Source organism: Cimex lectularius, unplaced genomic scaffold (genome assembly GCF_000648675.2).
Source record: "Cimex lectularius strain Harlan isolate CLEC.00 unplaced genomic scaffold, Clec_2.1 scaffold322, whole genome shotgun sequence".
Classification (NCBI taxonomy): Eukaryota; Metazoa; Arthropoda; class Insecta; order Hemiptera; family Cimicidae; genus Cimex; species Cimex lectularius.
This window is the reverse complement of record NW_019394198.1, coordinates 57,964-202,142: the sequence shown is the minus strand read 5'-3', so window position 1 is coordinate 202,142 and position 144,179 is coordinate 57,964. Positions and strand designations below refer to the sequence as shown.

The window sequence follows — 144,179 nt, the reverse complement described above, 5'->3', positions numbered from 1 at the left end:
ATATAAAACATAGATTAATTACAATTAATTAAGGTTTTTAGTTGAGATGAAAAAAAGCTAATGGCACGAGCGCGATTCGAACCCACGATCTTCGGCTAGATACGCCGCTGCTCTACCACTTGAGCTATCGTGACCTCGATCCACTCGGACGATAGCTCAACTGGTAGAGCAGCGGCGTATTCTAGCCGAAGATCGTGGGTTCGAATCGCGCTCGTGCCATTAGCTTTTTTTCATCTCAACTAAAAACCATAATAAATTGTAATGACTTAATTGGTCAAGCGGGCCACGAAATTAGTGAATATAGATTAATGTAAAAGTAGGGGAGAGAAAGTGACAGAGGGAGAGGAGAGAGGAGAGAGGAGAGAGAGAGATCGATCTGTAGATAAAGAGACAGAGAGGAATAAATGAGTAAGAAAAAGAGAGAGAGCGAAAGATATCTTTAAACAAAAAGACATAGAGGAAGAAATGGGTAAGAAAGAGAAAAAGCGGGATAATGATATAAAAAGAGGGTAAAAAGGAGGGAAACAGATAGAGGTTGGTAGATATATATATATATATGTAGGATGTTCACCGCCACTACGTCAACGGAGGCCCTACATGGCGGGAACCCTGTCTCTCCCCTCTATCTGGACCCCAGCTGACAGTTTTAGTTGTTACCACCACGCGGTCCTACGAACACGTTTCTTTTTACGCTAATGTATTTTAATGTTAACTAGTTATNATAAAGATAGATAGATAGATAGAGAAAGAGAAAGAGGGGGAGAGAGGCTGATTAAACAGCATTCAAGATTTGTTCTCACCATTCGTAAATCAAACGTGAAGTAGATATTAAAAATCAAGGAGTGACAGCAAGAGACATAGAGAAATAAATGGATAAGAAAGTGGGAGTGAATGGTGAATGGGAGGGAGAGTGATACAGAGATGAATAAGCGGGTAAAAAGAGAAAATGTGTGGGTGAACGTGTGAGAATACATGGATAAGGGAGAAAGAGAGAGATAGTGATTGTGAAAGAGAGCCATAACCAATTGGCAATTGAATTTTAAGGGTGTAAAAGAGAGAGAGAGAGAGCTATTCTCTAGATATGAAAGCGAATGTGTGAAGGTGAATGGGTAAAAACGAGAGTGAGGGGATTAGAGAGAGAGAGAGAGAGAGAACAAATGAATAGAGAGGTAGGTATATCTATTGATTGCAGGAGGTCAGGATTTATCACAGAAAAGTCGTTAAAACACAGGAGATGCCGCCCAACCACCTGACTCAAGTTGGATTTGACCAAATCCTCCAAAATCTCAAGTTTCCTAAAGTTCACTCTCAAAAACATTAATGTTACGGTGGATGTCCCACATCGTCGATCGTTCGAAACCCCCTTGGGAAAATGGGGAGCGCAGGATTCGCATAGGGCGACCCCCAGCCAGCGCGCAGCGGTGGAAACGGGCCAGATTTCACCTGCACCTCTGATAGACATCTGCGATCCATCTGCTTCCGACACACGCGCCGTAATTAACGTCGGTCCGCCTCCCTAGGATCGATAATTTTACTATTGATAACCGCCTTTTAGCCGTTTGTTGAAGGCCTTTTCACGGCTTTTTGAACGGAATTTTTATCGCGTGGCTGAGAATCAAATTCTGAAAGAAAAAATTCGACTTGCACCAAGTAGTCAGAAACGACAGGAGAATGAAACGAGATGGCACAGTACACAAATTCAAAATTTCATTTAATTTACAATCCTCGCTGCAAAAACTTTATAAATCACTTTGGGAAAGAAAAATAATTAAATGCCTATCAGTTGGGATATTAAATACATAATACAAATGACATTGATTAGGTCATTAGTAAAAATATATTCCTAGCAAGTAACAGACCTCTCAATTTTTTTTCTTATTGGCAAATAAACAAAAATTGTTTTTAATTGCTCAATTTGCCAATCTTAATTGTACTAATAATCTTATCTTCTTTTAAAGGGGAATCTAAAAGCAAATATTGTCCGGGTACAAGCTGAAGATTAATTTTTTCGTCAGTCAAAATTAAATAATCTTGTTTAAAAATTGGCGACAATGTTTACGACGGACGCATGCAACATTTTCAAGTCAGGGAAGCGCTTCTAGATTGAAATGGTGAAAATGAGAAAGAGAAAGACATAGAAAGGGACTGAGAGTTAATAAAGCGAGAAATATTTTGTTACGTTTTTTTAATGCGCACGGAGGACCAATTTATTTGGAATTATTAATGAATACATACGTAGATTCATGGAGAAATAAATAAAATATAAAGTGATATGTATGTTGAGAGAAGAACAGCGAGAGAGAAAGAGGGAGGAGAGATAATAAATGTTAATAGAGTTAACTATGTTTTTTGTTAATCCGGCCCGGAGGATCAAACTATTTGGAATTAATACGTCGAAGTGTAGAATGATAGATGAAAAACAAGCAAATGATTTGGAAGTGAGATGTAGTTTGTTATATACCGGCCTTGAGGACCAAAATATTTGAAATTTACCAATGGATATCACCCAACAAAAAGAGATATGACATATNGAGAGTTAATAAATTGGAAATGGGAGTGAAATGTAATTTCTTTTATTCGGCCCGGAGGACCATAATATTTGTATTAGTGAAATAAATAGATGAATAAAAAGACATATTTGTTTTGAGTATGGCGAATAATTACAGAAAAGAGAGAGAGAGACAGAAAGTGATTATTTTTCCTTAAACGTACGTAAGAACAACTTTGAGAAATGTCCAAAATAGGCTAATCGACATAAGATTGTTATTGTTCAGACCGGTGAGACCTTGTATCGACCATCATCCCGGTCCGCCTAGCCTTGCTTCTTTCTATTCTAAGACGCGCTTCCCCATTTCCAAGTCATCTTCGTTAGTTGGCCAGTACCAGAAGTAATTGGTGTCCTGACAGGAGGGCTTAACGTCCAACTACCCGGGCGCAAGGACGGAGTTAATATTTTTCAACAAAGTGGGCAAATGTAGTTTATTACTTTGAAGAGCTATGAAAAAACTATCGAAACTTTTGGAACGAGCTGAAAACCGTGTGGGTAGCTGGTCGGAAATTCTGCCAAGATTCTGCCAAGTAGCTGGGTGTCGGGTATATAAGTAGCGATTGTGTCTGATCTGAGAAAGCTTTGTGGAATAGTCAAGAGCGCCGGGTGTTTATTCGATTTTTCGCCGTCCATCGACTCGTCACGGAATTATGCCATCAGCCCTTAACCCGGGTCAATTTTGACGGAAGAAAGTCATCTTTTCCCACGGCCTCCTCTCCCCGGCTTATCTTGCCGGAAGGCTTCCGGGTTGTTAAAAATAAAAACCTACCCTTGATATCGTTGGATCCGATGTACCAGGTGTAGACAACACCTTGTCCGACAGACGTTCTGGGCCACGTGCAGCGCGTGACATCTGTCCGTCGGCGTTGTCCCCGCAACAGCAGCGACATGCGGGCCCATATTTGAGGGGGGGGGCAACTAGCTTTACTTTCGGTTATTTGGCTACCATTAGAAAAACGTCACTCAAGTCGGAAAAAGTGCCGCATACGCAAAAGAAAAGGAATAAACACGAATCACATCTTTACAAACTTACTCTTAGATCTATGCTGATCTTTACATCTCTTCGCTCTGGTGATGCTGATCGCAGCCTGGCCCGAACATAAGCACCTACGGGCATATGTCTTCCTAGAAAGAAAACAAAAAACACAGATTTTTATAATAAATAATTTAACAAGGCGATAACAAACGGACAGTCACATGCCATGAATTACATTTGCACTCTTAACCATTTAATTCCTTTGAGAGGGAGATGAGACTCTGGTACGTTTGAAACTTTTCTTTTAGTTATTCCCAAGCAAAAAACACGAATAACGAGCGAGATAAAACGGACCCGGGCTATAGGCGGTACGCGATTAATCAAGTTGAAATAGGTTCAGGTTCATTTATAGGTAAAAAAAGTCATATGTCACCTCCGTCTTTGTCGTTTTATCCTTTCTCACTATAACTTCAACTCTTTTACTTTCTCTACTCTTTTTCTGTCCTGCCTCTCTGCCTGTGTGTCAGTTGTCATTCTTTATCTTATTCTCCGCCTTTTCGCTTCGCTTTCCCACTCCCCTCTTCGCACTCTCTCACTCCCTTTCTCTCTCTCTCTCTCTCTCTCTCTCTCTCTCTCTCTCTCTCTCTCTCTCTCTCTCTCTCTACCTCTCTCTCTCTCTCTACCCCTTCCTCTCCCCTAATTTATACACTAATCTATATATTATATTTCTTTTTCTTGTGTTCTATCCAACTGTCAATATATATATATTATATACATATATATACATATATATATAATTTCAGATTTATTGGTCCTCCGGGCCGGGCTTTTAAAATTTTCCCTCTCTTTCGTAATACATAAATTAATTTATATTTTATTTCCCTCTTTGTTGTTTTATATCCATCTATTTATTTACTGATTTATTTCAAATTTATTGGTCCTCCGGGCCGAACTTCAAAAATTCTCTCTCTCATAATACAAACATTATCTATATTTTATATCTATTTTTGTTGTGCTCTATCCATATATCTATCTATTTAATATCTAATTAATTTCAAATTTTTGGTCCTCTGGGCCGAACTTTAAAAATTCTCCCTTTCTCTCCTCTAATTTATACATTCTACATTTTATATCTAGTTTTGTTGTGTTCTATCAACATTTCAATCTATTTATTAACTAATTAATTTCAAATTTTTGGTCCTCTGGGCCGGACTTTAAGAATTCTCTCTCTCTCTCTCTCTCTCTCTCTCTCTCTCTCTCTCTCTCTCTCTCATAATACAAACCTTAGCCTATATTTTATATCTCTTTTTATTGTGTTCTATCCATCTGTCAATCTATTTGTTTATTAATGTCAAACATTTTGGACCTCTGGGCTAGACTTCAAAAATTCTCTCTCTCTCTCTCTCTCTCTCTCTCTCTCTCTCTCTCTCTCTCTCTCAATGTCATCCTTTCTCACCCCTTCACTTACTCTTTTAATTCCTGTATTGCATTCTTCCTCTTTCTCTATCGTTACAAACTGTATTCTTAATATTTCTTATGACAAAACCTCGTGAGTATTCTCTTGTTTATTCTGTTTTTTGTTTCTATCACTGGTACTTAATGTTAAATTGATGCATCTTCAAATGAAAGACTATGTAATTTCATATCATTCTGGGTGACCTTTTTTTCTGTATATTAGTGAAAGAAAAGATCGATTTGCGTGTGTATCGATCGAAATCAATGTCGAGGCCGGCCGGGGCCCCGTTAAAAACGGACCACCGGTGTAGACAGGCGGAGAGAAAAGTTGAATAATGAACTCTTTAAAATCTCTGAGGTCATCGCTATTTCGCGTTCTGTGTCACTTTTTGAAGGTATTTCGACAATTGCCACTTTTTATACGGTTAAATGTCAAGTTTAGCCCCGAGGAAAGTAGTCGGAAGTGACATGTGGCCGGCCGGAGTCATTGCGCCTTTGAGGGCATCACGGGTTGAGGAACCGTTCGCGTTCACGGGCCATATGTCGCGATGCCCTCTCACCCCCGGGACCTACGTCCAGGGCTAGAATGCCCGAAGAAGAGACAAACCACCTCCGGGACGTTTCCGGCCGGTATGACAGTCCCGCGGGGGCAGTTCCTTCGCCTCGCCACGTGTAGGAATTTTTTAATAATCAACTATACTCCTCGGGGCCCTCCCTATTAAAATATTTATGCATTGGCATGTTTGATAATAAAGATGGATGTTTGCGCGCCGGGCATATGTGGAGGACAAATGTCAACAAGCATATGCCAGATAGGGGTGGCAGGCTTTACGCACATCGCCCGGGGGTGCTTTTTACTCCTAATGAGACACAACGGATTATAATTGAGTTCAAACTTCATACAACAGCTTTTATACATAGTCAAAAACCTTATATATATAAAAAATACAATTATGCTTATAAATACATAAATGTAATGGAATAGAATCAAGATTGGTGGCCTCCGTTTTTCTTCGAGAAGGCAACAAATCCACAGATTTTGAATTACGTAAGAAAGTACATGTTTCAAGTATTAAAATATTTAAAAAGTTGCCTTGTTAGTATATTTTGATTTAAGTGAGCTCTAATCCACCTGGTCTCGCTGTTTCTTCGAGACGGTAAGAAATTCGCTGAATTTGAACACCGTTGAACAAAAAAAAAGTACATGCATGGAGTATTCAAAAATTCTAACGTTGTCTTGTTATTATAATTTGATCGAGGTGAGCTCTGGTCCGCCTGGTCTCGCTATTTCTTCGAGACAGCAAGAAATGGTAGATTTTGAACTAGGTCAGACAAAAAAACATATGTTTGGAGTATTAAAAAATTTAAAAAGTTGCCTTGTAAGTATAACTTGATCTAGGTGAGCTCTGGTCCGCCTGGTCTCGCTGTTCTTTTCGAAAAGGCAACAAATTCGGAGATTTTAAATAACGTCGAACAAAAAAGTACATGTTTGAAGTATTAAAATATTTAAAAAGTTGTCTTGTTCGTATTATTTGATCGAGGTAAACTCTGGTCCGCCCGGTCTTGCTGTTTCTTCCAGTCAGCAAGAAATTCGCAGATTTTGAACTACGCCGAACAAAAAAAAGTACATGCTTGGAGTATTAACAATTTAAAAAGTTGCTTTGTTAGTATAATTTGATCGAAATGAGCTTTGGACCACCTGGTCTCGCTATTTCTTCGAGACAGCAAGAAATGGTAGATTTTGAACTGTCAGACAAAAAAATATATGTTTGGAGTATTAAAAAATTTAAAAAGTTGCCTTGTAAGTATAATTTGATCTAGGTGAGCTCTGGTCCGCCTGGTCTCGCTGTTCTTTTCGAAAAGGCAACAAATTCGGAGATTTTGAACAACCTCGAACAAAAAAGTACATGTTTGGAGTATTAAAATATTTAAAATGTTGTCTTGTTCGTATTATTTGATCGAGGTGAGCTCTGGTCCGCCTGGTTTCGCTGTTTCTTCGAGACGGCGAGAAATTCGCAGAATATGAACAACATGGAACAAAAAAAAGTACATGCTTGTAGTATTAAAAAATTCTAAAGTTGTTGTCTTGTTCGTATTATTTGATCGAGGTGAGCTCTGGTCCGCCTGGTTTCGCTGTTTCTTCGAGACGGCGAGAAATTCGCAGAATATGAACAACATGGAACAAAAAAAAGTACATGCTTGTAGTATTAAAAAATTCTAAAGTTGTCTTAGTATATAATTCTGTCGAGGTAAACTGTGGTCCACCTGGTCTCGCTGTTTCTTCGTGTCGGCAAGAAATTCGCAGGTTTTGAACAACGTCGGACAAAAAAAGTACGTTTTTGGAGTATTAAAAGATTTAAAAAGTTGTCTTCGCAGATTATGATCTACGTCTGCCTAAAAAAAATATATATATATATTTGTAGAATTAAAATATCCCATAGCTTCCTTGTAAGTATAATTTAATCGTGTTAGATGACCTCTGGTCCGCCGAGCCTCGCACTTTATCCAATAAGCCTCAACTGAGTTTTACCAATTATTTTGGTTAAAACCAATTGAACGTAGTTCAGGTTGGAGTCATTATCATCAACCTGGCGTCCATGGTTTCCAATCGATCCACGATAAGGGTTCGTATGAAAAGCCGCGGCAACCGCCGAGTACAGCTGGAACGTGCAGATGTACGGTAGGAAATGCAGATGCGGAGGGTGGCCCGGGCCACGTGCGAGTCTGCGTTCTCCAGGAGTGGACAATCGCTTTTTCGGAATCACGTGGGCCCTCGTTCCGTGGGAAGAAATCGCGATTATTTTTCTCAAATATATTTTACGTTTTTGAGGGACTTTGGCCGGATCCTTCAGGTGTTCCTCTCTTTCAATGGAGCCTCCCTGGAAAAGAGGAGACGAAGTGCCATTGTACCCGACATGGAACCTCTTAGCAAGCGAAACCCTTTCCAGGAAGACTCTCCATCCCTGGGGAGCGATGGATCAATGACTCGCCTGGAAATATAATAAGGAAATATTACTACTGGCAAAAGGTTCCCATCTAAACATTATCCCCTGATCGTTTAGAAAATGAAAATTGTTCCATTGGTTTGTTTTTATTTTACGTATTGTTATTTCTGTTTTTCTCTATTTTTGTACAAATATCTCAGAAACTATTGACCTTTTTTGAAAATTTAACTAACTAAATATTGTAGAGACTTAAATTTCCTTTAAAACAAACACCTATCAAGAAATGAATAGGACGAAATATTGCCAGTGTTACATATTTGGATTCAGGAGTGGGCATCGAGGCTAGAATCGTTTGGACAGACGTTAGAACAGATTAGAAAAAAATTTTTTTAGTTTTTCTATAATAAAATTGATCAATTTGTTTACGGTTTTTAAATTTTTCATTTTTATTTTATTTTTTGGCAACAATTTTAAGAGTAAGGATTGGGGACGGAAAAAAGAAACAATATTTTTTCTGACAGATGGTTTATTTATGGCTGTTTATTTGAATATAAGTCTAACCAAAAAAAAATTCTTAAGGAGTTCATTTAAATGAAAATTTAATCTTATAGCATTTTTTCTCAGCCATGTTTTGAACAAAATAAATAGTCTCTTTCTTACTCNTCTCTCTCTCTCCCTCTTTTTCCCTTTTCCCAATTCCCCTATTTTCTCTATCGATTTCTCTTTCTCTCTCTCGCCCATTCTCCCTGTCAATATCTCTTCCTACCCATTTATTTCCTCTTTCTCTCTTTTCCCAATAAACCCACTATTTCTTACACATTTATTATATATTTCTTCTCTCTCTCTCTCTCTCTCTCTTTCAATCTCTCTCTCTCCCTCTTTTTCCGTTTTCCCAATTCCCCTATTTTCTCTATCGATTTCTCTTTCTCTCTCTCGCCCATTCTCCCTGTCAATATCTCTTCCTGCCCATTTATTTCTTCTTTCTCTCTTTTCCCAATAAACTCACTATTACTTACACATTTATTATATCTTTCTTCCCCCCCTCTCTCTCTCCCTTTTCCCATTCTCCAACTTTCTCTTTCTCACCCATTGTCCCTGTCATTATCTCTTCCTACCCATTAACTTCCTCTTTCTCCCTTTTCCCAATAAACTCACTATTTCTTACACATTTATTATATCTTCCTTCACTCTCTTCTCTCTCTCTCACTCTCTCTCTCTCTCTCACTCACTCTCTCTTTTTCTCTCTGTCTCTTTCTCCTTCTTCCTCTTTTTCCCTTTTCCCAATTCTTCTGTATTCTCTATCGATTTGCTTTTTCTCTCTCACCCATTCACCCTGTCATTTTCGTACCCATTTATTTCCTCTTTCTCCCTTTTCCCAATAAACTCACTATTTTTGCACATTTATTCTTTCTCTCAGTCTCTTTCTCTTTTTCTTTCTCTCTCTTCTTCTTCTTCCTTTCCCCTTTGTTCTTTACAGGTTCATCACTCCGAAACTCGCACAATAAATTAAATGTTTAGTAGTGTACCCAACAGTTCGATCTTCGCCGTTCCTCCAGGTCCATTTAGTGCCATCAGACTACTTATTATTTCGTCATCCTCTACCTTCTATCAGGCCCTCATTCTGAATCATTTATTTCAAGATTTAAAAGTTAACGAAATCCATGTTGATATCCTCGCTTATTCCGAATCATCCCCTTGTTCTTCGCGGCCTCCTGAAGACAGGTGAAGTCGTCAGAGTGTGTCTTCGACATCCGGCACACCTGCGTTAAAAGACGAAATCACTGGGGCTTCTTGATTTTTCCCTTTTTTCTCTCTGTGTTAATTGACATCGGCAACTACAATTTTTCACATTATAAATTATCCGAGGAAAAGGTCCCGTTTTGGATTTTTGGACTGTTTACCTGGTGCCCGGCTGAATAAATATTGGTCCGGTGGAGTGAAAAAGTGTTAATAAGGAAAATACAGGCCCCTCTTGTTGTCCTTTCATATTTTCAGATTTACTCTTTCGGGATGAGATTTTTTTTGTCACCGTGTCTTGGTTTCTGTCTGGGCGATACTCAACCGGGCCGAAAAAGGCTGTTTAGTTTCTCAAATTGAACAGAACAATCTACACAGCACATGGTCCACGATATACGGAATCAGGGCCGGTACAACACGTGGCCTTTCGAGTGAGAGAGAGAGAGAAAAAAAAGAGTTGGGGTGGCTGGAAGAGGCTGCGCTAAACAGACACTGGGCCAATTGATATTTACAGCTCGTCAATTAATTATAGGAGAGGAAAAAAACAAGAGGACAGGAAAAAACTTCCGGCATGGCTTTAACAGTCGTTGAATTAAATGACTCGAAATACACACAGTTTACAATTTCTGAACAAATTTATAAAGTACACACAAAACTTCGAATAACATTTTTTTATTATTATATCTGAGACAATTTTCCCCTGATAAAGTACGTAAGAAAACCATTGCGTCGTTTATGTTCAAGACAGCAGCTTTTATACAAAAGTTTGGGACTTGGGTCGCGCCCTTGGGACAAACACATGATAAGGCATGATGATTAGTAAAATTTAAACAGTTTAAAAAACCTTTTTTTTTAAATACGTTATTTTTTGGTCCATCTATATTTCTATCTCTTAACTCACCGTTACTCACACCACACCCTCTCTCACCCTCTCTCTCTCCCTCTCTCTCTCCCTCTCTCTGTTTTTATCTACACATCTATGTATATAACTATCTACTATCTCTCTTCTCTCCTTTCTCCCTCACCCTCTCACTCTCTCTCTCTCTCTCTGACTGCCTATTTACCTATATATCTATCTATATGACTATCTACTATCTCCCTTCTCTCCCTATTTTTATCTACTATCTCTCTTCATATATATATACACACACGCACACACACACACACACACACACACACACACACACACACAAACCCCTTTTTATATTTTATTTTTGTATATATATCTACTAAAATCAAATATAATGGCTATTACAAATATTTTAGTCCTCCGGGCAGGATTATAAAAGTGAATTTTGTCCTTCCTCCCTCATTAACTCTCAGTCTCTTTCTATTTCTCTCTTCTTGTCACCGTCTCATTTTCGAGGTGCTTTGAGGACTTATAAATAACGTGTGGATCCATGTCATAAACATTGTCGCCAACATTCTCCTCTCTCTCTCACTCTCTCTCTCTCTCTCCCCCTCTCTCTCACCTCATGGTGGATATTTCTCACAATCTATTTTTTCTTTTTCTTTTTCTCCTACTTTTTCTTTCAGTCTCTATCTCTTTCCTTACTACTCTCTATTTTCTCCTCATTCTTGCTGCCTATCTATTTATCCATCTTTCTTCTTTCCTTACTCATTTATTTGTTCTATTTTATATATTTTATGTTGTTATATATATTTTTTATCTCTATCTCTCTCGTTCTCTCATTCCCCTCTCTCTCCTTCCCTTTCTCCATTCCTCTCATTCTCTCTCTCTCTCTTTCCCTCCCTCTCTCTTTTTCTCCTGCTATTTCTATATACCTTTTTTTTGGCATCAGTACATAGGCCAGAGCCACCGTCTTCTAAGTCTTCTAGTAAATGCACCTTGATTTCGATTTTATTATTTCCTTGTAGTCCTTGCTGCTTGTAGTCCGATTAGTCCTTGCTACTGTATTGTTTGGAAGGTGGATCACACATACACAGATACTGACCACTTTTTATATTTCATTTTTGTATCTATCTACTATATCTACATATATGTTGGTTATTACAAACATTTTGGTCCTCCAGGCAGGATTATAAAAGTGATTTTTGTCCTACCTCCCTTATTAACTCTCAGTCTCTTTCTGTTTCTCTCTTATTGTCACCGTCTCATTTTAGAGGTGCTTTCAGGATCTTATAAATAATGTGTTGATCCATCATAAAAATTGTCGCCAACATTGTCTCTCTCATTCCATCTACATTTCTGTCTCTTAACTCACCGTTACTCTCACACTTTCTTTCTCAATCAATCCAACCAGAAGCGACGGAGCTCGTCACTCTCTCTCTCTCTCACTCTCTCTCTCACCTCATGGTGGATATTTCTCACTATCTATCTTTTTCTTTTACTTTCCTCCTTCTTTTTCTTTCACTCTCTATCTCTTTCCTTCCTACTCTCTACTTTCTCCTCATTCTTGCTGCCTATCTATCTATCCATCTTCCTTACTCATTTATTTCACTATTTTATATATTTTATGTTTATATATATATATATATATATATATATATATTCTCTCTCTCTTTCCCTTTTCCCAATTCTCCTACTTTCTCTATCGATTTGCTCTTTCTCTCTCTGCCCATTCATCCTGTCATTATCTCTTCCTACCCCATTTACTTCCTCTTTCTCCCTTTTCCCAATAAACTCACTATTTCTTCCACATTTATTATATCTTTCTTCACTCTCTTCTCTCTCTCTCTCTCTCTCTCTCCTCTCACTCTCTCTCTCTCTCTCTTTCTCTCTCTCTCTCTCTCTCACCTTATGGTATATATTTCTCCCTTTCTTTTCATCTTTCTTTTTCTTTCACTTTTCTATCTCTTTTCGTCTTAATCTCTATTTTTCCCTCTTTCTCGCTGCCTATCTATCTTGCCATCTCTCTTCCTTCCTTACTCATTTATTTATTATATTTTATATATTCTACGTTTCTATATATATTTTATCTCTATCTCTTTCTCCCCCTCTTTCTTTTTATTTTTACACCCATTTACCCTCTTCTTCCCAAAACTTTCTTGTTATCCGTATTCTAAATCTCTAAATATATAATCTATATTGAATCATTTCTGAATCTTTTTCCAGTTCCGTGTGTATTATGCTCGTTCTTCATCACTCTCTCTTTAACTCTATTTGGCATATTTCTGTAAATCTCGTTCTATTTGGATTTCTTATTCACAGACCTCCTTTCTTTTTCTTCTGTTTAGTTGTAAAATGGAAGTTTGCCACTGAAAAAAAGGACACGAATAGCTGGTGGTATGACTTGATTCCGTTTAAAACTTCAAATCGGTGGATATTTCATGAACTTCCATATAGACTCAGGTGTATTCTGTGATTTATCGTAACGGGAGTCATCCTTTCAACGGCCTCCGATAGCCAAGGAGCGGCATGTGACAAAATTTGATATTGCTCCTGTTTAACATGTCGGCGGGCGAACATCTGCGAATACATCTGTCGTCCTGCATCTGTCTAAATGGCTAAATATCGCCCGATTAATTGAGTCCGCCGCATCTCGGACAAGTGCTCGACGTTCCACCATCGATCGTCGAGAAGGAGAATACGCGCAAAGGCCTGACACACCTGCAAAATACCTGACGTTCCTCGACAAAATCAAACAGTTTTTCCCAGTCAGATTAGAAGACGAGGCTAGCTGTTGGCTCTTTTCTGTACACACAGATTAGAAAGGCTTGTTTGTACAACGCCTAAGAAGGCTGGATGGGCTCGGTCCTCTCTAAACCAACAACGGAGATAAAGCTGTCGGACTTTTTTAACCCATTGAAAAAAGAAGGAAATTTAAAAAAAAAATTCCATTGACGGAACTCTCATCTTCTCCTTCGCTCATTTCTACCAGTCATTTTTTTTTAGCCCAATGTAGCAAAACCAACACTTGTGAGATATTAAGCGTTCACGTTGAAGTTGAGTGAAATTCGATCCTCAGGTCGTCCCACAGTCTGACCATATGTCTGGCCATGTGAGTCAGAGGCCCAGTTGGTGAAAACACAAGCCGGAGCAAGTGGGCAGGACGCCTCCGACGTCCAAACGTGGAAAAAAGAGGCGAAAACACTTGGGGTCGCCAAACCCGAAACGAGAAAACGGTGTCGAGGACCTAGATGGGCGGGGATTTTAACCAATAACCAAACCTACAAACAAAAAGCTTTCATTATATAAGATTATTAATGAAGGGATTAAAATTTTCTATTATATAGGCCAAGAGAAGAAGGTGGATAATAATATTTCTTAGGCTTATCATTTATCAGTGGCTTCTCCATTTTAACTTGTTCGGTGAGCACAACGGATTCAACGAACATCCACTGTGTATAAATTAAACCACCGTCACACCCGAGAGTACGAAGATCGTTGGAAGGGCTAACAGGTGGCCAGTTGGCCATCAAACTGTGAATCCTGCAATCCGTACAGTCGGATGTACAGGGTGCCGCACCTGCCCGATACTCGGATTTCCCTTCCGCTCGGAGACCGAGGCGATTATCGGCCGGTGGACTATCTCGGAGTCGGTGATGCCTTGTGACTTGTCAACGCTGATAACCCTGCGGTTTCAGGGTATAAAATGTCTCATTGAGAGGGGCACGGTGAGGGGAAAAAATCACGGCCGCATGTGGGAAGGATTCTCAACTTTTTGCCGCCTAAGGGGGCGAGGGACTTGTTTAAAAAAACCAAAACGGAAACATGTCTAAACACCATTCATAGACCACTTTCTCCCTTGACAAATTGGATAAGCCCTTTGACTTGACTTTGGCCAATATGGCCAAAATTTCTGAATATACCTCAATCCAAAACCCAAAAACCCACTTAAACTCCAGAAACAGCATTGAATACAGTCAATTTTAATTCTTCAGTAAGAAATTATTAATAAACATAGTCAAGCCAAATTTTAATCAAAATCCGATACTACCTGCAGAAAGACACGTGGTTAAAATGATACCAGGTGATCCGTGTAAGAAAATCTGTCAGTACGGGCACCCCTTCTAAAAACCGCCATTTTGGATTTTGCAACGTTGACAGATTCCATTTTCTATCTTTTCAGTTTATATTTCAGTCTATTTCAGTTTTAAACCGAAGTCACGCAAACCTTCCAGCCACATGACCAACAACAGACATCAGCCTTCGCTCAGTACTGCCCAAATTCCTTTATAACTTTTAAAACTGCAAATACCCATTACATAAACTATTCCTTCTTTTTTAGCAATGCTTCAGGACTGCTGATATTTTCTCTACTTTCAGAAACAGGAATCGGGTTCTTAGACATGTCCTTTTGACGTGGTCTGGCATACGAAAGTTCTCTTCAAATTAAAGCAGTTACCCATTTCCTATGACCTAATCCTAAAATTGTTCTGCAGTTTTCAGAGATAAGACAGATCCAAGTCGGCGTCCCACAAAGGGATAAACTTGGTCCCATCCTATTGGACAATTCAAGGCCCTATGCACTACGAACTAACCCAAGAATCCTCCACATCACCTCAAACAACGATTAACTATAAGTAGAGCTCTTAGTTAAGCTTGAGACGTTTTATCGAATCCCAAAGCTTTGTTAAGTGCTCCAAATCCTCCGTCTTCCTGAAAATATCTGCACAGGCTCGTTTCTGCCTACTAATACTATCGTTTCTGCCTACCTACTAATACCTCCGGGGTCTGCACTGTTGTCTTCGATTTCAGGAATTTTTTTTTTCAATTGCTTCATATACATACGATTTTGGCAATTTGGTAAGCCCTCACACAACTTTTCTTGACTAAATTAAGTCTCCTCGTTGCTGATGTCCCCTGTATGCCCTAGTATTAAAGAAAGGTGATTTTATTGCTTTCTATGACAGGCCTTGACGTAAATCCAAACGTCTCTTCCTTTACCAATCCATGAACTCTCGCCGACCTCACTATTTTCAAGCTACTTCAGTTCAAATCTATCCGCTCTCTTAACACCCGTTCGTTTTCTATTGACCTACATCTTCCTTGTCATCAAACATCCACATTTCAGATGCCCTTCCTAGTTGGAGCTACAAATCTCTGAAATTCTCTTCCTTTGCCAATCCGCAAAGCTACCTCCCTCCTGTATCTCTCTCCAAACAGAGACAATATTAGTTCACAATATAACTAGGTGCTTTTGCTACATTAGAAAACTTGTTACCTTCCTTTTCTCTTACTTTTAAATTTATAGTTTGTGATTATGTTCGCAAAAGACAGAGAATTCGCAAAATTCTTATTATTGCTACTATAATTTTTATTTTTTATATTTTGTATTATGTGATTTAGTTCAACTTATTTTACTTTATGTTAACGCCAAACTCTCATTAATTCAAGCGCCAGATTTGTGCAAAATTTTTGTGACCTTTTAGGGGACTCTAGTCCTAGTCCCAGAATAACGTATTCTCTCTCTCTCTCTCACACACACACACACTCACACACTCACTCTCTCTCTCTCTCTCTCTCTCTCACTCTCTCTCTCTCTCTTTCTCTCTCTCTCTCTCTCTCCCTCCCCTCTATCTGGACTTTACTACCGCCTGTCCCAGCCATTCTTTCGTCGGTAATGCTTATGATCTCCTTGGTACAGTTTTCAAGGTCCACCGTTTCCGCCTGAAATTCAATGGATATGAATTTTAGTATTTGGCTAAACGGTTATCAGTTCCTGAACCACATTCAGTCATAGAGCCATCTCTGTACCAGAAAGGATCCTCAATAACTGAGATCCCTTTTTCTCAGTCTGCCCTTAATCCATTGACAAATTTATTCCCAGGTTTCTTATTATCTTCTACACGTCCATTTTCATGTTTCTTTTCTATGCTTAAATTGTTAACAATACATTATTACCATGCCTATTATGGACGTTCTCCATTATTTCCTATGGTCGATCGACTAAGATTTGTATATTTTCTTAGAGATATAGCGTATAGGTGAGAATCAGAAGACCAAATTTCATGAAGACAGAAATGTACTAAATCCGATATCTTCGAGAGACATTTTAACACCCGAATGAGCTGATTGCTGACGTCCTATGGCCACTATACTGCTGCTTTTCGGTTATATCAAGTCGAAAGGTTAAATAAAAAGACGTAAGGATGAAAGCAGGCGATAGGAAAATAAAATTAGCGAGGTTCCTCATGGCTTCATTCTAGGTTCCTTTCTTTTTTATCTCTATCACAAAAAATTATCTCTTGCAAATACTCTTTGCTAATGGCTTTGTGCAATTATTTGCTGCTGGATCTTGTCAGTAGTATATCGAAGATAAGTTTAGGGTAGTAGTGTGGACGATATCTACGATATACCCTCTCACGCTATCTATCTCTCGTTCCCTCGCTCCCTCTATCTCTTTAACTCTCTCTCTCTCTCTCACTCTCTCCCTCCCTTTCTCCCTTCCTCTCTTTCTCTCTCTCTCTCTCTTTCCCTCCCTCTCTCAATTTTCTCTTGCTCTTTCTATATATCTTTTTTTTTGGCATCAGCACATAAGCCAGAGCCACCGTCTTCTAAGTCTTCTAGTAAATGCACCTTGATTTCGATTTTATTATTTCCTTGTAGTCCTTGCTGCTTGTAGTCCGATTAGTCCTTGCNGCCCTGAAGATGATCTCAATAAAGATCGAAACGTTGGCACGATAAAGAAAATGTTTTTCTGAAACCTACATCACACCAGACCGCATCTCACGATTTCTAAATCAATATCGATTAACGGTCACTAATCACCACACACTTTTGTAAGTATTTTTTACATATGCCATGATTTGATCGAAGTCTGGAAATGATTTAACAGGTTTTTTTATTTGCATATTGAACTTAAAACCAGGGAACCAACGACACCTTAGGAAATAAGTTCTTGAAAAATATTCTTTGTTGCTGTTATTATAATCTTGCTGCCAAGAGTCCAAACATTGCTTCTTCGATAGCCAATATAAATCTTTAAAATGTATTGTTGTGTCAATGATCAATCTTTATCTCTCTTTCTGATTTATTTATTCTTTCTCCCTCCTCTTTCTCTATCTATCTCTCTCCCTCTCCTTCTCTCTATCTATCTATTTTCTATCTTTCCTTCTTTCCCTCTGTCTTTGTCTTGCTCTCTACCAAGGATCTACAGATCAACCATCTATTCTACTATCTATTCTACCTTACAATTGCAATTTCCTTCCGGTTATCCTACCACATTGCTGGATCTTGCAACTTCATAATATGAACATTTAGGTCGTTTTGGAAAGCGCGGTTGACAACATAGAAAAAGGGGGTTGACAATTGATTGTAGGGTCTGGATTGGAATGATTGGTCGAACACCATAATTCTATATTCTATATTGATTTCAGTATCGATTTTGCGCTTTTAATTATTCGGTATCGTAGGTAAACTTGGTTTTTAAGTTGGGTATGGGGAGGTCAGTCGCCACATACACCCAATGAAGGGGATGATATTACCATTACGAAAGTTGTTGAGGTTATAATATATTTACGGTAGAATGCCAAGGGGAAAGTTATGTTTTGGGGGTTTGTAAGGTTGAGTTTGACTCACCATTTTTTGAACTATAGTTGTACGCCTGGAAGGTTGGTGAGTTATAACAGGGTAGGAGTTAGTATAGTAGGGTCTGGAATATATACTGAGTACAGTAAGCGCCTGCGTATTCTTGGAGTATTCTGAGCGAGATCAGGAAGACCTTCGAGAAGGATTCGATATTCTTGATTGCTTACATAGTTTTCCAAGAATTAGGGAATGGATGAACCATGAAAACTTCCATGAGTGAGTGGTACAGTTAATTGTTGCATTATAAAGGGTGGTTAGGAAAACTATGGTTTTGTTGGTTGTTTACGAAAGATTGAAGAAGTTCTTAGGTCATATCCTTTAGTTTCTGGAAAGGTTGATTTTTAATTCAGAAGGAGTACCTCAAAGGCTTAGGAGGTTCAGACAGACGTGATGTTTGTAGGGATTCTTAAAGTTAGGGGTCTGTTGTGCATTTTTAATATTTTTTTTTTTTTTTAGTTTTTCGCTATAAAACTAGGGCGTGGCACATTAAATGGAAGCCAATGTCACACTCGGCTTGGGTCGGTTATGTAAAATCCGAAAGATCGCCCGTCGCGCGTTCCCACGGAGGCGCTGGTGGCACCTGCTTTCACGACAGACAGACCGTGAAGTCGAATATTCATAAATGAAGAGCTGTTGAACACACACATGGCCTTTTAAACAAAACGAACTTCACAGGTGTCAAAACGATTAGAAGAAAGAATCGGTCGTATTTGTCCCATTTTGAACCAACGATAAGAAAAGAGTAAAATGTAATGCTTTATGGCTGTTTTTTGAGGTTGAAGAAAAAATGAGTCTTTCGAGTTATTTATCGTATTATTTTTGGGGGTGTTTGAAAGGTTGAAGTCCAGGTCGTATCTGCCATCTCGAGAGTGTGAGATGAGCGAAGGAAAGATCGAGACCGTTTTCCTTGGCCATCAAGAACCTCGCACCTGAGTCAACATCGCCTCCTCGGAGATTCCTCGGAATAATCGGCTTTAAATGAACGCCCCCCCCCTCGACCGAGTCGATAGATAAGGATTGGAGATAATTGCTGTTTGTCCAGCTGTGCTCTCGGGTAATTCACTTGTACCGTTTTTATTTTTAGGCCGGGTACGCCCGCACCCGAAACGTACTCGGCCCGAGTACAGGTGAACTCGGAAATCAACCAATCATTCTCTTTTTTCCCCAGTGTTTTTTTATCCAACCGATAACGGCTCGTTGCCCCATATTAAACAAAGATTAAGAGCCGGTCTGTTTGTAACTCGAGTGTCCTTAAATTGTCGATAACGTTCCTAAGAAAATACGAATCCGAGTGTCGTTTCAACAAACAAACATGCGAAAATATCGTAATTTTTCATTTTTTTAAAAATCCACCTGCGTTTCTTTTAAACGCAAATATCATTATTTTCTTTGTATCTAAAGGAAGAAGTTAATCAGCTAGCACAAGTTTCGTTAGCAAGATTAAGTCCACACAAGTTTAAATCCCCTGGCATTCATTGCTTCATAAAAAAATACAAATTTTAATAATAATAATAATGCATTTCAATTAATTGATCTTTATGTAAGGTTGAGATAAAAAAGTCAGTGTCACGAGCGGGATTCGAACCCACGCCCTCAGCTCGTGCCATTGTCCGGCCATAAAGATTAATTAATTGAAAACGTTATTCAGTCAGTGGGACTAAGAAATCCAATGAATTTAATAATAATAAGGGGCGTCGGTAGCCGCAGCCGTTTAGGCGTTGACACGTCGCTCATCACTGTAAGGTAAAGGTCCTGGGTTCGAATCCAGCGGCCCTGCATTCGAGCCCGACATACTCACAAATGGGCTTTTTGTTCAAAAATCCCGGCACCCCGAGGGTTGATAAACCTCTGCTCTTGTGAACCCTCGTAAAAAAATAATATTAATAAATACGAGATATTGAGGATAGTGAGCAAGAAAGACGTCCTAGAACACCTCTCGAACCATGATATTAAGTCTCCTGTTGTTCATTGCCCACAATAAATTGCGAACTTCAACCTGGCATCATTTAAATAACGATTTTTAACCTTCATGCCAATTTTTTTGAATTGGGTCGTTTTTTAAGCTAGATATTAAGGATTTAAGGAAAGGAAGACGTCATGGGATCTACAAACACGTTCCTAATTCTCCTGTTGTTCATGTTTATAATAAATTGTAAGCTTAAACCTTGCTTTCGTTTAAATAACAGATTTTCAATAATTTTGCCAATTTTCGTTAGATTGGGTTAATTTTTGAGCGAGATGTTAAGGATATTTTGGAAGAAAGACCTCAAAGACCACTGAATGAAGAGACATGATTTTAAGTTTCCTCTCGTTCATTGGTTTCAATAAATTGCAAACCTAAACCTTGAATTCGTTTAAATAATCGTTTTTTAATAAATCTGTCAAATTTTACTGGATTGGGTTTTAATTTTGAAGGCGAAATTAATGATATTAAGAAAGAAATTCGTCCAGGAGATCACTCGCTGTAGATGCACAATTCCAACCCCCTGGTATGTTGTATAATCAACTGCAAAAATCAATCATATCATTATTTTAACTAATCGATTATATATTTTGTTAAATAGACGAATTTTATTAGAGTGGATGCATTATTGAACGTGATATTAAGGATATCAAGGAAGAAAGTCCTGGAAGACCAATCGATGTAGAAACAGTTTTAAGTCCTCTGTCGTCCATTACTTAAAATAAATTGCTGCACCTGTCATCGTTTCAGTAACGATTTTTAATAATCATGCAAATTTTGAATAAATTCGGTTTGGTTTTGAGCGAGTTATTAAGTACATTAAGGAAGGAAGACGTCCTAGAGGACCATTCGATGTACAAAGGCAATTTTAAGCGCACTGGTGCTCAATTTTTATAACCAATATCAATTTTAATCGACGATTACTTTTAAAGGATAAATGTTTATTCGGAGGATCTACGGAAGTGGTCAAACACAGAGAAAACTTCCTTTCGGTTTTCGCCGAGCTTTCGACAGTTTTATACTGTCATCTTCAGGGCTTAAACCTTAATGGGGAATTAAACGACATGGTGTTTTGGGCACAGAAGTACATTATGTTTTTTGGGGCTCAGCATCTCATATAAGTCTAAAAAACCAGTAAAATCTTCCTTTCTTTGTTTTTCAGGTACAAGCGATGAAAAACAAAGAAAGGAAGATTTTACTGGTTTTTTAGACTTAGATGAGATGCTGAGCCTGAAAGTATAAAACTGTCGAAAGCTCGGCGAAAACCGAAAGGAAGTTTTCTCTGTGTTTGACCTCTTCCGTAGATCCTCCGAACAGACTTCATGTTTCCAGCAGGTCGATAATCTAGTTCATCGATAAATGTTTAGTTATCCTGCCAAATTTTATTGAAACGGGTTGATTTCTCTACGAGATCTTGAGAATAATAAAGAAGAAAGGCGTCCCGGAAGACCAATCGATGTAAAAACACTGTTTTAAGTCCCCTGTCGTTCATTACTTAAAATGAATTAAATAAATTGCAAACCTCTACCTATCATCGTATCAGTAACCGATTTTTAATAATCATGCAAATTTTTAATAAATTGGGCTGGGTTTTGAGCGATTTATTACCTAAATGTTATATTCAGGAATGGAAGATAGCCTGGATGACCAGTTCTTGTAAAAACACATTTTTAAGATCCCTGGCGTTCATTGTTTATAATAAATCTCAACTTTCAACCTTGAATTTGTTTAATTAATCGGTTTTTAATAATCGTGCCAGTATTTATCGAATTTGGTTAATTTTGGAGCGAGATATTAAGGAAGACTTCCTGGAAGGCCACTACTTGTAAAAACTATATTTTAAACATCCTCGCGTTAATTTATTTATCATGAAATGGAGAATTAATCATTTCATTATTTTAGGCGATTAATTTTGGATGATCTTGCCAAATTCTATTTGGATTTTGGTGGTGTTAATACCAGATATTAGAGATTTATAGGAAGAAGTTCGTCCTGGAGGACCACTAGCTGCAGAAACACACTTCTATTCCTTCTGACGAATATGTTTTATAATTAATTGCAAAAATTAAATATTGCATTCTCTTCAATAGTCAATGTTTAACAATTGAACGGAGTTATATTGATTTTTTGAAAGAGGTATAGATATTAAGGAAAGATGGCGGCCTGAAAAACCACTTACTGAAGAAAACACGCGTCTAAGCTACTGTCATTTACCGTTTAAGGTAAATTGTAAAATTATTTTTTGAATTTCATTAATTAACAAATATCCAATAATCGTACCACATATGATCAAATTTGGTTTACCGGTTAGCCAGATATCAAGGTATTATGTTTAGAGGTTTTTTTGGGGGGAGGCAAATATTGTAACTCACGAGGCGGATAATTAAGAAATTTTGATGAAATTTAAAAGATAATTCAAGTTTTTTATTGGTTAGTGATGTATTAAAAAACTAGGTTTAGTATTTTTACGTCTGTTAGTATTGTTAGTTATTACAATAGAAGATTTCAGGATTTTTTTTTTAAATAACGGTTTTCAGCTAAAGAAGTTTATATAAAATAAATAGCATTTTATGCAGTGGTTGCACAATTGTAAGACGAGACTTGCAATGAACGTGAATGCGATTCAAAATGAGTTTCCCACGGCCTCAAATCGCACTGACGGCGATTCCAGGACCGTTGTTCGGACATCCTTAACTCACCGGCCCGACTCCTAGGCGACCGCCTAATCGTCATAGGTAAGCTGGGAACACATCCCGCCTGCGGACGACCCGCTTAAGGATAAAAGTCGGCCCGAGAGTCATCCGGTCGACATTGGACCGAGTCACGTCGGAATTCACCTACGACCCGCTTTTTCACACCTGCTCCCACTGTTCAATGGCACGACGGTGTGTGGTTGAATATTGAGTTTCCGTTTTGAAAATTCCTTTCTAATGTCAACGTCAAAGCCAAGGTTTTTTTGTGGAAAAATATTGAAATTCATTGTATCATTGTGAAAAAAATGATATTCAACGCTTGTATTTCTCAGCAGTTCCGGGTTGAAAATCACAAAAACAGTTCTCGTTAATTTAATTTAAAAATGTGTGGTGTTTAGTGACCGATAGTCAATGATTATACGGAGAGATCGTGAGATGCGGTCTGGTGAGATGTAGGTTTCAGAAAAACATTTTCTTTATCGTGTCAACGTTTCGATCTTTATTGAGATCATCTTCAGGGCCTGGGATTTATACACATGTGTAAATTTTAAAAATACATGTAGGAGGTGAGAAAAAATGAATTTACACAATGCTAGAAAATTTTAGATTTACAAAAATGTATACAATGCTACAATTTTTTTATTTTTTTTAATCTAAAATTTTCTAGCATTGTATAAATTCATTTTTTTTCTTTTAATCTAAAATTTTCTAGCATTGTATAAATTCATATTTTTTAATCTAAAATTTTCTAGAAATGTATAACTTAAATTTTCTTTAATCTAAAATTTTCTAGCAATGTATAAATTCATTTTTTCTTTTAATCTAAAATGTTCTAGCATTGTATAAATTCATTTTTTTAATTTAAAATTTTCCAGCAATGTATAAATTCATTTTTCTCACCTCCTACATGTATTTCTAAAATTTAAACATGTTTATAAATCCCTGACCTGAAGATGGTCTCAATAAAGATCGAAACGTTAGCACGATAAAGAAAATGTTTTTCTAAAACCTACGCCATACCAGGCCGCATCTCCGAACAATCATTAATTTAAAAAATTTAATGCAATTCGATAAAATAGTGGAACAGGTCATTCTTACAAAATCCTGAAAATTGTATCATAATCTGCCTTAAAGAATTTTCTCCCTGGAACCTTACAACTTTGTGAAAGGACATGCGTCAAAATGTTTTCTTTACTTTCTCACTAAACATTATAAAAAGCTTGATAAAACTAGGTCAAATTATTAAAAATTCTATGAAAACGCCTTTAAGATTTTATTGGCCCCCTGAGTCACACAATGCCTTGTTCAACCTCACTCAAGGAAATATATTTAGAAATTTTTCTTTCAAATACATTTAACATTGGAGACACTGAAGCAAAGCCCTTTCGACGAATTTGAATGAAATTTTCAGGGCAAATTAGAAATATACTTTCTGAAAAGAACGCCTTTTTTTTAAATTCTGTTGACTGTATTTCGAGATATCAAAGAAAATATTTCTTACCTATCCCTATCTTTAAGAGTTATCTCTTAAACAAGATTTATTCTTATACTTCGAAAGATTTTGATAAACCTATAAATTTGACTTAGGAAACTACCGATCTACTATTAAGTTAAGTTTGAACAAATTAGATTGATTAATTTTTTGAATATTTTATTAATCATGTTTGGATTGATATTTGGCTAACCAATATTTCATCATAATTTGTACGACCATTTAATATTTGTCCATTTAAAAAATCCAAAATTTATCTTGAACATTGGGCGCCATGAAGGCTTAAAATCAGGGAAATCAGGGTGTGGCTCCCCTGAACGCCTTCCTTTGACAAAAAAATCCATCCAATTTGACAATATTATAAAAATAGATAATTTAAATAAACTCAAGTTGAAATTTGGAATTCATTATAAATCAAGAACGCAGGGAAGCAGAAAATTTGTCCTAAAGAATTTCTCTCCTGGGCCCTAACTAAAATATGCTGTGAAATGACAACCATAAAAATATTTCATTAATATCTCTCGTATTCCAACGTGAAAAGCTTGGTACAATTATTCAACATCAAACCTAATTCATCAAAATTACTTTAAAATTGTATTCGCTCCTGAGATCCAACAAGGCATTGTTTGGGTGCCTCACAGAATCAAACCATAATTAATCAAATATTTTAAAAACTAATCGACCCGATTGTGTTTTCAAACAAGACTGAATTGACGAACATTTTTTCCCCTAAGTCAAACTTTTATGTTTTATTGAAATCAGTTCGAGGGATAAGATGAACTCTGTTAAAGAGATAACCCTTGGAGATAAAGATAAGTAAGAAATACCCAGGCAAAACATTTTACCCCGATATCTCGTTCCGTAGTCAAAAGTACATTTTAAAATTTAACAAGATTATTAAACTTTTTGTAGTAAATTACGTTCCAAATTTCGTTCGAATTCACCAAAATGGATTTGATTCAGTGGCTCCAATGTTAAATGTTAATCGATTAACCAAATTTGATCATATCTGGCACAATAATCGAGTATTTGTCAATTAATGAAATTCAGAATTAATTTTAAAATGAACGCCAAGAGCTTAAAGGTGTTTTTTTTTCAGGAAGTATTCTTCAGAACACCATTCTTCCTTAATATGTCGTAAAACCATCAGCCCGAGTCAATAAAATTTGGCAGGAATGTTAAACATTGGTTATTTAAAAGAATGAAATAATTAATTTTTGAAATTGATTATAAAACATAGACGCCGAGGGAAAGGATGTGCGTTTCTGCAGCAATTGGTCCTCCGGGTCGTCTTCGTTCCTGAATATCCTTTGGACCATAAAAACCAACATATTTCTATAAAATTCGGAAACACTATTCAAATTTTGTTAATTAAAAGAATTCAACAATTATTTTTGTAATTTATTAAAAAGCATAAAAGCCAGAGAAGGTTAAAAGCGTGTTCATGCAGAAAGTTTTCCTCCAGAACGTCTTTCTTCCAGTAAATCCCTAATATTTATTACAGATATCACCAAAATCCAATAGATAATGGCAAGATTATGTAAAATTACCCATTAAAAGAACGCAATGATAAGTTATGCAATTTGTGGACAAAAATTGACGCTTGCGTGCATAAAACAACGGTTTTACAAGGAGCGGCCATTCAGGACATCTTTCTTCGCCTCAAAACCTGGTATAAAAATAAACCTAATCCAAACGATTTGGCAGGATTGTTATAAATTACTTAACGAAGCTTGCTTGATGTTTGCAGTTTATTCTAAGCGAACGACAGGGGCTTAAAACTCGGTAAATTGTCACCCTGGACTTCTTTCTTCTATAATATCCTCAATATTTCGTATATAAATCAACCCATTCCAATAAAATTCGGCAGGATAACTAAACATTTATCATTTAAAAGTAATCATGGATTATATTTCATATTGGTTATAAAAATTAAGTACCAGGGCGATTAAAATTGCGTTTGTACACCGGGTGGTCCTCTAGGACGTCTTCCTTCCTTAATATCCTTAATAACTCGCTCAAAACCCAACCCAATTTATTAAAGATTTGTATGGTTATTAAAAATCGATTACTTAAACGGTGCCAGTTTGAAGTTTTCTATTTATTTTAAGCAATGAACGACAAGGAGGCTTAAACCCGGGTTTGTACATCGATTGGTCTTCCAGGACGTATTTTTTCCTTGATATCCTTAATATCACGTACAAGAATGAACCTACTACAGTAAAATTCTACTATTTAACAAAATATATACTCGGTTAGCTAGCTGTTGATTATAAAACATGAAGTCCAGAGGGTTGGCATTGTGCATCCACAGCGAGTGGATGTCCTGAACGAATTTCTTTCTTAATATCATTAATATCTCGCTCAAAAATTAACCCAAATGAATAAAATTCGACAGTTTTATTACAACACGGTTATTTAAACGAATTCAAGGTTTAGGTTTGAAATTTATTCTAAGCAATGAACGACTTAAACGACTTAAGCAAACTTAAAATCATGTTTCTCCATTGAGTGGTCTTCCAGGACGTCTTTCTTCTTTACTATCAATATTCGTACATAAATCAACCCAATCCAATAAAATTTGGGAAGATATCGTAACTTTTATCGTTTCAAACCAATGAATGGTTAAATTTGTTATTGGATTTAAACATTGAGTACCAGGGCTTTTAAAATCGCTTTACGGCAAGAGGATCTCCACGACGTCTTCCTATCCTTAATATCTCGCAAAAAACGCAAACCAATTTAATGAAAATTGGCAGGATTATTAAAAATTGGTTATTTAAAAGAATAAAATGATTAATACTTTCAGTTGATTATAAACATGGACGACTTGGAATTGAGTTTGTACATCGAGTGGTCCTCCAGGACGACTTTCTTTCTTATATCCTTAATATCTCGCTCAAATATCAGCCCAATTCAATGAAAATTGGTACAATTATTATAAATCGAATACTTAAGCTCAAGGTTTTAGTTTGAATTTATTATGGGCGTGAACGTCAATTGGCTGGAAATTGTGTTTTTACAGTGAGAGGTTCTCCTGGACGATTTTCTTCCTGAATACCCTTAATAACTCGTCCAAAAATTTACAAAAACCGAATTTAGCCTGATTATTGCTAATTGGTTACGCTTAAGGATTTTATTTGTAAGTTTTCATAAAATATGAACGCTAGTTAACAGTGAAATATGTTTTATTTAGGAGTGGCCCTTCGGGACGTTTTTCTTCCTTAAGATCATCAAAAACTCGTACACTAATCAATCTAGCTTAATAAAATTCGTGAATAATATGAAGCATCGTTTATTTAAAACATTGCAATAATTAATTTGATAATTTTATTATGAGAACGCCAGGGAAGCTTTTCCTACTGCAAGCGGTGCATCAAGAGGATATTCTTCCAAAATATCCTCAATATCTCCTACCAAAATCAATCCATTTCAATACGTTTCGGCAGGATTATTGAATATCTGTTCCTAGATTGAATTCAAGAATTAATTTTATTAATCGATAATAAAAGTGATTACCAGAGGAGCGAACAGTGTTTCTATAAAGAGTATTTCACCAGGACGGTATTCTTCTTGAAAAATCTTAATATCACGCACAAAAATCATCCCAATCAAATAAAATTCGGTAGGATTATTAGAAAATAGTTAAAAGTATTTTTTAAACCCAATCAAATAAATTTTTACAGGATAATAAAAAATACAGGACACCAAATAAAAATCAAGAATTAGTTCTAATAATTTATTTAAAAAACATGAACACCAGGAAGCTCAAAAATGGGTTTCTGCAAGGAGTAATCATCCAGGACGTCTTTCTTCCTAAATATATTTAATATTTCGTACAAAAATTAATTCAACTCAACAAGATTGAGAATGATTTAAAATTAGTTGCTTGAAAAAATGTGAGAAGGTGAAAAATGGGTTTTTACAAGGAGTACGAATCCAGGACTTCATTCTTCCTTAATTCCCTTAATATCACGAGCAAAAATCAACTTAATTGAATAAGATTCAGTAGGATTATTACTAATTGATCCCCTAAAAAAAGAAAAGGATTATTTGTGTGATTTATGATAATCCATGGGATCCAGGAAGACAAAATGCGAGTTTCTACTGTCTTCTCCAAGACGATATTCTTTCTGAAAAACCTTAACATTCCGGACAAAAATCGACCTGGTCAAATAAAATTCTACAGTATTATTATAAATTAGTCAGTTAAAAGAATGAAAGGGTTATTTTTGCGATCACTAAGAGGCTTAAAATTGCGTTTGTACAGTGGGTGGCCATCCTGGGAGTTTTTTTCTCTTAAATATACTTAATATCTCGTTTAAAATCGTTCTCATCAATAAGAATCGGTAAGATTGTTAAAAGACAGTTAATAAAATGAACTCAAGCATTATTTTTCGCAATATTCAAAAAAAAATATCAGGGGCCTGATAATTGCGTTTTTGTACTGAGTGGCCATCCAGGACCCATTTCTTTCCTTTCATCCTTAATAACTCGAAAAATCAACTAATTTCAATCAAATTTGACAGATTGATGAGAATTTATTCCTTCAAAGGATGTAAGACTTAATTTTATAGATTATAAATAATAAAAGCCAGTGAGGATTTTTACAAGGAGTAGGCATCCAGGACTTCTTTCTTAATATCCTTAATATCACGAGCAAAAATCAACATAATCTAACATGATTCAGCAGGATTATTACTAATTGGTCTCCTAAAAGAAAGAAAGGATTAATTGTGTGAATTAGTGATAAACTGTGGGTTTCAGGAAAACTTTTGTCTAGTTTCTACTGGACGATTCTCCTCCTGAAAAACCTTAATAACACGGACAAAAATTGACCCAATGATAAACTCCACTTGAGAAAATTCGGCAGGATTGTTTAAAATTAATTTCTTGGAAGAATGTGAATAAATTTTGCAGTTTATTCTAAACGATGAAAGCCAAGGAACTTAAAAGTGTTTCCATAAGGATGGATTTTTTTCTTAACATACTTAATATCTCGTAGAAAAATCACCCGATTTAAATAAAATTTGGCCGGATTATTGAATACATGTTGTTTGAAAGAATTCAGGAACTAATTGATTAATTTTATTATAAAAAAAGGAGTTTTTGCACGTTGAAAAGTTGAACGTTCCACCCATTGATATTTTCCTGTATGTATTTCTATCCAACCAACTTTTGTCTCATGTTATAGTCATTTCTTATATTTTATATTTCTAATTCAACGTTGTTTTTTTTTGTCCTGTGTAAAATAAATATAATCTTGAACAGGTTATCATGTACGTTATCGCAGGGTCAACTGTCGATCTTGATTCAATGAAACAGATTATCTAGTTCACTCTCGATCCGACGAGAAAACGTTTCAACGTGGGACTCGGCCAAGACCAGTGGTAGATAAGGCACAAAGCGGTGCCGTACGGGCTAATGGCCCACAGGTAGGACGCACCTGAGTCACACAACTGGGCATTACACCTGGGAGGAAAAAACAGTCCCAAAAATCCTACCTGCTACGAGAAAGCCTATTTTAACTTGACCGTGGAAAAAACGGCGCCATTTTTTGTATTGTTTAAATAAAATATCAATAATAAAAAAACACCACGCCATAACAACACCCAAAAGTAGATATGAGAACTATGATGACTTTTAACATTCAATGTTCCATGCAGAATGTATTTGATTGTTTTTTTGTCCCCATATTCATCTTACTGTCAAGATTTTTTCAAATGTGATACACCCAATACATAAAAGGGTTAATATTTTGTATAATATTTTGTTTTTTATTATTATTATACGCTAAGTACATCAAAAATTTAGCTGAACTTTCTCTTTGGTATTTCTCGAGTTTATTGTTTTTGCTTTGTGAGTAAAATATTTCTTTGTTTAAATGTTTAATGCGTAAAATGTTTTTGTCAAGAGAGAAAGAGAAAAAACGGTCCTTGTCGGATTAACGGGCGATATCCGCGGATGAGCTAACTCGGGAGGTGCACAGGTGCACGGCTTCCCACGGTGACAGAATCCGGGGCCTTAATCTGAGCTGTTTTTGTCGGCATTCCACGGGCTCCCCCACTACGTTGGATAGGTGTACCCGTACCTGTACCCGTACCGGGGCGTACGTACGCGCAGGGCCGCACACCTGAGAATGCTCCGTCGTGGGAGGAACCCAATTTTCTCCTTCTCTCTCACGGCCCTCTTCGTTTTTTTCTGAATCTTCTGCGTTCTCCTTTTTATCCTCTTCTATTCTCGAGATTCTTCGATCCTTTGGACATTTATTCGACGTCTTTATACATATAAAAAAACTTCTATGCTTATTCCTCGCCCACTGATAAGATTAAAATTAAAGATTTTCCATCCAAAATGTTAAAAACGACAGGAAATTATCTTCATAAACAACCCGATTAGACAAAATTATGACTGCGCCTTAATTTTTCATAAAAGGATTAAGGGTCTAATTAAGAAGGGGACGACTTTCGAGCCAGAGATAAGCAGGCAGATGTTTACAACCGAGGGTTTATCTCTTGAGGTCGCGACCTTTGCGATACAACGTCTATCGCGTCTTATCACCGTGTGAAGTCCCGCCTGAAGCCCAGGGACTTGAGCTTTTTCCTGTTTAACGCGTTTACGAAGGAGTTGACGCGAGCCGTGGGAAACGCCCTCATACGCCGACACGTGGCCGGACACGTGACTCCGTTAGCCCGGTCGCCAAATTACTGCTTTTATTGTTGTCGATTGCACAATTTTTTTTTCGTCTTTTTTTTATATGAGGGCCCATTGTGACGGGGTTCTTCTTATTAAATTCTATTAAGAGCAATCCTTCTAATGAACCGACGGGGGATTCATAGACGTGACCTCCCCTTCCCACACACACGCACACGCAAGTACGGACACAGACGATCAGTAAAAAAAAAATTATATCTATCCCTCTTCTATCACAGATTCTAAGAACTCCTAGAAATCAACTAGAAAATAAGGGTTTGATTGGCGCATTGTTCCTTCGGTCCGCCTGGTCTCGCTTATTCCTAATCAAGCTCCAAACTATGTTGTCCATTAAACATCTTCTAAGGTAAAGGAATCAGTTTAAAAACTTAATTACTGTGTAAATAAAACGTAAAAAAGTTAGTATCACNTACATCACACCAGACCGCATCTCACGATTTCTAAATCAATATCGATTAACGGTCACATGTTATTGGATATGGTCCGCCAGGTCTTGCTATTTTCCTTATCTGACTCCAGTGGATACATGTTCATCTTTAGAAATCGTCTAGACAAAGGAATCGTGTTAAAAATTAATTCCACTATAAAAACAGTCAGAATTATCTCCTGGTGTCAATATAGAATTCTCACTTTGGGCATGAACGGTCCGCCTGATCTCGCTTCGTTCTTCATCCAAATCTAAATTACACATTTTATCTGCTGAAAACTTCTGAGGCAAAGGAATCAGGTTGAAATCTTCTTTACTGTGTAAAAACAGTTAAAACTATCTACTGGCATTGAACGCTATTGGATATGAAAGGTCCGCCTGGTCTCGCTATTTTCCTCATCAAAATCCGACTGGTCCAGGTTTAAATTTGAAAATCCTCTGGGGCAAAGGAATCGTGTTAAAAAATTTAACGACTGTATGAAAACAGGTAAAACTATTTCCTGCAATAATATGATTCATAATGAACACTATTGGACAGATTGAAGTCTGCCTGGTCTCGCTATTTTTCTCATCAAACTCCAAACAGTTTACGTTGACCATTGAATTGTCTAAGCCAAAGAAATATATTTAAGAACTTACGGAATAATTCTTAAAATACCACTTGACAACAATACGATTGTTACTGGAGGTAACTGGACGTAAATGGTCCGGCTGGTCTGGCTATTTTCCTCATCGAAATCAAACTGATCCGAGTTAAGCATAAAATCATATGAGGCAATTCCACGAGATTAAAATATTAATTTAAAAACAAAAACGATTAAAACAATTTCCTTGGCAACGATATATTCGATACTGAATGCCATTGAACTTGAACGGTCCGCCTGGTCCCGCTATTTCATCTAACTCTAAATGAACTTCGTTTACTTATAAAAATCGTCTTAATCAAAGGAATAGCTTTAAAAAATAAATTACAGATTAAAAACAGTAAAAGTTATCGCCTGGCATCAGTATGGCCCATACTGAAACCTGTTGGACACGAAAGGTCCGCCTGGTCTCGCTATTTTCTTCATCTAACTCTAAATGATCCCCAGTTTATGAAAAATCACCTTAAGCAAACGAATTACGTTAAAAAATAGATTAAAAAACCGTTCCTCCTGCTCTCGCTATTTTTTTCTCCTCAAAATCATATAATCAAATTTATGTCCGTTTTGTCTTAGAATCGAATCGTAGTTCAAAATACAACTATTGTTTATCGACCGATCAAGTTCTTGGTCCGCCCGGATCTCGTCATTTTCATCTCCATGTTAGTATAGGAGGATGCCCAGACGAAAAGACAGTGACTCTTCTGTTTCAAGGAGGAACAGGCAAAAAAAGTCAGTTAATAAAGAAATCTATGCCCGTTCTTGAATAGGGGAGGAGGACGGCAAAAACAAGTCGGGGTATGACCAGTTCTCTCGACCCCGACTTAAATAGAGCAGATAAAGAAGTGACAAACATGTGGCATCTTGGCCAAGTTTGGACCTGATTCTCATTGGCCAGATGTCGGCCTCCGGGGGTCGCGGTGGAAGCCCTTCAGCTCGGCGATGCCGCCCCCGAACGGAGAAAAAGCGAGACCGTACGGACCCCGAGATGCCCAGGCGGGGGTGGCTTGGACACGTTGGTATCTTTGCCGTCTTGTCGCGACATCTGGCCGCGCCGTAAATGGCTCTTCCAGCTTCTGCCCACACCGAGTTTCATTCACCTACTCACCTCGGAAACGCACCTGTCACTAATTTAAAATCGATAAGACGTCAATCAGACTAGCAAATGTCTGCTTTTATTCAATTTATTCGGTTTATGCTGAAAACCGATTTATCACGGGTTGTTATTTAACGCTTGACGATTTATTTGTCTTAAGCCAAAGACACTTGGGCCTAACTGAAAAAAATTGGTGCTTCACGGTGCAAATATTTATATAATATATGATCATATGTTCCAAATAGTGTATACCTTAGTGATCAATGATTTAAAATAAATTTTTTACTTAACATTGTACCAAAAAAAATTCTTAAAAGTTTGTTAGATACATTAGAAAAAATACATTTAATACACAAAAATAATTGAAATCCCGGAGGCCAGAGTTTGAAGTAATTTACTACTATCTACTAATTTAAATTGTATCAATGTGTACTATTATTGTATATTAAAATTTAATAACTTATTGGGTTGGTGTAGTGGCGAGTAGAATATGACGTGAGATCTAGTCGGCATATCGATCAAGAAGGCACAAGTGAAAAACAAGTAAGGAGGTTATAATTTGTTCAACCAATGAATTAAAATATAATAATAATATTATTTAACGTTGTATATTTATTGTTATTGTGTTAATGTGTATTAATTAACATTGTAGAAACCTTGCATAACCTAAATTCACGTTCAAAATTTCACCGTTTTTTTATCTTGTGTTGTGAGATCTAGAAGGCATGGTCAATCTAGAAGGCACTGGTGAATAACGACTTAGGAGATTATAATTTGTTAGTGACCAATGATTTCAACTATAATCACTGTATTATACAGCATGATATTTGCTATGTGATTAATACTTAATTTTTGAATATGGTGATCAAAAGAAAAAATCAACATGTAAATAGATAATTAATTTTCTTTTAAAAAAGTGCATTTTATGTCGATGGGAATATTACAAAAAAATTTTACTACCGAGGTTCTCAGACAGGAGACTATAATCTTGGTCACTGTAAAAGAAGTATAAGCAAGACAGTTTGGTGCGCTGAGCTTCCCTCTTTTCCAAACAGTCCCTCATCCCCTGCCACCAAGAGTCCGAGAGCCCTTTTCCGCTTTTTATCCGCCCTTAAGAGTCTTCACTTAACCGGAAACTAGACCAGGTGAGATTCACCTCTTGTACTTCCGGGGGAAGAGAAGCATGACATTCACCTGTCGGAGTGAAAAGCACACCTGCGACGCCCAAATTGGCTATTTGACTTCCATCCTTAACCCTTTCGGAAAATCACTTTCGGCAATAGGACAACCTTTTTCAAAGGATTGATTTTCCCCCATTTTTTTCTCAAATCCCACTTTGATTAGTAATGGATGATGTTTTATGATGTAGTAAACCAGCTGTCATATGATATAATTATTCTATATACATTCTTGTAACATAAAAATATGCGGTTGGTGGGTTTATATTGCTAGGGTAAGAGGTGATAAAGTTGCATGATACTTCTGACGTCTGTACGAAAAAGTACATACTTTCAAATTGAAAATATATGTATTGTATACCCTGTCATCTAGTATTTCCGGCTCGTAAATCAATGTTTGTGAGAAAAAAAAAGCGGTTCATCGGTTAAACTGAGAAAAGGCGTGTGAAAATAGCTGTAAATCTTGATTGTAACTGTCCAGAACCGTGGCGCCTGTGGCTACCTGTGCGTCTGTGGCCCATATCGGCAAGTGTACGCGGTCAGGTGGGAATTTGCGAATAGTAAGGCTCATTTTTGACTTTTGCGACCACCGTTGTTCCAGGTGAAAGTCAGGAAGTCGGGAATCCGAGTCGTTGCTTATCCTCCGGTGCGAAACCGGCAACCTTTTGCGGCACAAGGACGCATGTAAATCTCACCCGTTTCACCTTGAGACTCGTTTTCATCTCCGAGAGTAACGAAGGATAAGGGATAAAGGTTGCGAACGGGAGGGGAACAATAGCTCGGCACGGACTAATGAGCCGGAATCTACATACGACTCATAGGGCTTTATAACTAGGACGCGAATATAGCCAAACCTGGTTTAGATGTCAAGCCCAGAGCTGCAATTCCTCCACAACTTCATTTTTTTCACATTTACATAGGCAAACAGCGAGTACATACGATCCAGAGATCAATTTTGATAACCGTCAAGCTTCTGTTGACGCGTCATGTCATATTTTTTCTTTCTAAGCTAGGCAGAAATAAGAAGATAAGCCGTGATAGCAGGAGGGTTAAAATTTCGGCAAATGCCAGCAATTTTTGGCTTCTACATAGCTTTTATATGACGGAAGCAGCGAGGAAAAGCGAATCGGGATATCAAATCTGTCAATATCACTAGTGGACACTATCGTTAAAAACCTGCGATTTTTTTTTATTGTTATATAGTTTATATCCAACAAAAACAGCAAGGAAACAAGCCCAAGAAGCAATGAGGACGAAATAGCGTAAAATTTCTGCCTTTTTTGGTTTTTCAATGTCTTTCATTTGGCGTATAAAGCTAAGAAACGGGACAGGTTATCAATCAATCTTTAACGCTCAAATGAGATTCCATCTTCCTGCTTTGGCTTAAGTATTATGCACAAATGAGAAAAAATCAAGCCCAAGAAGCAATGAGGACAAAATATCGTTAATTACCGGCCATTTTTGTTTTTTTCTATGTATTTTATTTGGCGGATACAGCGAGAAAAAAGACCAGGTTATCAATCAGTCTCTAAAACCAAAAGAAAATGCCATCGCCCTACGTTTTGCTTAAGTATTATGCAGAAATAAAAAGAAAACAAGTTCAGGGAGCAATGTGGACAAAATATCGCTAAAGCCTGCCATTTTTGGTTTTTCTATGTATTTTATTTGGCGGATACAGCGAGGAGAAACAGTCCAGTTTATCAATCAGACTCTAAAACCCAAATAAGATTTCATCTTACTATTTTTTTGCTTAAGTATTATGGAGAAATGAGAAGAAAACAAGCCTAAGGAACAATGGCGACAAAATATCGTTAATTACCAGCCATTTTTGTTTTTTCTATACCTTTTATTTGTCGGATACAGCGAGAAAAACGGCGAAGTTATCAATTAGTCTCTAAAGCCGAAAGAAGATTCCATCTTCCTACTTATTGCTTAAGTATTGTGCAGAAATAACAAGAAATCAAGCCCAAGGAGCAATGAGGACAAAATATCGTTAATTACCAGCCATTTTTTTATGTTCTTTATTTGTCGGATACAGCGATAAAAAACGGCCAAGTTATCAATCAATCTCTAAAGCCTAAATGAGATTCCATCTTCCTACTTTTTGCTTAAGTATTATGCAGAAATGAGAAGAAATCAAGCCCAATGAACAATGAGGACAAACTATCGTTAATTACGAGCCATTTTTGGTTTTTCTATATCTTTTATTTTAAGGATACAGCTAGAAAAAAGACCAGGTTATCAATCAGTCTCTAAAGCCGAAAGAAGATGTCATCTCCCTACTTTTTGCTTAAGTATTATGTAGAAATAAGAAGAAAACAAGTTCAGGGAACAATGGGGACAAAATATCGCTAAAGTCTGCCATTTTTGGTTTTTCTATGTATTTTATTTGGCGGAAACAGCGAACAAATACAGGCCAGTTTATCAATCAGTCTCTAAAACCCAAATAAGATTTCATCTTACTACTTTTTCGCTTAAGTATGATGCAGAAATGAGAAGAAAACAAGCCCAACGAACAATGTGGACAAAATAATGTTGAAGCCTGCCATTTTTGGTTTTTCTATGTATTTTATTTGGCGGATTTTATGTTCCGGCTCGGAACAACTACACAGATGCAAAATCGTATAGACCGATTAGTCTAACATCCTTTCTACTCAAGACACTTGAAAGGCTGGTTGAAAAACATGTAAGGGGCAGCTCTTTACANCTACACAATATGGGTATATACAGCGATGACCCCATTTGCAGATTATGTAATGAGGAGGAGGAAACAGCCACTCATATCATCTTCGAATGCGAAGCAACAGCTCAATGGAGGTTTAACCTAACGTACGAAAAAGACTCGGGGAACCAAATTGCAGCAATAACAGTCAATGACCTGATACTTCTGAGAAGAAGGATTGAGTCTATTGACTAAACTAGGGAACTGGGAAGGTACAATAAGCCAGAAGCTTCCCGGCATCCCTTCCACCATACCATACCATACCATTGGCGGATAAAGGAGGAAAAACAGGCCAGGTTATCAATCAGTCTCTAAAGCCCAAATAAGTTTTCATCTCCCTACTTTTTGCTTAAGTATTGTGCAGAAATAAGGAGAAAACAAGCCCAACGCGCAATGTGGAAAAAATATCGTTGAAGCCTGCCATTTTTGGTTTTCTATGTATTTTATTTGGCGGATAAAGGAGAAAAAACAGGCCAGATTATCAATCAGCCTCTAAAGCTCAAATGAGATTCCATCACCCTACTTTTTGTTTAAGTATTATGCAGAAATAAGGAGAAAACAAGTTCAGGGAGCAATGTGTACAAAATATCGTTAAATGGCTGCCATTTTTGGTTTTTCAAAGTACTTTATTTGACGGATACAGCGAGGAAAAACAGGCCAGTTTATCAATCAGTCTCTAAAGCTCAAATGAGATTCCATCATTCTACTTTTTGTTTAAGTATTATGGAGAAATAAGAAGAAAACAAGCCCAAGGAACAATGGCGACAAAATATCGTCAAATGGCTGCCATTTTTTGGTTTTTCAAAGTACTTTATTTGACGGATACAGCGAGGAAAAACAAGCCAGGTTATCAATCAGTCTCTAAAGCTGAAAGAACAATTCATCTACCTACTTTTTCTTTAAGTATTATGCAGAAATAAGAAGAAAACAAACCCAGGGAGCATTAAGGAAAAAATATCGTTAAATGCCTGCCATTTTTGGTTTTTCAATATACTTTATTTGACAGATATAGCGAGGAAAAACTGGCCAGGTTATCAATCAGTCTCTAAAGCTGAAAGAACATTTTATCTCCCTATTTTTTGCTTAAATATTATGCAGAAATTAGAAGCAAACAAATTCACGGAGCAATGTGGACAAAATATCATTAAATGCCTGCGATTTTTGGTTTTACAATTTGGTACTTTATTTGACGGATACAGCGAGGAAAAACTATCCAGGTTATCAATCAGTCTCTAAAGCCCAAATCGGATTTCATCTCCCGACATTTTGCTTAAGTATTATGCAAAAATAAGAGGCAAACAAGTTGAGCAATATGGACAAAATATCGTTAACTGCCTGCCATGTTTGGTTTTTCTATGTATTTTATTTGGCGGGTACAGCGAGGAAAAACGGCCAGGTTATCAATCAATCTCTAAAGCCCAATTAAGTTTGTATCTCCCCACTTTTGCCTAAGTATTAGGCAGAAATAAGAAGTATGTATAGAAAAATTGATTATCTAGTCCGTATAGACTCGCTGTTTCCGTAAGATGAGATCTGTATGACAATCTAAAATCGAATGAATTGAACAATTTATCGTCCCCGACTATTGCGCAGAAATGACTACAAAACGCCAAATTTGAAAATGTTTATGTGTACGAAATGATTATTTGCTATCTCAATGTTGTTGTTGTTTTTTTTAATACATAATTGTGACCTTTTTCCATAGATTTTTTATGTAAAATCTATCAATACCATGTTGATGTATCTTAAAAACAGAAAGAAAAAAGATTATTTTATTTTTTTAAATATTCCATCCTGTTTACAGATTCATTTTCTCGTCTGGACCGAGGTTCTTCGTTGCCGCGCCGGTCAGAATTCTAGGTCACACAGGTGTTCGCTCCCCACGTCGTTAAAGCCCCACCACGCCGAGATTATCGGCGACCTAGCGAAGCAAACAATCTCGGCCGTTTAGAAAGAGAAGAAGAAAACGTAAAAAAACAAAACAATCAAGACTCGACTGTCGAGGGCATGGGCAAGACCGCGCAGAAACGAACTTTTCACGATTTTCCCTACGTTTCTCCTATTCGTCAGGATGGTCCGGGACGAAAGCAGTCCCGGAGTTTCGTCATCCTTCCCGATGATTGCGGACCGTGGGCAAATCGTCCGTTGTGACCTTTAAAGGCACGATATCCACGAGGAGTATCGACCCGATCCCGTGGGAAGGCATTTTTGGAATCCGCCACGGCCAATTAGCAGCCGTTGCAACACTGAGAAAAGACGAAGAAACAAGAAAAATGAGTTAAATTATAAAAAACACGAAAAACCCAGGACAATAAAATCGCCCGATCCGATAATAAATGTTAAAACCGATCTCGGACGAGCACAACACAAAATCAAACCATGCAAAACTATAAACATCAACATGTTTTACAATAAAGCATAATTCACAAAATAAGCCGATTTCTACAGGTACAATAACGGAATATCCACGGAACATGTGCCTAATAGTCGTCCTGGACCTGTCTGACAAGATTGTCAACCATCGACGGAACAAAGAAAAGTAATGTGTCGTCGTGTTTCGGTTCTCTTCATATGTCCTTGTCTGTCTGTTTGCTTTGGCATGTCAGATACGTTTCGGCGTATCGTATCTTCAGTGGATCCCGTGGGAAGGCATTTTTGGAATCCACCACGGCCAATTAGCAGCAATCACAATAAAACATAATTCACAAAATAAGCCGATTTCTACAGGTACAATAACGGAATATTCACGGAACATATGCCCAATAGACTCTCTCCTAGATTGTTTGTTTTGGCTTGTTAGCTACGTTTCGGTGTCATCTTCAGTGGACGCTTTATGCGATGAAAGCAGGACCAAACAGAAATAATCAAATTGCAGATTCCGAAGACCTCAAGAAAAAGTCTAACGACGTCGAAAGTATAATCAATTATTTGGTCCGGTCAACCTGGTCCACCTGGCTGACAATTCCTACCGAAGATAAAAAGTATTTATTGTAAATCAGCTAGAAAGTCGGACCGAAGAAAAGTATCTACTAGTATTGACGATAAATCCAATGGTTTAGTTTTCTATTTTCGCTTGTTTTGCATGTCAGATATGTTCCGGCTTATCATCTTTTGTACTGGTTCAGAGCAAAACAACGAGGAGCGGACTAATGGTCGAAAATAATCGAACTCAACGTTCATCCGAAGACCTCAAGACAAAGTTGTGTTAAAAATTATAATAAAATTATAAAATTATACAACCTGATCGACACTTTTCTTTGTCCGTCTGTTCTCGCTGGTTTACAGTTCTTATAAGCGTTTTACATTCAGTCAGTATTCTGATAGTTACGCAGTATAAAATCTGTGCTTGTGACGATATCGTAAAATAAACGAGCTTTTGATTAAATTAACTTTCTTCGTTATTTTTTGTCGTTGTTTCTGAACATATTTTCCAAGTAGATCCAATACGAATGTTTCAAATATTTTGGTCATTTTTGAAGATTTCTTTATTAGTAGTTGAAAATTGTATGCCCGGTGCTTTACCTGAAACGGAGGTCACCTTGAAATCTGGTGCCTACTTTCAGCTCTTACGTCTTGGACACGAATCAAGGCATAGGAGGAAAAGGAATGTGGCGCCAGTCAAGTGAACACCTGAGACAGTCCGGTCCGAGGCAACTCGACCCGTTCCCCCGTCCTCATCACAATGAGTCGCCGGCCTCGTAGAACGTCGGTCGAACGCCTTTACCGGCCCGTCCGGCTTCGCTGTTCGCCCTGTCGAGTTTCCCTTTCCGCCGGACTCCCGGGTCCTTTGTTTTGGTCCCGTTTTCGTCCGACCGGGTCTGTACCGACGGCCACCTAAGTCATGGGAAAAATGCTGGACGCCCCATCGAGATTCCCATCGGCGTCAATCCAGATCCACGCCCTAATCCCGCCGGTGGACCGTTAAATGTAGTGACAAATGACAAAATCCCGTTTTCGAAAGATGACAGAGGAATGATGCATTTAAAAAATGTAATATTTATTTCGACCACGGCCAGTCCCAACCCGGAAACGTCATCTCGGTCATTTCCAATCAAACATTCATAATAAATGACATCTAATAAACGACTTGCCGCATTTTTTCCCGCATAGTCACAATTGCATTCAATGATTTATAAATAAAACAGGAAAGATTTTTCCCATTAGAATTCTTACTCAATAACAACATACAACAAAATCACAATAAGTTTAATGTGGGGTGATTAGTGATTTCTAAATAAACAAGTTTAATATTACTTAATTCATTTCTAAATTTTGTACGTGTTTGTGAGTAAATGAGCGTGGGAGGGGGAGAGGGGGGGAGAGAGAGAGAGTGAGAGAGTGAGTGAGAGAGAGAGAGAGAGTGAGAGAGTGAGAGAGAGAGAGAAAGGGAGAGAGATGGCTGAATATTTTTGTTTGTCCCACTGTGCATTTAGATGGCTTGCGAGAGTGAGTGAGTGAGTGAGTGTATGTGTATGTGTATGTGTATGTGTGTGTGTGTGTGTGTGCGCGCGCGTGTGTGAGAGAGAGAGAGAGAAAGAGAGATGGATGAATGTTTTTGTTTGTCCCACTGTGCATTTTGATGGCTTGAGTGAGTGTGTGTGTGAGAGAGAGAGAGAAAAAGGGAGAGAGAGAAAGGAGAAAGAGAGAGAGAGAGATGGATGAATGTTTTTGTTTGTCCCACTGTGCATTTTGATGGCTTGAGTGAGTGTGAGTGTGAGTGTGAGTGTGAGTGTGTGTGTGTGTGTGTGTGTGTGTGTGTGTGTGTGTGTGTGTGTGTGTGTGTGTGTGTGTGTGTGTGTGTGTGTGTGAGAGAGAGAGAGAGAGAGAGAGAGAGAATGAGAGATTCTTCTTTGTTTATTCTTGTGTTAAACGTGTTTGTGAGTGTGTTTGAATGTTGATGTTCGCGTGTAGGGCAATACTTTGTCTTGCAGTGCTTGTGTTTGTTTATGCAAGTGTTTGAATGTTGGTTTAATTACCATTTTTTGTCTCTGAACGGGAGCTTGAGCGTACATGTATGGACTTCTATTTGTGAACTTACCTGTTGTTTTTTATTTTGGGTGTGAGAAAGCGATTGTATTTGTAAGTTTTTTGTTTACCTGTGTTGGTGCCTGTTGCAGTGGATTTGTCGTACGTCTTTCTTTATATTTGTGTGCTTTGTAAACATGAACAAGCAATTGTGAATATTTATGATTGTGTCTCTAAGTGGATTTGAATCTGTATGCGTCAATCCATATTTGTTTATTTGTGTTTGAATATCTCTGTTTATGAGTAATGTGTTCGAAAGTAGTTTTGTGCGTGTCTTGTTTTTTTTATTAGTGCGTTTGAATGTATGGGTTTTTTGTTTGTTTATTAGTTAGTCGAATGTCTGAATCTTTGATTTTGTATTCGACTGTTTACCTGTTTTTGCTTGAATGTGGGTTTGTGCGTGAATATGCGGGCTTTTGTTTGTTTCTTTACCTGTCTGGTTTGTTTCGTTATGTGGTGTAAACGATTTTGTGGGTGACTGTGTGAGCCTTTATTTGAACGTGTTAGTAATCGTGCGTGTTTGTTTAGGTATGAGTGATTCTTATTTATTTTCCACCTGTTTGTTCATGCGAGTGTTTTTGTCCGCGTATATGTGGGCTTTAATTTCAACTTGTGCTTTTCTTATATCTCCTCGTGCTCTTCACACCTCGGATAATTACGGCGCGAATCAAACCTTTCGTGCTTTTTTTTTCTTTTTTTTAGGTCTTTCCAATTTCGCTTTTTTTCCTTTTTTTATAGATAAGAGATGCAATCCGGCTTTAACTAGTTTTCATTTTTTTTATTCATGCATAACCATACCCAAATGACACATAATTGCCGGTTACTGATATGACTCAACGGTCAAACTTGATGTTAAAAAAATTCAAGCTCAACAAACATCCCGGAGACGATAAATAAAATCTGGTCCGCCTCTCCTCGCTGTTTACAGTAAACAATTGCGGGAATACATCTTTTATGTTCATTTTTTAGCAAGTTAATTATGAACATTTCTATCAGTTTTTTATTAAAGTTTCGACCTAGCGGTATTCATGATCAACTTTTTTTTAATAAATTAAGAAGTCTGTAAAAAAGACCCCTGGAATTAAGTCCTTTAGGGTCCTAACAATTAGCTACATTATTAACCAACTTAAACTTATAATCCCAATTAGTTTTTTTTTTAAACAAATATTAATATTTTTTTACATACATTGAACAATAGTTAATTAAATTGTCACTCACACGGCCTTCAGACGGAATCCTGTTTGGCTGCATATTTCATGTTTCACCATAATGTTCAATTAGAGCAAACCCATGCAGATCATCATCAGTTCTGCATTAACCATCTTGATGCTAAACTTTATGCTTTTTTATCATTTAAAACCTACAAAAAATTTTAACTACAATAAAATTATGTAATCTGGAACTAGCTAAGTGCTAGTACCTCATTTGAAGTATGATGCTGCCATCTCTTGAGAAGTAGAATGAATAATTCTGTACATTGCTTATCCTCTTCATGTATGATTATCTTGTGGTCATTAACGATCAACTAGAGAACATTTTTAATTAATTCAAATAGGTTTGAAAAATTGCAATTCTTTGGTGTAATCAAGTATACAAGATGATCGTTTATGCAAATGATTATTGATCGTGGAATATGTGAAAATTCCACGCGCTTAAGTCAAACCTCAATTACTTTTATAGATTATGCTAGAAAATTTTTGATAAATTTGTCTATTAAAAAAAATTTCTTTTCTTCTTTTCACTGATGATTTCTGCCAATAAAATTGTATTTTAAACAATTTTTTCTTGTGTTTTTAGGCCTACAACCTAAAAAGTATTTTTAAGTTTTAAAATTCAGGATGTATTGGCCGTAATGGGAGTAAGTAGGTGAGGATCATAACTCAATTTGCTCATTAAATCATACACAATTTACATCATTATACAAAATGTGTTTGTTTAGGAAAAGGTGAAAAGTTTTATTGTTTGTATAAATTTTTAACTGCTGTTCTTGTCGACTCGAAAACCCCGTCTGTGAGTTGCCAAAGCATATCCGCGAGCTCCTCCTCGGTCGACTCGTCGAACAACTTTTTATCATTGAGTGGGAAATGGCCGAAGAGCTCGCACAGAGCAAAATTCTGAGTACTGATGTCTTTGCATCCTGTAAAAATTTACAAAAATAACCAAGAGATAAACTTCAATTTGGGCATTTTTTCGACATACCAGATGCAGACGTTCTGGGCCATACATAAATCCTAACGCAGTCGTACACCGTTGAATCATTCCTTTCAAAACTCGTGCCCCTCGTCATGATCAAATTGTGTGCAATGTTGTTCTCATTTAAATAATTTGTTAGTTTAACAACATCCCTTGTGGGAGTTAAAAAATTGAATTAACCATTTTGTAAAGCTATTAAACATACACAAAAATAAAACATACTCTATTATTATATCAATATCACGAGGCGATTTTATCTGAAATACATATCCTTTAGATGGGAAAGTATCTTGGAAGTAACAATTTCCTGATAAATGTTTCACAGGCTGAAAAAATGAATTTAATAAAGATTAAACAAAAATATTAGCAAAATGATTATCATATTTTTTTTTATATTATAGTTCAGGATAGGATTCTTTTTTTCTTTTTTTTTTTTGCAATTGTAAAAAAAATCGACTCATGTACAAAACTTACAACTGTTTCTAACACCATCTGCTTGTTCAGGTAGTAAATGTGAAAATGTAGATGGTTGATCGATGCATAGGCACACAGCCCGTTGAATCCTACCCTGAGAAACCTGCAGTAAATGGCTGTTGGCGAGTGGTTTTTTTTTTTTAAGTCGTTCATCGAGGAAAATGTTTTCTGATACTTACGGTACCGAGCTGGACAAGATGACGCCGATTGAAAACCGCAGTCCGTTGCCCGTCACGACCTGTGGCTGCTTTTTGTGCATATCGGGTAAAAGGAGCGAGTGTGCCTTGTCGATCGGGCTGTCGTTTATCGCAATATAATTGTACATGTCATCTGCGAAATGAGTGTCATTCAATATGCTGTAATTTGTTGCAGAGCCATCACGAAATTGGCAAAATGATAAGCAACAGGTATGACACAGACACAATTTCAGGTTCATGGCACCTGGCAAGATGGAGAAATTTCACAACTGGGCTCTTATTAACAAAATATAAACTTCTCAGTAGTTTTTCACCAACACCTTCTAAATATACGTGCTGTCTAGATTTCATGACACATTGAAGATGTTGAAATGCTTAAGCGCATCTGACAGACAACTTGATAAGGATAGGGCAGGCTAAAATAATTGGTAATGACAAAATTACGGGTTCATCACTCACAAACAAATGGAAAAATATAACCTATGAATGTTTGAGCGAAATAAGAAATTTAAACAGATTCAAATGGAATATTCTATTTGGTTTATCTGCTGCATTTAGCCTGGATTATCAATTTTTAATAACTATACTCTGTTCAATGCCAAAAATGTCTCAGCACAACTAAATTTGTTGTCTGATCATAAATCATACTTAAAACTTAAGTGCTGTAAGATAAAAACAGGTAGGACCTCCGTTTTTAATCTGGAATATGAACTCGTCAGGTTTGAGCTTCGTGAAGTTGAACTTGTCCGGATCGAAGGGCTGAGACGTGTTCTCGATGAGCTCCGGCTTTCTCCGCTTAGCAGAACGAAGCGGGTTCAGCTGTAGTACGAAGCCAAACTTGTCGCCGAGGACCTTCTCCTCCTCGATTTTCCAAATATAGCGAAAGAGGCCGAGCGACATTTTGCCGTCCCACGCTGTCACGAGGGCCTTGTCGAAATCAGACGGTTCGCTCTTCTCCGGGTCAATGGAGAATACGAACCGGTCTGGGTTCAACTCAAAACTTCCCATATCCAATAAAACTGAAAAATATATCAATTCACGTCAATAAAACTGTCATATATCTACACAATTTACATGAATAAAAAAATTTACTTTACCCAATCACTCCAGTATCTGTCAGTGTGAACTGTCAAATGTATTGTAGAATGAAATTTAATGACCACGTGGGTAACCTGACAATAACCTCTACATGTTGAAACATCGTGACGTCATAAAATGAGCAATTATAAATCATGCTAAAATAAGTTCAAAATAATTTTCAAATGAATATTTATTTACGTGAAAATATTAATGCCGTTTTTTATAAAACACGTTATGAAAAAAAATCATTCACATTGAATACAAGTAAATTTATTTTTATTTAATCATTCGTTGGTTGCCCTGAGCTTTTAAAGCAGTTAAAACTTCTATGATCAGATTTTTTACTACGAAATGAACAATTATTTCACAATAGAATATTTAATGACAAGGAAATAATAATAATAAAATGTCATCGTCATCTTTTATAAATCGTCATTTGGGGTCTGGGATACTTCTGTTTTTAGTTGCTCTCAATTACCCTGTCAATAAACTTTCCTTAGCTGACCAGCGCAAAGAGTTTGATACTTTACTTTTTAAATCTTTTTATTTTGTTTAATGTTGTTGATTTTTAAAGTAACATCAAGTACCAGAATATTTTTCGTGACGTCTGTATTGAAGTATTGTGTAAACATTTTATAACCAGCGAGGAAGTTATAGTAACACTGCTAGGGCCGGTCACGTTCACAAGCCAGACTGGTGTCCTGTATTTTTTATCTATTTATTTATTTTTTTTATAGAAAAATGGTGAAAATAAGCAATTTCCTTCAGTTCGAAGGTAGCAATTTTATGCGGCAGAGGCTCATATTGTCAGTGCTGACTGGCAAGTCCATCACAATTAAAAAAATAAGGTCTAATGAAATGGAGCCAGGTCTTAGAGGTGAGTGTTGTTCGGTTTTTACGATCCAGCCGAATTTTACCTTCTTTTTTTTTTCTTCAGAATATGAAGTAAATCTTTTGAGGCTTATTGATAAAATGACAAATGGTACATGGCTGGAGGTGAATGAGACAGGCACCGAGTTCTCATTCACTCCTGGATCCTTGATCGGAGGCCCTTTGGAGCACGAGTGCTGCAAACTCCGTGGCATCGGTTACTACTTGGAAGTCGTATTCGCCCTGGCGCCTTTTTGCAAGGTTGCGCTGAGTATTACGCTCAAAGGGGTGACAAACAACCAGGTATGCTTTCGTCCCGCACCTCATACGAGTCAATATTCGTCAATATATACATATTGACAGCTTTAATTTCAGGTCGACCCATCAGTTGATGCGTTCAAACACGGGGCTGTCAGCGTTTTGAAAAAATTCATAGTCGTTGACCCTGGAATCGAAATGCAGATTAAGAAGCGAGGAATGGAACCGGAAGGCGGAGGAGAAATTTATTTCCACTGCCCCATTGTCAAATTAAAAGCTATACAGGTATTAAAAATCATTTCAGACACTCACTCACATGCATTCACTTTGTTTCACTTGTACTCTCACTTATCACTAACCGCATTCATTCAGTCTTTTACTTTTGCATTCCCTTAGTTGGTTCGTCACTAGTTCTCCCACTTACTCATTGAGTCAGTCATGCATTCACTTGTCACCCATTCACCTGGTTATTTACTTACTTGTGTAGTTACTAATTCATTTTCTTAGTCTGTAAATCGCTCAGCAGCTAAATTCACATCACATGAACATCAGTTACTTACTCATGCATTAACTCACTCAGTCACCAACTCAATCAATCAATACATTCACTTAGTTTGACACTCGATCACTCATTCACTCACTATGCTCAGTAACTCGCTCATGCATTGACTTAGTCACTCACATATGCATTTTCTAAATAGCTCTCACAGTTCTCCCTGACCCCATGCTGAACTCAGAAGTGAAATGCCGTAGTCCTGATGGTAGTGTTGGATATAACACTTATTTACTCATGCAGTAACTCAGTCACTCATTCAATCACTTATTCACTTACTCATGCAGTAACTCACTAACTCAGTCACTCGTTCAATCACTTATTCATGCAGTAGCTCACTAACTCAGTCACTCGTTCAATCACTTATTCATTCAGTAACTCACTAACTCTGTCACTCGTTCAATCACTTATTCATGCAGTAACTCACTAGCTCAGTCACTCGTTCAATCACTTATTCATGCAGTAACTCACTAACTCAGTCACTCGTTCAATCACTTATTCATGCAGTAACTCAGTCATTCATTCAATCACTTATTCACTTACTCAAGCAGTAACTCACTAATTCACTCAGTCACTCATTCATTGGTCTGTTCAGTCATTAACTCGCTCACTTATTTTGGTTAGTTAACTTTTTACATATGCATATATTTATCTATCTTTCATGCATGCATAAATGCAGTTGTTTTTTTTTTTTTTTTTAGATGAAAGATATGGGTAAGGTGAAGAAAGTCAGGGGGACTGCTTATGCCGTGAAAGTGTCACCTGTCCTCGCCAATAGGTTCATCGAGACAGCAAAGGGTGAAATGATCCGTTTCATACCCAACGTCTTTATAACGTCAGATTTCCTCAAAGGTCAGAACGGCGGTAAGTCACCAGGCTTCGGAGGCTGCCTTACCGCAGAGACCACGACAGGCGTGATCCTGACAGCAGAAAAGACCACACCGCCGCCTCCGGGTCAGAGGCAGACACCGGAAGACATGGGCAAGACAACCGCCTGGCTCCTTCTCGAGGAGATTGCCCGCGGCGGTCTCGTCGACTCCTCGTTCCAATCCCTCGCCTGCCTTTTCATCGCATTCGGCCAGAAAGACGTTACGCAGCTCGTCGTCGGCCCTCTCTCCCCTTACACGTAATAACAAACAACTAATAAATATATATCTTTTTTTATTTGCTCTTTATTTGAGATTTTTCATCCAAAGCAGTACTCGTCTGTGGAGTCGTCTGAAATAACACAATTAATATTCTGTTTTAGAATCGAGCTTTTAAGACACCTAAGGAAATTCATGGGGCTGACATTCAAGCTGGATCCCTACGTTGAAGACGAAGACGAAGATCAGGGGGTTGGATCAAATAAAGTTTTAATTACAGGAGTAGGAATTGGGTACAATAGATTTGCCTAACTCTTGTTTTTATTTTATGTTTAAATTTGTATATTTTTATATATAGATTATTCTGTAAATATAAATTTGTAAATAAAATATTTTATATTGTCTTGGTTATTTTCTCCCAAATGTCTAAAAAATAGTATACCCAAAACAATTTCAGGATTAAAAATTTCTTTTACCTTATTTTTATTTTCTTCTGCTTCTTTGTTCTTTGCTTCTTCGGCTTCTAGCTCTTCCTTAGTTTTCTCTTTTCCTATGTAGAGTTTTTGGCACAAGGCAGGATTTGCGACATCACGTTCGTGGCAGGTGCATTTCCTCCTCTTTTTTTCCAGGTTCGATATAGGGGGTCCCTTTCTAAAAATTAAATTGAAGCAATTTAGTAAAAATTAAGAGAAAATTGTTTAAATTTGTATATATATTTTAATGAAAAATAAAAATCTTCAATGACTTACAATTAAAAATCAACTAAACAAAACACAGAAGAAAAAAACAATTATTTATTTTTTTCTTTTTTGTCCCTTGATATTGTAGCGATACAATCGCAGCCAACATCAGGAGAACACTGCTCATTGACTCTCTTCCACTTCCCGCGCCTTATTTTATCGAGGGAAAGTCTAAAAAAATATTATAAACATGAAGATTTTTATCGACTGGCCGAGGCTGATTTTTTGAAAACTCACGGCAGCTCGAGTTCGACTGGATTCTTAACCGACTGGCTTGATTTGCTCCTCCTCGACCTGCTACTAGACGATGGTTTCTTCTTCTTGTTCCCGCTCGATTTTCTCTTTCCCTCCGAGCTCTTCTTCTTGTCCTTTTTCCCTTTTACCTTCTTCGCCTCCATCTGCGCCAACCAACTTGCCTATTCAACCAGGAAAAAGCCTAGAATAATTTTAAAAAAAATATTTTTCTTCTGCAACTACTCAATGAAAAAATATAAGACTTACGGACAAAGCTTGTTGAAAAATCAGAGCATGTTTATCTAATGAGTCATTCCATTTTTACACCCACATGTTTATTTTTTATGATTACTTTTTTTTTAAACAGGATTAATGATGGTCATCATATGTTAGATATTTGATGTATTCCATACCAAAGCAGAGGGACAAGGAGGCCGATAAATTGACAAAGGAAAGTCGATCAGGACAACCTGAATCCTTTTGCAGCATTCCAAATTGCTGTAAGCATAGATCTGGGTTAAGAATAAGTCCTCAGTTCAATGAGAATATTCTAGTAAAGAACTAGTAAACTTAGAACTAGAATGATAGTGTAATCCAGTCTTAGCATAAGTTAGGAATACCTGCTAAACTAAGTTTAAAATAGTTTTAAGGAATGTCAACCATATAGTAGAAATAAGGCCGTAAATCAGAGTTGACCACCCACAGGTAGCAAAGAGTCGTTTCCCACAGACCTGGAGGTCATAGAAACGTGATAGTTAAATAGTCTGCTAAATAATGAAAGTTAAAGAGTATTTAGTGTGAGGTTGTCCCAGACAGAGTTCATCCAGCTGTGTGACACTATAAATTTGGGGTCATATACATTTTGCCAGACATCTAGCAGTGTGGAACCAGGTGTCTGTGTAATGTAAACTCCACCAGATATGGCACAACAGTTTTGCTTTTCCTTTCCTTCAGTATAAATGATGATTTGTAAAGCAAAGTCAGTTCACTCGAGGTCTCAATCGATGGCTTACAGGTTGAAGGCAGTGGCCAAGGCACAATGTCGGTTTGAGTGTCTTGAAAGCAGGGGACAAGAGGATGGTTAGGGAGGACAGACTCGGTCAGCCAAAGTTGGTGACTCAGTGACAGCACTCAGTCAACTCAAAGACTCCGACTGGGACTTAGCCAGCAATGATCAGCCATTGTGACAAGTCAATTGTCAAGGACCGATGAGGCTGAAGGAACAAGATGCTGGATTATGTGCTGCAATTGGTGAGCATCGTTTGGAGTAAGCTTTCTTGTGAATAAGCTCATCCCAGGATTAGAGTAGTGGCTGACTTGCCTTGATGGGTTGACTTTCTGTTTAATTAGTATGTTATTAAGACGGGCTGGTGTAACAATAAATGTTTCCTTGTACATCTCTGGTTTATTGTATTTTTAGAACCTACCTTCCCTCCACACAAAAAATATAAGGTGAATGTTCTCGCTTAGCAATAAGCACTGAGCATCAGCTAACACAAATAATAGTCTGGAGATTCTGGAAGCTTGTGGTCTCCAGATTTTCCTTATAATTAGTTCTCCAGTATGGACAAGGATATAAAATATCCTCATATAATCTGAGCTTGAAACTCTTAAATACAAATTCAGCCTTTACATCATCCAAGTGATAGAAATCAATGAGTCAAATTTTGGCAGCCACCCATGATAGGTAATGGCAGACTATACTAAAATTCAGAGCTCCTTTAATTAGTCATATTCATTTTATCCATGGTGTATGTGGAAAAATTACTAAAAGAAGACCTAACACATTATTAGATCCTGCTCAAAATGCTTTATCAAACCTGAAGACTGCTCGAGCCACCAAGAACCCAGATAACCTCACAATTGACAAAAAATACATGATACTGAATGAAAAGGCAGAATTGTACAAGAATCTGTGCAATTTCATTAAAAACTATGTTAAAACTGTGTAACTGTTGGATTTTCTATATACATTCATTAAAAAAATCTCTGAACACCCACTGGTTAGCCCAAAATACACCTTTCCAAATTTTTTAATATGTCATTGGATATAAAAACATTATTTTTGTAAATCTCAACATATTATTTAAAAGCTTTTCAATATTAAAGAACAATAACTGTGAATATGTTAATCAAGAGGCAAAAAAGTACCTGAACACCTAGGCAAACAATTTTGTTTTTCAAAGTTTACTGCCTTCGGTTTGATTCTTTGTTAATTTGAGCAATATTATCTTTATAGCAATCATGTTTTTTAGTATTATATTAACGTTCAATATTGAAATACCGTAGTCCATTAGTTACTAATTGTTAGAATGGATAATGAAGGAAATTACTTTCTTAAGCAACCCTCAACACACATCATCTTCCAGTATAAGAAGCTTGCTAATGCTAAGAATATACTGCATTTAGACGTGCAGAAAAATTAAGCCATCCAAATCCCAGAAAAAAGAACAAGTCCCCCCCCATTGCAGGTATTCTGTATCAGGATTGCTCCAAACAGAACAAAATACTATTTTTAAAAAATGTAAGAAGGAAGAATGTTATATATAAGCAAGAACAATAGAGAAAAGAGCATATAGTTTGCTAAAGAGCATTTAAGTAAGCCTGATTTTGTGAGACGTTTATTTTCACTGATTATAGCAAATTTAATGTCTGAAGGAATGTGGTATAAGCCAGGGACACTTGGGGGGAAATTAAAGAATACACTACCGAATGTTTAAAGTTGGGGCAGTGGTGTTTGTGTGGGACTGCATGGGTTATAGAGGAATTGGCAATTTATATATTACTGATCATAGTCCAACACATCTAGATTGATGCCCTAAAACAGAATTTAAAGGAAAACACTATTAAATTGGGTATAGAAAGGATTTTCCTTTTCCAGCAAGACCACGCCGAATACATGGTACGGAAAACTCAGGAATGGCTACTATATAGCTTAGGCAGTTCCATATCACTCAATTTAAACAATATTGAGCACTTCTTGGATCATATTGAAAGGCAGCTCAAAAAAAAAGAAGATTAAAAACAAAAATCATCTAAAAGAAGGGATTTTACAGGAGTGTACTAACACATCCCCAGACATGACAAAAAACTAGTTCCGTCAATGATAAACCATTTATTAGTGGTAATAAAAAGTAGGGGTTGACCTATAGACTACTGGGATAAAATTTAGATGTGTCAGTAAATAAAAAAATGAAAAATAATGTATCCAGAGATTTTTTTACTGACTGTATGATTTAAGAAGTTGAAAGAGTATAATAAAAATAATAAAAAATAAAACATATATATTGTACTATCATATATCCGTATCGTTACATATATATGACATTAAACGATATCATTACACCATAAAGTTTGATTTTTATTATTTTTATTGAAAATTGAAGTTGACGTTGTAAAGTTTAAAAATTGGCGGTTGAGGGAAATTCGTGGCTGGTTTTCGAGGCTGGATGAATCGATGTGGGACGTGGGTTATCATGTCCAATACCAACAAGCAGCTTTCACTGGTGAAACTTTCCGTACTCCAGACCTACTAAAGCTCTCGCGTCATGTCGTAGTGTTCAAAGCTGGTAAAAGCATCGCTTTCTTACTTCGGTGATGTTCAAAGGAGCCGAACATCAGGAGCATAAAACATAAATCATGGAGGAATGGACTGTGTTGATCCTCCTGTCAGTTGTCATGCTGGTGGGCAGCTACTTAGTCGGTTCTATACCACTTGTCATGCAGATGTCAGAGGTAAAGAAGAAAATTACTGGTTGGGTTTTATATTAAAGGAGGTTTTTATTTAAAAAGGCGAAGCTGCAGTTGGTATCGGTGTTTGGCGCAGGGTTGCTGGTCGGTACTGCGCTGTCTGTCATAATACCGGAGGGCATAAGGGCCCTCTTTGCTTCTGTCAAGCCAGCCAGTATGTATGTCTGTTAAACAGACATAAATTTTCTTTTAAAACCTTGCATATCGATTCTAGTCATTTCTATGCAATGTTGGCAGAAGGGGATGGGACTGGTTTACCAATGGGACACGAAGGCGACCTGCATTCAGCAATCGGACTGTCATTAGTGCTCGGCTTTGTAATAATGCTGCTCATCGACCAGGTTTTCACTTCGCACACTAGAGGTATTCTATTTAACACCTTCGCAGGCTGTATTTACGGATTTTTTGTTTGAAGATGTAGAAGGCGGAGGTGGAAAGCCGAAGTTGACGGCGACAGTCGGCCTGCTCGTACATTCCGCAGTCGACGGGGTTGCGCTAGGCGCAGCCGCAACGACGACTCACACTGAAGTCGAGCTGATCGTCTTCGTAGCGATCATGCTGCACAAAGCTCCCGCGGCTTTCGGACTCGTCTCATTTCTCATGCATGAAGGCCTCGACAGGAAACGTATCAAAAGGCACCTTCTCATTTTCTCCCTTTCTGCTCCTATAATGTCTCTATTCACTTATTTCTGTATAAGTCAGGTAATTATAAACAAACAAACATTATTATCCTTAACAAATCATGCTATTTGTATTACAGGAAGGAAAGGAAAAGCTCTCGATGTTAAACGCGACCGGGATCGCTATGCTATTTTCCGCTGGTACGTTTCTTTACGTTGCGACCGTACATGTCCTGCCAGAGCTGGCTGCCCGAGCCGGAGGCTCTTTTCGGCCGAGGCAGCTTTGCGCGCTTATACTGGGCACGCTGCTCCCTCTTGTCATGTCCGTTGGGCATCACCATTAACAAACAATAAAATATTTATTTAAAAAAAAAGTATAAATTGTGATTTTTATTATCAATTTAATAATTGTACATTGTAAATAATGTTATATGGTGATATATATTATACATAATTATTATATATTGTATATAATATTATTACAAATTTTATTTAAGACTGGCGTTAGTCAAACAAACGATATTGTTTTTGAAACTGCTGCTGTATTTTTTATTTAATTTAACAAATCATTGTAATATCAAAAATAAACTTCCAATTTTTTTTCTACGTCTTTTTATATTTTGATTTCAGCCGAGTGGTGAAAACCCCGAAAGGACTGTAGCGATGAAAGTTATAAGCTTTGGGTTGACTTAAGATTTTAAAACACACTTGAAAGCACACATGCTTACTCAACTAGCTGTTATGTTTCTTCGTACTTAACTAAACCAAATTCGACTTATGATTTGGTCATTACTGATCATTTCGGTTTGCCTATTTTCTCTAGGTCTGTCAAATTTCAGATGGCAATATGATTACCAACATAACTGAAGCATCCAATGCGTTTTCAAACTAATGTCAGAGTTCACAGGGAGCTAAGAAGAGGAACGCCGATAAGGGAATGCCCAGGACTCAAGTAATCCTGGCCATCATTCGGGTCTTAAGGGAGTGAACACAGTGGTCGATTATTAAGTACTGCTTCGATGCGGTACAACAAGGACAAGAATTAATCGAATGTTAGAGGCATTTCTCCAACCTTCTTAGTGAAAAGAGCACTTTTGACTCCGACCTCCCAAATACCATCAAAATTTGGGGATGCAGGTGAGTTGGATCCCCTGGTGATACCCAGGGAAGCTCAGTGAGTGGATAACTCATTGTGGTGACTGGCGAGAAACACAATTGCCTGTTTGATGTAATAGAGACGCCTACTAATTTTCTTCCCCAGTCAGAGAAAATCTGGGATGGCAAACACATCTTGCAGTGAATCGGTCAAGGGAAGCCAAAAACATTGGGTGGACATGTCAGACATAGGCTCTAGGTGAACCGATTTTGTATTCATGCATATGAATAACACCATATACCCTTTACCTACTGGAGAATTAGGTTTGAGGCTGAATTTAATATAGAATGGTCCCGCCAAATCGACTACAGTAGATGAAAACGGTCGAGAGGGTCTTAACTTTAAATCTGTCAATTTATTACCCAAACAAACAAAACTAAAAATTAACATGCAAGATTATTATTCAGATATCGTGGGATGTGGTCGGGTGTGATGTGGGTTTTTCAAAAAACATTTTCTTTATCGTGCCAACGTTTCGATCTTTTATTGAGATCATCTTCACGGCTCAACGTGTTTGTCTTCTGTGTAATTGTGCCATCCTTGTGTGTCGTGTTGAGACTCTGATTAACGGTCACTAATCTCTACACATGCAAGATTATCTTGGTCCTTGATCAAACTTTCCAAGTGTAATGCGACTTCCAACTTAACCGTATAACCTGTCTAACCTTAAAAGTATGTACTTAAGGAGGGACTTGACTAAATCTGTTAGTTTGTTATTCAAACTAAACAAAATTTAACATGCAAGATTTAAAAATTAACAAACATGGAAATGTGAACTTATTTAGGAATTAGATCTAGTTTCCGAGTAGTAACATGACTACCAACTTAATAGCATAACTAAACGTTCAAAGTGGTTATATACTGATAGACATACGTATAAATATGTTGATTTTGACCTAAACTGTCCAAACTTGAAATAGTGTGCTTATTTTGGGACTTAATAAAGTTTCAGTGTGTCATATGACAACCCACTTAATTACCAATCGTATATGTTTAGTAGTCATAATTGACTGTATTAATTATTTTAATTGATTATACTTTTTATCTAAGGTCTTGGTTGAGGTGAAAAAGTTAGTGTCAAGAGTGGGATTTGAACCCACAACCTTGGGCACAACACGCTGCTGCTCTAACCTGTTGTGATCATTTGTTTGTGTGTTTTTGCTGTTCACGGTATAAACCTCTTACAGCTATTACTTAATTAAATGATTATTAAGATGGTCATTTTACTTGTTTTCTTTAACATTAATTACTTTTCAGTAATCATTTTATATACTTTTTTTTTTTAATCACAACAGGTCCCTTACACAGATCTTTAGCCGTTATAAGGAAATCATAACGTTACCGGGATGGACCGCTTGGCGGCGATTTGGTTTTATAGGGATTTATTATTCTATATTTCTTAATAAAAGTAACCTGGTAAAATAATTGAACGTTTAAGTTAACAATTTCAAACCAACAATTTGAGATAAATGATTTAACCAATTTAGCTGCTGCTCTAACCATTTGAACAATCGTGACTGCGATCCGCTTGGACATCATCTCCTCATCTCAACCCACAACCTTTTGAATTTTACCTCTTTTTGCCATATTTTCAAAATCGTGTAATCAGGATATTTTTTATCTAAGGTTTTGGTTGCAATGAAAAAGTTAGTGTCACGAGTAGAAATCAAACCCACTGACTTTATCTAGCATTTGATAGTTTCCAAGTGCAACACGACTCCCAACTTAACTGAATTATTTATGATTCTTAAAAGCACGTTCTTACGGAGGGACTTAATTATAAATCTGTCACTTTTTACTCAAACAAAACAAAATTTTCCATGGAAGATGTAAAACTGTAAAAACATGAAAGGATGACCTTATCTAGATACCCGAACAAGTTTCCGAATGTAATGTGATTACCAACTTTACTGATTAACTAGTAAAAAAAGCAGTACTTACGGAGGGACTTAATTATAAATCTGTCAATTTTAACTCTTACTAAACAAAATTTAACATGCGAGACATAAATCTGTGCAAACTTGAAAGAATGTGCTCCAATTAAGGAGTTAATCAAATTTCCTAGTGTAATATACTACCAACCAATTATTGAAATAGCCTATCTCATCTTAAAAGCATACACTTACTGGAGGACTTAATTGTAAACTTGTAAAACTTTTACTTATACCACTGTTTGATTTAAATGAAATTCTATAACCTATTTAATCTGGAAAAAGTGCTTACTGTATGAAAATAAAACAGCAAAATTTTTTCTTACAACATAAACGTTTGACTTAGCCAGAGATCTATAACTTGACTAGACTTAAAAGCATGTACTTACCATGGGACTTAATTATAATACTGTAAAATATTTACTCGTACTGCCATTCAACTTACCAACATCTATAACTCCTTTAATCTAGAAGGCGTGTACTTACTGTCCTAATAATAAAGCACTAAGTTCTTTACTTACGAGTATGGCCTGAATTAGCCGAAGATCTACAACTTCCCTGGACTTAAAAACATAAAAGCATTACTTTGAGACTAAATTATAAAACAGGACTTATATTCTTAAATTTCATAAATACAACAGGTTATATATTTACACTTTCATCTAGTTTATACATTTTTTAAAACTTATTACCCTGATAAAAAAAATACAATTAATTAATAATAAATTAGGGAATTATATCAAAACTTTTAGATTTTAAAGGCTAAGTAATAAACTTAAACTTAAAATCAATGTTCATAAATGAATACATCCTTGGCCTACATGATTTACATATTTAGAAGTTAATAATTGTTTTATTTACATATCCTTCTATATTAATTTAATTTTAAAAATAAGAGAAAATAACTGTTTAGCTTTTTAATTGTAGGTAAGTTAATACTTTTCATTGGTAATCAATAGCATGATTACTTTTTATTATCCTTCTTCTCTTCTTTGTTCTCTTCTTGGTCTTTCATGTTGGTCCTTGATGAAGATTCTGAAATGGGGATGAGGGTGTCTTCATCGACGTCATGACTCATGTTCATAGTCCTCATCGGACCGTAGCCATCGTCAAGGAGTCCGATGTCCTCGTCCTCGCCCAGTTCGTCAAACACATCAGCCTCGGACTCGACCGGCTGGTCCGGCTCGTCTTTGGGGATCTCGCGCCACTCTCCGTCCTCGACATCGGTCCCGTCAGCCAGCTTGACGAGCCTCCTCCCTCTAATGATGTCGCCGTTGTAGGCAACATGGTTCTCCTCGACCCACACGTTGTCTTCCTCGTCTGTCCAGTAGACCTTGGGCTCGGGGGGCGGTGGCGCCCATGGATCCGGTTCCTCTACGACTTCGACTGTTGGTGGGAAGAACTGTTCCATCTCAACTGTACCGCTTGCTAAATCGGCGCTTATATGTAACGGGTTCATCTGCGCTAGGACCAGCATTGGATCGCTTGACATCTTTTTCAATGCCATTACCATTTTTGTTTCACTGAAAAATAAACATTATTGCAATATTTAAAAACCTAAAGTAGTAAAAAATAAAATACGCACTTCACTTTTCCTTCTCCCATTTTTTCAAGTTCGTGTATTGTTCCTGCAACTTTGATGGCTTTCTCTGGATTGATTGAGTCGAAATATCCAACATGGAGTACATCATCGGCGAAGGCTTTCGCCGTATCTAAAATTTCATGTGCTTGTTTCGCCTCAAATATTATCACATACTGAAAGCAAAAATAAAGCATTATATTCAAATAATTTCCAAGGCGTTTATTATTATTGTTATTTTTTTACTCACACTAGGTGGCGGCAGAGAGTCCATGGGCACTTCTGTTGCCTGTACCTTGGACGGGAAGCAAATAGACACAGCTGCCGATTTTGATATGTGCTCCAATGGTGTCCAGAATGGAGGAACTTTCACACCATTAATATCAGTCTCAAACATTTTGTAAACCCTTAAAATAAAATATTTTACATAAATAAAGAAAAATACTGTTAGATTTATGATAAATAAAATAAAACATTACGAGTCAGAGGAAGGTCGGAGAGGGTCCATTTTTTCACCGTAGATCATAGCCGCAAGACGTTGTTCCACTTGGTCCAAAGGCAAGTTTATAGCATTACCCGGTTGTCCTCGTTCGACAGCAAGAGCAGCCGAATCTTGGATCAAAGCTGCTATGCATGCCCTCGTGTCAGTCATTTTTAAAAGTTCTTCAGGCAAAGAAAGCCCAGAATTGTACATCATCTAATTAAATAAATTAATAAGGAAAAATCCAATATCATAAAATAAGTGACGTACGTTCATTATTTCCTCCCTGGATAACAGGATGTCCAACTGGTCGGCGATAGACAGTCCGATGTTATCGTATTTCGCCATGAGCTTGTACGAAGCTGCACAGGTCCTTTTCCCATTGGGCTCTTCTGGTTCCACAATAGAAGGAGGGAAAAATACAACTATTGTCTGCGTATTCATGACTCTTCCCAGTCTCTCATAATTCCTCAGTTTCACCTTGTCCAACTGGGCGGCTTTTCACAAAAGCAAAATTGTATAAATTAAATCTTTTAAATTTCAAAAATAGAAAAAAATGTACCCAATTCTTTCCTCTCTAGCTCGGCTTCTCTTGACTTCTTGGCTTCGATTTCATCTAACTTCTGCTGTTCGTCAGGCGTCACTTCTTCAAAGGTCATCTGGAATATGAAAATCACTTTAAATTGGTAAAAAATCTTGATTTTTTTGCTCATTTACCCCTTTTCTCTCAGACAGTCCGGCCATACACTTGACTTCTTTATCAAGCTCCCTCAGAACAGTTTTTGTGAGCATTGGCGCGTTCGAACCAAAAAGGATTCTCATCAACTGTCCACCCTGGGAAAGTAAAAATAATTTAATTATTTATAATCATAAATACATTTTTTTGTACTTACAGCAGCAATCATCCACGTGGGCTCGCTCCTTCCTTTAAACCGGCTTAATACCCGAATCGTATCCGCATTTGCCTTTCGAGAAAGAAAAATAAAATTACTCGAATCTATATATTTATTAAACTATCCAATACCAAAGCTAAATGAAACTGCTCAACACCGCTTTCGAGTTTCAGCTTCTTTAGGTTGCTCATCATCGCCAAGCATGGGCCGCACCATTCAGAGAACACGTCAATAACTAAACATATAAACATTTTATAACTATTCTGTCATAGCTGCTTAATAATAAGTACCGATAAGTCCTGGCCTTGCGAGCAGCGCGTTCCACTCTTCATCAGATTGAACTTCAACTTGGAGAGAAGTCTGTCCGCTTTTCTTCGCCATTTTCCTCGCTGTGGCGAGGCCAGTTACCTGCAGGATTAAATAATAAAAAATAAATAAAACAAATTGACTTTTGAAATTAGTTGGTTTTGTTCAATATTTTTCTAATTTCTACATTTAGCTAAGTTGACTATCCTTGGCTTATTTTCCTAATTTATTTATTTCCCTTTTGCATGGCTATTTAATCAAAGACTATCGCTTATTTTGACCATTTACTTCATTGCCTTTGCCTTTAACTTATTTCTTCATTTGCCTATGCCCACATTTGTGAAGTTTCTTATTCAGCTCATTTAATTGATTTGTTGGTTACCTGACTACTCTGTTTGCTTATTTATTACACTGGCAATGCTTGTATTAATGTATTTCCTTTCTTATACACATTTACCTTCTTATTTATTTCCTCTGTGTTTATTTCCTTTTTTCACATTTGTTTACTTACTTGGTTACCTATGTCCTTATCACTTATTCATTTCCTTTACTATATCTTCATTTGCCAAGTTTCTTCTCTTGTTTATTTCCTCTTTTGCCTGATTAACTTCACTTATTTTCCGGGCTTTCAACTACTGCTTTTTGCCTACGTATGCCATGTACTTATTTCCTTATTTGCCTATTAGTATTATACGCTTTTTTGAACAATTGATTGTTTGTCTATCGTTTTTAATCAACTATTTCATCTGACCACTTACTCTGTTTGCTTATTCACACTCATTTGTTTTAATAACTTATTCCCCCATTTGCTTACAGGAATGTGCATTTAGATTTTTATTTTTATTTTATTGTATTTTATTTTTGTTCTTGAATTGATTCTTTCCTCATTTATCTACATTGCCTAATTTTTTATAGTTGATTATTTTATTCTATTAGTTTCCTACATTGTTTTTTGACTTGTGCTCCTATATGTATATATCCACATTTCCTTATTTTCTGTCGTATCGTCTTATCTATTTACTCTTTAGACTATTTTCACTTTTGTCTATTTCCCCCACTATATTTTATACTTTTCTATTTAATTAACATCTTTTTTTTTGCTTGGGCCCTCGTTTTCTTGTCATTTGTTGGTATTTTTCTTATAATTTGCCTTGCTTCTGCCTTTTAACCAGAATTTTATGTTTTTTTATTTATGTCCTAAATTGCTCATTTGTGCTTATTGTTCCAATCGTGTTTGCTGCTACTTCCTTTGATCACCTGTTTACTTATTTCTCTATTTCGTCATTTATTTATTTACTGCCTTTTTCATTTATTCAACTGTCTATTTTTAAACATAAGCCATGACTCATTTTGTCATCCATTTGTGCCTACTGCTTCTACCTTTTGTCCACCTATTTACTTGTTTTTTCCTTTTCACCTATTTCCTTACTTCGCTTATTTCTTCTCTTATTTATTTCCTTGCTTTTCCATTTATTCAACTAATTTATTTTATTTTACTTTTTTAATCTGACTGCTGGCTAATTTTTTTCAGTTAATTTCCTGTGTTTTCCTACTACTATCCATCTACCTATTACTTATTTTTCCTATTGATTAACCTATTAAATTATTATTTTACATTACTCTATATAAGTTTAGTAGTCATAATCATAATTAATTTTATAATTTCAGGTGTTTCGAGATTAGGCCAGGACTGAGAATATGACATCTCAGAATGACCTTTATCAAGGAGCCATGTCCCTGTTAGTGCTAGAACAGCGCGGTAAGTTTGATTTTGTTTTTTAATTTTATTACGACGGTAGTGTGACTGAAAAAAATTGTTTTGTGGCGAACACTTAATTTGTAGAGTTTTAAAAATCATCGTTAAGCTGGTTTTAGTAAATTAATATAAAGTTTTACCAGGTGCTTGATTTTGGAGAAGGCTGGCGTGGAGTTTTACCTACTATGTGTAAAAATTCCCTAAAGTGCCGATTGATGGTTGGCACGGTTCGGCCCGATATTCGACTAGGTCGATTGATTTAGCCCAATCGGATAACAATTTTCTTAACACAAAAAAAAAAGAAAAAAAAAGGTAAATAAGCAAGGGACCTACCTTGGATGAGGTCATAGCTTTGATATTGCCCGCTCCAAGCGATGCTTTGTACTGCGCCACCCGCCCCCGTTTCCATGCCGGCCGGCCGTTTCGCAGGAGAACGTGTTGAATCCCCAACCCCATCAGATGTGAAGGGAAAGGGGGTGGCATTCGGGACCACTCAAAGTCCCGCTGCCATGGGGTGAATTTCGCACGATCAAGGTGAGCTACCACGACTCGATTTTTTGTCTAAAGTCTTTATGAACGGTCCACTTTCTGACTTATGGGTCCGCGAATTGTCGCTTTTTTACACGGTAAACAGTTTTAACCGCACATAAAATTATGGAGGAGGGCAAACATCAAATACGGAAATAGACAGGAAAATTTCGGATCATGGATATGAAAATATCGAAATTTTCGTAAATTTTTGAATTCAAGAATATATATCTCTTATATATCAAAGTAAATAGTAATAAATATATATCAAAGTAATGAACCTCGAACGAACGGGAGCCGGTCCGGAGGACCAACTATTCCGTTAAATACGCTCTCTTGTTTGGGAGGCATTGAGATATCAAGCCTTTTTCCATTCCAATCTTTCATGTTTGATTAATTTCTCCTGAATAAACATAAATCAGTTTAGATTGATGTCAAAATATCGAGGACTGTGAAGCAAAGCGGTCTGCAATCATCAATTTGCATGACGGTCTTATAGATTTATTCAACGTAAACAAAGTGTTTTTCAAGATCTTATTAGCGAGATAGTTTAATTTTTAAGGGAGTATCGTTATTTAGAGGTACATCGTAAAAGTTATAATTAAAATTATACCGCCCTAGGGGAAAAAGTATTATCGAGGAAACTTTCAGGTGGATAACTAGTTACCCCCAGGCCTTGGTTTTGGCGTGAAAAAGAGCTGTTAGCAAGCACGGTTATTTTTTAATTCTGCATTAAAATTAGGGTGAAACGGCCGTTTTTTCCGGGTTTGAAGACAGCGATGGGGTTTAGGGATGAAATATTGGCCCTTAAATGGCTCTAGTTGTCTAACACGGGTCTTCCCACACGGAAGGGTTACGTGATTTAGAATATTTTAGGGCACGCAAACGGTCGGCTGTAATGCGGTCTGCACGCAAAACACACGGAAAACCAATTGCCGAGGGGGAAGAATCGATTAGCGCCGTGGCCCGGAAATGTTCCTTTCAATTTGTCTTCTCTATTTATGCACAAAGTTTTGGGGATATTCTTCAACTATTCCCTTTTCGAACTGCTAAAGTTATGGCTCTGTTTGGACTGGGTCCGACGGGTCTCGCCTTGTAAACCAGCGATCGTGACATCCGAATAACTCCCAATTACCAAACTCGGATACGAACATTTGTTCCATTAAAACTTTTCGGCCCGAATATTCCGTCCAATCGTCCCGAATTTCTGTAATGTAGTATTTTGACAGTCATCCACGTGAATTACGTCTAATACAGCTAAACAAATATAGATCGTTATAACGTGAACGCCTGCAATGCGTCAAGTGGTCCTCCGGGCCGGACCATAAACCCATTTGCTTTAACAATTTACTTATTCCTTCTTGTTTAATTGACTTAGAAATGAATTAGAAACCTAGTTCTGCCTATCTCTATATTTCTTTTTATCATTTGCTGACCTCTTCTTTTTTTCTTGTTCCCACTATTACTATGGAATTTTTAATTCCCACTTAACCTTTTTGTCTATTGCTTCTGTATGCACATATGCAATTTGGAGCTTCTCAGTGGTGACTCAGGTTAACATATCGATACGGGACAACTGGACGTAAGAAACTGCCATATTCCATCTCTACTGACACTGACCGACACTGACTCACGGTCTCTGCATCTGACTCAATCTCAACTAACATTCACCGTCACTGACTCACGGTCGCTGCATCTGATTCCATCTCTACTGACACTGACCGTCACTGTTTCACGGCCTCTGCATTTTACTCCATCTCAACTGACACTGACCGTCACTGACTCACGGCCTCTGCATCTGACTCCATATCAACTGACACTGACTCACGGTCTCAGCATCTGATTCCATCTCAACTGACACTGACCGTCACTGACTCACGGTCTCTGCATCTGATTCCATCTCAACTAACACTCTGTCGGTCTTTGGTACAGGCCATAGGTTGCAAACCTTGGATGGCGAGACCTCGTAGAGAATGGGCTGTGTAGTGTGTAAGCGACTTGGGGTGGTCTTGGTATACTTTTTTCCTCGCAGGTGTTTAAGATGATACAACGTTTAGGTGTAAAGGTGGTGTGGCCTAAATACCATTTGTGTGTCCGGCAGTATAATGAGGTGTGTTAGTAAGCTTGGTAGCAAGAAACGTTGGTATTTTTCCCCCAATGTCTTAACTATTTGGCCTATTTACTAATGTCTCCGTTGATTATTTACCCTTTCGTATATACCTCCGGTTCGCGAATTTTTTCCATTTTTTTAACTCATTAACTCTTCTCTTCTCTATTTTATTTTTTGCCTGTTGTCTCATTTGCCTTTTCACTCTTTTTCCTATGGCCTTGTTAACCTATTTTCCCATTTGCCTATTGCTCTATTTCCTTATATGCATAATAGCTTTTCTACTCTTTTCTCTTATGCCTATTTCCTCACTTGCCTTTTCACTCTTTTGTTTATTACCTTGGCCTAATATCCCAATTTTCTGAATTTACGTTATTACCTTATTTCTTTATTTGCTCTTTTGACTTTCTTATTAATTTCCTTTTTTCGGTTATTTGGCTTCTGCCTTATTTACGTATTTCCTCATTTAACCATTTCTTGTAAAGGATATTACTCTTTTTGCATATTTGCACTATTGCATATACTATTATTCGTCTATTTTCTCCATTTTCTGTCAAATTCCATAACTATGTTCTGGACACCCCATTTTCTCTTTGGTTACTTCCTCTTTTCCTTTTCACATTTTTATTAGTGCTCTTATTATCATATTTTTCTAAACGTCTACATCCAGATTTGACAAATTCCCTACATTCCTAATTCTTTCTCTTGACTATTTCCTGTTATTTTTATTTGGTTACTTACTCTATTTGCGCGTTTGTTATATTTTCTATGCCTTTATGTACCGATTTCTTCGTTTCTTTTACCGGCAAACTACACTGGTCATCAGCTCTCTTTTTGTTATGCCAACTTCGCTTCTTGCATTTCTCGTATTTTAAACCTACTAATTTCTTTTTCTGTTTTTCCAGCCATGTTATGATGTATGATACAAAACCAACTCTACCTTTTCTTTATATTTCTTTATATTGTTGCACTCTCTGTTCCTCAGGATCTTGTCAATTGTGGATAAAATAGCACAAATACACAGAAACAAGATTAAAACGTAATAGTCTGGTAACCCCCCCTCCCCCGAGTAAGCGATATAACCCCCATTCACGCTAATAAATTACATTCACACATTCATTCGCACTACTCCAGAAGATTCGATATTTCACTGGGTTTTTTGATTATTTAATCAACTTTTTATTGTTTATTTGACTACTGACTGTTTTTTTTATTATTTTCTCGTTTGCCTACAACCCCTATTGGCATAATTTATCATATATTAACTCTTCAGCACAATCTCTCTTTTCTTTATTTCTAAATTTCCCTTCTTTACTCTTATATTTGCCTGTTTGCTTATTTGCTTTATTCACTTTTCCGTCCATTTCCTCTTTTGTCCAATTTTCATATTCACACATTCTTTTTCTTATTTTCAGCACTTAAATAAGTATTCTGAATTGACCAAAAAAGTTACTTTTTAAAGCACGGTTTGTCGACAGTATTCAAAGTTCGCGACGACTTAGCGAATTTTGGTGTTTCGATTAAGCCTAAGGATTAAATCTACACTTCAAGTCCTACCCGATATCCAAAACTTAGCGGCTTAAATAAACTCGAGATAGAAAAAGTAAAAAGAGAAAAAAGAATTCAAACAAAAACAAACATATTGAAAAGGGAGAAAATCAAGAGGAAATTGCCAAAATGGCTGTTTTACAAGTAAAAAAAAACCTGCCCACTTACCTTTTAATTCGAAGAGGACTTAATTGTTCAACAAAAAAAGAGGCTTAAATTAATGACTAAAACAACGTTTTTTAAAAATCCTAACCTAATAAGATGTTTAACTTGTTTATTTTGTTGCTAACGGTTACTGTTTAATATTTACTCGTCATAGACAAATTTCTGATTGTTTGTTATATTTTTCAAAAGAGTGCATCTTTGTCTATTTTTTTCTTTTTTAACGTTTCGCTTATTTGAAATGAGTAAATGACTTGTGTGCAGTGTTATTGATCTGTGTACACGTGTTGCCTCGGTGTGGATCTATTGTGCCTGTTTTCGATTCATAATGTTTATGGTTGAAGTGTTTCTACTTTTTGTCTCATAATTTTTTAATGTTCGTTTTTTTATATATTTTATTGTTTGTACGTCTCTTTTTCTGAGTTGTTTTTTCGTTTGTTGTTCTTTTTTGTACTCTTATGGTGTAATTAATTGTACATAAATTTAGCCTTGTTGTGTTTCGAATGCTTTTGTGTCTATCCGTGTGTTTAAGTTAAATAGTTAAGTAATAGCAGTTTATTGCATATTTTTATGCATCTACTCTAGAACATCAACATATCTAAGTACTGTTAGATTTCGCTTTAGAGAGTGTGGTGAAATTATGAGTGCCTTGATCCTTATAACCAGAGGCCTGATAACGATGGTTATGATTGGTTAATGATGGCAATGGTTAGTAATGATTGCTTGACTATTCTTAACACAAAATATTGTAATGTTGTTTAGCTGGTAGAATGGGTTATCAGATGACACTTGGTTTGATGGATGGTTAAGAGTGGTTATTGACAGCTGGGGATGGTACGCCAAATAACCTACACTACAATAATTTCATGGATGGCTAAGAATAGTTGTTAGACCATCCCTAACCCGAAATATTGTGATATCTATTGGTTAACTGGTAGAATAGTTATCAGATGACATATGGTTTGATGGATGATCATGAGCGGCTTATTGATAGCTAAGGATGGTAATACACTAGATAACCATACACTAAAATAATTTCATGGATGGTTAATAATATTTGTTAGACCATCCCTAACCCGAAATATTATGACATCTATTGGTTAATTGGTAGAATGGGTTACCAGATGACAAATGGTTTGATCGATGGTTATGAGTGGCTTATTGATAGCTAGGGTAATACGATAGATAACCATATACTACATTTGGTTGAAGGTTGATAATGATAGCTTCCTTAACCGAAAATATTATGATATGTAGTGTTTAACCAACTGTATATGCTAACTTGAGTAAATAATTTGATCTATCTTTGGCTTTTAAGTGTAACACGGTTCCGATCCGCCAAAGACTGACTTACTACTAAAAAATAAATGACTGATTCTTACGAAAATATTGGGAGACGTAGTGTAAGAACATTACTTGATAAATTAAAGCTTAGCAAAAGATCACGACTTGATAATGTACATCTAAATCTACACGTAATATGTTCTATATGGCATGTACACATAAAGACAGCTAGGTTTATCTGATGATAAAAATTTCTCTTTAGAGGAGACCTCCTGGAAAAGGACAAAATAGTGATACCAAGACTATTATAGTAATTAGGAATTGTTTTCGTTGAATGTACTTTTAGCCTGTACACTCGACCAGATTGGGTACTACCTGGACCTTAGTCGTAACTGATTTTTCAAATTCCTCTTAGTATGGTTAATTTTTTGAAGGTGGTTAATAATATCGTGAAGGAGTTATCGATACCACTGAAGATGGCGAAATTCCGAAACATGACACACCCAAGACTGCTCAGCAGGTCAGAATAATTGGAAATGATCAAATTTTAAATGTCAAATTTAGAAATAATTTTTAAGTTTGTATTTTTATCGTTATTTTAGGGAAGTAGTTTATTTTATTGAATTCTTGAAAATGTTAAGCTTTTAAGTCAATCCTTGATTTTGTAGTTATTTTAAATTCCGCTATGTAGCGCTAGTTTGTTTTTTGCTTTATAATAATGCAAACCAGGAAAATTACAAAATAATTGTTAATTAATGTTTTTATTTATTTAATTTTTTTATTTATTGTTTATTTTCAAACCCTAGCCGTGGAAAAGGTGGAAAAGGTTTATGAAAATAGGCGTTGCTACATTCACCTAGTGTCTAAGCCGGTGACCCGGGGCCGTGGCTGAGTCTTGTTTGTAAATATTGCACGCACGTCTCAACGGCAGTTTCGATGACCGTTTGAACACCAGCAGATGTCAGGCTGCACGGTTGCAGGACTGGACAAGGAATATTTCAAGAAAAGGACGAGTTTCCGAAGTTTCCGTTTTTCATTCACCGACAGGACATGAGCTCCAACGGGAAGAGGATGTCTGCCCCCAGGAACAGGGATCACGGCCTCCAACAGAACCAGGAAGAGCTCATCAAGTTCATATGGGATTGTAAGCAGACCAAAAGTCCATATTGACATTAGTAATACAGTGTTAAATACTATCTAATGAGTAAACAATGTCTAACAACATTATTTAAAACTCTTGGAACTATCTGCCCAGATTACATAAGTTATATCGCATTTAATCTATTTGATTTGCAATTTTATAACAAGTCGCATATAGAACTGTTAATTTTTAACGCTTTCAAGTAGAATTTAACTATTGGTATGCATAAACTATGTCAAAGTTGATCTTTTTTTAATCATAGAATATGCAGGACGTTAGTTCAGCCATTTTTAAATTTTCAACAAGTCGGTTTCTGTTATTCCCCATGACCAATTAGTTTTGTATTGTTTTTTTCTGTTAAAAATTCAAATAAGTCCCTTTAAAATGAAATCATAAACATTTCTCCGACCAAAGTCCTGAAGGTGAGCATAAACAATGCCAAAGTTGATCATTTTTTGTTATCATAGAATATGCAGGACGATAGTGAAACCATTTTTAAATTTTCAACAGTTCAGTTTCTGCTTTCCCCATGACTAGTCAGCTTTGTATTGTTTTTTCTGTTAAAAATTCAAATATGTCGCCTGTAAAATGAGTCATAAACATTTTTCCTACTAAAGTTCAGATGGTAAGCATAAAATATGCCAAAGTTGATCATTTTTTTAATCATAGAATATGCAGGACGTTAGTTCAGCCATTTTTAAATTTTCAGCAAGTCGGTTTCTGTTTTTCCCCATGACCAACTCGTATTGCTTTTTCTGTTAAAAATTCAAATAAGTCCCTTTAAAATGAAATCATAAACATTTCTCCGACTAAAGTCCTGAAGGTGAGCATAAACTATGCCAAAGGTGATCATTTTTTTATCATAGAATATGCAGGACGATAGTTCAGCCATTTTTAAATTTTCAACAGGTCAGTTTCTGTTTTTCCCCATGACCAACTCGTCTTCTATTGCTTTTTCTTTTAAAAATTCAAATATGTCGCCTATAAAATGAAATTACAAACATTTCAACGATTAATGTCCTGAAGGTGAGCATAAACTATGCCAAAGTTGATCATTTTTTTAAATCATAGAATATGCAGGACGAAAGTGCAGCCATTTTTAAATTTTGAACAGGTCAGTTTCTTGTTTTTCCTCATGACCAACTAGTTTTGTATTGTTTTTCTATTTCAAATTCAAATAAGTCCCTTTAAAATGAAATCATAAATATTTCTCCGACTAAAGTCCTGAAGGCGAGCATAAACTATGCCAAAGTTGATCATTTTTTAAATCATAGAAGCAGGACGATAGTGCAGCCATTTTTAAATTTTCAACAGGTCATTTTCTGTTTTTCCCCTTGACCAACTAGTTTTGTATTGTTTTTTTCTGTTTGAAATTCAAATGTGTCGCTTGTATTGTTTTTTCTGTTTTAAATTCAAATAGGTCGCCTGTAAAATGAAATCAAACATTTCAGTGACAAAAGTCCTGAACGTGAGCATAAAATATAACATTGTTGATCATTAATCATCAGCAGGACGACAGAACAGTCATATTTTAAATTTGCACTAGGCTATTGTTTGTTTTCCCATGGCCATTCATTATTTAATGTTTTTCAACGTAATGTAACATTTTAATAAGTAAAAACTTGTTTGAGTTCAAATTTGACAGAGAGCATAAAATGTGTTGAAGTTGATCATTTTTCACTGTCGAATGTACATGATGACAGTGCTGCCATTTTGAAACTTTGAACAGGTCCTTGCTTGCTTTTCCCACTGTTGGTTTTCACTTTATATTGTATTTTTCTCTTATTATCTTACCAACAGTGTCTAAAATATGTCAGTTTTTTTCTCTTCTAAATTTTCAACATAAAATGTGCAGGAGAAAGGTGCAGCCATTTTTGAGTTTTCACCCACTGTTGACTTTCCCTCTGGCAATTTTAATTTATTATTGTTTTTTCTGTTTTTTTAAAACTTATTTTAACAAGTGAAAACTTTCCTGGGTCAGGACAGTGTTAAAATTTAACAAAGAGCATAATATTTCTATGAGACATATATAATATGCCAATTTTTGAGGATACAATATAAACGGGAGGACAGTGCCACTATTTTGAAATTTTGAACAGTTCTCTGTTTGACTTTTCCTTTTGACGATTGTAATTAAAAAAACAAACTTGTTTTCTCCCTTATTTTAACATTTTGCATCGTCAAATATGCAGGTCACAGACAGTCATTTTTAAATTTGTAGCAGGCTAGTGTTTGCCTTTTCCTCTGCCAATTTTAATAGCATTTGTTAAATCCACTTAGTAGACTTAGAACTACTCGGTTGTATTAGGACTAGAATGTTAGTAGGACTGCAGGCTCTGGAGGAATATTTATGTACTTGGAGCAATAGAAAAAACCTTAACTATACTACTTGACCATTGGAAAGACTTTATATAATAAACTTACTTTTTAAGTTATTATGTATAATAAGTAACTTATAAACTGGTGAGATAAAAATGATCAAGGTTGATAATTTTTCATCATAGAATACACAGGATAGGCACAATAGCAATGTTATGAATTCACTGATAATTTTTCCCCTTACTTTTTCATTTTTTTAAATAAATTGAATAACTAATGTTTTACCATGTTAAAAGTTCAAAATAATTAATCAGGAAGATCTCTAAGACCAAACCTCATTGCAAGAGTTTATCATTAAAAAAGTTTTATAATTTTATTAGGCATGTTATTATTTTAAAATTATGTACAGAATATAACCGTGGATTCAGGTTTGTCAGATTTGACTGTCCGCTGGCCATTCAAAGTAAGAACTGTTTGCTGACATTTAACGTCAGGTTTTTTTTTGTTGACATTTTAACAATTACAATTAATCAAGCACCATTCGTACTGTGCGTGACAGAAATAATTAATCATCGTCCACATGCCTGATTTGACATTCCTTTCATTCATGTTTGTAAATTAAAAACAGATCAAAATAGAAGTTCAATTTTCTTGTTTGTCTTGTCGGGCGCGTTGTACTGCAACAAAAGTCTGAGCATGATTGATAATCATTGTTCAACATCACTTAAAAAATCGATTTTTTATTGTAAATTTTAAATTACATTAGCCAGTTTGGCACTTATATGTCTTAAATTAGAAAAGATAATCTGTGCTATTTGGCATGTGGAATAAAACATGCAAAAAGGGTAAATTATCCTTACAACTCGCTCTGATAAAACGCCAAGGGGGTCTGGACAATATTGCATGATAAAAATAGAATTATCTCTTTTTAACAATTTTGACCTGACCCCAAGATAAAAAATTATAAATTAGATTTCGTCTTCAATAATTTGTAGAATTACATATTCTTGTTGAATTTTGAATTAAATGCATAAAAATGAATACATTTGTGTGTATGTCCTTTTAGAGAACTTGAGAAATTATTACATTTTTATTTTTTCAGCATGGAACAAAGTTTGCCAGGAGTACCAAAAGGGGAACACTCAGGGTCAGTTTGCATTTTAAACATTTATTCTGTAGTATTTAATTTTTTGTATTATTGTATTTTGCATCCGTTGTTTTTATCGTTTTCAGGATCACCGACTGTTGCATACCACATCGAGTCTGAGCCGAATCCGATGCTCAAAGGTAATTGACAAAAGAAAAAATTGTTTGTATACTTTTTCTAATTTTTGTTTTGCCTGTAGATTTCGTTCCTTTTGACCTCGAGGCTTACTGGGGTAAACGGCTCGTGCAGAACATCTCGACGCACAACGCCTGATTCTATTTTATAATAATCATATATTTTTTACTAAGGGCACTTTTTATACTTATAATTTGATATTAATTTATATATAGCTAAGGTGATTTTAAGGGAAAAAAATATGTATATTACCATCCCCCCTTATTTTGTTTATCACAACCCTTGTATCAGTATTCGTACCGGGATTTGAGTTATTTTTTATATGAAGGAACATTCCCAGTTTGTTTATTATTATAAGCTTTTTTGTTTTTTTAAATGATTTTGAGAATTAAGAAAAGAAAGTGTATCTAATACCTATATGAATATTTTTTGTTTGCTCGTAATGTTTTTGCTTTATTACAAGATAATAAAACAGGACATAAAATAAATTTTTTGAAAAAAAAAAAAACTAGCTTAATTTGCCCCTTCCAAAATCCTTCCTCTTTGTCCAGCCGCAACTTGAGGTAAATATATATAAATACATGTTTTAATTATAAATTATCGTTAAGTACAAAGCCATTTATTGCAGGTTAATGGAATTGGGAATTGGAATTTGGTTGTCTTCCGCTTTGCTATACCCAGGTAAATGCAGATACACAGATTTGTAATTTATTGCCTTGGATTACCAGGCAATGCTATGCCAACATTTGTATTGAATTAATGAACCCATTTGAACTAATTGTTCCTTGCCGCTAGCAAATAAAGGAAGCATAGATAAAAGTTACTTATAAGAATTAATAAAAAGATGAAAATGCATATGTAAGTTTTTTCTTACAATGTTGCTTTTCAGTTTTTAAACATATTAATGATAAAAAATGTATATTTAATAATTTATTATCTTCTTGAATTTCTAAAAGAAGTTAATTTTATTGGTATAGAGGTCAATTCCATGTTTTCGACATCATGTCCCGGTTTCGTTTTATTGTTGGTCTTGATCATGTCCAGGTCTCGTTTCACCTCGGAGAGTTTCTTGATGATGGTGTCCTCCTTCGAAGGCCGGTTCTGCTCCCTGGATACAAGCTCGCCGAGAGCTTTGACGGCCTCTTCGAGCTTTTCGACCCGCTCTTCTTCCTCGCGCATCTCCCTGTCGCGCTTTACGTCCCGGACAAAGTTCCTGAGGGTCTCGTTTTCCTGCTTGATCCCAAGGAGCTCGTCCTTGGTCGTGAGGAGCTCCTCGCGCATCTTCATGACCAGGATGGTCGCTTCTCTGTCTAAGTGGTCGTATTCGGAAAGCTGCTTTGTCGTGAGGTCGGTCTGTACGCCGACCTCCTGGCCTTCCTTTTTAATAAGGCTCAGGACTGTGTTGAGCTTCTCGTTTATCGTACCGTTCCCTTTTCCTAGGATATTCAGGTAAAATTTGACGTCTTTCATCTCGCTCTCGATCGTTTTCGTTTTGAGGATGGTCTGAGTGAGGTCTTCGTGGTTTTTGGCCATGAGGACTTTCTCCTCTTCCATTGCGGTCATCTTTTGCACAGCAACCTCGGCGGCTTTTTTGTACTTTTTTCCTTCGAGTATCAGGCTGTGCTTGGAATTCTCTTCTTGTAAAAGTTTCATTTTTGTCTCGTGCAACTCGTCCGCAACTGACTGAAAGTCGCATTTCAGTTTTTCAAATTCCCTCTCTAGTGTCTCGTCTTTCTTCACCAGAGAATCTCTTTCTTCTTTAAGATTCTCTGCTTGTCCCGACATCTTAAAAATAACAAAAAACAATATTAAACCAACACAACACAACACTACTATATATTCTTACGGTTGCCAATTCGTTTTCCATGTAAATAAGTTTGTCGTTTAAAAGTTTATTGTGGTCTTCGAATTCCCGCAATTCTTTCTGAATGTTCTCAGTCGTAGTCCTGAGATGTTCTTCGACCCCTTCCCAGTGGTTTTTGGCTTCAGAAAATTCCCTGATAAAACAGCACACTTACTTTATTTACAAAATACAAACAAAATACACGGATAAACTCAAAACTGCTGCAAATCGAAATTTTTACCTCAGATATGTTTCAGTGCTCTGGGCCAGCCGTATTTTTGCCTCATCCCTTTCTGCTTGCAGTTCTGAAAGAAAAAGAGAAAAAACAAATCAGTAAACAATTAATAAACACAAAGTTCCTAATCTCACTTTCTCTTGCGGACTTTTCCACTTCGTACAATCTCATGGCTTCGTCCCTCTCTTTGGTCAGGTTCTGTATCTCGTCCAGACATTTTCCAACGTACTCCTTGATCTCCTCGAAATGGGTCCGTTGCGTTTCGCACGCCACGTCAATCATTTCCATCTCTAAGGTTAAAAAATTGTTGATAAACTTGTGCCTCAATGAATTTTTTGATTCAGGACTCCATTAATTAGATTACAAAAATAGATAAAATGTATTAAAAAAGTCATAAAGTCCTTCAGGTTTAAAAATCAAAATCAAAACAAAAAAAGGAAAAATATTTACGGGCCATCCTTAAAGAAGTCTTCTTTCCTCCCTTTTAAAACAGACTTCTGATTACCTCGAGGTTTTATAAAATTTAAATTAAAAGGAAAAAAATAATTTGGCTTTGTACAAATGATTAACAAATCAATAAATAAAACAATTCAATCTTACCTGAGCACAAGTTGATTCGGTACGATTTAAAACAAAACCATTTGGTTATCAATTCTATCACATGTTAAACAGCTGGCCTTAAGTTATTTATATTTAAAAATACACAAACATAAAATTAAAGATAATTTTCAAATTGAGGAACTACTTCAGGAACTATTTGACCAAAATAATTTTACGTTTATTTTGATTTAAACTGGGCAGATGTGGAAGTACTCAGAACAACAACTTCAATGAAGCATCTGCAAGATGAGGCAACAGTTAAATACAATAGGTGCCTACAACAGTGACCAAATGTGCACCACTCTGCTTATTTCTTATGTTGACCCTGGGAGTGAAACGAAATGTAGATCGTAAAATGAAAGAAATTAAAGAAAGAGGAGAGAGCAAACCAAGCTAAAACTGTCACCAAGATAAACCGAGTGTGTGTGTGTGTGTGAGAGAGAGAGAGAGAGAGAGAGAGAGAGAGAGAGAGAGAGAGAGAGAGAGTGTGGGCGGGAGAAGGACAACTGAGAGCGGGGGAAAGGGAGGGAGAGAGAGAGAGAGAGAGAGAGAGAGAGAGAGAGAAAGAGATAGAGTGTGAGAGGTGAGGGTTCTTATTATTATCTGTTTGTTTCTTTGTTTTTGTCTTTTCTGGGAGTGAAATAAACTGGAGATAGAAAAACGAAAGAAAACAGAGGGAGACAGCAAAGCATACACAGTGTGGGCAAAGAAAAACAGGATGAGAAGAAGAGATAGGTACATAGATCGAGATAGATAGAAAGAGAGGGAAAAGGAGAGAAGGAGAAACGTAGAAGAAAGAATGATAGAGGGGTAGAGTGAAAGAGAGATAGTGAGAGAGTGGGATAAAGGAGAGATAGAGGCAGAAGATGAAAGAAGGAGAGGGTGAGGAAGGGAGAGAGTAGTGAGAGCGAGGGAAAGGAGGAGAAAGAAAAGTAAACGAAGGGGAAATAGAGGGAGAGGGTGTGACTATGAGGGATAGAGAGAGCTAGTGTGGGAGGGAGAAAGAGAAGTGAGAACTGGAAAAGAAAGATAGAGGCAGAGAGTGAGAGAGCGGGATAAGAGAGAGATATAGGCAGAATGTGAAAGAGGGAGAGGATGAGAAAGAGAGAGAGATGGAGAAATAGAGGGGAGAAATATGGAGAGAGAGAAAGTAGAGAGAGCAGGGGAAAGCGAGAGAGCGAAAGACAGAAAGAGGAAATAGAGAGTGAGAGAGAGGGAGTGAAAGTGAGAGATTGAGAGAGCGGCATAAAAGTGAGATATAGGCAGAAGGTGAAAGAGGGAGAGGATGAGAAAAAGAGTAGAGAGAATAGGGGAAAGGGGAAAAGCGAAAGAAAGAGGAAATAGAGATACAGGGACAGAGAAAGAGTGAGAGAGCGGCATAAAAGAGAGATATACGCAGAAGTGAACGAGGTTAAGGATGAGAAAGAGAGAGAGAGAGAGAGAGAGAGAGAGAGAGAGAGAGAGAAAGAGAGAGAGAGAGAGAGTAGATAGGGCGAGGGAAAGGGAGAGCGAAAGAAAGAAAGAGGAAATAGAGAAAGAGGGAGAGTGAAAGAGAGATAGTGAGAGAGTGGGATCAAAGAGAGATATAGGCAGAAGGTGAAAGAGGGAGAGGATGAGAAAGAGAGAGAGAGATGGAGAAATATGGAGAGAGAGAAAGTAGAGAGAGCAGGGAACAGAGAGCAGGGGAAAGCGAGAGAGCGAAAGACAGAAAGAGGAAATAGAGAGAGAGAGAGGGGGAGTAGTGAGTGCGGGAAAAGGGTGAGAAAGAGAAATAAATAAAGGGGAAGTAGAGATAGAGGGAGAGGGTGTGAGAAGGAGGGATAGAAAGGGCTAGAGTGGGTGAAAGAGAGATAGAGGCAGATTGTGAAAGAGGGAATGATTGAAAGGGGTGATAGAAAGGGAAAGTAGGTTCTTAACATTCTCTGCTTTTACAGTTTCTCGTAAACAAGCGTGAATTGGAATGATTCATTAATCAGAACCACATTATATAAAAAAAACAAAAGACTATAAATAAACGTTTTTTATATTTCTTAATATACTAACATACATTACACAAGTTTTATATAAATAATAAAAAAGAGAAATAAATAAATTACGCGCTAATTTAATTAATTAAAAAAAGTAAAGATAAACACGACAGCAAGACTAATCATCACATGGAATGGTGACAAAAATATGTCACGATAATTTGTACCTTGCTAAAGGGTGGGGGCCAGAATAAAGGGAGGTGGCTTCTTCGCTTGTCAATATTCGAATTAATTGAGTAGGTAAAAATAAAAATAAATAAAATAAAGAAATAAGGTAACGAGGAATGATATCACAGCCACCTCGGAACCAAATATTGCACGATCTGTATTATAATAAAATTGGCTCGAAGCACAAGTTGTGTTTTGTTATATATATTTTTTTAAAAAATGTGAATAGTTATAGAAGACGAATTGAAATTCTACATTTGGATTATGTAAGAATTAAATGTTTATAGTTGATACACAAGAATAAGTCTTATACATTGAAAACGATTTTTTTTTTGTCGCTATTATCTGAGTGTATTGTTTCTCTCTTTTTTCAGGGTGGTTTTGACGCAGAGAAACGCCAGACTTGTCCGGTTTCCTCTCAACGTTGTAATTTACATCGTGGCAAAAAACAGGCCCTACATATTCCGCATTGACACATCAAAGAGCAGAGAGCCACTAGTAATTTTAACCCGCTCGTTTTCGACCCCGAGAAGCAATCCCGTCCGGCGATTCAAATAAAAAAAAAAAAAAAAAAAACCCATCACGGAATTTGACCCAGTCTGGCGAAATAGTTGACACGCCCCCGGGGCTTTGAAAAGTCTTTTTTTCCGGTTCGACGAGAGACACGGGTTGATCAGGCGGGACACGTTTTAATTTATCCCCTACCCCCTTTCGGGACTTGCTGGCGCGTAATTAAAATCCCCCTGAACTATATACATTTCAAAATTCCGCGATAAGACCCAACCCGGCCTTTCAGATGTTGGTATTATCTTTCTCTTTTTTTTTCCGGTTCTGATTATAAAAAAAAACCTTTTGTACTCATCACCAAAAAGACCTTCGTTTACGACTTTTATCTTTCTTCAACGCGACTTGATTTCGAGGTGATGGGGGAAAAGCGCAAAGTACGCAGATTGTAAGCGAGAAGCCTCCTGTAACACTTATTTTTCTTCTCGTTTTACACGGGAACATCACTAAAGGTTGCACTATACGATGGCTGGATTCGCCTTTGGTGGGGTTTCGTTTTGCCTGAGCAGGACCCAGCGGTTTCACTCCTCTGAATTTCACCTGAAACATGAAAAATTACAATTTTTTTACTACCAACTAATACGCTGTGAAATAAGCTACAATATTTTAACCATGTGACGTTTATCACAAGGGGAGGCAGCAATCAGTTGCTGTCCTTCAGTTGTTTTTAATAGTTAAATTTTATTGTTGAGGATGTCCTGGCGCCATCTCCGCCTTAGTGACTGGGTTATGTTGGACATAGATCGGGCTAATGATTGTATTCTTTTGTTGGGGAATTATGTTTTTAACGAAGAGCTATTTGGAGGTCATTATGGCGGTGTTATAGACGTCCTAGCGTTGTCAACACTTCTGAAGACTTAGATTTTTTTTTTAACCTTAACCGTGCGACCAAGATTTTCTTGATATTAATTCACATTGTAATGCGTAGTGTTTTTTTATTTCATTTTTTTCATCTTTTTGTTCGTAGGCGTCGGTTCCAGGTTAGACGTGAGAAGGGTACTTAATCTTCTTCTCAGAGCTACATTTCTCGAGACAGCGAGATAAAATTGATCTTTTATTTAATTGTAAATATATATAAAATAATTTATCACTTTTGGGAAGGAAATAATTTAAAGGATGGTCAAAGCATTTCTCAGATCGACGTTGGAGTGATCGATGGACCGAATTACAAAGAGAAAACCGGCTTTTAATAACGGCCAAGAAGACCAGCATGAAAATAACTTTATATACGTCAATCTAATAAAGAAATATTCAACATCGCAGTTTAGCGTTGTGCGTTTAAAAGAAAATTAAGTCTATTTGTATTGATAATTTGATAAAATTGTGTGGTTCTCATGAATAAAAAAATATAAGAAATATTTAAATTTAAACTAACTCAAAAACAAATTATATAGATAAAAGAAAACTTAAGTAATTTTTTTTACTAAACTTGGACACAATGGGAAAATAGAAAAAAACTCGCCATAGTTTAAGACATAAAACATAAGAATGCTGACAACCAGTCAGCGTAGGCGAGGTAAGCTTCGCGTATTAGCAAGAACAAAAAATGGTTAAACAAGGAAAATAGAGAGAAAAAAAATACGGTAATAAAACAAGGTATAATTAACAAATCAGTACAACTCTCGGTAGCGGGTGGGACTGGGTAGAGGCAGAAGCTGAAAGAGGGGGAGGGTGAGAAAGAGAGAAAGAGAGATGGAGAAAGAGAGGGGAGAAAGATGGACAGAGAATATGTGAGAGAGAGAGTAGAGAGCGGGGAAAAAGGAGAGAGCGAAAGAAAGAAGACATAGAGATAGAGGGAGAGAGATAATAAGAGAGTGGGGGAAAGAGAGATAGAGAGAGTGGGGGAAAGAGAGATAGAGAGAGAGTGTGGGCGGGAGAAGGACAACTGAGAGCGGGGGAAAGGGAGGGAGAGAGAGAGAGAGAGAGAGAGAGAGAGAGAGAGAGAGAGAGAGATACACATATAGATTACATGTACACATATATAAACATATACACACATATATACATATAAATATATTTATGTACATATATATATAACGTATATATATGTATGTATACATACATATGTATATATACATTATATATGTGTACATATATAAGCATATCCATGCAATATATACATGTATATGTATATGCGTGTATATATACATATATATTGTATGAATATATATATATATATATATATATATATTTATACCTGTTTTATACATGTTATATTTAGTGTTTCATTTTTCGTCGCAACAGGAAAACACACCTGTTGCGTTGATTATAAGTACGGCCATGCAATGTGTGTCGAAGTTTCATTTTTCAGCGCAACGTAAAAAAGAGAGACCTGTTAGAGTATATTTATTTTGCCATTTTTTTATAATGAATAGGCCAATTAAATACTGATATAAAGTCGCGAATAACGAAACTAAGAATTTAATTTACGTTTTTAAACTGAGGGTTAATCTACTTTTAAGTACCTTGCACTTTTGCTCAAGTGAGGGTGAACTACGTGCTACCCACAAGTGGCTGATTCATTAATTTAAATGAGGTGTTCGAACATATTTCCTTCTGCGCTAACAAAATAACCCAGCCGATCGTCCCTGTACTTTGTAAATTTTAATGGGAGTTATTGTTTCAAGTCTAGCAACTTGGAGTTGGTCCACATTTTCAAAACGTTCAGGATTACTGTAAAACTGGTTAAGACCGAGAGTGAGAGAGAGATGTAAGAGAGAGAGAGGTGGATGCATTAGTCGGGGTGTGAATTAAACTGCGCCTTTAAGAGCTATTGTATCTACCGTCCTGTGCCTATCGAGTCCTCTAATTCATCAAAGAAGTTGATTAGTAGGCCCGGTTTTCCAAAGCAATTGTTCCTGGAGGCGAGTGTAGCACCACAGTTTGCTAATAGGTGTATTGATGTCTCCTCTGCTTCTTTTCAGAATTTTCACGTGCCGTGTCGGGTCATGCCAATCTTTTTTAAATGTCTGTTTAGGTTGCAATGTCCTGTTAAAAATCCTGCTATTATTCGCAGCTCCTGCACCCTTTGATACCTTTAATTACTACTTTCCTTTCGAATTTTGTTAGGAGGTTCTTGGATTGTTTGTGCACAATGAGTGAGTTCCATTTTCCCCTCATTTTCTTTTTATACTTCTGTCTGAGGTAGTCAATGATAGTGTGGGTTCCTATGCCACATAAGGGTCATATCAGCGGTATAGCAGCCCCAAGGGTGCCCGCTTTCTCGTTGCCTTCTACTCCCACATGTCCTGGGACCCAGCAGAAGCTGACTTTTTGTTCTGCATATTTAATATGTTTAGTTTTGTTTTGCAGCTCAACACCATCTTTGAACTAATGATGTTCGAGCGTAGTGCTTTGATGTCTGCTTGGCTATATGACATAGTAGCTATGTTCTTGTATTTGTACTCTTTATTCAAGTCGAACTGAGTACATCTCTGGATTGCGTAGACCTCAGCATGGAAGATACTGGTGGATTTTCCCATGGGTTCCGGGACAGAATAGTTTCTCGTGTTCTAGATCTTAAAAGAGGCGTTTTTCTCTCTTCCCGTTCTCTTTTCGTACCTAACTTTATTTGGCGGTTTTGATTAAATTCAAACATCCTGTTCATATCGTCTCTTGGAGCCATGAGTATCGGATGGTCATTATATTGTTGCTATCTCTCCATTTTAGTTTTATTCCTTTTGGAGGTTTCTCTTTAATAACACTAATAATAGTTTTCTGTCCTGTCCAGATTATCATGTGTGTGGGAATTAATCCCAATATCTTTTCCATACCAAATGTGGGACATGTTCTCATCGCTCCCGTCATACAGATGCATGCGAGTCTGTTTTTTTGTGATTTCTTTTCGTTTTGTTATTTGTTCTCCTTTGCCGGCCCAGCCTATGCCTCCGTTTGGTCTTACCATCATGGTATACATCCAAAGCAGTTTCCGGTCTGCATCCCAATTTTTTCTTTGATGCTGTTCTCTGCTATTCTTCTGCACACCATCAAATCGTGAGAGAGAGTGGGGGAAGTGTGTGCGTGTATGAGAGAGAGAGAGAGATAGATAGATAGATAGATAGATAGAGAGAGAGAGAAAGAGAGAGACTGGGGGAAAGGTGTGTGTGAGAGAGAGCAAGAGGAGGAGAAATGTGTGAGAGAGAGCAAGAGGAGGAGAAATGTGTGAGAGAGAGAGTGTGAGGGGGAGAAGTGTGAGAAACAGAGGAAGAAGTGTGTGAGTGTGTGTGTGTGTGTGTGTGTGAGAGAGAGAGAGAGAGAGAGAAAGAGAGAGACGGGGGAAAAGTGTGTGTGAGAGAGAGCAAGAGGAGGAGAAATGTGTGAGAGAGAGAAGATAATTGTGTGTGTGTATGAGAGAAAGAGAAAGAGGGGGAGAAGGGTGGGTGTGTGTGTGTGTGTGTGAGTGAGTGAAAGAGAGAAAGAAAGAAAGAGATAGAGAGAGAGAGATAGAGAGAGAGAGTGAGAGAGAGAGAGAGGGAGGGAGGGAGGGAGAGAGCAAGAGGAGGAGAAATGTGAAAGAGAGAGAGTGAGGGGGAAAAGTGTGGGAAAAAGGGGGAGAAATGTGTGAGTGTGTGTGTGCGCGCGCGCGGGCGTGAGAGAGAAAGAGAGAGGAAGAAGTGTGTGTGTGAGATAGAGAGAATGAGGGGGAGAAGTGTGTGTGTGTGTGTGTGTGTGGTGAGAGAGAGAGAGGAGAGAGAGAGGGAGAAGTGTGAGAAAAAAGGGGGAGAAATGTGTGTGAGTGAGAGAGGGTGAGAGGGAGAGCGAGAGAGGGGAAACAGTATTATGTGCTGTTGCGATATATATATATATTTTTTTTTGTTAAAATTATGAAAGGATGGATGGTTTTTGATTTTTTTATGATGATAAGGTTCAAAATGAAAAACGCCGAGAACATTTTTGAGGAGAGTACTAATTAACCGTCTTGTGGGGTGATTATCAATAAACAGACATCCGTCGAAAAAAAGCCAGAAGGGCCGGACAGGACGAGCCTGTAATCATGCGACAACAAATCAAATACAGTTGAAAATCAGTACGGAACTGAAAATTGGCCCTTTTCAACGGAATTAAGTTGCAATGAGGCGGCCAGAGAATATAAATTGCCCGTTATCGGCTTGACTGGTTTACAGAAGAAGGCTTTAAAAGGTGAACCTCGAATAAAAAACCGTTAACAATTTCTTTCGTTTACCCTTCTTTAAATTCACCACGGTGAAATATTTAAAACACCAATCCCAATTGTTGATAGTAGTGGTAAATTTTTGAAAATAAAGAACCCACCTAGTTGAGATACGTCCGCAAGGATGTAGTCCTCGTGTGGCTCAATGACAGCTGCCTTCTAGGCACCCGGCCCTGGCAGCATAGAGCTTTGCTGAAGCTCTCTCTGAAGTTCTTCGACATGAAACCGTAGACGACAGGGTTGACACAACTGAAAAAACCACATAATTAACATTTAATTTATGGTGTATGTTATACATATAAATCATGTTTCTAAAATATATGTATTTTGATCAATTATAGTTTTTAACAGTGAAGAGTAAGAGTTTAATGGGTTTTGTATTTTTATGTATAGATTAGGACGATTTTTTTGAGTTTACGGCGCTGACTACTACCATTCGTGACGACACGGCTGTGTTTTTGGTATGGTAGAACCCTCAGCTGTGGCGCCCGCTTTCTCGTCATTAGACACTAGAACCAACAGCTGTGTCGCCAATTTTGACGTCATAGACTAAACTAGTAATGACGCTAACTTTGACGTCATTAGACAACAGACCAACCAGGTATGGCGCCCACTTTAGCGACATGCGGCATTATTGATTGGGAAATTGAGTCCTACTAGCTATGATGCCACTTTGATGTCATTGTACAAATGTTTACCCAATTATGGTGACCACTTTTACATCATTGAACAATTGACTAGCCATCTTAGTCCCATAAACTTTGATGCCGTAACACTATCGACCAACGAAGTCACAAGACACCGGTTCTATTTAGCCCTGGTATTAATTTTCATGCTAATTCTGTTGTTATTTTTGAGACGTTATTTTGACATCACTAGATTAGCTGTTCGATTATGGACTTATAAGATTAGCCAAGCCCACGTTCAGTGCTTTGACTTCATCTATGTTTATTTAATTGAATCAGCAGAAATTGCGTATATTATAATTGCAGCTTGTAAGTTAGGAAGTGGGATGGATTTCAAATTCAACTGCATAAAGGTGATAGGAGCATTTTTTTAAAATTTAGTATAGGATTTATCGCTGTAGCCCTGAAGGGCTCCAGAAGTGATGGACTGGGAGAGAGGATGTGGGTTTATTTGAAATGGGGACGACTTGGAAGCAGGAGAAAAATAATATTCTGCTTAGCTTGCGAATAAGTTCAGTATAGTTTGTATGATGTGAAATTTTGTTGACATTTTGTAAATTAAGGATGTTGGGTATTGAGCGACCTCGTCCGATTGTGGGAGGTAATCCTTTTCCCAAATGTGTTGCCAGACCTATTTTACGACACTTTGCCACTCAAATCACTCACCTGATTAGATGTAGAGCTTCTGTATATTAAAAATCCTTAAAGATAGCGTTAATAGGCAATAACATACAAATAAAATGTTATCTAATAGAAATAACAAATATATTATAAGAAAAAGTTACGGCAAAGGTAAACAAAGTTAGTTTCTTATTGTAATAATAAACTATCAAATAAAATTATAGTATTAGCTTTAAATTAAAAAAATAATTAAACAGAGAAATAACGGAAGAGCTCGTCAACGAATTTAGAAAAGAAAGAAAAAACTAAGTTAAAATGAAGATACAAAAAAAGTATATATATTTAAATTAAACTAAAAGTTCACTTGTGAGTACTCTTGATGTATAGATGTGACGTGGCGTTGCGGTTGTGCGGGAAAGATTATGAAGTCGGGTCCACTTCTGCTGCGGTGCGGTCGTTGTGAATCAAGACATAGACACATTGTAGTGCGGCGGACGAATAATAATAACGCCCGTATTGTTGAACAGTACAGAACGTTGTACTATCGATTTACAATACAAAATAACATATAAAATTACTGCCTGAAACATCTAAATTTAAGAAACAGAACGTATGCTGTCTTCTTGGCGGTTAAGACGCGACTGGTCCAGTTGACTGGACTTGACAAGAAAAAGAAGGGGCGTTTCCATGGTAATGAAAAATACAAAACAATTCACCGTAGCAACGGCGACGTGTAAACACTGGTGCTCATGGCAACCGAAAGCATAACATTTGGTTCCCATAGCAACGGGAGGCGTAAACATTCGTTCCCCGTGGCAACGAGACCAAACAAACTCTAACTTAAATTAAAACTAAAATAAAATTTAAATTCAGGCGTAAACAAAGGATTTATGTGCATTTTTAAATCACTGCTTTCTTTGTGGGAGAAATATTTCAAAATGATTTAAACTGTTATTGTCCTCACGATAATAATAGTTTTAAATTACAATTTTGTATGTACAAACGGTGATATATTATACGAGTGCTGGAAAAAAGTTTTCCTTAACGAATAAATATATTAACCAAAACATAGGGTTATATAAATTATCCTTATCAGCGCAAATCATGCTTTTGTTGGGAAAAATGCCGTTGGGGGCAGTTTAGTAACGAATATTAACAAAAAGGAATAAATAATTGCCGTTATATTTCATTGTTAACAGTGAAATTCCCGCGTTTCTTTTATCTTCCTCTATGCCTTCTGTTCTTTCTACCGCTGTTTTATTTGCTCCAGTCAAATACATTATTCCCCTCTTTGAAAAGATTCACCGCACCTGTTGCGGTCCGAATAGGCTCCGGGGTAGTAAGGCTGACGTTTAATTAATAACTCTCAAACTCTAATTCCGGATACGGAAGGTTTCCGGGACAATTTCCACCTGGATCTCGGCTTTGTCCGAGGGAAATCGTATTATATCATCCCTCTCGCCGGCGGCTTCTAATTATGAATGATAAAGAATGAAGGATACGTCAAAAACTGACTTATTCACTTTGAAATATTAAACGGCATTGTCAGTAACAAACTGATAAATGCAAAGAAATATCACACTAAAGCTCTGAATTCCTTTTTGCTAATTTTAGTTAAATATTTAATTTTTGAAACATAATCCAACAAAACACTGTCAATTATTGAATTTAAGATCATAAAAATTACAACTGCTCATTAGCTTAATTGCTTAATTTGAACTATTTATCTTTTATCAACAAATTGGTGTTACTAAATAATGGTAATACTTAAAAAAAAAAAAAAAAAAAACACGAATAAAATAAGAAATTCTTTTCAGAGGATCTTCGGAAGAGGTACCTGAAGAGGTTATCTCTTCCGAAGATCCTCTGAAAAGAACTTCTTGTATCCAGCAGGTCATCTATTTTCAAACTAAGAAATAAAAAATCATTTGCAAATCACACCGCCTAAATCGACCATTCCGCAAGACCTCGGTGTGTTGCGGGTATGGTTGCTTCTAGCGCTGTGAATGCAATCGTATCCACCAGAAATACAATGAACTAAAATTTATTCTTCTTAACGATCAAAATATTTTTGTAATTTTAATTTTTTGCAAGCGTTTAGGTTTTATTTAAATTATATTGCTTTGTTGCAAAATAAAGTACCGTTTTTACGAGAATCAATCTTTTATATTTTTAATCCCAAATGAAAGAACATTTGTTTATCCATCAATGGAAATATTATTTAATTCCTTTATTAGACAGGTTTTTTTGTGCAGCTCTTTTCTATAAAGAGATACTTTTTATATAACCAAGTTATGAACACAAATGCTTGCGTACAATTTTACTCTTTGAGTTCTAAGTAGGTCGTTCTGCTTGCTGGGGCTACACGGAATGTTTTTGATCCTGAGGAAGGATTCAACCATCGAACCACATTGTCGCTAGTTTCAAAGGAATTAAACTTAGTATGCCGGCTGACAAACAAGGTAGAAAAAGCAAACCAACTTTGAATAACAACGAGTAAAATTATATTTTGGATTCCACCTTAAGTCAGACAGTTTCCGAGATGTCAGCGTGTAACAGGTAACAGAAAAGAATCGAAACCTTTCCATCTTTTGAGAATGATCTAATTTTTGCATCGCTTCATGATATAATGGTAGCGGCTAGGAGACCTTGATAGCTGTGAAATAGTCAGGAGAAGACCTGGAGAACGGTACAGTCAGTGCTGCTTCAAATTTTCCATTTGTTAAGTTGATTGGAGATGAACCTGCAATATGCTCGTTCAATCTTGTGAAATATTGCGTTGAAGTTTAATTATGAAAATTACGAGAATAAATGTAAACGTACTATTATTAGGTTGATGAAGTTAGAAATAGATTTTTAATGAGATTTTGTAAGTTTGAAAATCAAGGTAGAAAGAAAGGAAAGAAATGTTTGATGAACTGTATAAACTAAAAACGTTGGACAAACCATTTGATTATAGATTTCTACTGTTTCCTAAAGATATTTGTATTTATACAAATATCGTTAAATTTGTCCATGAGTGCCACATAACTATTGGAGACGATAACTGTCTCTTGCCTGCTGCCTGGTGGGGGGGGGCCTTGTCTGGTTGCTGGGGGTGTGTGGCGCTGGGGTTGCTCTGGTACATGTACATCGATAGCCGTCCCCGATCGGTTTGGAATGTGGCCAGGCACACACGCACATCCCACCAGGAGACCGGACGTACTTGAGTCAAATTGGAATTTGAGGTGGTGCCGCATTTTTTCCCCGGTGGGCGGGTTGGGGCTCTCCTCTTCGGCCCGGGTAGTACTTTGTGCTAATGGTGAAAACCAGGGGTCAAAAAAAAAGAAAAAAAAGCACTACCATTTCTTACATGGGGAAAGAACTAAGGCATTATTCAATTTCAATAAACACAAATGTTTTAACTTTAAATTTATTTCCTTTATTAGACAGGATTTTATTGTGCAGCTCTTTTCTATTAACAACTTTTCTAAAAATAACTTTTAATTAAACCTATTAGCCTTTTATAAAAACATTACTTTCAAAAATTTTTAATGACAGATTTTAAACAATGAACAAAATAAGAAATGAAAAATCGTTTGTAATCACGGCGCTTGAACCGACCATTCAGCAAGACCTTGGTGCGTTGCGGGTATGGTTGCTCCTAGCGCCGTGAATGCAATCGTATTTATTTAATTAGCGTATAAACTGCTGAAAAGTGAATAGGGATATTTGTAATTTATTCTTATTCTATTAATTTTATTAAATTACACGATATATTCGTGTTAGTTGGATAAAACAGAAGAGAAAATATAAACAATGTTATTCGTCATTTTTAATAACAAGTTTACTTAAGCACAGTAAACATGAAGGTTATTCATTTTGTAAATAAAAACCTTTTCTCGTCTTTTCTAAATTTTAATCTAGTTGCATTCTCTTTAACCACGGAAAGACATCTACTTGAACCAGAAGTTCACAATATTATTGTGAGAATGAGTCGTTGAGGCCATTCTTAAGATATCAAAGAGGCAGCTGGGGTTTCTCAGGGAGTGGTCTCCCGGGCTTTGGCCCGATTTCTAGAGACTGGACGTGCCAATACGAGGTCTGGTAGTGGATCTATCTCGAAGTAGTACAAGGGATGCGTACACTGCCACAGTTCGTGCTCCCTTAAGTGCACTTTGGAGGACTGGGCTAGGATTTACACTGGAGGACAAAATCCAAGTAATTATCGAGGAATATATCCTTCAAACCAAGGATCTCATTGGAAGGGATTTTCTATTTCTGGATTACAATGCCAGACATCGTAGTCAGAGTTGTTCATCTATGTTTAGAAAACCTGTAAATTTCCCATCTGCCCCTTTTCCCATTTTCTCCAGACTTCAATCCCATTGAGAACGGTTGCGTTGCAGAGAAGGCTTTTCGATCATCAACCGCAGCCATTTGACCTGCAACAACTGAGTGCAGCGTTGCAACATCTATGGAGTGAAATTCTTTATGAAATTAGTGACAACCATATTAACAGTATGCCTAACAGTTGTACAGACGTGTTAGCTAACAGAGTACAAACGGTATTAATTTTTAAAAAATTATTGCATTCAATAAACAAAATTATGGAAATAAAACCTTTTATTTTTCTAAACAACTTAATTAAATTTTCCTTCATTAAAAACAATAATTTCTAATAAATTTTAATGCACGCTATAATAAAAACAAAATAAAAATGCTAGGGAAAGTAAATACTACAAAATTGGCCCTTTCCATTGTACACAGATCCTAAATGTTCTGGCCAGGCCGTTATCAACTTGGTCTCCCGTCCTAAACTTCTGCAGCAACAGCCCGCCACCACCAACTTAGAAAACTATGATGCAGGGAGTGCCCAGAAGAGAGAACGCCAATTTGAATGCTGTTATGTATACTGATGAGTCACGTTTCTCCCTGTATGGCGTCGAAAAGAAGTCTATCGAGAACAGGGGATGGGTACATTGCCACAATTCGTGCTCCTTCAGAACAGTTTGGAGGAGGCGTGTAATGATCTGGGCTGGGATTTACACTGGAGGAAGAACTGGACTACATATTGTTGAAGGCAACCACACCGCAGTCCGTTATGTCCAAGAAATCATCGAGGAATGCATCCCTCAAATCGTGGATCTCATTAGTAGGGGTTTTCTATTTCTGGATGACAATACCAAACATCATAAAGACAAAGTTGTTCATCCATGTTTAGAAATCCTGTAAATTTCCCATCTGCCTCTTTTTCCATTGTTTCCAGACCTCAAACCCATTGAGCACATGCGTCGCAGAGAAGGCTTTTGGATCACCAATCGCAGCCATTTGACCTGCAACATCTGAGTGCAGTGTGGCACCATCTATGAAGTGAAATTCCTTATGAAATTAGTGACCACCATATTAACAGTAAACCTAACATGTATACAGACGTGTTAGCTAATAGAGCACATTATGCACGGTAATAATTGTTTAAAAAAAATATTGCATCCAATAAACAAAATTATAGAAATAAAACCTTTTATTTTGTTATTTTTTATAATCCCTTAATTAATTTTTCCTTCAGTAAAAACAATAATTTCTAATAAATTTTAATACATTTTATAATAAAACTAAAATAAAAATACTAGGGAAACTGAATAATACAATATTGGCAATATCCCTATTCATTTTTTAGCTGTTTATACTACATTAAAATAGTAGAAATAAACTATAATTTATTTTGCTTACTTATAAAAATATTTTTTAATTGTAAATTTTTTTTGCAAACTGTAGATTTTATTTGAACAATATATTAATATATTCAGTTGTTGCAAATATATGGCCATTTTTACGAAAATCCCTTTGTTTATATTTTTAATCCAACAGTGTGTTTATATAGGATTTACATATCAATGGAAAAAAGCATATAATTCCGTTTAATTCCACAAAATTGGCAATATCCCTGTTTATTTTAGACGTACTTATCTCTACCGCGGTGGGTTGTTTTGAGTTGCCCAGTCCTCCTTAACGGCGCCTTAATCGACCAATCCGTAAAAATAAATGTAAACGAACTATTGTTAGGGGTTGATGAAGTTAGAAAAAGAATTTTAATGAGATTTCGAAAGTTTGAAAATCAAGACGCTTAAGCACTACTATTTCTTAGCTGGGGAAAGAACTAATGGCATTTTTCAATTTCAATTCACACACGTTTTTATTTGACCTATTTGCCTTTTATAAAAAATATTACTTTAAAAAACATAACAACAAAGTTTAAATGCCATTATTAATTATTCATTGTTAATCCAACCACTGTCAATTTTTGAATTTAAGATCATAAAAATTACAACTGCTCATTAGTTTCGTGAAGATTTGGGCCTTTTTGAAATTTTTATTTTCACGAATGTCTTAATTTGAACTATTTATCTTTTTATCAACAAGTTTGTGTTAAAAATAATGACAATACTTACAAAAACACAAATAAAATAAGAAATAAAAAACTCAATCATGGCGCCTGAATCGACCATTCAGCCAGACCTCGGTGTGTTGCGGGTATGGTTGCTCTTAGCGCCGTGAATGCAATCCCGTTTATTTAATTGAATATCTACCAGAAATTACCTACAATAATTTATTTTGCTTATATTTTTGTAATTCTTTTGCAAATTCTAGTTTTAATTTAAACAATATATTCAGTTATTGCAAAACCTATGGCCGATTTTTTTCTAAAATCGCTTTGTTTATACGTTTAATCCAACTGTTCGTTTATATAGGATTTACACATAATTGGAAAAAACATTTAATTCCTTTATTTATTAGACAGCTTTTTATTTTCTGCTTTTTTCTAGTAATAGATATTAATTAAATAAGTAAGTTATGAACACCAGTGGTTTGGGTATAATTTTACTTCATGAGATCTACCTCGGTCCTACTGCTTGCTGAGGCTACTCGGAATGTTATTTGTCCTGAGGAAGGATTCAACAAATGATCAAACAACTTCGTTGCAAGCTTGAAAATTTTAAATCTATGTGTACCAGCTTATTTGAAAAGGAAGGCAGAAAAAGCAAACCAACGACACGCAGAAAGATATTTTGGATTCCAACCTAAGTAAGCTTTACGGCGAAGTTAGCGTTTTAACTGAAACGGATGGTATCTTTCCTTATTTTGAGAACGATCCATTTTCGTATCATGTCATAACGGCCAAAGCAATGGTTGGATCGACCTGGAGAACGGGTCAGTGCTGCACGTTGGAAAGAGTGACTACCTGTCCACCAATAAAGGTACGTGCACCACTTTGCATGACTTTTATGGCCTTCTTAGGCTTTAAATAATGCATGATGATACACGACCTCATTAGGCTTCTAATTACCTGAGTACCAAATGAATCCAAACCTTGGATGTCCAACATCCATTAGATTTGACGTTACCAATCTTTTTATTCGAAGTACCTATAATTGAGTTAAAAAATATTAAAATGTTTCAACTCTTATAATTGACATCAAATCTGATGGTAACATAAAGCAACCTGTGGAAAAAAGATTGTTTTTAATTTTTGGATTTTTAGCCTGTAAAAATGACTATTTTTCCACCAAAAACTCATATAATATTTAAAAAGGCAGGTTAGTTAAGAAGAAAGGTCCTTCTGTGGCTTTGAGATTTAATTTTTTTCATAATTTACGAAAATTTTCCATTGATTATTCAGTCCGGTACAAAAGGAAGCGGTTCTTTGATGAAAAATTGGCAACAATTTGGCTCTAATCTCGTGTAAATCCAATCAAAACGTGGGGTTTAATTGCCTTCGTCGGGGATGCAAGAGAATAAACTTCCCTTCAAGTAATCCAAGGTCAAAAGGGGCAATTTTGACTCGTTAAACATGCGTTAATTAATTAGAAAAAGTGTTGAAACTCGAACCAAAACCGTTCCTCCAAAGCTCAGCACCGGGACAAAGACAAGAAAGTAAATTGATGAGAACACTTTGTAAAATGAAAGTCTCTTGTGTTTACTTATATAGGATGTTTTAAACAAACGTAAATATATTTTAACAAAATCTGCCCCCCCCCAAAAAAAAGAGATAAAACAACTTTTCTTTCTAACATTTTTTCATATATATGTAGAATGTCATAGATGTATGAAATTGTTTCATTTTGAAATTATCCTCGGGTCTCAATTTGCATCGCCGTTAGACTATGCCCCAATGGAACAATAGGGATTATTGTTTATTCAAACGATTCGAGATATAGAGATGAATATGACAATTGGTTTCAAACACGCTTTTCTAAAAAATATTTTCATAGAACAAAAAATTAAAAAAATACTAGTACAGACTATACGATTTTACGAGATCGTTAACAGAAACTGATATAAAAATGCTATTTTTTTAAAGCCTTTATTTTCTAAATNGACTGTTTTTTTAAAATAATACGTAAAAACTTTATATAATTAAAAAATATGTATAATTGGTATATAAATTAATTTATAAAGTACCAATTAGTCGTTAATTAAGTCAATTTATTAAGCTACACATAAAAAGAACTACGATCAAAGAGTGCTGATGAAACATTATTTTATAACAACTTTATCAATAAATTAAAAAAGTTAATTATTGTTTTTTAATCTTAAAGATCAAAAACGTAAGGACAATTATTTATAAGTCCTACAGAAGATTTTATTCTTCGTTTTTCTAGGGAAAAATCTGTTGTCCTAAATTAAAAAAAAATTAATGTCCATATTTGCATAGAAATAAAACAGGATGATTCGGTTTTTTTCAGACAATTTTGACCATCATAAGCAAATGAGTGGAATACTTCAATAAAATTTATTTCAATTAAACACTCATGATAAACCTGTTGGAAAAAGCAATAAACTCATTGTGACACCGGATAATGTAGAATGACAATGCAAATCAAGTCCAGAAGGCCATTTCGTAAAATATAAACTAGGAAATCTATGTTAACATTAAACATTTTTTTAAATAACGACAACAATCTAGGCAGATAGACACAACATTGGCAATTTTATTAATGCATTGTAGTTTGATTAACATCGGCAGACGGTTATTACAATTTCATCTGTCTATTTTCCCATACTGTTAGGTATGTAATGCTTTGAATAATGCTTGCTCTCAATTCTCGAAGAGAGATTTCCATATTTTCCTTTCAGAACTGTTTGTAAACGAATACCGTCGGATAAAAACAATTAGAGCAAGGTTCGAATAGTAACAGTTCATAGATTACGATTGTGTATAATTAAAAGTAACAATGAATACAAATAATTTTCAACGAAACTGTTCACGAAGCTGGAGTCCTTCGTCAGGATCAAGTAACATTCCGAGTAGCCTCACTAACCAGAAGGATCGAGTTAGATTTCACGGAGTAAAATTATACGCAAACCGCTGGTGTTCCTAACTTAGTTATTACATTAATATTTAATAAATATAATTAGAAAAGATATGAAAATAAAAGGCTTCTGCTAAATAAAGGAATTAAATGCTGCTTTCATTGATATGTAAATCCTATATAAACACACTGTTGGATTAAAAATATAAACAGAGATTTTCGTAAAAACGTCTGTATATTTTGTAACAACTGAATATATTGTTCAAATAAAACCAACAGTTTGCAAAATAAATAATGTAAACAATTTACAATTAAAAAATATTTTTATAACTAAGCAAAGTAAATTATAGTTATACTATTTTAATGTAGTATAAACTGCTCAAAAATGAATTGGGATATTGCCAATTTTGTGGTATTTACTTTCCCTAGCATTTTTATTTTATTTTTGTTATAGCGTGCATTAAAATTAATTAGAAGTTATTGTTTTTAATGAAGGAAAATTTAATTAAGTGGTTTAGAAAAATAAAAGGTTTTATTTCCATAATTTTGTTTATTGAATGCAATAATTTTTTAAAAATTAATACCGTTTGTACTCTGTTAGCTAACACGTCTGTACAACTGTTAGGCATACTGTTAATATGGTTGTCACTAATTTCATAAAGAATTTCACTCCATAGATGTTGCAACGCTGCACTCAGTTGTTGCAGGTCAAATGGCTGCGGTTGATGATCGAAAAGCCTTCTCTGCAACGCAACCGTTCTCAATGGGATTGAAGTCTGGAGAAAATGGGAAAAGGGGCAGATGGGAAATTTACAGGTTTTCTAAATATAGATGAGCAACTCTGACTCTACGATGTCTGGCATTGTAATCCAGAAATAGAAAATCCCTTCCTATATGATCCTTGGTTTAAAGGATGTATTCCTCGATAATTACTTGGATTTCGTCCTCCAGTGTAAATACTAGCCCAGTCCTCAAAAGTGCCCTTAAGGGGGCACGAACTGTGGCAGTATACTTATCCCTTGTTCTCGGTAGACTCTTCGGCGCCTGCTATCCCTATACAGACAGAAACGCGTCCCATAAATAAAAATAACAGCGGTCCAATTGGTGATGGTTAGGGTTGTTCTATGTTCTCTTCTAGGCACGTGATGTACCATATTCTCCTGAATTGCTGGTGGCGGGCTGTCGTCGCAAAGGGACATACGATGTGAGGCCAAAAATCGTTGCTAAAACGTCTTGTACTTCATTTAGCACCCACCCTGAGAGTCGTGGCCCACTATGTGTGGAACTACGGCGACGACGGGTGGTATAGTGTAGATTGAGGCTCGAGACCCCGAAACGACTCACCTCGTGTTCACATCCACGGCCCTTTTCTCAGTCCGAGTTCCTTCATTCTATCCTGTGACCCCTCCCAACCCTTGGTTGCAAGGGGGGTATCCGGGCAAGAAATAATTGTGCAGCCGAGAGGCGTGGCAACCTCTCTGAAGCACAAGCTGTACTCGTGTCGGCCTAGGGTCGGCATGGGCGGCGGGTGCCTTACCAGAGTTACACGAGGGCCAGTGCACCAGATCTTGTCTGCATAGACGAGGGGGGTGTATGGCCATCTGTACCACGGGGTAACTGAAAAGTTCCAAATTCAGCCCTAGTTTCACTGGGAATGGATTCGTGGTGGTACGTGGTGACGCCCCTGGCGGAATCTTAGACAGAGGCTGTCTTCTATTTGTGACCTTCGTGAAGCTTGCGTATGGCCAGCGTTATTACCCCCGGCCTCACGGTAGACGTTGCGACCGGACGACAGCGTATAGGCGTTGAGGACGCGAACGGAAACGGGTAGTGAATCGGTTTCTCTGACTCGAGTATGCTTTGTATTGTTGTGCTTATGACCGGCGTGGTACCCTTGGAGAAGCGAAGGATCGGACCACCTAGGCTAAGCCTATGGCGTCCCTCGAATGCGCATGGCGGTGTAGGCTGAGCTCGACAGGAGGTTTTACCGTAGACAGTGCTCATCTAGAGGAATGGTTAGCAATTCCACTAACAACAAAACCGCGGCCGGGGCGGATCAGGTAGTTTCTACGCTATGGGAAGTCCCAATACTCTGGGAAATAGAGAGGGAGATAGCGTTCTCCATCTAGGGAATGCGCGGGAGAACAGGCTGATGTATTTCGGCCTGTTAGCCCTTTGCGTGCGGCATACGACCCGATGCACAATGCGGGCCCGACCATACGACCTAGAGCGAGGTTGTCTTGGCCCTTAGGGGCTGGGGCGCCTCTACAGCAATGCTGCGGCGTTAACACCATTCCGTCGTATGTAGAGGTGCGTCAGCTCTCATCTTGCCAATCAAAACGTCCGTTAAGGCCGAATATGCCAGGTGCGGACGCTAAAGATCCTCTTGTCTTGTTGACGAAGAGTTCTCGGGAACGAATGCACTTCATTTAGGATCTGCCAGGCACAATGGAAAGGGTTCCGTCTTGCAGCAATGACAACATTTCTGTCCTCACTTAGTAACTACCAGACAGATCCACTACCAGACCTCCTATTGGCACTTCCAGTCTCTAGAAATCGGGCCGAAGCGCGGGACACCACGCGCTGAGAAACCCCAACTGCCCCTACGATATCCACTTGACAGTGACCTCAATGACTCATTTTCACAATAATATTGCGAACTTCTGGTTTAAGTCATGGCCTTTACATGGTTAAAGAGAATACAACTGGATTAAAATGAAGAAAAGACGAGAAAAGTGTTTGTTTTCAAAATGAATAATCTTCATGTTTAATGCTTCAGTAAACCCGTTATTAAAAATGAGGATTAACATGTTTGTTTTTGATTAAATGGTTAATTTAATTAAATTTAATTATTCACTTTTGAGCAGTTTTTATAATAATTAAACAACTACGATTGCAATCACGGCTCTAGGAGCAACCATACCCGCAACACACCGACGTCTTGCTGAATGGTCGATTCAGGCGCCGTGATTTTCAAACGATTTTTCATTTCTTATTTTGTTCATAGTTTAAAATTTGTCATTATTCATTTTATTAAGTAATGTTTTTTTTATAAAAGGCAAACTGGTCAAATAAATACATTTGTGTAAATTGAAGTTGAAAACTGCTATTTGTTCTTTCCTCAGACATGAAATGGTAGTGCTTAAGAGCCTTGATTTTCAAAATTTTGAAATCTCATTAAAAATCTATTTCTAACTTCATCAACCTCTAACAATAGTACGTTTAAATTCTCGTTAATAGACAATTAATAGATTAAGAATAAATTTCTAATAAGAATAAATCCCTATTCGTTTTTTGAGCAGTTTTTATACTAATTAAATAAACAGGATTGCATTCACGGCGCTAGGAGCAACCATACCCGCATCACACCTACGTCTTGCTGAATGGTCGATTCAGGCGCCGTTACAAAGAATTTTTCATCTATTCATTGTTTCAAATTTGTCACTGATAATTTGTTAAAAGAATGTTTTTGTATAAAAAGTAAATAGTTGAAAAAAGCTCTTAGTTCTCCCCTTCCCAAACAAAAATAATTTTTTTTTATTCTGGTGTTTTCTTTCAGATATTCTTGGAGGGCTGAAAGCTCAGCGGAATTTATACTACCTTGTCCCACCTCAATCCGATGCTCGAAACCACCCGTGATACTTCTTCCAATTCTGTTTCGCATTTTAGCCGGCGTTCCACAACGAACCACGCTCGCTTGCTTACTTTACTCCTTCTTTACAGCTGATTACATTCCAGATGCAATTTCCAATCCTAACTTTATATTCTAGAACCCTTCAACAATGGAAAATCAAGGAAAACAATTAAAAATTCCAATACAATTTTTGGAAACGGCACAATTCCTCCAGCACAATATTATGGACAAAACATGGAAACGAAATACAGGTCTAAAATGGACTGACTGTGATCAACGGTTAACAATAATCCAATGTGACATTTCGTAACAGAACAATTGTAAACTGCCTTCATTGCCAAAATTTAGAACAAAAATCCTACGAAAAATAGTTAATACTTCATTCTACGACAGCCCTGGAGGTCTAGTATTGACTTAAGGCAATAAAGGCCAGTACAGTCATTTTTAGATGGTGACAAATATAACATATTTTAGTTTATAAAAATGAGGGAGTCAAAGAAAACAGGAAAATGTTTTGAGATCAATATATTCGTTTTATTTGAAACGTGAACGAACAAAGACATCACACTGTATGAAAATAGCATGGGGGCCGAAACCTTGTCTGAACAAAGAAACAGGAGTACTCTAATTGGGCTAATTTTCTCACAAAGAGGTTCATTACCTCTTTTTTGAAAATTGCAGTTCATATCAAGTGGGGGAACAAATTGATCAAAAGAAATATTATTACAAGCTTGATTGTTTTTGCGTATCTTATCGTGACTTGCTGTTTTAATTTGCGTTTTGGTGGCTTACCGTTCCAGCTGGAAAAATCGGTTCATGTCGATGTTGTCCTTAAAAACAGGCGTTCCGTGGGAAAAGTCAGCAAAACAACCAATTGCATCGCATTGGCAGAGTTATTTTTAGCCTTTAGCTCATATTGCTTTTCATTTAATAATCCTGGTCGTTTCGTTTTAGTGGGATCGTATTTTTCTTTCTTTTTCGACCGTTCAAGTGCGCAATTTTACGGTTAAATTCGTTCGCTTTTGTACCAGGTAAAAAACTTGCTTCAGGTTTATACGGTTTTTTAAAATACTTTTTAATACGAACTGTTGTTTCGATTATTTGTATCGAATTGTAGTGATTCAGAATTCATCGAGGTTGGAATTATTAAATAGGAAAAGATTTTAAATTCCCTCCAGTGTTGTATGTGTAAGGTGATTAAAAAAACCAGCTTTTCGTCCGAGGGGCGTAATTAGGAGAAACAACGGAGAAGGCATTAGCAATTCTAACTGTGATGACAAGGATAAAAGGCAGGAACAAGAGCACAGAGGAAAAAAATTAAATGCATTATTGTCTCCGCCTGAATAATCCGTAAATGTCCACCACTGCCATATAAATTTCGCCCCGAGTGAAAATCTTTTTACCCTTTTTAGCATGTCGGCAACTATCGGAATCCAATTTAGCATGACATGGGTTTTTCAAATGGCGGAAACAATTTAAAAAGTAGGAGACACACATACATTTACGCGTATTTCCGACTGGTCTCAATAAAAAGTGAGCATTAATCGATATTTATTTAGAAATCGTGAGATGCGATCTGGTGTGATGTAGGTATCAGAAAAACATTTTCTTTATTGTGCCAACGTTTCGATCTTTATTGAGATCATCTTCAGGGCCTGGGATTTACAAACATTGTTTACATATAACAATTAAATTTTGGATGTGGAAAAGTGAATTTATACAATGCAAAATATATTATTAAATATGTAAAAAATATATTTTGCATTGTATAAATTCACTTTTCCACATCCAAAATGTAACTGTTATATGTAAACAACGTTTGTAAATCCCAGGCCCTGAAGATGATCTCAATAAAGATCGAAACGTTGGCACGATAAAGAAAATGTTTTTCTGATACCTACATCACATCAGACCTCATCTCACGATTTCTAAATAAATAGTTTCTGTAAAATTTTTAAACTTTTCCCCCACAGCTAATATTATTTTTTCCCACTATATATTTCTGAATGGTTTATTACTTATTACTTACAAATTTTTAACAAAATATTTGACATATTTCAATGTTTAATTTTATATACTTCTACGTATTTATATTAATTTTAAACAAGCTATTTTAAATGGCGAGCTACTAGCATGAATAAATTCACTCTTACATTGTCGTTATCACTTACTGGAATCAACAATAAAAAATATTTAAAAAAAAAGTTACTGAACAATAACAATAAATTTTAACTTTAATGCGAACACTGTTTTCACAATAGTTTCTCTTCTTGTCCTGTAAATAAACGATAACGGGCTGTTATTTATAACTTTAATTACGACCTGTTATTTATCTCTCAAAAGTGACTCGCGTTGTTTATAATTAACAACGTAAGAAATTGAGGCATAATAAAGTTTTTTTTAATTTAGAAAACAAACGACAGGTCCGCTTGAGTTTCGATTTCGAGATACAGCAAAACGGGTAAAATTTCATAGTTTTACGACACAATAAAACAAGAGGTTAAAGTTGGAGTTTTTAATTGAATTCATGAAAAAAGGTGGAGAACATTGGACAATTTGTTTATTCTAATTAGTTTTATCAAGTTTAAACTTTTTTCTTGTATGTTATTAGGCTTTCTTCGTAGAAATCGTACATTTATTAGTTTCCATGTAATCTTAATTAAACTTCAAATAAATATGTACATTGTTTTAAATGATAAAATGAGTATATCGAGAAGCGTTGAATAGATTCTTATTAGAGAAAAAAGAAAATACTTTAAAACAAAAAATTACAATTAATTAAATTTCAAACAAGATTAAAAAGTGTAAGAGGTTAACATTTTGTTCTAAACGAAATTATTTATTAAACGTATTTACAATAGATTTAGATACAATAGAAATAACCAAAATCCATCAAATTGTCGTCAGCCATCCTCCTCTTACATACGTTTTATATAGTTGGATGTATACATATTTGATAATTAGTCATATAACTTAACTTCAAGAGTCATCAATTTAAATAATAATTTATTATTCTATTCTGTTCTTTATATTCCTTTATTTTTTTCAGTAAATCCTAAAGAGATAAAAGCCATTAGGCTGTCCAGTTAATCGAATTTTAAATGTTACATAGCGTTGAATTTTATTTTGTACTTCCTCTAATGTTTGTTATAATTTGACGACAAGTGCTTCTGAATTTCAATTTTAAAAGCTTGTTTTTCATTGTGGTCCACGTTCTCATGAATGCGCAGTGTTATTAGCTTTAGAATATTAGATTTATTCTCTTTAAAACCTGATGTATTTGTTGAAAAATACAAATAGGGCTTTTATTAAATTAATTTTCACTTTTTGTATTCCAGTAGTATTGAATAACTTTAATTAATAAACCTTGATTTTTCTTATTAAGTCGCTGTTTTGGTTTTAGATATGTTTAAATACATATTAAACACAAATTCGTTAGTGTCAAACTTTAATTATTGTCAGTCATTGTTTGTGGAATTCCAGCCGGCACGTATTTCCAGAAATGCCTGCGATTCAGCACTAAATCACACTGAACATTAGACAAGTAATTTCTGTTCTAATCAAACTTTTGGCTTCCGTACTCGGCATGGAAAACAATGAACAGTCATCCGATAGTTTAGAAATTTTGTTAATTTTTAAGGGCTAAATTTTTTTTGTAGTTTGTATAAGGCGAAGTGTTAGCATCCATTATTTGACATTTTTATAATTTTTTAAGTACGAAATGATTTTTAAAAACTTAAATATTCCAGCCTTAAAAAACATCTAAGAAAACCACTTACAGATATGAAAATACACGTTTTTTTTTTTTTAATATGGTATGATTAAATAATATTTCAACAAATATCATATAAAGTAATGAAGAACTGGGAAGTTTTTCGAATTTTTCACGAACGTTCTAATTCGAATGAATACTTTTTTCATCAATTTCCTTTAAAAAATTTAATAACATTAAAAGAATAATAAAAAATAAATAAAAAAAATAAAAGGTGAAAGATAGTTTGTAAAACAAGGCGCCTGATCAACTATTCCGCAAGACCTTGGTGTGTTGCGGGCATGGTTGCTCTTAGCGCCGTGAATTCCTTTAACTGATTAAGAGTTACCGTGTAAATAATTATAATTTATTTAGCTTTATTTTTCTTATTTGTCATTGAAAAAATACTTAAATTTAAATTCAGAAAAATTCATTAATCAGTATAATAAAATAATTAAACGTGTTGGACATTAAGGTTTCTTCCAAACTTAAGGGATACATAATTTTTCTTTTAATTAATTTCTTATCTTTCTTTTAATTTTCTGTAACCAATAAATTCTTATTGTCGTTTTTTTACAAAAACAAAAATACAAACGACGGATTTTTTTTTTTTGAACGGGATGATTGAAAACTCGAGTTTAAAACAAACATACACGCCTCCCGGCGCGTCGAGTCGTTTTCATCGGGGCGGGAATCGTTTTCACAGTTGAAAATCCTCCCCTCCCCCAAACTGGATGTTCCACGGTTGCCAAACTTTCAAACGTACACCGCTTTGTAATGGAAACTGGTTTCTTCTCAAATCCCAAAAGCAATTTGCCCACTCAGCGGACCAGCCGCGACGAAATAATGAAATTGTCCAATTTCTAAACACAGCCGGCCTTTGTACTCAAAGCCAGTTATATAAATGCATAAATAAATCTTTTAATGTAATAATCTTTATGGAATACTATCAGGTTATTGAATCATTCTAAATATTAAAGAAGATGAAGCGTACACGTCAGTTATGTGTGCAACGCTTGTTTATGATAATGTGTTAATAAACTAATAATAAATATATATTAAATAATTTAAAAAAATATTTTTTTTACTATCTATTACATCAAACCGCTTGGATACTACCATTACTATACACTGCGTTGCGCGTATAGTAGGTTTTGAATTCATTTCGACTAAATCTAATTGAAAAAATCTAGGATAATGACGGTATACTAATTAAACTAATAACTTTTGTTGCTTAACATAATTATGTACAATGTATTAATTCTAATACCTCGTAATAATCTTCAAAGACGATTTAGTAAGTTGATGTGGCTTAATTTGACCTAGGCTAACAATAAGTTTGATTAAATCTTACGTGATTTCACAGGAAGATCTAAAATAAAACACTCGCTAAGCTCTGAAGCTCTTGTAAATGCAGACGTTCTTCAGGGAACATTTCATGGTATAATTTTGTTTTTAATATGTATATACAAATTATTTGCTTAAAAAGAACACCAAAAGTCACCTTTGATGATTAGGCTAGACGCTAATTATTATTCTGGTAAAAACTTGATAACTGATTATCGAATATCATTTAAATCCCTGTCGTACAAAAATGGTAACGGGGCCATCCGTTTGCGCTAATAAATACATTTACACTAGCCAGTACTCAATATTCCTCGGGGTATTTGAGGATAACTCCTACATTCACGCAAATAAATTACATTCACAGCCATCCAAATTCATTCACCCTATCGGGATAATTGAGGAAGAAACTCCAACATTGGCGCTAATAAATAATGTACGCACACCACAATTCATTCATATCACCCCAGGGTACTCAATATTACTCCAGGTGAATGGAGAGGAGTCCCTCCATTCACGCTAATAAATACACTCACGCATCAGACCCCATTTGTGCTACCCCTTGTTCCCACAAGTCTTCGTAGAAATTTTGGATAAGCCCCTCAATTCTCGCTAATAAATTACACTAATATACATGTTTTAGTTGGTCTAACTAACCGAAATAATTATTTTAAATTGATTTTTTTTTAATGCAAAGTATGGTTGTGTTGAAAAAGTAGTGTATCGCTCGTGAACTAGTTTTTCAACTCAACAAAACTTTGCATAAAAATAAATCAATTAAACTGATATGACATTCGCACGTCACAATCCATAAGCAATATCGAGAATACTCGATATTCCTCGGGGTAATTGGAGATACGCCTCCCATTCACGCTAATAAATACATTCACACACCAGACATCTTGCTGTTAACCCGGTACTGGATAATCCTCGGGGAAATGAATGCTAAGCCCCTCCATTCACGCATCAGACCCTATTGATTCTACCTGTACTCAAAAATCTTCGCGGTAATTCGGGATAAGCCCCTCCATCCTCGCTAATAAATTACACTAATATACATGTTTTAGTCGGTCTTATTAACCGAAATGTTGAAAAAGTAGTGTGTCGCTATTGAACTAGTTTTTCAACTCAACCACACTTTCCATAAAAATAAATCAATTACACTAATAAATTACATTCGCGCGCCACAATCCATTCGCAATATCCAGAATACTCGACATTCCTCGGGGTAATTGGAGATACGCCTCCCATTCACGCTAATAAATACATTCACGTACCAGACCCCCTTGCTACTCCTCGGGTACACTATAATTCTTTGGGAAATGAAGCTAAGCCTCTCCATTCACGCTAATAAATTCACAAACATCACAATTCATTCCCAATACCCCAGGGTAATCAATATTCTTCAAGATAATTGGGGATAAGCCCTTTCATTACGCTAGTAAATACATTCGTTCCAATAAGTAACACATGTTTTCCATATAAATGTACAAAGATCTATTTATTGTTCTTTATCATCTTGAGAACAGGCTGTGAAATTGTATGGTAGATAATAAGAAATATTTTCGTTATACCATTTTTAAAATAATTGGACAGCAAATAAATGTATTTTTATTACTATTATTATTATAAAGTCGAGTCGGACGCTTTAACAACTCGATCGCCGAGATTTTTATAATTTAAATATATTATTAAATGTATAATTTCAAAGCGATTTACTGATTTTAGGAATGTTAGTTTAGAGCATGCATGGTAGAATATAATTTGTCTCGAATTTCATTCTGTCATATTAGAAAAAGAAAAATCAGTTTACGAGTTTTTCTTTTATTTCAAGAAGAGAAGTATTGGCTTTGAAAGGTGGAAGAGACAATGGCTGAAATGAGGAGAAAGAGCGGAAAATTAGGTCTGTTCAACCCCTAGGGAAATACAAATAAGGACAGAGATATTGTGATCATGTTTTTCCGACTTATTAAAGATTTCCTCGAGTTTTTCTTTTTCCATAACAAGAAACTGCTTGGAAATTTTTTTACCTATACTCTAATTATTCACATCGCTGAAAATTTCGGGTCGATTTTACAATCTGAACAATGTTACGTAACATAGTGTGAATTTGGGACAAGGCCTCTTCCCAAACGACAATAGTTCGCCTGGAACTTGGGCGAGTTGATGAACCGTCACAAGAAGTCCGATCGTTACCGATCCCATTTCAGGTCCTCCAGGTTGTAATTCCATGTAAATTTATTTTACCGAATCGTTTCTATTATTGGGATTATGTTATTAGGGATTTTAAAAACATGAAATCCGATAAAATAAAGTACAACTATTTCATACGACATGTTTTAATTAATTAGAAAATTTTCCCCTATTTTGTTGATTTTTAAGGGTTGCTTTTGACTTATAAGTAGTCGACCGACTCCTTCTGAAGTTTGAAAACTTTGGTTTTTCATCTGCAATTGTGAATACGCTGCCCTATCGGCTCATTCAGGTTAGGCTGTTAAAATTAACAACACGACCTTTCAATATTTTCCAGTTATATCTGGAGTTGGGCAGAGCTACGTCTTTAGCCCCTTAATGTTGTAACTCTTTATAACTTTGACCGTTGTGAGCAAATTTTTAGCATGAATGCGAGGACTATCCCCCACTCCGATGAATATCGAGTACACTAGGCTGAAAGTGTGATGAGTGAATGTTATTTATTAGCGTGAATGAGGCGACTATCAACCCATCCCGATTAATATTGAATAGTCTACAGTCTGGAAAATGAAAGCGAATTATTAGCTTGAAAAAGGAGACTATTCCCCACACAGGTGGATATTGAGTACACAAGGCTGAAAAGGTGATGTCTGAAGAGTGAAAGTCATTTATTAGCGTGAATGAGGCCATTATCCACCCATCCCGATCAATATTGAATAGTCTACGGTCTGGAAAATGAAAGCGAATTATTAGCTTGAAAAAAGAGACACTTGGATATCGTATACACTAGGCTGAAAGTGTGATGTCTGAAGAGTGAAAGTTATTTATTAGCGTGAATGAGACTATTCTCTACCTCGAGGAATATCGTGTTCTCTAGAACGATAGCGTGATGTCTGGATTGTGAAAATCGTTTATTAGCGTGAATGGCTCTTTAAATGCCTTTCGAGCTTCGAGAAGTGAATCCACATTAAACGTTTGCGGATTGGGCACACAAGGCTAACTCATCGACAGGGAAGATGCTTTTGTCCTATGTTTGGAAAACTCATTACAACAAAACATATTCTGACAAGTAAATTACGGCAGGCAAAGACCTGTCCCGAAGGGTGGAGAAGGGAAAGGGCCATACTTACGAGGCTACAAATAGGCCATACTAGGTTTACGCACTTGTTGGTAGGAAGGGATTCGATGCCCATTACCGCGAAGCATTGCGTGATAAACTACGGACATGATGAAATTGATAGGGCCCACCAGGTTCACTCATGACTATCATATGGTCAGGGAAGATTCCTCAAATCGTGCATTTGGAGAACTCGTCACGGTTACACATACTCGGACAAGTTGTGAAACGAATAAAGAAGTTCAGTCACAATTTTAATTGACCTGCCTTTGGTGAAATGCTCTCATGTTTTTCTCTCTATCTATCCATCCATCTATCTATGTATCTTCTATCTTCACGAGAAATTTCAAAGGTTTTAACTGTGAACGTTGAAATTGATTAAAATGTAAAAAGGTGCACGAATCAATTCAATTTTCAACTTTCTCTTATTAACCAAGAGGGTTGATGCAACTTTATGAAACTACTCCGCCTGAGATTCAATTACACAATTTGAGATTGAGATATGAGAGGGAAACTGCCAAAGAATTTCGAATATTAAATTACTTTGAGTGTTTCTGTCAGTGGAATTTATTTTTACAGAAAAAAACAGAAAATAATGAGGTTTATTGGGTTTAACTTTTTTCGTTTGGAGTTTTTGTAGTAATGTGTAAATTTTAACAAAGAGCTATTGATAAATAATAAAAAGGTCCATGTCCGAAGAGAAATGGAGGAACAATCTAATTATAGATTTTAAGCCGAATATGTAAATTTTCCCTTGGCGTATTGGACAAGAGGAAAAACCACAAAAAGCATGTGTGAGGGTTGAAACTACGGAAAATTTTCCGGTTTGTTTATTCAGATCTCGGTATCGAAAGAAGGGGGGGATTTTTATTTACCCGCAATCATCAGGCGTGTTTTTCTGGAAAAACCTGACTTTTTCGTCTCGCTTTTTCAAAGGTAATAAACGGCAAACATAACTCTCGCTTACAGTATGTAAATTAATTTGCGCAAACTTTACATACTTCGGAGCTTGGAAAGGAGAGCAAGGGCACATTGTCACTCATCCTAAAGCCACTTTACCGCCGCCCTGGGGGGAACTTTACACCTGAGAAAAGTTCTTAGTGGCTAAATGATGACACGCTGTAACTTGAGTTTGAACTAAAAGTTATATTAGTGCTAACATTAATGCTCACCCACTCAGTAAATTAGGCCAACAAATATTATTGTTGAAAAAAATTTGTTTTATGCATTGTTAAATATGAATCTTCATTGCAAACAAAAAACTAACGTTTTTGTCTCCGATGTCCGGTGTAAATGAAAGATGAAATAAACAAAAATTATGTACCTATTATTTTGTACCTACAATTTTAATTTATTTACAAAGGCCAAATTTATACAATACCGTGTAATAGTTCTAAACTTGTACAGTTTCTTGTTGATCGGAGGAGTCGTTGAAATTTATTACTATGTTCGTAATTTTTCAAAAAACCGGAAGACAAAATTTTCAGGAATTTTTTTATTTTGACAATTTTTTTTTTTTTGGAGGGGGGTACACAAATCATATATCAACTATGTTTTTAAGATTATTCGGAGATCGTGAGATGCGGTCTGGTGTGACTTAGGTTTTAGAAAAACATTTTCTTTATCATGGCACGTTTCGACCTTTATTGAGATCATCTTCAGGGCTCAAAGTGTATCTTTTCCGTGTAGATGTGTCCATTCTAGTGTGTCGTGTTGAGAGTGTCCAAGTACGATTTGTTTTTAGGTCCATTAGATTTCGTGGTCCGATTGGCCAGATAACTTCTTTCAATTAATTAATCTTTATGTAGGGTATCGATTGAGATAAAAAGTCAGTGTCACGAGCGGGATTCGAACCCACGACCTTGGGTTGAATACGCCGCTACTCTAACACTTGAGCTATCGTGACTTCGATCCACTCGGACACCAACTTCCCATCTCAACCCCACATTTCGTATTTTCCCGCCTTTTTGCCATTTTTCAAACTTTTGTTTTTAAGTATTTTTTTAAACTAAATTTTCTAAGGCAATCAAGGGGCGAGCTTTGTCATATGGTGCATAATTTGAGACCGAGGGGCTTTATTAAAATCGCTAATATATATTTTCAACCTAGAATCAATGTCGATATTTGTTTTCCGCACTCTGCAAAACCAACAAATACAAATTTTTGGGAAAAATCAAAAAAATCCTTTTTCCCTCTCGAATTTTTCTCTGAATGCCTTAGATTTTTTTCAGCCCTTAGGAAAACTTTAGGATTTGACAATAAGCCTTAAGCTTGCCAATTAAGCTCTAGACAATAATAGAAGATGCACAATAAATGAATATTTGTGGCGGTGAGCAAGGTAAAGAGGTGTAAAGAGACCGACTCATTTTAACTTTTAACATTTTGTTCTGCTCATATTACAACGTTATTATATATCAGTCGATTTGGCTTTTTACGCATGATAAGAACATAATACGTAAGGACGTTTTAAATGAAACTAGATATATAAAAAGTTACAAAAACAAAAATACGCTTTCAGTAAAGTAGACTTTTATTAATTCATTTATTTTTATCCACCACTGTACATGGAATTTCGATTTACTGAAGCACTAACAACGGATAACAAATCGCTCTGGGCGGCAGCTAGAAATCTTCTATCTTAGCACAAAATATCAACCCTGCTTCGCCGAGTCGGCAGTTGGGCCATGTCAGACGAGGAAAAAGCGAATGCTTTTGCTTCTTATCTGACCACAGTGTTCACCCCACATGTCAACATCATAGACCATACTTATTCACAAACTTCACACAAGGAATATTTACACTATGATTGCATTATCCCTCCATTCTAAAGCTTTTTCACATTCTGACGTTGATTCTACCATAGAACACCTAAAATCAAAGAAATCTCCGGGTTTTGATCTTATGATGATCTACAACACCTTCCCAAAAAGGTTATCATACTCATTACATGCCTATTTAATCCGGTTCTTCGTACAACCTACCTCCGTATAGCATGGAAGCACTCGTATAATCGAATGTTCCCTAAGCCAAAAAAGCCAACTGTACTACCTTCATACAGGCCAATAAGTATACTACCCACTTTGGGTAAAATGCAGAAAAACTATTGACAATAATTTTTCCGATTCTAAATTCTCAAAACATAATCCCAGACCATCAATTTGGTTTTCGCAACCGTCATTCAACTGTCCAACAGTGCCACCGCGCAGTATCTCATACTGCACAGTTACCGCACTGACCGATTCTTCCAAGTCATCGAAGGCCATTCCTACTCTGCATATTTACCTATCTGTGGTGTTCCTCAGGGTAGTGTTCTGGCCCCTACAATGTAGGTGTCCACAGCCGACATGCCATCACATCCCGAACCCACCGCATTCACGTTTGCAGAATATACAGCAATTCTCTCTAGCAACTCCGACCTAGTCATTTCCACTCGAAACCTCCAACACCTCATACTACTAGAGACTTGGAGTAAAAAGAAAAGGATACAATTTAACACAGACAAATCTACCCATATTACCTTCTCTCTACGTAAAAAGATCTCACCCCCTGTTTTGTTAAATAATATTCCCCTCCCAACTGCGGAGAAGGTGCGGTACCGCGGACTGTGCAACGATAAACGGATGACGTGGAATCCCCACACACGACTGAAATGTCAGGAGGTTATGACACGATGTAGAGCTTGTGCACGACTTCTTGACAAACGTTCTAATTTATTTCTCAAATGTAAAATGCTGCTTTACAACACGATAGTTAAGCCGGTATGGACTTACGGACTGGAAGTGTGGAGGTTCAGCCAACATCCACCGTATTCAAACTGACCAGTCTTTAATAGGTGCTCCATTTTATGTATCGAACCTACCTACACATACAGACTTACATATCCCTCCCCTCTGATACTTCAAATTATACATATACATGTGGGAAGATGCATGTACAGCAATGACGTCAACCCCCGGACTGAAGTGACGTGTGGAGGAGGGGTGATGGCAGTAAGAAGGTTTTGGGCCAGAAATAATAAAAGGAAGAACGACGGAGTTTGTATTGTATTTTGTATTAAGACGTTTAATTGTAATCTTTATGTCGTTCTNATATATATAACATGTACAACCAGCAGATTGGATTTCAATTTATGTTTGTGGCATTAAGGGCGTTATAGAGAAAGCTAACCAGTGATAACTCTGGATTAATAAAAGCCATTAATCATTTAAGAAATCTCTTATCTATATTCTTTTCAGCGTGGTATTTTTGTGTTAGTGTGATTACGTCATTTATTATGAAAACGTCAGTAAACGTCAGTAATATGTTTTGATGGATGAAAAAACTGTCGGCATGTGAAGATCTCTGTGAAGTGCGTTATTGTTTATGTAAAACGGGGCAGAAACAATTAGCCTTAAAATTTTGGTTGTTCGGATATCGTGAGATGCGGTCTGGTGTGACTTAGGTTTTAGAAAAATATTTAGAAAAAATTTCTTTTTCGTGGCAACGTTTCGATCTTTATTGAGGGATAATCTTCAGGGCCTGGGATTTATAAAAATTGTTTAAATTTTACAAATACTTGTAGGTTGTAAAAAAAAATGAAAATTTCTAGATTCCATCACGTTGTATAAATTCATTTTTTTTAATCTAAAATTCTCTAGCATTGTATTTGTATTATTTTTTTTTCACAACCTACATGTATTTGTAAAATTTAAACAATGTTTATAAATCCCAGGCCCTGAAGATGATCTCAATCAGAGAGAAAATCAAATTGCCTACGAAGATTCAAGCCGAAAAAAACGTACGTTTTTATTGCTATACAAGTACATATTTAAGGCTGCTTAAAACAAGTCCGAGTGATTTTTTTAATAAATAAATTTATTCGCCTATTTTACTGAAAGTGTCTTTTGGTTTTTGCAACTCTGTATACATCCAATCTCATTTAATACCATCTTTCATCAAGTTATTATCCTAAGTAAAAAAATAAACCAATTTGAGCTGTAGCGGGATTGATAGGAATGTCTATAGTGTATATTGAATAAAAACTGGGAGGAAGAATGTTGCCTTGCGGAACTCCCCCCTTTTATGAATTGGAGAAATAAAGAAGAGTGTTCAACCGATTCGGCTCTATTTTTTCGTAAAGTAAATTAGCCACATAATATTTGTGGCTTGTTGTGGAAAATCGATTTGCTGCATTGATTGATATTTTTCTTGATAATTTTAGCTGGACGTCTTTGTCGATGTCTGACGGTTAAAAAAAAAAAACAAAAAAAACTTAAATATAAAATTTACCTGTTGAAGTACGCTAGAAGGTGGAAATAGGTTGCCATCTGCTTGAGAGCGCCGTGCCTTAACCTGGGCAGCACTTCCCACGAGGTCAGCACGTTGTCGATGAGCAGAGGGGCCCAGCAGACTATGAAGACAATGACGATTGCCACCAGCATTTTGATCACCTGGGAAAACGTTCTTTAGCGGTTACGGCCCACTGGATCCAAGGGTGGATAAATGGATATACATAGGTTTATTTATTTTAGTCTGGGGAGGAGGATAAAAATTTACTTTTACATCCGGAATTCTATCATAATATGGTCTGGAAATAGGGCTAACGGTTGATTTTATCCAAATTTTCCAGATGAAAAATATGATGAAAATAAACGCCGGAAGTCAATTTGTAAAAGTGCCTACTCGCCCTTAGCAAGATGGTGTATGACCCGATTCCTTTTTATCCGACTGATTTTTCACATGAACCGGGATGTTGTTACACGTTTTTCATAAGGGGAAACTGATTTATTCCGGTATTGCGTTTTGCCCCGATTGAAAGATAAACCGACTCACGTGAATATGCCATTAGTGAACAATGTTTTGGTCAAAACGCTCTTTTTTTTTACATACTTCTCATCTCTCTCGTTCTTTCTTGATGTAATTTTTCTTTGTTTTGAGTTACCAATTCTTCACTGCCAGATTGTTATAAGGACTAAGATTGGATTTAAGATGATGATGATAAGAAGGATACTAGGAAGCGGCTGCCTTCAGTGCAGCGTTTTGGCGGTTTAGGTGAATTGAATCAAATCTATATGTAAATATATCCCGATCCTTCATTCTAAACGAGACGTCTTCAGGCTAGACTATTCCGGGGGGGTTCTAGATGAAAAGTGCTTTCCTTGATTTGAATAATTACTCCCTGGGCCATCCGCCATGTGAGAAATCGGACCGCATCTGTTATTGACTATCGATTATCGACGCATATACAGCGGGCCTTCGCGTAATGAATTTATAATCGGTTGCGGGCCATTTGTAGCATGGCATTATTATAATCATCGACAAAGTTACAGACAAGAAAAAAAATATCCGCGACGCGTTTAGACTTTATTGGACTTGAGATGGACGTGCGAGCATTTCTGTTGAACATGAAAATATTTCCATGAGGGCATTAAAAAGATATTGAGAAAGATTTTTTGTCATTTCTAAAACACGATCGACGTTTATATCATTAAAGAAATATGTAATTTCACGAAGAAGAAACCAAAAATTTATAAAAAAATGAAAGTTATATGTAAAAATCTATATTTTTTTAATTTACAAAACGCATAATAAATGCTCTATTTTAATTAAGGAGTCATTTCCTTTTAAATGCTTTACTACAAATTACATAAACTGTTCTTTCGAAAATACATGAACAAATGGCTCTAACTTATGGTAGGAATTACCAAAAATAAATCGTACTTATTAAAATATTAAGTAAAGCTTGTGAGGCAAAAGTACATTTTGTAGGAACTATGGATCATTAACCTATGGATCCTTAACCTCGGACCATACCTCAACAAAAAGTAGCTACTCAATAACTAGGCAGCATAAAAAGATTAGCAAACTTATGTATCAGAAGGGCAATGAGAACGACCCCTACAAGTGCACTAAAAACTCTGCTAAACCTACCTCCACTGGAAACATTTATACAAGGTGAGGCTAGGAAAGGCTCATTTAGCTAATAAAAGCTCAAAAACAATCAAATTGGCTAGGAACTAAACACCTTAATAAAATCATACACCCATTAGAAATGGGAATTGTCTTTAGTACGGTATGGTATGGTGGAAAAGGATACTAGGAAGCGGGGTTTGTATTCTGGCTTATTGTACCTTCCTAGTTCCTTAGTTCAGCCAATAGACCCAATCCTTCTTCTTAGTATGTATCAGGTCATTGACTGTTGCTGCAATTTGATTCCCTAAGTCTTTTCCGTACGTTAGGGTAAATCTCCATTGAGCTGTTGCTTCGCATTCGAAGATGATATGAGTGGCTGTTTTCTTCTGCTCATTACATAATCTGCAAATGGGATCATCGTTGTATATACCCATGTTGTGTAATGCACCAGTGATATGTTAGTAGTCCTACCACTCCTCTGAGTTTGGCCCTCTCCAATTGCAGCAGTGGTTTTGCTAGTTTCGGTGAGGGTTGTTTCATCATAAGTTTACTATGTCTAGCACCGCTAGAGTTTATCCACTTCTCCTTTTGTTTTGCTTGGATCCATTCTGCGATGGAGGATTCTATATTTGTTTTTGTTATCCCAAGAATAGGTTCGAGGCCTATGTATGGTCTTGCAGATCCTCCTCTGGCCAGTCTGTCTGCTTTCTCGTTACCCAAAATTCCCTTGTGCCCTGGCACCCAAGATATCATCAGGTTGTTGTCTTCCCCCATGTTTTGGACATTTTGGATGCATTCACTGACTAGTTTTGATGTGATTCTTTTACATGCTAATGCTTTAATAGCTGCTTGGCTGTCTGATCTTATGAGGATTTTTTGTCAATGTAACCTCTTTGAAGATTTTCCAGGGCACAAGCACTGATGGCATTTCCGCTTGAAAGACCGAAGTGTACTTCACTAATGAGTTTGATTGCTCATGTTTTGGGCTTGTACAGAAAACGCCTGATCCGGTTCCTTCGTTTGTTTTGGAGCCATCTCTATATATATATGAGAGTATCTGATGCTCTCCTGTGTTCTTCCTCTCCTTTATAGTCCGTTGAGACTTTATAGGAAGTTGTGAAGATTGTTTCCGGGATAAAAAAAAAGTCAGTCCCCATTTCTAATAATGTGTGTCTGATTTTGTTGATTATGATTGTATGCCCGAATTTTTTAGTTCCTTTCCAATTTAATTGTTTCTGGAGCCTAATTGAGCTTTTCCTAGCCTCTCCTTGTATGAATATTTCCAGTGGAGGTAGGTTTAGCAAAGTTTCTAATGCGTTTGTAGGGGTTGTTCTCATCGCCCCTGTGATACATAGGTTTACTAGTATTGTCTTTAGAACATCCTAAAAAGTCTGAACGACTATAAAGGAGAGGAATAACTCAGGAGAGCTTCAGTTCCCATTTTTACTCTTGGATATTAAGACCCATGAGGATCTTTAACGTCCGGACTTATCCCCGGGGGGACTTCTTAGACGCCCAGTGTTCTCAAAGAGAACACCAGGAAGATTTTACATGCATGGACTTGTCACATCCCTTGGCTAATGGTTACATTACAAATACATGGTTCTCTGGTAATACGACACTTCCAGACGTAATTAAAGGGAAAAAAGAAATGTTTTTGATAGTTTGTTTTTTATCAGAGAGACTTATTGTCCAGCCATGATTAATAATTAATGATCGTATCTTTTTAGATTAGATCTCGTCACGATTATGATTTACTGTAAATAATATTTATATTATTTAATGGAGTTATTTATTGGTTAAATTATTTATTATTTGTTAACCAGTCAAAACTTAGTATTGTACAAAGTAAAAACAAAAGAAAAAACGACCGAAATATATGAAATTTTGTTGATATATATGAGCTTTAATTTTTATTTTTGCTTTTTAACTAACCATCTAGAGCTGAGGAGGGCATAATAAAATTTTTTTGGACCACATACTTAATCCGAAACATCAATAGCTTGTCTTTTAGTTTCCAATTTTTTTTTTAAATGGAAAGTTGCCTATTGCAACATGAATCCATTTTTGTTCTTGATTTATGTTTTAATATGCTTATAAACGTTAGATTTGTAGTTTGTGAGGCAGATATTTCTTTTTAAAAAAAATTGAAAACTGACGTTATGATTTAGTTTAGAAATTGTTAATATTAACATTTCATGCTATTAATAAAGCTAAATGAAATAAACATAATCATATTATTTTGAAGGAAAAGTATATTAATGAAAATAAAAATGGTTTAAGCGTGTTTAAAATTGAGGAAAATGTATTCTCTTATGAATATACATTAAGAAAAAAAGGACTTTGACATGGTGAACGATCCGATTATTGTTATGTTTTACCTAATGAATACCTAATCGTGAATCAAAGATTTATTTTTTCGTTTAAAACCAAATGATCGTGATTGTTTTCATGCAGTACAAAACAAATCTGTTAGGTTTTCAATGAAATTGCATTAATCAATGAATAATTTAATAATAAATATTTGGCCTGTCGTAAGTCTTCGCGTACTCAATGTTAAAACGGCTGGAAACTGGAGGATGTCTTATTTTCCAATGTTGCGAAAAAAAAAAAAAAAAAAAGAACAAAAAGAAAAAACTGGATGCAAAGAATAAATAGGGCAAGCTTTCTGTCAATAAATAAACCGAAACCATATTATTATTATTTAAATAGTTTATTAATTTGTTAAATTTAAAAAAAAATGTTATGGACTGAAATTAATCGACATACCTGTCTCTCGCTCTTGTAGTGCGACATCTTGAACAATAAGACTTTGGGTTAGAATGCTTTCGCTTAGTTGAAAGAAAAAAAAAATAAAGCTGGGGTGAAAACAAAAGAAAAAAACAGAAAGACTCAAGGAAAAGCTCTTGTGACAAATTTGTTACAGGGGCTTATTTTAAAAATGGATGAAATAAAATTAAAACAGACTGGAAATTAATTAGATTTAGGCAGATTAGTGTTGGTATTTTTTTGAAGGATTAACACACCTGTCTCACCGTCGCGGCGTCGTCACATTTGAACTTCGACTTAAATTTCAACTTGGTTGACCTATTTGTGTTAGCAAGAGGGAAACTCTCGCAGGTCAGATTCCTGAAAAAAAAAAAATCAAACACAACCTTATTAAAATATGTCTTTATATTTATTTTTTAAAAACCGTGTGAATAAATCAAATAGTGTTTTTTCCTATTTACAAGGTCCTTCAGGTCCAGGGTTTGAGGATTTTCAACTGAAGATAACACTTACAAAAAAAGTCAGTGTCACGAGCGGGATTTGAACCCACAACCTTCGGCTAAATACGCCGCTGCTCTACCACTTGAGCTATCGTGACTTCGATCCACTCGGACTCTAACTTCCCATCTCAACCCCACACTTTTGAATTTTCCCTCCTTTTTGCCATTTTTCCGTGGCCATTTCATTTGTCGTCGAGAATCAAATGGATTACACGACATTTGAAAAATGGCAAATAAGGAGGGACAATTCAAAAGGTGCGGTTGAGATGGGAAGTTACTGTCCGAGTGGATCGAAGTTAGGATAGCTCAAGTGGTAGTAGAGTAGCGGCGTATCTAGCCGAAGGTTGTGGGTTCGAATCCCGCTCGTGACACTGACTTTTTTTATCTCAACTAAAAACCTTAATTAATTCAAAGTAACAATTTATCTTAAAATCAAAAGTAAAATATATTAAAATAAATCTGTTTGGTTTTCAAAGAAATTTCATTAATCAATGAATAATTTAATTTATATGGTTAATATGCTTTTTTCTGTAAGTTGACTACACTTTTGAGGATTATATAAAAAACTGTTTTGTTATCATGACTGATACATGTTTTGTAATATCTAGGAGTTTTTTTTTCATTTCTGTTCTATGCCAGATTATTTATAATTGATGGACTTTTTTCTGTTATTCACCAACATTGGTATTTATTAGAAAGTTGAGTTTTTGAAGTTTATTAAAAAAAACACCATAGTTCTGTTTTCAAGACTTTTTACATTTTTACTAAATATAGAGTTAATTAGTTAGAAGCATAAATGTAATTTTTTTCACTTTTGTTGTAAACAGTTGACAGTTATCGTAGTTTTTTTTTGGGGGGGGGATTTTGACCAAAATCGATATTTTTAAAGAAGTTTAGTTTTTTTATGTTTATATGAAAAAATTGTTTGGTTTTCAAGTCGTTTTACATCTTTACTAAATATAAGGAGAGTAAATTAATCAGCAGTAATAAGTGAGAGTCGTTTTTTTCTGGCTTTTAATCAATCTGGTATCTTTTTTAGGAAGTTAGTTTTTTTCAGGTTTATATAAAAATCTTTACTAAATATAAGGAGAGTAAATTAATCAGTAGTAATAAGTGAGAGTAGTTTTTTTCTGATTTTTAACTAATCTAGTACCTTTTTTTAGGAACTTAGTTTTTTTCAGGTTTGTATAAAAAATTGTTTTGTTTTTAAGACGTTTTACATCTATACTAAATGTAAGGAAAGTTAGTAAGTTAGCAGCACAAATGTCATTTTTTTCTCTTTTGTTGTAAGCTTGTATTTGACATTTATCGTAGTTTTTTTTTTTGTTGACCAAAATCGATATTTTTAAAGAAGTTTAGTTTTTTATGTTTATATGAAAAAATTGTTTTGTTTTCAAGACGTTTTACATCTTTACTAAATATAAGGAGATTAAATTAATCAGTAGTAATAAGTGAGAGTCGTTTTTTTTTCTGGTTTTTAACCAATCTGGTATCTTTTGTTAGGAAGTTAGTTTTTTTCAGGTTTATATAAAAAAATTGTTTAGTTTTCAAGACGTTTTACAGTTTTTCAAAAAACCTTTTTTTTCCTACTTTTGAGCATATTTTTCTTTCCATCTGGCTTGTAATCATTACACTATTACAAATACAGTTTTTATTAAAGGTTTTATTAGTCTTCCTGAAAGTTTAGTAGTTTTTTGAGGTGTATTTGATGTGTAGTAATGTGTACAACTTCTTATAGTATTTTTTTACGCTGCTTCTCAAAATTTGATTTTTTATGTATGTATAATTATTGCATCTTTTTTTTACTTGAAATTACATTAATTCATCAACTATTCTATTATTAGACGTTTAAAAATATAAATAAATTATTCTTTTTATGTAAGGTCTTGGTTGAGAGGAAAAAGTGTTACGAGCGGCATTCCAACCCAGGACCTTCTGCTTAGTGCCACGATAGCTCAAGTGGTTAGAGCAGAGGTGTATTGTTAGCCGAAGGTCGCCAGTTCGAATCCCACTCGCGACACTAACTTTTCATCTCAATCAAGACCTTACATAAAAAGAATAAACATAAAAAGATTAATATAAATTAATGTAAATTTTGTTTTCTTGACATTTTCTTTTCTTTCTTTCCATTTGGCCCGTCTTTATCTTAATCAAAGAACATTTCATTTCATGTTGAAATCCCTTGGAGCTGACTCTTACAAAGACTCATACTTAATCCATCCTTTATTGTCGTTTTAATCAAAAGAGGATTTTGAGAAAGAGAAAAGTCCGTTTAGATACCCTTTCGCCGATGTCATATGGTACCGGCGTCGAACAACGCGGCATATTTCCCTGCAGATCGCCGTGTACGTGATCACCATGACGGTCGCCGGGATGACCAGCACAATTAAGAGCATGTAAAGCTCGTGGGTCCGCCAGGCCGTCGTCCAATACCAATTCCTGACGCACCACTGCGCCTTCACCCTGTCTCCGACTTTCATTTCCACCTGGAAGGTAAAAAGACAAATTAATACGGCAGGTTTTAAATCCAACTGGTTGATCCTAGCAGGTTTACTCGATGAAATATTCAGAGGAAAATATTAAAGGATTAACTTGTTACACGGACTATTTAAGCCTGGGTATTGGATATTGGACACGCTAACGATCCTTTATAATGTGGTGGTTAAAGCCATTAAACGTAATTAATCATTGCGGTTTTACCCCCGCTAATGAATTTAAGAGAAGATTGAATTGTTTCAAAATGTATAAAGTTTATATATAATATAATTCAAAATTCAATAAGTTGAAGTCCTTGAGAAGAAAGAAGGAAGAAAAGTCATTGGGGGATTGAAGGTGATGCCCCCCCCCCCCCGAAGGTTAAGTTTGCTTTCGAGTTCGATAAGAAGTCTTCAACTTGACTTCACTTGAACTTGATTCCAGGGTACTGATTGAAATCCCTTATTGGCCCGCTTTAACGCCATTAAGCGTAAAGCCATTAAATAACAGATAGTTAAGTAAGTGAGTAGGCTGATGAATAAGAATTTTAGACAAAACAAGGCAAAACAGCGAGAAGATTCAAGATCTGAGACAATCATATGTGCCGATTGAAGCACATATGGAGTTTTCGCTGTAAACTTTTTGCGAAAGAAATTTTTGGGTAAAGTATTTTGACTCCTCCCTAATCAATTGCATTCCAACTAAAGCATGCACTTTTGTGAGCCTTGTGTAACGTGGGGCGAGGTGGCTAGTCTTTTTTTTTTGCTCGTTTACAGACTCACTAACAATACCCACCCACTCTAAGAAAATGATCACCTAATCTACAGTTGGCAGGGCTCAGAGTACAGGTGCACGACTGAGGTCCTGCCCCTACAACTAAATAAAAAGTCAGTAAGATAGTCATAATCCTACCGACTTCCTTCCATTCGTGCTAATAAATACATTCATACAGTATGTACAGAATTTCATTCATCCATTAGACTAATTTCCTTTTGACGGGCTTGTGGAGTACTCGATATTCCTCGACATCCACGTCCATTTACACAAAACATTCACGCCAATAAATACATTCATAACGGAGAAGTCGCAGCATCATAGCAGTATTACTACAACCTAGATAGCGCGACCTTCCCTCAAATCACGCAACAAATATATAATTACCTAAACTAATTTGTGCGGGCCTGTTCAGGTACTCGATATTCAGTCACAACCACACCCAGACATACCTCATCACCCACGCTAATAAATACATTCACACTGCAAAATGGAGGTATACCACGTGTGGTTGGTTACATGTATCCATACGTATTTATCAATTTTAAGTACCTAATAAGATTATCTTTGAAGTCACTGTTATGCTTAAGAACTATTTCCAGATTAGATGGTAGGTCACACCGTTCTCGATACTCTCTTAACTTATTACATTCCTCTAATAGGTATTTATTACCGATACCGGGTTTGTACAGAGTGGGTTTTTGGTTTTTGACTTCTACCCACTAAGAGGTGACCGTGCGTGAGACGGGTGTGACCTATCTTTGGTGTTTTTTATTTTTTCGACTTAGGTCCCTTAAATTGCTTATAAACTTCAGAATTACTGTCTATAGAAAAATCTAATTTCTGCCACCTGAAAGAACGTTAAATTTTCAGTAAGGAAACCTATTTAAATTGCACAATTGATAATAAAATTCTGCACGAAACATTCAGAAAAAAACGAAAATGTTGACATTTGGAATATTTTTAAATGTTGGATTGGTAACTGTTAATAACTACTAACTCCGGGAGCTTTGCAAATTCTCTCAAAACTTCTCAATTCCGGCTTCCAGCGGTATACCAACCTTTTTGGATTGCACTTCTGGAAAGCCCAAAAATTTTGCATTTTATTGAGAAACAAAACGGTGTCGATGAAGGCGGTACGTTCAATTTTACCGAGGAAACTGGTTATTTCACCCGAAGAATGGGGGAAGGTAATTGAATTTTTTCATCAATTCTGCAATGTAAATAGGTTTCCTTACAGCAAATTTAACGTTCTTTCAGGTGACACAAACCACATTTTTATACAGTCAGTAATTCTGAAGTTTATAAGCGATTTAGTAGACCTAGTCGAAATATTAAAAAACACCCAAAACCTGAAATTGAGATTTGGATATGGGTTTATAGGAAATTTTTTGTTGCATATGGTGAGCAGAAACACCCCCTGAACTTTTCGTCACTTATCGGCAATCACCCTGAATAATGATTTATAGATTGGTCAATAGTTACGTAGATGATTAGGTAGATAAATATGTAGATAATACATATGAGTTGGCAGATAAATATTTAGACGTGTAGGTAGATTTATATATATATATANATATATATATATATATATATATATATATATATAGAGAGAGAGAGAGAGAGAGAGAGAGAGAGAGAGGCATTGATAGTAAGAAACAAACTTATACATAAATATAATTCACATCAATATATTAATACTTGAAAATTCCACAACTTAATATGTCTCAATTCAATTTCAGGTATGGGCATTTTGAAATGACATTTCAAGGAGCCGATTCGATTAAAAAAAAAGCGGGTCCCTTAAAAGGTGAATTATTCACTGGATGCACATAAATTATTCTTATTATTCAATTTTCTTGGGATGAAGTTTGAGGACGAGGATGGTAAAACCGTTTCCAGGGGCGGTCCATGATATTTTATAGACGTTATTGGAAGGCTATTAGAATACGTCTGGTGCTTCAGTGAAAAACAATTTATCACTGGCAGAGTCTTTTTAAGTTCGGTGTAAGCAATTAAATTGTGCACTGAACGATTACATTTATTTTAAAGAGGATAAGAGTCGTTTTGAAGTACTTGTTGTAACGGCCACTCATTTTACTTAAAGAGACTTAACGTCTTACGCTGAACGCTTTCATTTTCAATTTTAAGACCTCTCATTTTCTCACAGTTGGGGAGGAGGTTAAAATATAAATCCTCTTTTCTCATAAAAACAGCTACTTCCGCATCAACATTTTTCATAACGGTTTTAATTATTATTCATTACTCGAAATTTGGGACATAAAATTTGATTATCTGAAATAAGGAAGGGATCAGCTGTGGAAATGTTTTGGTTTTTTCCAATGATAAACTACACAGTTTAATTATACGGATTTATTTATGAATGTTTTGTGAATATCAATCAAGACGAAATCGTTTCTCTTTATCCAATCTCATAAATGATCCTTATGGATTTTTTTTGCATAGTTTTCGCCTAAACTGTTCAATCGTCGAGGATCCGATTAAGGAAAATTTGTGAATGGAATTTTACCTTCATCAGCCGGATGTGAAATCAATGATGTGTAATCGAATTTGGAGAACGAACGTTAAACTTGTCTTGCCTCGTTTAAACATGATTTTACTCTACTCCTTGCAAAGATAATTAAAAACTCAAATATACACATTTTCTTCTTAATATGATAAGTATGAACTAAAAAAACCACTTCTAGAAAGTAAACATCAATCAAATAATATAATTTATAAAAACATTAATCGTTAAATAAATAATTTATTTTGCATTATTAATGATACGATTAGGCTCGAATTAGGGACTTCTTGACGAATGAGTTATTCTCAAAGAGTACAAGGATAATTTTTTTAAAAATTGTCATAACAGGAGATTGGAGCCAAATATGGTTGGCTGCCCCAGTGACGTTTTGGTAGGTGATGTACGGAAAAATGTTGTAGGGGACTTGTTCGAGAATTAGAAAAACCAAATTTTCGAAAAGTAAGCCCTTAAGCTCATAACATATTATTATTTTTATATATTTAGTGATAGGAATGATTAAAAAATGAGTGGCGATCGGAGGTGATTTTTAATACGTTGAATGTAAATAGCTTTTAAAATATTGTTAATAAAAATTTTGTGCCAGAACAGTTTTTAGTTGTTTTTTTGTTTCCTTTCTCTTTTTCTTTGTGTTTGAAGAGGTGCACACCTTACTCCGCACTCTGCTCTACTTGAGTTACATATTATCAAGGTTTTTTTTTGTCGTTAATATCGGGGGTATTATTACTTCTAAAAGAAAATATTTCGTTTATTCGCTTTATTTTGTTTAAAGAACTTTATCCACCCGTAAATGCTCCGCGCAACATAACGCAAGAATGTACTAATCGGAAGAAACACCGGATGATTGATGGTTTTTAAAATCTGCGGTTTCGCTGTATGAAAAAATTTAATAATAACAGTGCAGACTATACCAAAGAAATATATAATATACGAGAGAGAGAGAGAGAAAGAGAGAGAGNGAGAGAGAGAGAGAGAGAGAGAGAGAGAGAGAGAGAGAGAGAGAGAGAGAGAGGATAGTCCAAATCGAGTTAGATGTAGAAAGAGAAAGGTTGAGAGAAAGAGAAAAAAGACAATAAGATCGAGATAGAGATAGAAAGAGAGATATTGAGAGAAAGAGAAATAGAAAAGAGAGTGGAGGATCGAGATAGATATATCTATTATTCTATAGAAAGAGAGAGATTGAGAGAAAGGAGAGTGTAAGATAAATAGTGGGAGAGTAGAAAGCGCGCGCGCGCGCGAGAGAGAGAGAGAGTGATCGATTAGGATATTAAAGGGTAATAGTAGATAAATAGAAAGAAAGAGAGAGAGATCAGGATATTAAAGGGTAATAATTCTGCCCAAACGAAACTGAACCGCTACAACAGGAAAAACGACCAGTTCAACAACATCGCCAAGTTCCTCTCTTCCAGTTACACGTAGCGATCCCATTCTGCCTGTCAAATCAATACATATTTTATTTGCACCATGTCAATGAAAGTGGTGTACGTGTTACGAATTCAAAACGTTTGCGAAAGTATGTTCCCGGGTGGTAGATTTCGTGCGATTATATGACAATACTGAATGCTTCTAATGGAAGTTATAGAAACGACCTACACGCCTATAGACAACCAGCACTTCAGATAAGTCGAGCGGGTCAGAGGTGACAGATTATCAGCCAGCCAGATATCCAGGACCTAATTAGCCTAGGGGCCAGAGGCGATAAAGCGCCCTTCTTACCCCTTCTTATCATTGCAACTAAACACATCAGCCCTTAGACCAATTAAACTAATTCGACTAATTAAACAAATATGTATAAAACCCCGTGTATCTACTAAGAAGGGGCTCACTCTTACTGTTGCGTTCTGTCCGTCATAGTGTAGGTTCCACTGTTGTAATCTTTTACAATAAAACATCCTTTATTTAAAAAGTCTCTTCCGCAGGGCGGTTATTTAACTTGGATTCAAAAATGAATTTTGATTCAAAAGCATTCTTGTGACTTAAGAGCGGGCTAGTGAATAAGCACGTGAAAACGTGTAGGATATTTTTTTGGAGAGATTTTTTAAAAAGAAATATAAAGTTTTTGTTAATTAATTTGTTTCAGCGAGAAAGGTGTCCGACTGTAAAATTGGAACGGGCCCTATTTTTATGGATAAACAAGGCAAAAAGTGCGACGTGTCTGTCAATCGCGGAGGGAAAACCGAGTCCCATTTGTTTTGGGATAAAGTAAAACTTCTCTTTCCTCTCCTCTCTTCCAATGCAAAATAAACGCCAGGATCGATTTACCCACCTGGATGAAAAGTATCGGCACGGCGAGCAGAAAAGATGACAGCCAGGTGGACACGATGATCTTCCTCGCCTGGCGGATCGTACAAACGTATTTGGCCTTCATCGGATGCACGATGGCGTAATACCTGCACACAAAAATACAAAATAAATAAAAAACTAAATAAGGTCTGAAAAAAAAAATCAGAAGGTTTTACTCTAACGGAGTTTTAATTAATAAGATTCAACTACCTTAAAAACATAATCAACAGAATCATAAACAATTATAACACATCACGGCAGAAAACAACATTCTCCAGTACACAACACAATTAACCCAATTACCCAAAGACAAACCAATATACACATCCGTTCCAATCGTCCACACTTGGTTAAGAAATTAAGTAAATTTCTTTCGTCAGAAAACATTAAAATAGCTTTTAAAAAACACAAAACGGTACACACACACTTTTTTTCAAAGTCAAAGACACAACAATCTAAAATCCGAGGAAATTTGTAAATCCATTTATGTTTGGTGATCTAATTGACCAAATTACTTATTTCATTAATTCACTGTTTTTCGTGGTCCGCGTGACCAATTAATAACATTCAATTAATTAAGGTTTTAAGTTGAGATAAAAAAGCCAGTGTCACGAGCGGGATTCGAACCCACGACCTTCGGCTTGATACGCCGCTACTCTACCACTTGAGCTATCGTGACTTCGATCCACTCGGACACCAACTATTCATCTCAACCACAACATTTCGAATTTTCCCTCTTTTTGCCATTTTTCAACGCCGAAGGTCTTGGGTTCGAATCCTGCTCGTGACAGTACCTTTTCAATCTCAACCAAGGCCTTACGTAAAAAGAATGAAAAATTGAATTAAATAATTTGGTCAATTAGACCACTAAACATAAATGGATTAATATTTAATAAGTAAAAGAAGTATCACTTCTCTAACAACTCTCCGTGGCCACTTCATAAGTCGCTGAGAATCGAATCATGATTACATGACATTTGAAAAAAAAAGAGGGAAAATTCGAAAGGTTGTAGGTTGAGATGGGGAATTGGTGTCAGAGTGGAGCGAAGTCACGATAGCTAAAGTGGTTTCTCCATTTAATTTTGAGCATATTGTTCTTTTCATCTGGCTTATAATCATTACACTATTACAAGTATAGTATTTTAAAGGTTTTATTGGCCTTCTTGAAAGTTTAGTAGTTTTTTTAGGTGTATTTGATGTGTATTAATGTGCACGTCTCATCGTATTTTTTCGCTGCTTCTCAAAATTCCGATTTTTTCACGTATGTATAATTATTGCTTCTTCTTCTTTTTTTAAATTACATTAATTAATCAACTATTCGATTATTAGACTTTAAAAATATACAATTAATTAAGGTTTTTAGTTGAGATAAAAAAAAGTTAATGGCACGAGGGGGATTCGAACCACGAAAGCGACCACGAAATTAGTGAATTTAAACAATTAATATGAAGTACACTTCACTAAAGCTCTCCGTGGCCATTTCAATTGTCGTCGAGAATCCAAACCGATTACACGACATTTGAAAAATGGCAAAAAGGAGAGAAAACTCATAAGGTGGGGATGAGATAGGAAGTTGATGTCCGAGTGGATCGAGGTCACGATAGATCAAGTGGTAGAGCAGCGGCGTATCAAGCCGAAGATCGTGGGTTCGAATCCCGCTCATGCCATTAACTTTTTTCATGTCAACTAAAAACCTTAATTAATAGTAATGATTTGTGACTGTAAGACACCAAAAACCAATACCGTAGCATTGAACAGACCAAATTTGGTAAAACAACAACATTGATTTCGACAAAATTCAAAAACAAAACACTGAAAAAATGAACCAATCTTCCTAGTAATGGTTTACATAAATAGAGACACACAGCGTTAATTACAAAACAGATACATGCAAACTCAGCCGTAGCTACGCCATCATAAAGCAAATAAGCTATTAAACTTTATTTTTTATCAATTAATTATTCTTTTTAATTGAGGTTTGAATCTTGAAAATCGGGATAGAGGGTGATCGGTTTTATCCATGAGCACATAAAAAAGCACTTTTTTGCCCCGAAGTCATTAATAACTCGAAAATGGTTGAGAAATCGAGCAAAAATGAAGGTGACCAATTGAAAAATGAAAAAACACCGCTTCAGGACGATTTCTTGGCTTCACACCTCTATTTGAAGTTTTCGTAAAAAGTCCAGTTCAGCGTAAGATTTTCCAAAAAAATTAGGCCTAGTGCTGGTTTAAGCTTTAAAAGGCTGAAAAAATCTGCATTTCCAAAGTTGGCCAATTTTTCGTGTAAAAACGAGGCGGTCGTTTTTTATGGGTATATCCTGTCTTTTATTTTCAATATGCACTGTTAGTGACCGTAGCGGGGCGTTACCCCCGAGGTCGTGGGTTCGATCCCCACCTTCACCTCTTCTCTAAAACTCATTTTGAACAGTGTTCATTAATCAATATATTCTGGCTACAATACAGGTGAAATTTGATCTGTTTCAGTTCGAGAAATTTCTTGTACCTGTCTTCTGTTAATCTTGGTAAGATGGATTCCCAGACCAAATCGAGTTTCGCTTAATTTTTTCTTGTTAACCCCGAGGTCGTGGGTTCGATCCCTACCGTCACCCCTCCTCTAAAACTCATTCTGATCAGTGTTCATTAATCAATATATTCTGGCTAAAATACAGGTGAAATTTTATATTTGTTTCAATTCGGGACATTCCTTTACCTGTCACCTGTTAATCCTGATAAGATGGATTTCCAGATCAAATCGAGTTTCGCTTCTTTTTTTCTTGTCCTGTCTTTAATTCAATGACACTGAGTAATTATACGCACTGATTCTTTTAACGCTTATTCCCATGCCACCCCGAGACCATTTCGCCCACGACGTTAATCAGGGATAAAGCCGGTGTAAGGACTTTAGCCGACCTGTTACGTCCATTTCCGAAAGTCCCTTGCTCAATCCCTAAACTGTGTCTCAAACTCAATGCCTTCTAATCTAAGGCATACTTGCCATTCCTAAATTGATAATATTTTCCGATAAAAAACCAAAAATTTAAAGAATTTTGGCTCACTACTGGTAACTAGTACGAGTCGGCGGTTTTGAAAATCCGTTTTAACTCTCTCGACCCGATGAAAGGAAGAGAAAACAGCTTAAGTTTTCCCCGGTCCCCGCCTCACCGTTAAACTTTTTCTCGACTTAGATAATAAAGACAAGAACGTTTCTGTCTTAATTAATTCTGCCACTCATTAAACAAATTAGAAAACAGGAAATCCCTACGATACAAAATAGAACGCTTTAAAATTAATTTATTATTTATGTCGCCTGGTTTTTACAAGGATCTGGGCCTTTTTGGCCGGTCAGCAAACGAAAAAATATAATAAAGAGTGGCTCTTTGCCAACGAGAGAAGAGTGTGGCTTTCTTTTTTCTCATTCTTTTCCGAATAAAGGACACTTGAATTACACGTCCGATTTTCGATCTTTACCCCGGCTTTCCAATTTCAGCTGGACAGGGATCTTTGAATTACGGGATCTTTCTTTTGTATACCTTTTTTTTATCTGTATCCGAATAGGAATGGGGCGGAAAAACTTTTCAGCAGATTTATAGGTTAAAGAATAAATAGTAGGCCTCTTGACACTGATCTTGACCACCGCGACAAATATTTGTCTGGGACTGGGAAGCACGGGACGACCTGGTTGCCTTTGTGTTTAGACAGGCTGCCCGACTAGATGACTATTCGTTTGTTGGTTTGGGGGGGGGGGTTGTGGTTTTGGTGTCTTCGTTGATGGAGATATGTTGTGGTGGTATTCAGGAGCATTTCCAGGTCAGCAGTGGAAGTCGTTCCCATCCCCCCAGGACGATATATTCTGAGCAATACTGAAACTTCTAAAGACTTTTCAAAAGATGATGGATCCTTCCGACCTAGAACTAATTTTGCCTTTAGGCAGGCTGTCCGAGTAGATGGCGTTGGTTTTGATCTTTCAGGCATAGTGTACGCTACTCTATCCGCCTGAGACATTGTTCAATCTATAGCTAACTATATAAATTCTTATTATGCGGGTAGGCTATTGGAGCATGTACCTGCATTAGAATGTGAATGGTAGCTTTAGTCTCTCCCTGATGGAGATATGTAGTGGTGGCAGTTTAAAAGACGTCCTGAGTAGTAGTCGTGGTCGTTCACATCGCCCCAGTAATTCCCAGGCTAGCTGCCGAGCAATACTAAGGATCCTGAAAGCCCTCAGCTGAATGTCTTCGTCCAGCGCCCATCCAACCGCCGATCGGTTATCATGTGTCTAACAACCTCTGTGGAAAACCGTATCTTTGGACTAAGTCCCCAGCTTTATTTTTATATGCAGGTAGGATATTGGAGATTGTCTCTGCATTAGTGATTGGGCTTTAATCTTTCTACGGATGAAGATATGAAATGGGGGTAGATTCGTTATCCTCCTAGGCAGTACTGATGATCACCCTCTCTACTATAATGTCTTCTTCCGACAAACTAAGTTATTTTCAAAAACACATAATACTGTTGTTTAAAAAAACTAGAGAAAAGATGTTTGTATAACATCTGCTATAATTTATTAACATTCAAACACAGTGAAAAGTGGATTTATTATACTTTTATTAAGAATTTTCTGGTTTGCCTGTAGAGTCTTTGTTTTAGGCCGTTTTCTTGCATTATACAGTTGAATAGATTCTCTCTCTCATTGGGATTTTTGTCCATAATTCTCAAACTGATATGGCTTGCAGAAGGACCGTCAAACCCGACAAGCCGTACAGGTACGAGTCGGACTTCAAAGACGTGCTTCAGGACTTCGCCTATAAGTTCATCCTCGAACAGCCTGACGATTTGGCCGAGTTCGGCCTGACGTACTTTCGCCACCTTAAGGAAAGGGGGGTCGTCGTGAGCTCCGTCGAAACTGCCGAGCTCGAACCGGACGAGGAACAAGAGGTGACACCTAATGCGCCGACGAGCCGGAGGAAGACGGTTTTCGCCGAGGCTTTCGACCCTGAAATCGAGCAGGACCACGGGATCGAGATGTTCGAGAAGCTGCCGAGTGAACGGCACGACATATACGTCAAGGCGAAGAGCGTCATGCTGTTCAAAAGCCTCCAGGAGGAGTCTTTCGCCGAGGTGATCAACGCCATGTTCGAAAAACGCGTCAAAGCCGGTGAAAAAGTCATCAAGGAGGGCGACGATGGCGACTACTTCTACCTCATAGACTCCGGGGTGTATGTGGCCACAAGGCGGATTGGTAAAGAAGTCATGATTATTAAAACCTACCAGCACAAAGGAAGTTTCGGCGAGTTGGCTCTCATGTACAACCAGCCCCGTTCGGCGACCGTCACAGCGAAGACGGACGGTCGTCTATGGGTGATGAAGAGGGACTCATTCAGGCGGATCGTCCTCACCGGGGCTTTCAAAAAGCGCAAACTCTACACTGACCTGATCGAGAAAGTGCCGATGCTCTCAGCCCTGGAGCCTTACGAACGTCTCGACCTCGCAGACACCCTCGAGCCCAAGGTCTACTCGGCCGGGGAGAAGATAATAAAACAGGGGGAAAGAGCCGACGGCATGTTCTTCATCGAGTCGGGGGTCGTCGAGGTCTTCGTGACAAACGACGAGGGCCATGAGTTGTCCGTGGGCGTCCTGAACAAGGGAGATTACTTCGGAGAGATCGCCCTCGTCATGAAGAAGCCCAGGACGGCCACTGCAAAGGCCCGGTGCATCGTCAGGCTCGCTTACCTTGACGTCGAAGCCTTCGAACGGCTCCTTGGGCCCTGCATGGACATAATGAAAAGGAACATGGAGCTTTACCACGACCAGTTAAAAGAGATTCGAAAAACGGATGAAATCCATACGATTATGGGTAAGCGCTAGAGATGACCAAAGCCCATCGGTACATTCAACTACTTAAACCACTTAAAAAAAATTATTAAAAATTATGTATAAAACTGTCATCTGCTTTAAATAAAAAGGTCAAAACATTTAACAAAAAATAGTAGTATTAGAATTCTGGCCGAATGTAAAAATCCCAGACCTGAAACATGATCCGATTTTCATTCAGGCCAAAAACAAAAATTAATTGCTTCTCTTAAAATTTGATGATTGTTTAAATTCTTCACAAATAGATTACAGCTAATTAAAGTAAAATAAAACAAGCACGACTTTCCTGTATCGCGTGATTACTTCAGACTCTGAAGGCGTTTTTCGTCAATATTTCGTCAAATCTTTAAAAAAAATTCAAACGATTCTGGCATATAAATAAATTCAACAACAAGTTCAAGTTCATTCAAGTCAATTTAATTATACTTCGGACACCAACTTCCCATCTCAACCCCACCTTTTTTTAATTTTCACCACTTTTGCCATTTTTCGAGTGGATCGAAGTCACGATACTCAAGTGGTAGAGAAGCGACGTATTTAGCCGAAGGTCGTGGGTTCGAACCCCTCTCGTGACACTGACTTTTTTATCTCAACCTTACTTAAACATTAATTAATTGAAAAGAATTTGTTTGGTCAAACGGACCACGAAACCCAATTGATTATTATAACTATTTCTCACTAAAACTAAATCCTGGGGCTGATAGGAACTGAACACATATGATGACACAAAGGCTGGCTACAAATTGAAAATCAACTTATGCAGAGAGGCCGCAGCGAGGGATATCATGACTACATGATCAAACTTATTAACATTATTATCCACCCAGACAGTATATTCTAGACCCGAGATACACGAGACTGTATATAAACTGAAAATTACAATTTAAAAAAATAAATACACTTACCAAACTAATAAATAAAAAAAAAATATAAATGGGGTACAATCTTATATACAGTGTGTCCTTTTTAGATGGCTCGGCTGAATTTTTCTTGAACCAATGACGCTATCATAAAAAATACTTCTTTAATATTTTTAGTCTAGTTTCAAAATTTTACCCTTTTTTGGACAAAAACTATACAGGGTACCTCAAGTCCAGTTCAAGATCAAAATTTCAAATACAATCCTATCATCCTGACAGACCATTTTTAAGGATTTTTTTACGCTGAAAACAATGCTGCTATGGGACTTTAAATTGGTCGAAAAATGACAAAGTTATGAAGAAAAAAAACCCGGCAGCGTAGTTTCGACGAGGAGCTGAACATTTTACTGTAAATTCACTAGTTTTCGTGGTCCGCTTGACCAATTAATATCTTTCTCAATCCAATTAATTAAGATTTTTAGTGGAGATAAAAAAGTCAGTGTCTCGAGCGGGATTCGAACGCAAGACCTTCGGCTCAATACGCCGCTGCTCTAACCAGTGGTCACGTTAGCTCAAGTGGTTAGAGCAACGGCGTATTGAGCCGAAGGTCGTGGGTTAGAATCCCGCTCGTGGCACTAACTTTTTCATTTCAACCAATACCTTACATAAAGATTAATTTTTTGTCATAACTTTGTCATTTTTTTAACCAATTTTAAAATCCGATTGCACCAATGTTTTCAGCTTAAAACACCCTTTAAAATGATGTGTCCGTATGTATAGGGTCGTATTTGAAATTTTGAAGTTGAAGTAGGCCTGAGGTACCCTATATAATTTTTCTCCAAAAAAAGCTAAAACTTTGAAACTAGACTAAAAAAATATTAAAAACGTATTTTTTTAACAGTGATTGGTTCAAGAGAAATTCAGCCGGGCCATCTCAAAAAAGTATATAATTCCTGTTGCGATAGGGGATAGGGATAAAAGAGGCGGCCATTAGGCTTACTCCACCTCGACCTGAATAGATCTATTGTGCTCCCCTGTTATTTATATCACTGGACAGCTTCAGGTTATTAATCAGCCTCCACAGCTTTGCCAGCGGCTCTTTAGTGTCTTGCTTGTGATTTTGCTTGTCTTAGTTGCAAGAACGTGCACCTACGTAGACCTTCACAGAAACAAATGTGTTCTGCGGTTCCTCCTCTCCCCGTTAGTATCTGCAGAATGTTTCTTCTGTCTGTACTCCTATCCGGTGCATGTGCTTTGTTAAGTAGCAATGTCCTGTCAGGAGACCAACAGTTCGGTTGCGGTTGCCTTCCAGTAATTCTTTTATAGGTTTTGCGGATGGTTCCTTCTATGAATCTCTTCGCGTGCCTCATACCTGTAGTTCCACCAGGTTTTGGACTCATTAAGGATTTATTTTAAGATGTATCCTCTTTTGTGGCGGGCTGCTAGGCCGCAGTAGGGTTCTGGGCCTATAGAGTCCATGTTGGCTCCCCTTTTGGCCAACATGTCAACCTTTTTCGTTGCCTGTATGCCAAATGTCCAGGGACCCATGCCAGGCTCAGGTCATCAGTGTCGCTGACTTCCGTCAAAGCCTCCATACATCCAAACAATCTTTGCCTTCGCCTCGCATGAGTGTTGCTGCTTGGCTTTCAGAGAAAATTACTATCTTCCTGGAATGTATTCCTAGCCTTTTATTTCTCTGGCACATTGTTCAATCGCTATGATTTCAGGCTGGAAAAAACTGACCCCAAACACGACTCAACAGCACAGACAGTACATACGAACTTAACTCTCAATGACAAAAGAAAACTTTACAATACCCTCCTTGACTCCATTTGGACATACGGACTTGAACTCTATGGGACTGTTAAATGTTCGATTCTTAACAGAATCCAATCCATCCAATCTAAAGTCCTCAGAACAGTAGTCTTCTATGTTGTTCCAATCACACCATCCATACCGACCTAAACATTCCTCTTCTTGCTCATCTTGCCAGTCCCGCTACAAACACCCAGGGACAACCTCACTACTCGACGTCGGTCGAGCACCGGTCGGTCATAAGGTACATCCCACTCATGTTTTTATTATAACGGCTTCCAACGCTGGGTGGTTGCTGTTCACGTTTCCATTCTATTGTTGGTATGTATTTACTATTTGATTTACTTATTGCATCGAATGAATGCAGTTGTAAAAAAAAAAGAATAATAATAAAAAATATATATATACTATATGTTCATTTATAGTTGGCGATTGTATAAATGCAATAGGGGTGTATTTGAAAGATGTTCAACAGACTTTTGATTTAAGTAAAATAATTTACATAAGAAAGGTGGTTAGTGTTGGCTGGATGTAGTACACAAATGGCCCAGAGATATTGTTTTTCTCCCAGAGCTGAAATATTATTGTGTGTAAAATATTATGTTCAGGTGATGTTACAGTTTTTTAAACAAAGGAATCTCAAAAGAGAGAGAGCTATCGGAGCTGCAAGGAGTGCGCGTTTTAATGATCTAAATATTTAATCAGAAATTATGTATGTACACACAAGGACTTTTGTAACACTTATAAAAAAATTTTATACTGAAGTTTTTATACGTACACATTTATCTAATATGGTAGGCTTTAATCACACATAATATTGGAAATCAATATAATTTTTCCCTTTTTGTCTGCCTAGTAATTACTTAGAAATAATTATATTTCGCTCAAAATATTTTATTTTTCCTTGTTTTGATGTCGATTCATTACTAACGAGTGAAAAATGAATTAAATCAAGATTTTAACGTCTAAAAATATTTTATTTTCTATTAACGGTTAAATAAGAGCTATTAAATAAGCAAATCTTTGCATCTTTATGCAAGGCCAGGCCGTTCGAACAGGAAATGTGATAAATAACAAACCAAATAACTTGGTCATTTTTTGACCAAATTATAATCCGATATCACCTTCTTTTCAACGTTAAAAATCCTTTAAAATGATTTGTCAGGTTGTACAGGGTCATACTTGAAATTTTGAAGTTGAACTGAGCGTGCGGTACCCTGTATTATTTTGCTCTAAAATAAGGTAAAAATTTGAAACTAGACTAAAAAATATCAAACCCTTTTTTAAATTTTTTTTTCAGCCGGGCCATCTAAAAACTGACATCCTGTATAGAAATATAGATGTACACATGAGTAAATAAATATAGGTATAATATAGATAATCAAATATAACATAAATTAAATTGGCTTGCCATAAATAAAGATATTATTATTATTAAGTATTCATTAGAGTTCGTGGTCCGCTTGACCAATTAATTAAGGTTTTTAATTGAGATAAAAAAGCCAGTGTCACGAGTGGGATTCGAACACACGACCTTCGGCTTGATACGCCGCTACTCTACCACTTGAGCTATCGTGACCTCGATCCACTCGGGCACTAACTTTCCATCTCAACTACACCTTTTGAATTTTCCCTCCTTTTTACCATTTTTCAAATGTCGTGTAGACTATTTGATTCTCGGCGACAAATGAAATGGCCACGGAGAGCTTTAGTGAAGTATACTTCATTTTAATTCATCAAATTCACTATTTTTCGTGGTCCGCTTGACCAATTAATATCACTCAATTAATTAAGGTTTTTAGTTAAGATAAAAAAGTCAGTGTCACGAGCGGGATTCGAACCCACGACCCTCGGCTAAATACGCCGCTGCTCTACCACTTGAGCTATCCTAACTTCGATCCACTCGGACACTAACTTCCCATCTCAACCACACCTTTCGAACTTTCCCTACTTTTTGCCATTTTTCAAATTCGAAAGGTGGGTTGAGATGGGAAGTCAGGATAGCTCAAGTGGTAGAGTAGCGGCGTATTTAGCCGAGGGTCGTGGGTTCGAATCCCGCTCGTGACACTGGCTTTTTTATTTCAACAGGTACCTTATATATAGAGATTAATTATTTGAAACTCATTATTAAATATATTAACCTAATTATTATTCTGACACTACTAACTCACTCCATAGAACATTAAAATAATGGGATCATCGCAACAAAATTTTGTCCATCCTGACCATTTTTTCTACCAATGCTTGGTCCTTTGGTCTTTTAAAGAGGGTTTCAGCTTTCAGCAATCTTCAACGCAGGGTCTGTACTCTCTCCATTCTCGACTTTTTTTCTCCTTCGTGAAGTTATATCAGAAATTTTACTACGTCGAAGTGAGCTCTAACTTAATAGTGTTCTGACCCTTCCCTCCAGGCGTTACGACTTAGGTCGTGACCGGGTTTTGGGTGGGATGAAGGAGAGAAAAATTTTGAGGTTTTTGTTCATGCTAAACATGTTGAATTCTCATTATACTACGGATAAGCGCATCAGTTGGTATCAATGCCCCCAGAGTCTGTCTGCGAAGGCGCCGTGAACTAGGACTAACCTGCCAAAACCATCCTAAACCATTCCTAGCCTTTCATAATTATCTACAATTATAAATTCTAATCTTCCATACATATTTCTGACCATCTCTCAAAGACCCTATCTCTACCTATGCTAACATTCGTAACTGGTCTTTGCATTAAGACAAAAAACCTCTTACTTTCCCTGGTGAACGTTAACCATGGATAACCATACCTGACCCCCTCTTTCCCTAACTAACTGCAATCAATCCTAACCGTCCCAAACCATTCTTAACGATCTCTAACCATTCCTGGCCTTGTCTAACCATTCCATACCTAAACCTCTAACCATTTCTGACTTTTCTTAACTTCTTTGTACTATTCTTAATTATCTCTAACTGTACCAAATCATTCTGACATTTTCTAACATTTCCTTATTATCCCTTACAAACTCCACTCCGGTTGTAACCACCTTTAACCATTCTTGACCTTCTCAAGCAGTACCAAATTATTTCTAGGCTATACGAACAATTTGTAATCATTCCTCACCACCTCGAACTATCACTAAACGTTAACTAACCAAATCTAACATTCTGTAATCATCTCTAACTACACCTAGCCGTTGGTCATTTCTACCAGCAATCTCTAGCCACCCAAGCCACAAATAATTTACTTAAAGTCGCGGGCAGAAAGCAAAAACTCACTATCCGTCCCTTCAAGTTTAAAAATGTTATAAAAACGGTTGACAAACTAGCACATAGAGAAACCAAAGATAAACAATCGTCGGTATGAAAGAAAACACACACCCAGTGATAACTTATAGGATATTTAATGAATCAGTTTACTGAGAAAAATTGTATTTCTTGAAAAAAATTATGTAAAACGAAAAACGACTTGTTAATTATATTGTTTTAAGGGTTTTCTTCATATTTGGACATATTAATTTTTTTTAAACCGACATTGTTTTCAATTAATCCTTAAATAAAGAATAGGTTCATTTTGTTAAAACGTGCTTTATTTATTTTTTGCCTCTTTGCTTTTCATAAAATGCAAGCGTTAAAGGGATAATTGTCAAAGAACGCCGAACGCACGGCTTTGCTGGTTTGCGTGATTGCCTATTATGGATACGGCAGGGGTTTCTTCAACGTTCTGTGAAATAGATTACAATTTTTTTCATAATTCGAAAATAAAAATTCTTTTATATTAATTTTAATGTTTTTATAGCTTAAGTTTATCATTAGAACTTGACGAAACTTGGGGACTTTGAATGGCACACAAAGTCGCCCAGCGGAGCGGAACACATGAATACCTTCTTGTCATCAATCACGGTCTCGCTGATAGGGTGGCTTTTTCGACCCCCTGCCGTTTTCAAATTTTACTCACTTTGATGGCGTACAATGGGCCGGCGATTTGTACCGAAAAGAGGAAACGTTAATTCATAATAATTGACCCCGTATATAATGGGAGAGAGGAAAAATGGAAGGATGTATTCAAAACGTTTTATTATATTTTTCTTGGAAACCTTTTTTCTCTGGTGGTAAACTAAAAAAGTATTTTTCCGAACGGAAAAGATAATTTATAATATAAAAACTCCTATGGAAATTTTAAAAAAAAATGGTTATTCGGAGATCGTGAGATGCGGTCTGGTGTGACGTAGGCTTTAGAAAAACATTTTCTTTATCATGCCAACGTTTCGATCTTTATTGAGATCATCATCAGGGCTGAAATTGTTTGTTTTCGGTGGGGACTTGTGTGACGTGTTGAGAGTCACAAGAATGACACATCTACACGGAAAATAAACACTTTGAGACCTGAAGATGATCTCAATAAAGATCGAAACGTTGGCATGATAAAGAAAACATTTTTCTAAAGCCTACGTCGCACCAGACCGCATCTCCCGATCTCCGAATAATCATTGTCTAACGATCACTAAACACCACTCTTAAAAAGTTGGATTATTCTAAAATTTTCAATATATGGATAAACCCATTAGATTTCGTAGTCCGATTGACCAAATAACTTCTTTCAGTTAATTAATCTTTATGTAAGGTGTCGACCTTCGGTGGGTTCGAATCCCGCTCGTGACACTAACTTTTTCATATCAACCAATACGTTACATAAAGATTAATTAATTGATAAGAATAAACGTTAAGATAAAAAAATCACCTTATAAAATTATTTCATAATTTACCTTTCAACACTCATGGCTGTAAGAGTAAAGACTGAGCATATGGCAGACACGTTCTGCATGTAGTGGACCATCTTGCAGAGGAATATGCCCAATGTCCAGCTATATGAGAACAGCTTGGCGAGCTGAAAGAAAATTACACATTTTTAAATATTGTCAAGGCTGATAAACAGCGTTGTGTTGAGTGTTGAGTGAGTTTACTTTTTAATTTTTTTTTAATGTGCATTGTAATTGTTTCCCCCCTTGTGCTGGTACTCTTAATGAGGGTGTTTTCCAGTCTGTCGTTGACAGGCCATGTTGGCGAAGTTGATCAAATGATAAAACGACTATTTCAAGAAGCGAGGGTGGTTAAAATTCAAGTAATTTTCTTTCCCTTTACTGCTGACGGTAGGGGCAGATAAGAAGGCCGTTTTCCGATCACAGGGAAATAAATTGCTTTGCCAGTAAGGTGAACGACAAAACGTGAATTAACCGGAGGGGCGCGCAGTCGGTACGGCCAATTAACAGTCGGGTTTTACCAAACAATACAGTTCAATTTGGAGGAAAGTTTAGCTTTGAAATCGGCCCCAGCCATCTTGGCAACACTGAAAAGGAAAATGTGAAAAGGGGTTCGAGTTAAACTTACATAATAAAGAGGACCTGTGTACTAAGTGAGTTTGAACCGAAAACAATTTCGAAACAGAAGGCGATATTCGCATCAATGAATCAGTGAAGTTTAATTTGAAAAACCCCTTTCGAAAAAATTAATGCACGAAAAACAATCAAAGCTTGTCGAGACACTCATTTTATTTTAAAACGAAACGGAATAACAAATAGCGACCGGATTATGCTAATTGCAGTTAAATCGCTGAATAAAATATGAATCTGTTATATTCATATTTTAACGCCAGGTAAATATTTATTAAAAAAATTCACAATTAATGTAGTGAAACAAATCGGCCATCAAGGAAAGCCAAATATGTCCAGGATATGTTTCGTTAAAAATAGCAGAACTAAGTGGAACATGGACTTTTAGCAAAGTAAAAAATGATTAATCATCAAGGAAGGCAATGTATTTTAAGTGTATAATTAAAATCGGCACGTTACAAATCTACAAGATCTAGGACATAGCCAGGAGAATTCTTTTTTTAAATTATTCGTACAAAAAGCCATATTATTAGAGAACTAAATTATTATAAAATTGATAACCAAACACAAACCTGACCAAGGTGTCGAAGAAGCAAAATATTTTGAAGTTATGTTCAGTTAAAAAAAGCAGAGCTTATGACGTAGCTCTGAGAGTGATCAAAGGGGAAAATATTAGTACTGAAGGTAAATAATTAATAATTTGGAAATCGTGAGGTGCCGTCTGGTGTGTTTTAGATAAATATTTTCTTTATCGTGACAACTTTATTGAGATCATCTTCAGAGTCTGGGGTTTATAAACGTTTTTTGAATTTTAAAAATTCATGAAGGATGAAGAAGAAAAATTATGATAATGAGTTTATACAATACTAGAAAATTTTAGATAAAAAAAGAATGAATTTATACAATGCTAAATTAGAGTAAATAATCAAACTAATTAGTTACGAAATTGTTAAAACACAAGTCAAATTATCAGACACCTAGAAAAAGCTGTTCGATATTTAGTTGTTTTAAGTTTAAAAAGAGCATGTGACAGCCCTGAAAGTGCTCAAAGAAAAAATGCACTGAAGGTTAATAATTAAACCAATTAGAATCAATTGTTAATAAATAAGTAAAACAGCTAGACCCCTGGGAAAAGCCGTCCAGCAAGAAGTTATGTTAAGTTTAAAAAGAGTAGAACTCATGCCGTAGCCTAGAGGAACTGCAAATAGTAAATTGAATTAATTGATGTTTTGTAGCCATATAGATCAAATTCAATGCTGCTGTTGTATACAAAATATGTCATTTATTCGCAAATATGTTCAAAAAATTTGGGCTTTAGATGTATCTCTGAAAAACTGTAATTTTTCGTGTTTTACGTGTTACTTTAAATAGAATCAATCAAATGCCTTTAAAGTTTTGTGACAAATTTGCCTAAAACTTTTTTGAGCAGGATGTCGTTTTTCTCTTTTAATTTTAATTNAAATTATATATATATATATATATATATATTTTTTTTTATCAGAGTGAATGTACCAAGCGCAGATGGCAGCTGATGATTGAACAATGGAACTGGAAAGTTCAACTTTTCTTGTTAAAGCCTCTCGCCTGTTTTATTGTTTTCTGGCGCATTCGGGCTTCACAACTTCAAAACAATATAAACTTTTGTTTATGCAAGACATTTTTGTTTTAATAATTTGATATAAAGCATGAAATATACAATCTTTTAGAAAGAATTTATACATGATCTGAACAAATGTGACCTGTGTTGTTTTCTAGGTGAAATATCAATCTTTAGACACCCGAAGGACCCGTTTTAATTGAAGTAAAAGCTTTTCACCCATGGCCAAATTAAAATGAAATTTCACCGTGTCCTCAAGGATCAATCGATTCTCTGTATGTGAACATTGTAAATAAGCAGGAAAAGGGGCAAAGTTCGGCGTACAGTGTGACTGAAGACTCGTGGATGCCGGGTGCTTTGAGGGTTTTAAATATTTGTTGAATTGGCTTTATAAATGGGTATGAAATAATAGCTGATTTTTCTGTTTTCTTTAAACCTTTTAATCGGGAATGGAAGTAGACTTTTGATTATCAGAAAACAGAGGCATCAGGGGCGACATTTGCAACCCTGTTTGAAAGAAAACTCAAAACCTTTTCGGGAAATGAGAAAGTCTTTGATTATTTAATGCTCCCAGAGGCCTTAATAAAGTATCTCTAAATATTTGCACCGGTTGAAGTTATAAGCATTGGCTTCACGGGCTTGGACGATAAAATGAAAGTTTAAAATTGCTTATTAACAAGATATTCAGACAATTGATAACCCATTGCTTACGGTTTTACATAATAGAAAGAAAAAATCCCCTGCTTGCATTTTTTTTCTTCAAGTTTGAGTTTGACGCAACAATGTAACGACTTTAATTTCTTTGTTTTCCACTTCGGATGGCCTCCGGTCCGTTGAAAAAAAAAAAAAAAACAGAAAAAAAACGCAACCTCATGAATATCCATTATTTACACTGTGGGATTAGGCCAATCCAGACATTAAACAGTTTTTGAAGGTTTATTGAATTATTTATATTGATTCACTTTTTGGAAAAAGTTAGAAAGTAATATTCATTCCTGGTTATACAATTGAATACAAAACAAAACTTTGTTTCAATACAATTCTTAAGGTGGAAACTTTTGTTTTCCTGTTGAATTAAAAACTTTGTCGAAACAAATAAAAAAAAAAAAAATATCCCGGGCTTCATTAAATTATGTAAATTTGTAAAATTTCTTTGGTTAACAATATACTGCCAGGTTGAAAATTAAGCTTTGGATAACCATGTGACATAAATGTTAAAAAAGTGTTACCTGAGAATGTTAAATTTTCACGATTAAAGTTTACATCATTTTGACATTATAACAGACAAAAAAGATGTTAGTGTAATCTCAGAATTATTTTTAAAAAAAAGTATTGTACCTGTAAGTGAAAAACTGAGATTTAGTGGGAACATTAACATTTAAAAAATGGTGCGTGAAATGGTTTAAAATTTAAGGTTTCGAGAGAGAATTATTCAAGAAAACTATAGTATTAAACAATTTAAGTTTAATGTGCCAATTTCCTCTAAAATTGGGTGAAAAGTTATGGTTAGTCGAAGGTAATCGAAAAAAAACAACTAAAGTTTGGCGTAAAAATTACGTTTAAAATATGGTGCGTGAGAATGTTTGAAATTTATCCTTTCGCGTGAGAATTATTTAAGAAAAATGTACCTCTGAATGAATAAAGTATTTAGATTTAATTTGAACTCGCCATTAAAATTGAATGCGTGAGAAGATTTTCAAAAGGATTAATTAGAGAATTACCTAAAATACTGAGGAGGTTGAGTGTAAAAATTACGTTTAAAATATGGTGTACGAAAATGTCTAAAATTTACGGTTTCGCGGGAAAATTATTTGAAAAAAGAAACGTACGAAGGGTCAAAATTTTGCGGTTTAATCGCCTTTAAAATCGTTTGCGTGAGAAAACTGGATAGGTTTTGTTTTAATCTGAGTATAATTTACAGAATATTCTGCCTGAGAATCGTTCAGATGAAAAGTGTTATTTGTTGTTCGAACGTACAAATAAATAAATAAATTTAATGTAATAGCTATTAAATTTTTATGCGTGCGAAAATTTTAAAACTTGTGGTTTAATCTTAGAATGACAATGAATTAAAATATATCCGAATGGCTGAAATTCAAGGTTTCTCCTAACTATTATTTGAGAAAAATTTGTACTTATTGGAACTTCGAGGTTAAACGTGATAAATGTGTTTGAAATATGGTTCGTGATGAAGTATTAAAAGTTAAATTTTGCGTGAGAATTGTTCAACAAAACATCGATGACTAAAAATTGAAGTTTAATACGGTAATTGCCATTGAACTATGGTGCGTGAGAAAATGAAAAGTTTTGGCTTTTCAGAAAATAACTTGACAAAATTTTAGTGCTTGAGAAGGAGTGAACAACTGAGTTTAGTTTAAAGAATTGTGGGTGAGATGTTTGAAATGACATCGCGTGAGAATTATTTGTACAAATTGTTACATGAAAATAAGTTTAAAGACTTGCATGAGAATCATTAAAAAACAAGTACCTAGGGTATTATTTAAAAAAATGTTGGCAATATTCAATATGGAATGGTCAAACAAGTTAGGTTCTAGATGGAGAAATAATTATAAATAAAAAGATGTGCGGGAGAACCTGTAAAAGTACTATGTTTGTTGATTGAAGTTTTTATTAAACCACTTTTTTTGTGCGTGAGAACAGTAAAACCTGACGCCTTGTTTGAAAATAGTTTAAAAAAATTGTACCTAGAGAATTATTTACAAAAACTGATGGCTCTTTGCAATACGAGGCGTGAAATAGATTAAACAATTTAGGTCCTAGATTGAGAATTAATTATAAACAAAGCGGTATTCGTGAGATCATCTAAAANTTATTTAAAAACTTATGTCTCTTTTCAATGTAAGGCGTGAAATAGATTAAATAATTTAGGTCCTAGATTGAGAATTAATTATACACATAGCGGTGTGCGTGAGATCATCTAAAAGTACTATGTTTATCGATTGAATTTTTTATTAAAACACTTTTTTTGTGCGTGAGAATGCTTGATAAATAAATAGTGTATCAATGAATTTTATCGATATGATGCATGAGGAACAGTTTTAAAAACCTGACCTCTTGTATGAAAATTGTTTTTAAAAAAATTTCCAAGGGAATTATTTAAAAAACTAATGGCTCTTTTTCAATATGAGGTGAAAAATAGATTACACAATTTAGGTTCTAGACTGAGAATGAATTATAAACAAAGCGATGTGTGTGAGATCTAAAAGTACTATGTTTTCCGATTGAATATTTTATTTAACCACTTTCTTTGTGAGCGACAAAACCCAATAAATAAACAAAATTAATTAATTTATAGATATGAATATCACGAACTTAAAAAAAAAATAGAGGTTTTGGGGGTGTCGGTGGCCGCAAGGGTTTAGGCGTTGTCACGGAGCTCATCATTGTAAGGTAAAGGTCCTGGTTCGAATCCAGCGGCCCTGCATTCGAACCCGACATTCTTACAAATGAGCTTTTTTCAAAAACGTCGGCACCCCGAGGGTTTATATGATCTCGTAGTTGAAATACCGGCGTTTAAAAAAAATGAATAAATAAATAAAAATAGAGGTTTTGTGTGAGAATTGTTTAAAAGTATTGTCAATACGGGGCGTGAGAAATAATAGATAATTTAGGTCCATAAGTTGATTTTGTGCTTAATCAACTTTTTATTGTGCATGAAAACGCGTAAAGAACAGATAAAAAATGGTGTTTATATTGTTATTTTATAATCAGATCTTCTTTTGATGAGGTTCAATTTTTCAAATTCACTTTTTGTCAGAGACTATGAAAATTGATTTTAAAATTGGAAAAGACTGCTCTCATAGGAAAAAATGCGAGAAAAAGCCTCATTCTTCGGCTCAGAGTTGTTTTAATTATCTGCACCATTTGTGCTAATTTCCCAATTAAGAAAAAACCGGGGGAGGGCTAGTTGTAAATATCGCCTCGTTGAAATATCGCGCTTTTCACTTCATCCTCGGAGAAAATTCGCCTCCTCGTCTCTCGGCCATGATATATTTTTCCCTTCCCTCTTCCCAAGACGTCCTTTTAATTTCTAAAAGTGATTTTCGACGGGTTGTTACCCCATTCGTCACCTGGACTTTCACATTAAGCCAACAATCCTCGACTTCTGGCATCACTTTAACAAATTGGCGCTGTCTTATAAAATCCGATTTGTCTTTTTTCATTCAGACCGTACCGGTCCATCCAGATTATTCATGAGTAAAAAAAGTTCTCGATATATCTAAACTGTTAAATTAATTCTTTTGTGAACGAATGTTCTTTTCGTAAAATTAACATCAAGAAAGAAACTTATCGTTCTTACACTTTCTGACTAGTAATAATCTCACATTATACAACCCATTATCCAAACTACACTGATTTATCTCTCTAACCTTGATTCTAGGCCGTAATGTGCAATTTGTTCCGAAGCCCCCAAAGTAAGAATAAAGTTTCTTAAAATCCATCTGATCAAGGGCCATAAATAAATAAGAAAAGCCTCTCTTCCCCCTTGTATATCACTCTGCAGTATTACCGTGAAATTCATCTCTGGATATGTCGAGATTAG

General features: G+C 36.2%; 8 protein-coding genes across 17 annotated transcripts; 3 read left to right on the top strand and 5 right to left on the bottom strand.

Moving 5' to 3' along the window:
- Positions 1-44,036: 44,036 nt before the first annotated feature.
- Positions 44,037-46,204, bottom strand: LOC106666055 (GDP-D-glucose phosphorylase 1). Of its 2 annotated transcripts, none has more exons than XM_014392944.2 (7): positions 46,068-46,204; positions 45,657-45,989; positions 44,953-45,103; positions 44,774-44,876; positions 44,522-44,625; positions 44,306-44,451; positions 44,037-44,243 (listed from the first exon to the last, which is right to left on the bottom strand). In XM_014392944.2, the coding sequence occupies exons 2-7, from the start codon at positions 45,976-45,978 to the stop codon at positions 44,062-44,064; spliced, it is 1,008 nt and encodes a 335-aa protein (XP_014248430.1). In that variant the 5' UTR covers positions 45,979-45,989; positions 46,068-46,204; the 3' UTR covers positions 44,037-44,061. The 2 variants fall into 2 exon arrangements, with proteins under 2 accessions (XP_014248430.1, XP_014248431.1); XM_014392945.2 differs by having other exon boundaries at positions 46,063-46,157.
- A 497-nt stretch (positions 46,205-46,701) lies between these two features.
- Positions 46,702-49,143, top strand: LOC106666001 (probable RNA 3'-terminal phosphate cyclase-like protein). Its single transcript, XM_014392856.2, has 5 exons — positions 46,702-46,927; positions 46,988-47,223; positions 47,296-47,463; positions 48,433-48,857; positions 48,981-49,143. The coding sequence occupies exons 1-5, from the start codon at positions 46,792-46,794 to the stop codon at positions 49,126-49,128; spliced, it is 1,113 nt and encodes a 370-aa protein (XP_014248342.1). The 5' UTR covers positions 46,702-46,791; the 3' UTR covers positions 49,129-49,143.
- Positions 48,876-50,160, bottom strand: LOC106666003. 4 transcript variants are annotated; one of them, XR_001340371.1, is made up of 5 exons: positions 50,058-50,160; positions 49,794-49,992; positions 49,566-49,727; positions 49,293-49,467; positions 48,876-48,949 (listed from the first exon to the last, which is right to left on the bottom strand). XR_001340371.1 is itself a non-coding variant. In XM_014392861.1 (4 exons), the coding sequence occupies exons 2-4, from the start codon at positions 49,952-49,954 to the stop codon at positions 48,893-48,895; spliced, it is 393 nt and encodes a 130-aa protein (XP_014248347.1). In that variant the 5' UTR covers positions 49,955-49,992; positions 50,058-50,160; the 3' UTR covers positions 48,876-48,892. The 4 variants fall into 4 exon arrangements, 2 of the variants coding, with proteins under 2 accessions (XP_014248347.1, XP_014248348.1); XR_001340372.1 differs by having other exon boundaries at positions 49,794-49,972; positions 50,058-50,140; XM_014392861.1 differs by lacking the exon at positions 49,566-49,727.
- Positions 50,161-53,238: 3,078 nt separating this feature from the next.
- On the top strand, positions 53,239-54,770 carry LOC106666002 (zinc transporter ZIP9). 2 transcript variants are annotated; one of them, XM_014392860.2, is made up of 5 exons: positions 53,239-53,525; positions 53,583-53,694; positions 53,778-53,903; positions 53,956-54,242; positions 54,301-54,770. In XM_014392860.2, exons 1-5 carry the CDS (start codon positions 53,430-53,432, stop codon positions 54,502-54,504), a joined length of 825 nt encoding a protein of 274 aa, XP_014248346.1. In that variant the 5' UTR covers positions 53,239-53,429; the 3' UTR covers positions 54,505-54,770. The 2 variants fall into 2 exon arrangements, with proteins under 2 accessions (XP_014248346.1, XP_014248343.1); XM_014392857.2 differs by having other exon boundaries at positions 53,755-53,903.
- Positions 54,771-58,149: 3,379 nt separating this feature from the next.
- LOC106666019 (thioredoxin domain-containing protein 3-like) lies at positions 58,150-66,731 on the bottom strand. The gene is made up of 11 exons (XM_014392885.2): positions 66,614-66,731; positions 60,491-60,608; positions 60,332-60,435; positions 60,201-60,272; positions 60,025-60,141; positions 59,870-59,966; positions 59,578-59,804; positions 59,306-59,523; positions 59,077-59,233; positions 58,833-59,002; positions 58,150-58,770 (listed from the first exon to the last, which is right to left on the bottom strand). The coding sequence occupies exons 2-11, from the start codon at positions 60,579-60,581 to the stop codon at positions 58,212-58,214; spliced, it is 1,812 nt and encodes a 603-aa protein (XP_014248371.1). The 5' UTR covers positions 60,582-60,608; positions 66,614-66,731; the 3' UTR covers positions 58,150-58,211.
- Positions 66,732-68,689: 1,958 nt separating this feature from the next.
- On the top strand, positions 68,690-73,129 carry LOC106666020 (MAPK regulated corepressor interacting protein 2-like). Its single transcript, XM_014392886.2, has 4 exons — positions 68,690-69,035; positions 72,454-72,498; positions 72,585-72,638; positions 72,698-73,129. Exons 1-4 carry the CDS (start codon positions 68,942-68,944, stop codon positions 72,769-72,771), a joined length of 267 nt encoding a protein of 88 aa, XP_014248372.1. The 5' UTR covers positions 68,690-68,941; the 3' UTR covers positions 72,772-73,129.
- A 421-nt stretch (positions 73,130-73,550) lies between these two features.
- Positions 73,551-75,402, bottom strand: LOC106666053 (rho-associated protein kinase 1-like). 5 transcript variants are annotated; one of them, XM_014392936.1, is made up of 6 exons: positions 75,312-75,388; positions 75,162-75,192; positions 74,846-75,001; positions 74,718-74,781; positions 74,480-74,630; positions 73,551-74,418 (listed from the first exon to the last, which is right to left on the bottom strand). In XM_014392936.1, the coding sequence occupies exons 2-6, from the start codon at positions 75,166-75,168 to the stop codon at positions 73,567-73,569; spliced, it is 1,230 nt and encodes a 409-aa protein (XP_014248422.1). In that variant the 5' UTR covers positions 75,169-75,192; positions 75,312-75,388; the 3' UTR covers positions 73,551-73,566. The 5 variants fall into 5 exon arrangements, with proteins under 5 accessions (XP_014248422.1, XP_014248423.1, XP_014248424.1 ...); XM_014392937.2 differs by having other exon boundaries at positions 75,162-75,216; positions 75,312-75,361; XM_014392938.1 differs by having other exon boundaries at positions 75,162-75,208; positions 75,312-75,330.
- Positions 75,403-77,368: 1,966 nt separating this feature from the next.
- Positions 77,369-143,748, bottom strand: LOC106665962 (trissin receptor-like). The gene is made up of 9 exons (XM_024230085.1): positions 143,695-143,748; positions 137,395-137,516; positions 124,100-124,223; positions 118,320-118,525; positions 115,797-115,899; positions 115,540-115,566; positions 111,148-111,308; positions 83,342-83,489; positions 77,369-78,610 (listed from the first exon to the last, which is right to left on the bottom strand). Exons 1-8 carry the CDS (start codon positions 143,746-143,748, stop codon positions 83,342-83,344), a joined length of 945 nt encoding a protein of 314 aa, XP_024085853.1. The 3' UTR covers positions 77,369-78,610.
- Positions 143,749-144,179: the final 431 nt, after the last annotated feature.

Coding starts and splice junctions, on each gene's coding strand:
- LOC106666001 (XM_014392856.2), top strand. CDS start 46,792: ATGGTGAAAATAAGCAATTTCCTTCAGTTCGAAGGTAGCAATTTTATG. Junction 46,928..46,987: donor AATGGAGCCAGGTCTTAGAG/GTGAGTGTTGTT, acceptor TTTTTTCTTCAG/AATATGAAGTAAATCTTTTG. Junction 48,858..48,980: donor GGCCCTCTCTCCCCTTACAC/GTAATAACAAAC, acceptor ATTCTGTTTTAG/AATCGAGCTTTTAAGACACC.
- LOC106666053 (XM_014392936.1), bottom strand. Junction 74,782..74,845: donor GGAAAAGTCCGCAAGAGAAA/GTGAGATTAGGA, acceptor TTTTTCTTTCAG/AACTGCAAGCAGAAAGGGAT. Junction 74,631..74,717: donor AGCACTGAAACATATCTGAG/GTAAAAATTTCG, acceptor CTGTTTTATCAG/GGAATTTTCTGAAGCCAAAA.
- LOC106666002 (XM_014392857.2), top strand. CDS start 53,438: ATGGACTGTGTTGATCCTCCTGTCAGTTGTCATGCTGGTGGGCAGCTA. Junction 53,904..53,955: donor TTTCACTTCGCACACTAGAG/GTATTCTATTTA, acceptor TTTTGTTTGAAG/ATGTAGAAGGCGGAGGTGGA. Junction 54,243..54,300: donor CTTATTTCTGTATAAGTCAG/GTAATTATAAAC, acceptor TTTGTATTACAG/GAAGGAAAGGAAAAGCTCTC.
- LOC106666055 (XM_014392944.2), bottom strand. CDS start 45,978: ATGGGAAGTTTTGAGTTGAACCCAGACCGGTTCGTATTCTCCATTGAC. Junction 44,626..44,773: donor AGATGGTGTTAGAAACAGTT/GTAAGTTTTGTA, acceptor TCATTTTTTCAG/CCTGTGAAACATTTATCAGG. Junction 44,244..44,305: donor GCCCAGAACGTCTGCATCTG/GTATGTCGAAAA, acceptor AAATTTTTACAG/GATGCAAAGACATCAGTACT.
- LOC106666019 (XM_014392885.2), bottom strand. CDS start 60,581: ATGGCGAAGAAAAGCGGACAGACTTCTCTCCAAGTTGAAGTTCAATCT. Junction 59,967..60,024: donor GACTGTCTGAGAGAAAAGGG/GTAAATGAGCAA, acceptor TTCATATTCCAG/ATGACCTTTGAAGAAGTGAC. Junction 59,805..59,869: donor GCTAGAGAGGAAAGAATTGG/GTACATTTTTTT, acceptor TTTTGTGAAAAG/CCGCCCAGTTGGACAAGGTG.
- LOC106666020 (XM_014392886.2), top strand. CDS start 68,942: ATGAGCTCCAACGGGAAGAGGATGTCTGCCCCCAGGAACAGGGATCAC. Junction 69,036..72,453: donor CATCAAGTTCATATGGGATT/GTAAGCAGACCA, acceptor TTATTTTTTCAG/CATGGAACAAAGTTTGCCAG. Junction 72,639..72,697: donor GCCGAATCCGATGCTCAAAG/GTAATTGACAAA, acceptor TTTTGCCTGTAG/ATTTCGTTCCTTTTGACCTC.
- LOC106665962 (XM_024230085.1), bottom strand. CDS start 143,748: ATGCCAGAAGTCGAGGATTGTTGGCTTAATGTGAAAGTCCAGGTGACG. Junction 115,900..118,319: donor CATATGACATCGGCGAAAGG/GTATCTAAACGG, acceptor TTTTTTTTTCAG/GAATCTGACCTGCGAGAGTT. Junction 111,309..115,539: donor ACTACAAGAGCGAGAGACAG/GTATGTCGATTA, acceptor ACGTTTTCCCAG/GTGATCAAAATGCTGGTGGC.
- LOC106666003 (XM_014392861.1), bottom strand. CDS start 49,954: ATGGAGGCGAAGAAGGTAAAAGGGAAAAAGGACAAGAAGAAGAGCTCG. Junction 49,468..49,793: donor CCAGTCGAACTCGAGCTGCC/GTGAGTTTTCAA, acceptor TTTAATTTTTAG/AAAGGGACCCCCTATATCGA. Junction 48,950..49,292: donor CAGAAGAAAATAAAAATAAG/GTAAAAGAAATT, acceptor GTGTTATTTCAG/ACGACTCCACAGACGAGTAC.